The 119,994-nt window shown below is 48.6% G+C and overlaps 3 protein-coding genes across 3 annotated transcripts; 1 reads left to right on the forward strand and 2 right to left on the reverse strand.

Annotated features, from left to right (window-relative positions):
• The first annotated feature begins 299 nt into the window (after positions 1 to 299).
• Positions 300 to 84,940, forward strand: ACBD6 (acyl-CoA binding domain containing 6). The gene is made up of 8 exons (XM_063165369.1): positions 300 to 497; positions 7,117 to 7,181; positions 7,673 to 7,769; positions 27,589 to 27,674; positions 37,308 to 37,413; positions 44,732 to 44,821; positions 80,515 to 80,545; positions 84,349 to 84,940. Exons 1-8 carry the CDS (start codon positions 300 to 302, stop codon positions 84,504 to 84,506), a joined length of 831 nt encoding a protein of 276 aa, XP_063021439.1. The 3' UTR covers positions 84,507 to 84,940.
• A 3,615-nt stretch (positions 84,941 to 88,555) lies between these two features.
• Positions 88,556 to 98,980, reverse strand: LHX4 (LIM homeobox 4). Its single transcript, XM_063165370.1, has 6 exons — positions 98,873 to 98,980; positions 93,292 to 93,463; positions 90,300 to 90,502; positions 89,979 to 90,133; positions 89,058 to 89,229; positions 88,556 to 88,967 (listed from the first exon to the last, which is right to left on the reverse strand). The coding sequence occupies exons 1-6, from the start codon at positions 98,946 to 98,948 to the stop codon at positions 88,564 to 88,566; spliced, it is 1,182 nt and encodes a 393-aa protein (XP_063021440.1). The 5' UTR covers positions 98,949 to 98,980; the 3' UTR covers positions 88,556 to 88,563.
• A 4,985-nt stretch (positions 98,981 to 103,965) lies between these two features.
• QSOX1 (quiescin sulfhydryl oxidase 1) lies at positions 103,966 to 114,329 on the reverse strand. The gene is made up of 12 exons (XM_063165371.1): positions 114,062 to 114,329; positions 111,820 to 111,920; positions 110,469 to 110,517; positions 110,189 to 110,291; positions 109,315 to 109,405; positions 108,940 to 109,085; positions 108,385 to 108,522; positions 108,124 to 108,253; positions 106,253 to 106,375; positions 105,999 to 106,143; positions 105,583 to 105,762; positions 103,966 to 105,233 (listed from the first exon to the last, which is right to left on the reverse strand). The coding sequence occupies exons 1-12, from the start codon at positions 114,327 to 114,329 to the stop codon at positions 104,509 to 104,511; spliced, it is 2,199 nt and encodes a 732-aa protein (XP_063021441.1). The 3' UTR covers positions 103,966 to 104,508.
• Positions 114,330 to 119,994: the final 5,665 nt, after the last annotated feature.

Below are 119,994 nucleotides of genomic sequence, written 5' to 3' on the forward strand. Positions count from 1 at the left end.
TGCCCAGGGCAGGCGCCATCCCTGTAAGCCCTCAAAGAACGGTTGGATGTGGCACCTGGCGATCCGGTTGAGTGATGAACACGTTGGCGCTGCTGGGGAACGTTTGAACTCGATGATCTCGGAGGTTTTACCCAGTCTAAACCATTCTGTCACTCCCCGTCGTGTCGCCGACAGGCGGATCCGCGGCCGCCCGGAACCCTCGGGCTCGGCGCGCGTTTCCCGCCGGCGGCGCGGGCGCGCGTACCGAGGCGCGGCGGGGGAGCGCGTTGCGGGGTGGACCGGGGCGGGCGCGGGCCGCCATGGCGTCGCCCCCGCTGTCGGCGGCGGGCGGGAGCGGCGGCGAGCTCAGCTCGGGCTCCGAGGCGGCGGCCACGGGCGCGGCGCTGCCGGACCGGGACCTGCCCGCGCTCTTCGAGCAGGCGGCCGAGCGGCTGCCCTCGCTGCTGCCCGCTGCCAGCAAGGAGCAGCTGCTCTATCTGTACGCCCGCTACAAGCAGGTGAGGCGGGACCGGCTGAGCGGGCCGGGCCGGGGGGAAGAGAGCGGAGCGGTGCCCCGAGGGGCCGGCCCGGGGCTCGCCGGGGCCGTGGGCAGAGGGCCTGCGGCCCAAAATGTGGCAACGGTGCCGAGGAGGAAAGTTGCGTGCCGGGGGGATGGAGGAGCGGGGGTGTCTCCCTCCGGGACAGCGGCGGCGGGGGTGGATGGAGCCCGGTGGGACAGAGCCCCCGAAATTTGGGAAATTCGGGGGGAGAGTGGCTGGGGAGTGCCCCAGCGGGACAGGAGCTGGCGGCGGTGGTGGTGGACAGCGCCGAGAAGGCCAAGGGCTGTATCAGCCATGGTGTGAGCGGTGGTAAATAACACAGAGATGAGAAATTTTCAGTTCCAGCGGGAGCAGAGCAGTGAGAGAACCCTGTGCGGGGCGTGGGTGAGGCTGCATCTCAAATCCTGGGCTCGCTTTTGGACTCCTCCGTTCAGGAAGGACACTGAGCTGGTGGAGCATGTCCAGGGAAGGGAACAGAGCTGGGGAAGGGGCTGGAGCACCAGTCTGGTGAGGAGCAGCTGGGAAGGGGCTCGGTCTGTAGTAAAGGAGGCTCAGGGGGAACTTTGTTGCTTTCTACAACCCCTGAGAGGAGGTTGTGGCCAGGTGGAGGTTCTGCTCCTGAGCAACATGTCGCAGGACAAAAGGACATGGCCTTGAGCTGGACCAGGTGCAGTTCAGGCTGGACATCAGGAAAAGTTCCTCACTGGAAGGGTGGTCAGGTGTTGGACGGGGCTGCCCACGAAGGTGATGGAGTCACTGCTCTTGGAGGAGTTCAAGAAATCACTGGATGTGGCCCTTGGCACCGTGGTCTGGTTGTCAAGCTGGTGGTCAGCCTAAGGTTGGACTCTGTGATCTCTTTTCCAAACCAAATATTCTGTGAATCCATCACCCTGGTGCTTATTCCTCACCTCTCACCCTCACTCCGTGCTGGTGGCCCTGGTGCTGCATCCTCTGAACAGGAACCAGACTCGAGTTCTGCCAGCAGAGGTCCAGGTTGGAAATTAGGAAAAACTTCTTTCCTGAAAGAATGGGCAAAGAAAGGCCTGCCCAGGGAAGTGGTGGAGTGAGCATCCCTGGAAATGTTCAAAATCTAAGCAGAAGCAGCACTTTGCCATGTGCTTTAGTGGGAATGGTGGTGTTTGGCCAGAGGTTGGACTGAATGATTGTGGAGGTCTTTTCCCCAGTTAATGATCCTGTGGTTTGGCTTTGGCAGAGCCCAGGGTGGTTGAAGTTGGTGAGCTGCTTGGTTCTGGGGGTAACCTGGCACTCAGCCCCCATTTCCCCTTCAGGCTGTGTGAACTGAGCAAGCCATGGGGTGCACCCTGTTGGAATACACAATGTAGCTCCTTCCTGCTCCTGTGGCACAAGTTACATAAAACCAATCACTTAACAATCACTTAACTCTGAGAAACACAAAACTGCTGTTACACCCAGAATATGAAAGAATAGAACTGTAAATACATGCTGGATGGAGCTCTGAGCAGCCTGTTGTGGTGGAAGGTGTCCCTGTCTGTGCCAGGGGGTTGGAACTGGGTGATCCTCCAACCCAAACCACTCTGTGATTCTGTGGCTCAGGTGTGTGGCAAGAGGTGCAGCCTCAGCCTGAGAACTGAATCCCACTCATGTGGATGCACAGACAGAATTGGGTGTGCACATCTTCCATCCATGTTCCTCCCACATGGATTACCTGTGCCCTACTACTGCCATGTGCAAGTGCTCTCAATTTTTTAGTGCAATATTTAATTATCCCCTAAGCTGGCAGCTCCCAGGCTGTGGTTTGTGAACCAGTAATTATGTTAAAAGCAGCCTGGTCACGTGAGGTTTTGTTTTCAGACTGTGCTTAGTGCTTAAACAGGACTGCAGGTTTCTCTTCCCCTTCTGAGAAAAATGAGGGTAGGAAAAAAAAAATACAAGGAGAATTTTACAATGCCCAGGATGAGAGGAAAAAGGGGTCTTTTCTATAATTTTTTGTCTGTATTCTCAGGATGCTTGTTGCAAATAATATCTTTATTTTTTGCTCTGTTTCAAATGCTTTGAGACTGTCCTGGGTGGAAATGGGAAGGGGTTGCTTGCTTGTCAGCTCATGATTGTCCCCAGACTACAGAGAGTTTCCTGGTGTCAGCTCTGTAAGACCAATAAGGAGTTTAATATTAAAAATTGCAAAATCAGAAGCTGTTTCACAAGAGTTTTGACACAAGTCAGGAAAAGCTGACAATTAACACTTTGTCAGCACAGATTTCCAGTTGCTTTCCACTGACAAGAACAGGGCACTTCTGTGTCCTCCTCCTGTGTCCCTGGCCAGCCAGGATGTGCCAGGAGGTTCCTTTGTGCTCCTTGCTTTCAGGCTGTGCTTGGCCCCTGGATTTCTGTGCCCTCCCTGTTACAGAGTGCTGGCCCTGGAGATGAGAGAGGTTTGCTAGCACAGCCACTGCAGGGTGATGCCCTGCTAACTTTAAGCTTTGCAGCATTTTGTGCTTTAAATCAAAATGAGGGCGTTTAATGCGAGTTTTCTGTGTTTAATTACAGCAGCCATATCAGGATGCATAACGAGCTGCTAATATATTACCCCCCGTGGATGGTGGAATTGCTGGCACACAAAAGGTGCTGACTCAGATCTGTCCACTGTCCTTGATTTGGCATCCTTGTCTTTTCCCAGTTTAGTGTTTTGTGTCACTGAAGGCTTTGATTTAGGATACAGCATCGTCATAAAAGAGGTGACAGTAACAGCTGAGCTCTCTGTTAAAATACTGTATGTAATTTATTTCAAACTGTTTGGGTATATAGGCATTTTCCTGCAATTTTATTACCTTTTATTGGAGGCCATTTCAGGATTTTATTACTTTTCTCTCTGATTTTGTTTATGTGTCAGAGACCTGAAAATAAGGGAATTGCTTAGTTGTCATCTCCAGTGAGATTTTTAGAAGATGTTGTTGAGTTTATGACTCTGCCCCACAACAGGAGGAACAGACTAGTCCAGAAGGCTCTGGGCTGGGACTGATTTTTTCTCCCCTCTCACTACTTTTTGTGTGGCTTTGGGCAAATCACTGCTCTGGGCCTTGTGTCTGTCGTGGTGAAGTGAAAGGAGCACTTGCCCATCATGGGGAGGGTGTAAAAATCTGAGGTTCAGAAGGTGCAGCAATGGAGACCAGTGTAGCAGTGCTGATTTAAATAGGGGAGGGAATCCACAACTGGAAGTTACTGGGCAGGAGGAGGATGTGTCCATGGAAATGTTGATTTCCAAGCTGGAAATCCCTGCTGATGGCAAAATGGGGGCAGTACGGTCTCCCGGTGTGGGCTCAAGGATATAACACCAATTTTGCACGATGTCTTTCGAGTATTGTGGGATGTTGTAGGGGGACACAGTGTGCACAAATGAAGGTAATGTAGAATGTTATCTTATCCCCCAACGAGTTGCAGCTGGAACCAATTACTAAAGATTAGGAACAGGCCTGATCTTAACAGGCTACACCTGTAGCCAATAAGAACAGTGGCATAAGAGAATGGATTGGTGGGAACTGGAGTTAGAGGAGTCAGATGGCTGCTGCAAGGACCAGGAACAGGCAGTGCTTGGAGGAGCTGCCTGTGAGAAACATCAAGGAGGTACAAAACTCTGGTGATGTGGAATCCTTGCACTAAAATGATAATAGAACTCTTGATATATAAGACAACATATAATGATAATAGGACTGTTGTGATATATAAGACAACAGGATGTGATGCTACCAGCCTGCCTTGAACACAGGAATTTCTGCCTGCAGCTCCCTGTTTCATACAGCTATGCCATGGCACTGGCTTGGTTGTCACTCTCTCTGGGACATGCAGTCCCTTGGTCATCGTGCCCCCTCCTTCTCTGGCTGGTGTTTGCTTGTCCTTCCTTACACCCCATTTTCAGTCAGGGCTTTCTCATGGGTTGGGACAGAGCTGTGGACAGGAACAGGCAGGAATTGCTGTGTTGAAAAAGCAATTTAGCTTACTTGGTTTGTGTACAGTCCTGCTGTCCATGGAGGTTCTGTTCCTGCTATTGCTCCGTAGGGAGGCTGCAAATACAATTTGCCTTACAAGATTTACAATCAGGTAGGAATATTTGGCTGGAACAACCTGCTGTATAAATATATTGGCAGAAAAATTAGCAAAGAGCCATTTAACCACCACCAGGGAGGGAGGACCAGTCATGGAGTAAGGTGTGAGGAGAAAGAATCTCAAGGTCTCTCACAGTGTGGAGCAGCAGCTGAAGGTGTATGGGGATGGTGAGCAGCATTAACACATCTCTGAGCATCTCTCCCTCTTCTGAATGTCCTTGACCTTCAGCTCTCAGGTGAAGGCCTCATCCAAGGTTTCCAAATTTATTTTGGCCACAGATGGAGCTGGCTGCAGACACTGCCTGGGTCACGTTTGTGCCCCTCAGGAGAGTTGTGCCTGCAGGCAGCTCTGCATGCAGAACCAATGCCAGGAAGTTTTTAATGCATTCTGCCTGTCATGTTCTTTTAATGCAGCTGATGAACTGTAAGTGAGGAGAGCTGAGCATCAAGTGACCAGTCAGCACCCTGGAGACTTTCAGTAATTATTTTCTGGACGCAGAATGAAAAAGTCTTAATTTAAAATACTAATAGAGGCTCTTGGCTTCATGCTGGATAGGGAGTAAACAGCCTTTGAGGTCCTCTAGGGAAGTAGCAGGAGGACAGAGTCCTGCACAAAATTTTGCCTTTTTTTGTCAGTATTGGCATGTTTAACTCCCCTTCCTCAGCTATCAGGCTCAGATCCTCTTTTATGTTAAGTTCCTCATTGGTTTCTCCTGCACTGTGAGTCTTGCAGCAAAAAGAGAGGAGCCAAAATCTTGTGTTTTATTCTTTCCAACAAAACCCCTGCAAGCCTTTTTAATGTGCCTTAAAATAGCAAGCAGGGCACAAGTGCACTTTTTTTCCCCTCTTGATGGATGGAATTTAGCTACTGTTCCTTGATTTGTATTACTATCAATGTTACTAACAGTCTTCCCCAATGCTAGAACAGCCTTTGAGTGCCAAATCTCCAGAGAGGAAACTGCTGTTGTGTTTTGATGATGGCAGTGGAAAATTAATATTAAAACAGATTTATTTTTTTTATCTATCTTGGCCAATTTCTGCAGGTTGGCTGTTGAACTAAAGAATTGCCAAGCAGGCGTTTTCCATACAGATAATGAATTTACATTTTATTCCCTGGTTTGTTTTGCTTTTTAAAACAAGTGGTCCAATCCACCTCAGAGCATAGGAAAAAAACATTTAGACAACATGAATTGTGACTGATTTATAGAACTTAACTGTTGCTAGCCTTTTCTCCTATTTCTCCCTGAAATGCAAGATGTTGTTTTAAAGGCCAGCTAAGATGTTCTAATTTGGATGAATTGCTCACTGGGAGACCGTCAGATGTACAGAAAATTAATTTCAGTTACAGTCACTCATATCCTCTAACGCTTTAAATGAAAACATAGTGTAACTAATAAATATCTCTCAGCACAGGCATGCTCTCCTTAAAGCCTGATTAATGCTTCCATCCTCAGCATAAAATCCCCACCCTGTTAAGGTGAAGAATTGTTCCTTGATTTAAGCACTTCACCTGCCTGAACACTTGAGCATATTTCATAGAACATTTGCTGGATGCAGTTTGGCTTTGCTTGGCTAACAAAAGGTTTCTCCAGCAGCCTTTGCCCACCTCCAGGGTGTACCTGTGTGCCCTCCCTGGAGTCCCCATCTGTGCTGTGCCCTGTCTTAGGGGCATTTGCTGTGGGAGCTGCTTCCCAAGAGCTCTGTTCTGGTTCGGCTCTGATTTCGAGCCTTTCACCCATGTGTTAAAAAAATTTTACACGTGGAAAACTGCCTGAGTCCCACTGGCACCAAGTTCATTTTACACTGACCATGACAATTTTTCCATATATCTATCCCTGGGATCTGTCTCATTCCCTTTTTTCTTTCTGTTTTTGCATTTCACCTCCACACAAACACATTTTAATTTCTGCCTTGCTTCTGACAGATTGGCTCATCTCTGGCACTCAGGCCTTGACTTGTCTCTCATGCAGTGCTTCCTGCAGCCAGGTGCCTGGGAGCAAATTCAGGAGCTGCCTGGCATTCCTTTGCTCCAAGTTTGTCCCCTTGCCTTCCAGAGGGCCTTGAAAATAATTAAGCAAAGTCTGTTTACTCCAGCTTTGTGCGGAAGCAGGTGAATTTCAGCAGTAATGAATAATCATCTCTGTGGAAACCCTAATCAACAGAATTTTTTTCTTTATCCTGGTGGAGGATGAGGCATTTGGCTGGGTAATAAACATAACATTAGTGAGAAATCACTCACTGGTTATCCCTGTGGGTAATGCATGCATAAAGAAATGAGCTGCACGACAAAATTGCTTCCCGTGCATCATGCAAAGAAAACCCAGGGATGCAGAGGTGCTAAAGCAGGGGTGAGAGGGGGGTGGTGAAGTTTTTTTCCCAAAAAAAACTTCTTTTTATGGCTTTATGACATGGTTACCCTGAAACCATCAGAACACTGAATTTTCCTTGTGCAAGTCCCCTTTGTTTTGTTCTGACTGAAGGAAATTTCTTTTCTTTAGGTGAAACTTGGAGCCTGTAACACCCCCAAGCCAGGCTTCTTTGACTTTGAGGGAAAGCAGAAATGGTAAGAGGAAATCCTTGTCATTCCTAGCAATTCTGGCTCTACTTTTTGTTCCATCTTGTCTCATCTGTAGACAAATTACAGACCTAGGGGAGCTGGCCCTGAAATGGCTTTAAAATTCTTTGTTGAATAGGGAAATGTTTGCTGCTATGCCCGATACAGATGTGAAATACCACAATCCTTTATTTACAGTCTTCATCCAGAGCTGGCATGCAATACAGCAAAAATGTGAGAACAGCTGCAGCTCTGTGAACACAAACTGTGTTCCAGCCTGGATCAGGATCCCCTGAAAGATCCTTTCACAACAGAGCTGCACTGACAGTGGCCATTCATGGCCTCAGAGCAAAGTTGACCATTTCAAGCTGAATGAAAGATGGCTTTGCATGCCCTGAAAGGATTTTGATGAATGTTTGCTGTGTTCCACTGATGCCACTATAAAAGCACCCTGTGCTGTCTCTGAGGGGGGCTCTCTGATGTTTTCCTGTTGCTCCTAGGGAGGCTTGGAAAGCCCTGGGAGATACCAGCCCTCACCAAGCTATGCAGGAGTACATTGCTGCCGTGAAAAAACTCGACCCCAGCTGGAATCCACAGGTAGGAAACGCGGAATTATCACTCACAAAACCAACCAGCGTTTGTCTTTGTGAAGCTGCCAATGGTTCAGCTTCTCACAGGCTTTAATTGCTGCATGGCAAACTTCATTTTGAGCAGATTAAAGTCTAAATTCGTTTCTAAAACTCTCCTTTTGTTGTGACTGAAGCAAGAAGAACCATCTCTCTCATTCATAATGATCTTCATTACAGCCAGCTCATGCACAGGCTTGGTTTGGCTGTAGTGATTTAATTTATTTTGCTCTTATTGGTTCATGCTGTATTTAGCATGTAAAGATACTTTTTATCCTTTTCTCATCCTTCTCTTTTCAACTACTCTTTAAATGTTGATCAATAGAAAGCAATCTCCATGAAAGTGACATGAACTGAATGATCAATTCTAAAAATGTTTCCTTTTTGTTTCCATGCAGCAAATTACCAAATCTGATTATGATTAGGTACTCTAACATAACAAGTCTGTATCTGTGTGTTATAGGGAGACTGTACTGTCATTTTAATTAATTTGTCTTTCATCTACCAGGTTTATTACTTGAGTGAATCCTTAAGGATATCTCCTGTTTATAGACTGACTTTTATACAATTTTTAAAGAGCATTGCTCTTTAGAAAAAGTATAGCCTTTGGAAATAGAGTGAGATATTTCACTAATAGTAAAATGCTGAAGACATGGTGATTTCTTCTCATGGTAGGAAATTTGTTCTTCTATACTCCTGTGCTTTGGAAGCAAAATCTTGTGTGGGTACAATGCTGTGAACCAAGAATTTGATTTTGAGTTGTCTTCTGATGCTGTTCATGAGGTTTAAGGTTAATTTTTTTTTTCTTCACTGGTTCCTGTTCCATGCCATTCATAGTGTTTTTGCAGCAAAGAAAGGCTGTCATTTGGAAAAAATCCTTTTTAATGCCCTTGGAGAAAACAGTTTTATGTGCTGTGCAGTTAACCAAAGTTGGCTCTTGCTGGGTAAATTCTTGTCCAGGCTAAAATTCTCACAGAGAAATAAAGTAATTTGTAAAAATCTATGTATAATCCTGAATGAAGTAAGTGTCAAGTGAAACACATTGATTTTTTTTTTCCGTTTTTTAATTACTATTAAACAAAATACTCAATGCTTTCCTGAACAAATTGTTCAGTGTGATGACAGATTGAGCTTTTTGGGTGTTCCCTTCACTTCCTTGCCTCAGAGAAATACTGTCAGAGCTGTGAGCTTCATGTTACAAAACTGTCAGCCAGGAAAGAGGAGTAATATGTTTTTACAGAACAAATATTCTAAAGAATCCATATAGCAAACACAGAAAGGTTGGCAGCACTGTTCCTCCCCTCTTCCCCTAAGGTACAAAGGTTGCCTTAGCAGAAAATGTAATTTAAAAGTCAGCATTGAAATAAAGTTGGCTTTGCTTTCTTCACAAGAATCCACCTGTCCTTCTTATTACATTATCCTTTTAATTCCACTTTTATAGGGCCAAAATGCTATCAGGAATCCTCTCTGATGCATCTGGTGCTGCTCTCCCATTTTTCCTTCTCCCCACCAAATCCACGTTGTGGAGCCACGAGAGGGAGCTCTGTTCTTTAAAATGATGGAGATGTATGTGTCAGGGGATGGGAATAAAATAGCTACTTTAGTCTTCAAATTTCAAATTGGATTTATAGAAAAGAGCTGTGGGTACATTACAAGGTGCTTCATCACTGTCACTGTGTCTCCTTTGCATGCTCATCTGCTGGGTTCCTTCAGATTTTTCTTGTGTACCACAGATGCTGAATGAAGTACTCCAAATGCTTGGTTTAAAAGCAGTATAAAGTGCACATTACAAATTTGAAAACTTTGGCTTTCATATCATTATGAATCAAATAGTAATTACAGTACAAAAGTGTTCAATTTCTTGCTGTGCATCCTTGTGAATTTTGCTATTTAAAAGCTTTTTTAATGTTCCCAACTTACTTTTATTCAACCTTTCATCTCATCTGTTAAAATTCTTCTTTTGTGTTATTTTAAATCCTCCTCAGTCTCCTGTTTCATATATTTGCAAAAGGGCTTTATTAACTTGATCCTTCAGTAAAATTTTAAGCTTAAAACCACTTATTTTTTTCATAGGTTCATTTTTCCTCAGCAGATTTGCTGCTGTTCTGCAGCCTTCAGGCTGTCAGTGTTTTTGTTAACAAATAGAATGGAACTAAATGCAGTATTTCTTGTGCAGTCCAAATAGATCCACTTCTTCATTCCTTTTTCTTGTGTCTCCATTGATTCATTCTTTCATATTGAAGTTTCTTCAATTAGTACACTTCCAGCATCAGATTTACCTGCTTTAAATTAGTATCTTTGTTTTGGATGGGAAAAAACTTGAAGTAGAAGGGTTCTGATTCAGGGAGGATTGCCCTGAATTTGTGTCCAAAAGCAATGAGAACTCTAACAGCAGCACAAACCTCACCTGCTGCTTCCTATTGCTGCTTCCTATTCCTGCACTAACGTTGGAGTACCCACACCTCATTTAGGAGACAGCTGAACGTGCAGAGGCAGCAGCAGAGCTGTTCTCTGCTCTCTGAAGTTTGTGTGCCATTTTTGATTGTATTTGCTTGGCTATTTCCAATGTGCTTTAGTTTCTTTTTCACCCTTGCTGCCTGCAGGTTGTCTCATAGTCCTGCCTAATCTTTTCTTTCAGAGCTTTGTCTAAAACCTGGGAAAAAATGATTATACTGTACTTATTTTCAGCAATTTTATTTGCTGGAAAATCTTTTAAATTAACTGGTAACCCCGAGGATATTTGAGGTGAGGTCCATTGTCTTTACGTCCATGAAGCCACGGGAATTTCATGGCTGTGTTGGTCTAGAACAATCACAATTGCTTTTCAGGATGTTCTGCAATTCAGCCCTTCTGAAAGGCTGAATAAGACCTTCAGCCAGGTCTTACTATGTGTTGTGGGTTATTTTGCTCCTTTTCCCAAGAACAGCTGTTAGTAGGAGGTCAGGAATATTCTTTTCCATGCTGTCTCCGTTCTCTTGATGCAGTCTTCCTTCGTCATCTTCTACCTTTGAGCACATCTTTTGTTTCTCGTGAGTCATTCCTTTCAGTCTGAAGTTCCAGGCACTGGAAAGGTAATTGCTTGGACCAGCTCAGCTCTATTTGCATATTTCAGAGACATCACCTGTCCTTCAAGTCTATTCACTCTTCCTCCAGAACGGAGAATAATTTATGAAGCCATTCTTTTACATTCTCCAGCCTGAAACAGAAACATTTCATGCCGTCAACACCTCCCACTGCTTCGGGTCTTTTACAAAGGAAGATGAGTCCTGGCTGCTTCTCTTCTCCTATGTTCACCTGTCCTCCTCCTGCTTTACTGGCAGCAAATGACAATTGCTTTTGGTGGCTTTGGCTGGTGTGAGGTGGTGGTGACACTCACCTGCCCTCCCTGCCAGCCACCGTGTGCGTGTCCCTCTGGCTCTGCATTCCCACTCTGATAGATGAGTAATGCGATCATTGACTCTCACAATTAATGGACAAATATCATGTCTACAGGTTAAGAAAAGTTTTATAGATTTATATATTGTGTTGTTATCAGGGGACAGCTGGAGTTGGCACATCTGGGAGGACTGGCTTGTCACTGTGGTGACATCTGACCTCCAAAGAGGATTTAAGGAAGAGATCTCCACCACTGGACAGCAAATAAGGGGTTGGTGGACAGAACTTTGGGAAGGGTTAAAGGGTTAAAAAGGGAAAATTCCCTCCATTGTGAAGGGGCTGAGCACATGGTGGGAAAAATCTTTTGCTCCCAGCACCATAACCTTTTTTGTTTAATCAGTCTTCTGTTGTATTTTTGATAAGGTTTAACAAACCTTCCTAAACTATGAAAAGTGAGTGGCTATTTCTCACACCACTGCCATGTTTCTGTTCTGCAGCCTCAGCAGAGGGCTCAGGGATTTGGGGAGTGTCACCTTCAGAAGATGGGTGTCACCTTCATGCAGTCACTTTGTTCTCATGTACATCACTGCATAATCGGGCACTTCAGCACTTGCAGATTTGAGTCCTAGTGGCTGTTTGCAGTCTCCCAGACATTCCCAAATTCTCATCTCTCTTGTGGATATCACAAATTTCCTTTGGGCTTCAAGTTTTTCAAGCCCAAAGAAGCAGAAGCAGGCCAGCACTTCCTTTCTTAGTAGCATTGAACAGTCCCTTCCACTGAAACCCTGTCACAGGGCTGTGGGTGGAGGTGTGACGCCACACTGCAGGGGTGGCCAGGAGCTGTTATTGATCCATCCTTGTAACGAGATGGTTATATGGCACAGCTCAAACAATAAAAATAAATAATAAAAAAAGCATCCAGATTTGCTCAGCACATTTAGCCTTCCATTTGCTGATTGCAGTTTTGGCATCGCTCGGTTCGAAATATTTCCTTTTCCTATTTCGTATATTACATATTTACCAGTTCAAATCTGAACAGCTTGTCACTACTAACCTCAGTGGCATCCTTTCCCAAACACTCACATGCCTCTCTTCCTATTTGCTTTGAGTGTTGAAACTCACAGGAGGACTTAAAGATTTTCTATTTTTATATCAAAGCTTGAAAAGTTGGCATTTTAACCCATTTGACTCAGCTTCACCAATAATGCAGTTAGTAAAATTTCTGCTGTGTAATGAGGAAAGTTGGAGATCAGGAATCTGAAGAGCAGAGACATCTTTCTAAGGGAAAAAGAGCTCTACCTCAAAGAAAACAGGCATTCACCAAACACCTTTTTAGGCTCTTAAAGGTGTGAAGTCCCACTTCTGATGTTTACAGGGGAGGAAGTTGCCTGTGTTTTTCTAAAGTACTATTCTGTGCCTTGTTTGAGCAGGGGAGGATTTAATTCTCTGTAGTCTGGCCCAAATGGGAGTAAAATCTCTCCTTTGCTGGCTTGGTGTGGGAGCACCAGATCATACCAAGAGAGAACCCTTGGGGGACAAAAAGGCTCATGAAACAGAAAACAAACTTCAGAGTGAATAAAATGCAAATGCACAATTGCTGCAGGCTCAGAGCAGTCCAGTAAGCTGGGAATCTTTTGGGAATAAAACAAATGGATTTGTCCATTGGGTGTTTTTGCAGGAGGTACTGCAGGGGGCAATATTTGATAAGGTGGTGATAAGGTACCCTGTGGCCAGGGCTGGGCTCCGTCCCTTCTGGTGAAATAACCTTTTTCTGTCACATTTATATGCAATAAGCAAGTTGAAACTAAAAAGTGAGAAAGAGAATTTGCAGTTCAGGCATACAGTGAAAAGCAGGAGAAACAATTCCCTGATTTGCAGAAGAGCTGAGGTCTGTGTGTGCTTTTGGCTGCACCAGGTGTTAACTGAATTATTTTAATAATTGATTTAAATTGATGAGCCTCTTGTATTTAAGTAAGCTCTCCAAGGCAGCTTGGATTCTCTGTAGTGTAAGATTTCCAAGAGAATTGAAAAATTTCTATGACTCAAATACAAACTCTGTTTCCAATGACATAAAAAAAAATTTGGTAAAATTCAAAACTTGATTTTTTTCTTAAATTTGGATTCATTGCTCAAGTTTGCCCTGTTGATATCTGGAACAAGAAGCTTTGATCTTTTGCAGTTTATAAGTTTTATGTCTGGTCAACTTTTAGGAATTACATTAGTGACTGGTAAATGCAGTTTCAGGCTGAAATCTCTGGATTTCTTGGTTAGTTCTGCAGGCCAGGGGAATTTCTTCAGGAAATTAGGAAATGCATTAGAAAAACTGTAGTCTGTAAACAAAATGAGTGCACCCATGGTGTTTTCCTGTTTTGTCTATCAGTCAGACAGATGTCTCCCTTGATAATCTGGCCCAGCAGCCCCTGTTTGTGCTTGGGAAAGAGCAGCAGAGTGCTGTGGGCAGGATTACCAGGGGGATGGGAAGGGACCTGTTTGGGACCAGCAGCAGTGAGCCCAGACACCTGCTTTGTTTGGGGAAATATCTCAATTTATGGCTTGCTGTGCTGCCAGGTCAAAAACTTTGAAAAATAGCGACTTTATTTCTTTTGTAGTGTAAAAGCAATTTAATTGCAGCGTGTAAAGTGGGCACTAATCAAATTATGGCTGTGCTCCCTAATGCTTGCTGTCCTGTGCTAATGCAGCACACTGGGAAGGGGAGCTGTGCAACAGTGCTGCAGGGGCTTTGCTCTGCACATTTCTTTATATGGATCCTGCTGTGGCACTTGATCCTTAGGGAATTTCATATCTGACTTTTTGTTTGGGTTTTTTTATTTATCCAAATGTTGTTAATAACACCAACAATAATTTCTAACAAAATGTGGAAAACAAAGATCACTGTTTGCTCCACATTTTTTTGAAAGCTCTTATTCCAGTGGTGACCACATTGGAAGAAGCATATCCCTGAAACAATTTGTAAACTCTAATCAAGCTCTTCCCCTTTGAAAACAAAACAAAGCCAAACCATCAAGCCTGTAATTTTTTTTTATTATTATTATTCTTTTAGCAGAAAACAAAGTGCTAGAAATTAAGATTAAAACCAGAAAATGGATCCACCCCAGGCTCCTGGCTTTGGGGTGTGTGAGACTACAGTGTCTTCTGATTTTAGACAATGTGCTGAGTTGTTTTTTTGTGAACTACACTGGGGTATGTAATAGTTTTTGAGGATTTTATATCCTGAGAAGGTTTAGATGTTAACACACAGAGGGATTCTTCTGCCATGCTGCCTTTTGCCAGCTGTATGAGGGACAGCCTCTAGCATGCAAGTGGGGTTGGTGGAGATTGCAGTTATTCGCTGTGCATGGCTCACAAAACCTTGCAGTCTGTGCACACTTCACTCCTACTTGTGAAACTAGAGGTGAGGTGACCCACCTTATTCTATCCACGTTGGAAAAAAGGCAGTTTATTATCTGCAAAATTGGATTTTAAGTGCTTTGCTTTTGGAGCGTGCTTTCAGAACCAATTTTTCTTATTAGCAAGGGGATGCTTTGTAGTTCCTGTTGTGTCAGAAACTAAAATCCCACCCTATAAACATGAACTAAATTCCCCCATTCTTCCACAATAAAGCTGGGTAGTGTTGTTTTGCTGCATCTCCTCATGAGGAGTGTGTGCTGGTGCTTTAAGTCCCTGGCACAGATCCTACCCACAAAAGCTGTCCTTAGGTAATTTGTTGCTTTTCTGTCCCTGTCTTTGCAAGTAACTCACCAGCCTGGCATTGGGGTGCTGTGCTGGTGGGGCTGGGATTCTGTTTGTGGACAAGTTTGACCAATGACAGGGTTTTTTCATCTCCTTTTTTTTAGCCTTTTATTGTAGAGCACAAAACAAAATGCCAGACCCACGCTGTTGTTTGGAATTGTGGCAAGCTCTGGCAAGCTGTGCAGAAGGGAAGAAGTTAAAATGAACAAGCATCTCATAGTAGAAATATAAACAGCTGGAATATGTGTCAGCCTCCTACCCCCTGGGAGTGTGTTGGATTGTTCTCTTTGATTTTACATCCCTGCAGAAATTTATGGTCTCAGCTCCTTTTATTTATGACATTCTGATCCTCGACCAAGCGATTGATTGAAATACAACAGTGCCAAGCTGCAAGTCTGTATTTCAGACAGGCTGAACTTTAGGAAGCAAACCAGCAATGCAGTCATGGATTGAAGGCTGCACTGAAATCCTGTGCAGGGGTTGCCCACATTTCTGTGCCCCTAATCTTCTTCAAAGGAGAGAATTGTCATGGCAAGGGTTATGCCTCTTCTCTCTCCCTCCCTTTAAGCTGCCTGTTGTTGCTGAAAATATACAGTATGTTAAATATGCAATCATACCAGCCCTCCAAGGGCTAACTTTGGCTTGTAGAGATGCTAGTCCTCATTTTTGCAGCTCAGATCCAGCAGTGTTGATGAACTCTGGTGTTAGTGTGCTGTGAGTAGCATAACATATTCCCTTGCAGCTACCTGGATGTAACAGTAGTGGGTTTTGAGAATTCCAACCAAGAAATTGGGAGGGGGTCACCATTAGTGATTTTGGTTAAATATTAATATATGAAAATATTTTTCTTTTGAATATATCACTGAATTAATTTTCACTGTCTTGCACTGATTACAGAATATTACTGTTTGGGATGTATTGAGAAAAAAAAGAATAATTAGAGGTGTAACTCTGCCTTGCTGAGTGTGCTGCTGCAGCAAAGTGAGGCATCCCAGCATCAGATTCCTGGCTTGCAGGTGCATGTAGACACTGCATGCCAGCCAGATACACCAGAGGCAATTGAAAAAAAAAGAGCAAGTAAATTTATATATATTTTTTAATATTTATATATAAAATTATATATAAATTTATTTTTATATAAATATTTTATATATTCGTACATATTTATGTATTTATATAAAATATAAATTATATATATATAAAATCTCAAACTACTGACAAGATGTCACAGAGTGAGACAAAACACTTTACTGTGTAACTTTGTGTGCAGCAGGGAATTTGTTGCTTTTTGTTATCCCTGTAATCATTGTCCAGAAGTAACAGGTTCTGCTGTTTGCCTGCAGTCCCACAGCACCTGAATCACTTCTTCTGTGGTCCCATGGCTATGGGATTGGAAGCACGGGATGCAGCTGAGCTCTGGGATCTTAAAACTTCACTTGAGCAATTGCTCTCCTGGCTGAGAAAGCATCTCAGTGTCACCAGATCTGGTGTCAGTTGCTGCAGATCCTCTGCTGAAGGCTGTTGCTTCTGTGGCTGAATTGACAGAAAATGGTTAAATACTGATGTTTCCAGTGATCTTGGCTAAAACTGAGATGGCAAGGTTGAATTTGTTAAAATTTCAGACCAGAAGCTGAAACCACTGAGATGCAACCAGAGGTGCCCTCTGTCATTTCTGCCTTGAGGTGGCAGTTTCTGGCAAGGCAAGGAAGGTGTGTGAATGCCAAGTGCACTTTTCATTTGTTGCAGATTTTAGCAGCAATGCTGCTGCTCCTCAGCCACAAAAACATGAATGACAAAAGCACTGAAAAGCTCTTTTTTGTGAAATAGCTGTGTGAGGCTGGAAGCAGGAAAGAGCAGTGACATGAGAAGTGACCCCACCAGCCATCCAAACTTCCCTGTGAGGTTCATTTCTGTACTTAAAAACTCTAAAACAAATTGGTACAAGATGCTTTTGGTAGTGCTGACATGACCAAACTGGGAGCTGGGAAAGCTGCAGGGTGGGCTTGGGACAGAGGAGAGGTGTTGAACCAAGCAGGAGGGTGCCATGGGCAGTTCAGGAGCTTGGGGCAGGGAGCAGAGCCTCTGGGGGAACAGGAGGTTTGGAGGGGGAGGAAAAATAAATAGAAAATTGCAAGGTGAGGTGAGGAGGACCAGGAGGGCAAGATCTGTTTTCTCTGCCCAGTTTTAGTTGGGGTTGGGACAAGGTGACCTTTGAGGTGCTTTCCTGTGACCGTGTTCACAGGGGTCCCAGGACGAGGGAAGAGATGAGGATCTGACTCCATGTTTCAGAAGGCTGATTTATTATTTTATTCTATATATTACATTAAAACTATACTAAAAGAATAGAAGAAAAGAATTTCATCAGAAGGCTAGCTAAGAATAGAATAACAAAGAATGATAACAAAGGTTTGTGGCTCAGACTCGCTGTCCGAGCCAGCTGACTGTGGTTGGCCATTAATTACAAACAGCCACATGAGACCAATCACAGATGCACCTGTTGCATTCCACAGCAGCTGATAATCAATGTTTACATTTTGCTCCTGAGGCCTCTGAGCTTCTCAGGAGGAAAAATCCTAAGGAAAGGATTTTCCATAAAAGATGTCTGTGACACTCTCCTATCTGAACCGTTCTGTGATGATTCCTGCTGCCCAGGTGGCTTCCTGAGCAGGAGAGAGCCTTCCTGGATCTCAGTGTTTCCCTGGAGTGCCCAGAAACATAGAAAGGCCTTTTTTTGGGATAGCCAAGTGAGGTGGTGAGTGAGAGTGGGAGGAGCAGGGACTGACTGCTCTGCTTGTGGCACTTGGTGGACGTTCCAGAGGGGAGCTTGGACTTGTTCTGCTGCTCTCTTGCTTGCTCTGCTCCTGAAACTCCTGCTCCTGAAATTTCTGCCAGCAACCCACCAGGCTGGGCAGGCAGCTTGACTGCTTTAAATTGGGAAGGACTCAACCTCTAATTACAAAAAAATCTGATTTTTCCAAGTAATTGAAGCTGTTGCAAGACTCTCAGCTTGCTGTGTCAGAGGCTCTTAAAAATTTCAGGAACTTGAGTAGAAATTGTAAGTTTATCTTACTGTGGAATATGTAATATATTGATGTTTAAGTGTGGAGCTGCAAACATTTACTTGAAAGTATTCAAACACAGGAAGGGTCTGTGTACCCTGCTGCTTCACATGGCAGAGCAAAAGCTGGTTTAAGATGCAGAGTGTGTTAATTAAAAATAACATATGCTTTTGGGTAGGAGAAACCAGCTGTAATTGTTTTGTGTACATCATAAGCTATAGTATAAGTAAGCTGTTTCTTTAGTGAAAATACTGCTTTTTGAATTAGGAAAAGGTTAAGTGGCTATGTTTAGCTTGCTCTTTACAGGAAATATCAAGGAAGTATTGAGTGTAATTACTGGAGATTAAGATTTTGTTTGGATGTTAACTAACAGGTTGGTTAATGTCATGTAAACACTATTTGTCTCTTAGACTGGAAAAAGTTTTCCTTTAAAAGGGCACCTATTGTCTCCTACTTGGATATTTGGACACTGTTGTACCAAATGACTCTTATTTAAGGAAAGGTGGCACTCCTCAAAGGTCTCTGGAGCATCCTGTAGGTGCTTTTTGCTGAACTAACCCACACAAAGCAGGGAAAGGCACAGCCCCAGTGCTCAGCACAAAGGGGCTGTTCCAGATCCTGCATCCCTCTGGCTGAGCCTGCCAAGGGGTTGCACTGTACATTTGGAAACCTCCTTGTTCCTGCCTGGGACCACTGAAGATCTCTTCATTCTGTCATTCCTGTGCCTGCAGACCTCATAAATCCACCCTCTGCCTTCACAACTGAGATGTGCTGTGGGAAACAAATGTCCATGGCACTGCTGTAGCAGCCTCAGAGCTGCTCCTTTCACCACTGGGGATGTTGGCTCTGCAGTGATGCCTGGCCCAGTGTCACTCCAGAAAGCACAGGATGGCTGCTGATGTCCTTTATTTGTCAAAATCTAGGGTTACATTCAGTTTTCAGGCTTCAGAGCACCTGCTTCATCCCAAGCCATAGAGTTGTTCAGCTTGGCTCAGAATATATTTCCTGCTCCTACAAATGTCTGTGTAAATCTCTGTAAATATCCTGTATTAAATTGACAACCCCCCAACAATTACAGTACAGGCTGTGCTTGTGTCTGTAGCTTGTTCCCCTCTGGATTTTCATACAGGTGATGGGTCAGAAGGGATTGATTGCTCCAGGACTGACCTGGTTTCCTTCATGCTGCAAGGGTCCAACCAACACCACTCACTTCACCCTTTGGGCTGCAGGCACTGGGAATATGCAAGTTTTGGCAGAGTCCCGTGAAAGGAATGTGAGGAAAGGAGCCTGCTGGTGATCTTGTGCTTTCCATCTCCATGTCCGCTTTTCCTTTTAAAAAAAGTGCTCCACAAACCAAAAACCGTGGGAAGCCACTGCTTCAGGGCTTTTTTTTTTTTTTTTGAGCATAGTATTTCCTTCCACACATATGCTAAAATGTGTACAGTGAGTCATGAAATCACAGCTCCTAGCAAGCATTAGACTTGCTCAAAATTATATCACACATTTTACATTTATTTCCCTTCCCCTGACTGTCTTTACTACTAATTTCCAACTGTGATTATGGTGCAGTTATTAATTAAGTCGTTAGAGTTAAATGAGTAATCTGCAAAGCTTTGCTTTAGATCACAGCACTATTTAACTATGACATTACTTATAGTATGTTGGTTTTTATTTTTTGACTGTAATCTGGAAAATATTTTCCCTGTCTTAAATAGTGTTTTTTAAAGGGAAATTCTGTGAGGAGATTTAAAAGAACCGGAAAACTTTACGTAGATATTATTGGAATATTAACTAAACTGTCCCTTTAATATTTAAAACAACAAAAAAAAAAAATTAAAAAAAAAAACACCTCAACCCCACCGTGCTGGCATTTTTCACGGGCAGTTTGCTCAGATTGTTCAGATCCTCAGTGGGCTCTTGAAAAGGCTCCAGGTGCTGAGTCATGTGCACGCTGGGGCCGAGCTGCTGCTGGGAGCCAAGGAGGATTGTTGAGAGAGGAATATTAAAATATTCTGTTTATGGCAGTCATTAATAGGGCTGGTGTGGAGGGTACGGCAGCCTTTTGTGAAGGGTGGCTCTGCAGAGGCTGTCCTCATCCAGGAGGGATTTGTATCTTGTTTGGGTGTTGTAGGAATCCATAAAATCAGAGGGTTTTGGAAAAGCTGCAAAAGGCAGCCTCAGAGACAGCAGAGCTGGGATTGGAGCTAAGCATGAGATTGGTCAGCAGAAAAAATATATAGGAAGTAGAAAAGTAAGGACAACTAGAACAATGGTCTGTGTATTAAGACTTGATAGAATAACTCCCTAAACTGCAGAAAATATGGGGAGATATTAGGAAGTTATAAGCTTAATAATGGAGCTCGTTGTGTTTTAAGGCTTATAAGCAGGTATTGTATTCAAAATAAGCAAGCATTGTTTAACCAAAAGTACCTGTGCTTATAGTGGTTGGATAAAACCACTGTGAATGTGCTTTTGCTTTGTGTGATTGGTCAAAAAACTTACTTTATAAGTTGTAACATTGAGTTCTTAATGTGCTGCCTGGGATGTGAGCTGATGGCATCTTCCCATTGTCATAACCATGGAATGAGAGTGATGCTGGAAAATCAAACAGCTCAAGGCACGTTCCCAGCAGTCCTGTCCCGTTTGTGATTTGTGTATAGACCCCGGCCACCGATAGCTGTTACTGCCTTACAGTGCTCAGCAAAGAGAGCGAGAAATGCTGAGCTCGTGTCTTAGTCAGGAAGGAAGGATTTGATGAATTTAAACCACGTCAAACAACGCCTAATTTTATAAGCGGTTAAAGCGGTATTTCCTGTGGCAGCATCACCTCCAAAGGGTTAATATTTCCAGAGGGTTAACATTCATTTCCCCTCGCTCCCGCTGCAGGTAGCGTGAAGTTCAGCCGAGCTGCGGAGGCAGGAGGATACAGGTGGAAAATGCCTTTGGAAGGGAGCATTGTTTGTCCTCATTTCACGGCTCGTTAGCCGCATTGTGCCGGGGTCAGGAGCTCCCGCGGCGTGTGGGGACAAGGGACATCTCCAACCCATCGCGGGGCTCTCATCTTCGGACCACCTGCGCTTGGGGGGCAGAGCACCCTCCTCCCTTTGCTTCTCCTGGCACTGGCCTCAGCTAGCAAAGGAAAAGACGGCAGCAATTATGGCACACGCAATTAACGAGCTTCTAATCTCCAGCCTTGTGTGTAATTGCTGCTGTCAAATACAATTAGTCTCTGCCCAAGTTCCCTTCCCAGGGGGATGGCCGGGCCGTGGCACACACGGAGAGGAGGGGGGCGACTGTCTGAAACTTTAGGAGAGTTTGCATTTTCTTGTTGTCTCCCCAATAATCCTCACTCCTCAAATAGAGAAATGTTAATCCAGAGCATTAGGGGAACGTGGTGGCCAGCAGAGCAGGTCTGCTCTTGGGTCTGAAGTGTCTTCTGTAAAATTTCTCACCTGAGACTATAGCAGCTTAATTACAATTCAATCAGCACATGTCAGGGATTTACTGGTACCTTCCTGTGAGCCTGACAGGGCTCCAGCACATCACCTGTCCTGCCATAACAACAGGCTGGAGTTCCTACACCTCCCAGGTGTAGTTGGGGGAGCTGGGACATGGGCCAGGGTTTCTCCTTCCCCTGCCAAGCAGATCTCTCTGAGCATCCAGTGTCGGGATCTCTCACTGGTCAGAGTGACCCTGGGAAAAGTTAGAAAGTCTCTTTTCCCAGCCCAGCGCTTGAAGAAGGGGTCAGAGCTCTTCATTTCTCGGTCTCAAGGTTGTTTATTGTGTCCTATCTATAAAAAATTTTCTCCTGCCCTGCCCTGCCGAGGTCAGCTCAGCAAGACAGTACGAAGCATTCTGTCTGCCCCCGGGGTGGTGTTAAGTCTTTATACTAAAAACTACCTGTACAATATTTACAATTACTTCCCAATACCTATCACTTATGTTAGACAGTGAGCTTCTATTCTAAACCAGTCTGTAAGTGCCAACATCACAGCAGAAGATGGAGGCCAAGAAGAAGGAGAAAGGCTGGACACACTCAGATCCCTCCATCTTGCCTCTTGAAGCCCCATACCAAAAACCCTAAAATCTACTTTTCCACCCCATGATAACTTCACTAATATTCTACTTAAACTGTTGTGGCCTGCTGATCTTCATACAAGGTTGGTAACTTGCTCCATGGGTCATAATCAAACCCACAGGCATTCTGGGCTCTGTGCCAGGGTTTCTGAGACCCCTGGCAGGGTCTTGGCTGCTCAGGACAGCCAGAGGGATGCCCTGGGTTCTGACAATCCCTGGGTTCTGACAATCCAGCAACTGCAGCTCCTCCAGGCTTGGTGGCTCAGGACCCTTGGTTGCATTTCGGAGCCCTGCAGCACTTTGAAAGGCCCTGACAGATCTTGGTGGCTGCTGAAGGCTGCCACATTCCTGCCAAGAGAGTGTTTCACCAGTCTGCTGCTGCGTGTGCGCCTTGCAGACAGGTACAGAGCAGGGTGATGTGTCCCTGTGCCCAGGGCTGGGTTCTGTGCTGCCCATGCAGGAAGGGCAGGGAATGTGCCAGGCTGACACCTGCCCTGGAGGAGCAGGAGAGCTGGAGAAAGGTGAATTGTGCAGCACAAATGCAGATTGGAATCTGCACCATGCATTGAAATGCTTGAGAAGCTTTGAGTGGAGTCGGTTTTTTAGGAATATTCCTTGTCTGCATCCCACAAAGCTGGATACAACTGCTGCTCTGGCTCCAGCTGCATCAGCCTCAGAGGAGGAGGAAAATAATACAATAAGTAGTGCAAACTTCTTCCAAGCAGTGTGGTGGCTCAGGTGTGAGATCCTGATGCATCACTCTTGTTTAAGTTGTCTCACTTTTCTGTTTCCAAGGTGCCTGGTGCTGAGAAACCTCAGTATTGACCATTTTAAGGCATTGGCCAGGATAACTTTGAAGATAAGTATTTTGATGAGATTAACCTTTTTTTTTTTTTTTTTTCTGATGGCGTTCTCTTCTTATTAAATATGTTTTTATGAGAAGTTATTTAAAGGTTTTGGGTGTGGAGAAAAGCCAGAGTGAGATGTGAGGGAATTGGGGGGGGTTATAGATGTGCAGTGCAGCAGAGCCACGTGCCTTGCCAAATAACGTTTGCTGGGTGTCTGGGCATGCAGAACCAGCCAGGCAGAGTTCCCATGTTGCTCTGGGTAAAACTGAGATGCCCTACATTTAACCCATGGGACCTAGCTCTTCTGTTAACTGGAAATTATAGTCTTTCATTTTTTTAAAGGCTTTACTGAAACTCGTGCTGTTCCTGCTGTTTTGTAGTATTTCTGTAGGACTTCTTTGTACCTTCCTTCTGTCAGAATTAGGAGTCCCTTGCCCTGCATGTAAATAGCTGTGTCCTGTTCCATCCCAGCTAATCACTGAAAGTGGGTCCATTTGCATATCTATAGCTACTTCTGCCTCTCCAGCTTGAAGTGGGTCATTGGGAGGACCCATGAATTTGCCATCTTGTTAAATCTGTTGTAGCTTGTTTTGTGTAGATTGGAACAAAGCTTGGGTGTGGAAATGAAAAACAATCCATCCCTGTCCTGTCTTCAGGGATAGGGCAAGAGAGTGACCCACCAAACCAACCCCCGTCAGGAAACTCCTGCTCCTTCTCTTAAATGATAATTTTCATCCCACTCCCCAAAAATGCCAAAGGAAAAACTGATCTTATTGCCATCATGGGAGAGTTTTGTGACAAAACCCTCACAAAGAAAATGTTTGTCTCTAATTGTTTTGCATTTCCATAATGCTTAGTATGATAAAACCATCTTCTCTTTCTCCTTTATTTTTCAATCATGATTAGGCTTTAATGTTGTTAAAGCTTATAAGTGAGTTTGAGCCACTGTCTTGTTGAAGAGAAGATGGAGCTGAAATTTTCAGTGAGGCACTGGACAGGGTTTTTAATGTGTCTGTCATTATATGTTAACCTCTGAACTGGGACACGACGTCTGTTTTATGGCTGACAACAATTTAAAAGTATACATCTTGACATGGTGGATAAAGGAAGAAGGGGGAGTGGGGAAGAAAAAAAGAATTAATGATGTTAGCAAATATTAGTCCCTGTATTTCCATTCTGTTCTGAAAGTGGTTGTCAGGCTTTGAGGCTGCCTGGAGCAGCATTGCCAGTGACAGCCAGCCAGGATGCCATTGTCCCTTGGATCAGCCGGGCTGTTATTGACAGACCCAGGGCACTGAGGCAGGCATGAGGAGCTCCACTGTCTGTTCCTGGAGGAGGGTGCCTTTTCTCCTGGCATTCCTGGTGACATTTGAGAAGGACAGTTCTGGGCTTGGTGGAGTTCCCTGTGCCAGTCCCTGAGCCCATCTGGAGTCGGGGGGTAGAAGATGTCTCCTCAGGAGTTCTGTTTGCTGCATGCCCAGCCCAGGTTTGCCTGTGATTGATGCTGGTTTTGGCCAGCCAGACCCGCCCACCAAAGGTAACTGCCACAGGACCAGTGACTTTGACATCAGCCTCAATTGTACACCAGCGACAAGAATCAGTGGGCAAGAGGAAAATATGAGAAATTTCACTGTTTAAGACATATCTTACACTTCTCTATTTCTCTATCATCTTTTCCCCTGTTTCTTATATGCCACTGCCTGTGCTTGGCACACAAGGGCAATCCTCCAAGATGTCTTTATGTTCTGTCACAAATTCCTCTTTATTCCCACAGTTTTTAACTGGCATTTTAAGAGCAATGTCCTGTCCTTACTGAGTCCACAGCAATTTTGCCTTTCCTACAGCACCTCTCCTGCACAGTCCAAAAGTGGCTGCTCCTGCTGTCATCTCTCTTGGGTTCAGGTTCCAAATTATGGAAGCCCTGGATCATGCTATTCCTGAACTATTATTAGTTCCATGTGCATCTGCAGTGCTTCTGGACAGCTCTGCCAGCAGTGAAAGAAATGGAGCTGGCTTAATTGAGAGCCACATAGTTAATTATTAGTGCCTTTTTAACAGAGGAGACAGGAAATTTGCAGTGTCAGTTCTTAATTTCATTGTGGTTTGCGGGGTAATGTGACTTTAAATTCATGAGTCATTACCTGCATATAAGCAGCTCTAAAAGCTCTCTTTTGCTGTAAAAATTTCAAAAGATTTAAGAAGGAAAAGGGCATTACTGATCCCTTCAGCCAGGATGAAGAACAAATAAAAACACCAGTTCTTGTCAGTGCTGTCAGTAGCTGTGACGTGATTTGGAGGGAGCTGCTGCTTCTTGCTCCACTTTTTGTGTCACTGAGTTTGGAACATCATGCTCAGATATTGTGTGGAAGTTCTGGCAGGCTGGGCAGCAAGGATTTTGGAAGTGGGCAATGAGCTCATGGACAGGCAGGTTGTCAAAGGCAGCTGGAAAGAAACCAGTTTGTGTCTGTGCTGCAGCAGAGTTAACTCTTTGGGAAGCCTGGACACATTCCCCTTTGAAAGCCCCCTGAGGATGAAAGGTGGAGCCTTGTCTCTGTCTTCATGGCTAAATACTGAGAAAACAGATTTTTTTTTCCTGGACCTTCTTCGGAAATTTGTTCTGCATATCAAGGATTGTGATGGAATAAGCTTGTTTCAACATTCATAAATTGAATATTGAATTACCTATTTCTGTGTGAAAGAGACGAGATAAAAGCTACTTGGACAAAGTAACTTGTATATGGATTAAAAACCAGAGAAGTTTTTGCCTGAGTGTTTTTGGGAGAGCCTTTATCACTAAGTTTTCTGATGACCTTATGTGTACTCAATCAACGTGATTAATCTTTGGTAGAAATGCATTCGTTGTGCAAAGAAGGTGAACTTAATCCTAGAAATCTTTTTTTTAACAATTTCTGCCTCTAGAAAGATTAAATGTATTTTTTCAAATGTTTTTTCTGACCTGGAAAAAAAGCAGCAACCAAGAAGTAGAGTAGCCAGAGATAAATAGATTAAAAATTTTTTACAGTTTCTGACACTGATTGAATGCCCATCATCCCTCAGTATCAAACAGGATAGAGTAATAGTAAGTGTAGCTTCATTGTATAGGAATAACTCTTCTGTGCACTTTCAGGTGATCTGAAATTAATTTTATTTTATTAGTGGAATCCAAGTAATTGATGGACAGTAAGTTTCTCTGCTAAATAATTTTTTAAGAGGGGCACTGCACTGTTAAGACTCTGAAGCCCTTTGCCTTGAAGAAGGAGAGCTTCATGTCACTTTCTGCTCTAAATTAGAGAGAGCCTACTTGCCATGGAATAGTTTTCAAAGCCAATTTCCTTTCCATGTATTCTTATCAAGAAGTTTGTAATATCTGCAAATCTAATGTAATGGTTTTGGGTTGGTACAGAACTGAAAGGTGGAACTGGTTGGCTCAAGCTGGGCAGAATGTAAAAGTGAATGTATTATGGGGAGCTAGTACATTGATTTAAAACAAAAGCAGCCTGAGGAGCAGGAAGAAAGGCAAAAGTATATATATTTTTTTTTTTAATCAACATCTTTCTAAGCAGAATTCTGATGGTACAGCAATGCTTTTGAGTGTAATGAAGGGGATGAGATGGGATGGAACACCTCTCCTATGAGGAAAGGCTGAGAGAACTGGGATTGTTCAGCCTGGACAAGAAAAAGCTTTGGGGTGATCTAACTGTGGCCTTACAGTACCTGAAGAAAGATTATTTACAATGGCTGGAGTGACAGGACAAGGGGGAATGACTTCAAATTGAAAGAGAGAAGGTTTAGATTAGATGTCAGAAAAAAATTCTCCCCTGTGAGGGTGGGGAAACCCTGGCACAGGATGCCCAGGGAAGCTGTGGCTGCCCCTGGATCCCTGGTGGTGTTCCTGGCCAGGCTGGACAGGGCTTGGAGCACCCTGGTCCAGCAGAAGGTGTCCCTGCTCATGACAGGAGAGTGAAAGTAGATGATTTTTAAGGTCCTTTCCAACCCAAATCATTCCAGGTTTCTGTGATTCTGTGTGTTGCAGCTACAGAGAAGCTGCAAGAGGCTGGGACTTTGCTCCTGATCTTTTTCACCCTAGGTGTGACCCTGCCATCACAGAAAGCCTCAGACCTGTCCACTGGCAGCAGCAAGTTGCAATGAATGGGCTGATTTTTGTAAGGAATTGCTGCTGCAAATTCCAAACCAGTTTTGGCTGCTTATCTGAAAACCGAAATACTTAATGCCATGGAAGAGTTGGGGTTTGTGGTTCCCTGCACCCCCTGATTGGGTCAGGCTTTCAGACAGCAGGCACTTCCCCCTGCTGAAAGTCTGGCATCAATGTGAAGTCAGGCAATTGAAGATCCCAGGCTGCAGGATGGTTTTTTGAAAAGGTAGGCCTGGGGCTCCGTATCGATCAATCATTGTTCTAATTGTTCATTTCTATTATGGTGGGAATCATTCAGAATCCTAGAGTTCCTGGGAGTAAATCATTTGGAAATGCTGCCCATTATAAAATTTAATTTTAAATCTATATTAAATAGATTTATAAAGGCAAGCTTTGCAATCTAGTAACAGAATATTATGCTGCCTCACAGAGGCTCAGCTTTTGGGTCCTGAGGGGCCAGGGCTGGGAATGAGAGTTGGGAATATGATGGGAGCCAGGATGCTGGACCAATCTTTCTTTTTCTTTCAGACACCAGAGAAGAGGGGAAAGGAAAGCAAAACTGTATTTGGAGGCCCAGTCATCAGCTCATTATATCAAGAAGAAGAAATAATCAGGTGATTATCTGTGCTGGAATTTGGATAAAAACTGTGTTTTTCTAATGTCTTTTTTTAAGCTTTTTTTTTTTTTAATATTGCACAAGTGTGGTGGCAACTACAACAGGATAATAAATGACAGGAAAGAACTTTTCAGGTCCATAATCATTTAAATCAATATCTGCCTGTATCATTGCCAGGTAGTAACCTTTCCTTAGCACAAGATGTGGGGGAAGGGCAAGGCTTCCCATTTTTCAGTTATATGGCTTTAAAAAAAAGGCAATATTGGATATTTTTAATAGAAAGCTATTCAGGCACTACCTTTTCCAAATAGTTATTTCTTTACCAATACATTCATTAGGGACTGTTCAGTGAAGGTTTTAGTGTTGGACAATGTTTGCCTTCAGGGACAGTTTGTGCCTTATATCAAATTAATTTTTTCCTAGGCTCTGCAGTTAGAAAAGCCAGCTCTGCATTTACTGAACTAGAGTGGCTGCTACTTAAAATTGTCAAAGTGCAAGTAATAAGTGACATTAGCTACTGAATAAGGACACCTGGATGGTTTTTGTTTAGTTCATTTTTTTGCTGTTCCAGACTACTAATTATGGGTATAATATTAAAATCCAATACCTAAATGATTTTGTGGGGGAAATTTTAGAATACTGTATCATAGTTTTAGTTAAAATGAACAGTCAGAGAAGACTAAATTTTTGACAGTGTTTCCCATCATGTAGTCACCCATTTACATGTGTATGATCCCATTTTTTAATGAATGTCTTGCATCTTTTTGCATCCAGGAAATGTGAGCACTGATTTCTCAACATGCAGTCTCCAGCTGAGAACTTACCTAACGAGTTAAAACTCTAGCACAGCATTTCTTTGACTTGTTGTCACAAACCAAGGAACAGAAATGTTGATCAGGTGGCTTGGAGCCTTTGCAAAGAGCTCAGGTAGGAATGGAGGCAGCTGTTGCAAGCAGGCAGGGTGGCAGATGTGTGCTTGGCAGCAATGCAGGCATTTCCCTGGGGATTGCAATCCACTTTGGAGTGGAGTGGAAGGGAGGCCTTGGCCAGGAACAGCTTCCTCCCCTTGCATGGAGAGCCAGCACATCTTTCACTTGCCCTGGCCCTTGAGCAGAGGTGGGCAGGTGTGACCTTGGTTTAACACACTGAGGAATGGCACTTCTGCTGACCACCAGCTCCTTTTTTGTCCCTGCTCCATCAGTGCAGGTCTCAGCCAATATCCTTGATCTCACAGTTTGACTTTGTGCTTTAAATCCTGTTCAAGCTCTCCTCATAGAGGTAGATCAAATCCCCACAGAGCTGTGAGAGTCTTGGTTATCCCAAGTGCTGCCTATGCCCTTTCTTGGGTTTGAAATGCAGAATAATGTACAGAAAAACAGAGTTTGCTCTGGTTGACTTGACCAGCCTAAATCTTTTCATTTGTTTGTTTTTATTTCCAAAAGTACAGCTGCAAATACATTTTTCCAAACATACCATGAGGAACATAGGTGCTGTTTGTTTAGCACAGCTGTCCTTACAAATGAGGCTGTAGGCAGGTACAGTCTCCCACACAGCTGGAATAGGGTGATTCTCCTGGAATTTGTTGAATGAAGTGTCCTGACTGTGCTGGCAGAGTGGAAACATTAGCTCAGTTTGACTGCCAGGCATCAGTGTCTTCCTTGCAAGACAGGAATGAGCAAGTGTCACCATAATCTATCCCCAGAGCTGGACAGCTTCACATTTCCTGGTTCTTTTGTCTACTGTTCATTCCCTTCCTGAAACAGGGAATAAACATGCAAGTATAGGGACATCTCTAGTGTGGTAATTCCACTCATAAAAGCATAGCCTTAAACAGCAAAATTCCTCTGGTACCAAACCTGCAGGGAGGTAAACCAAAGAGAGAGTGGCTCTAAACATTAGGTTTGGTGTCCAGGTTTGTCTAGAGCAGGTTTTGGTTCCATAGCTGTAGAGAAGGGTGACTTTTGTGAGGCTGTGAGTGATTACTTAGAAAAACATAAGCTTAGCATTCAATAATACCACATAAACCAGAATGTTATCATAAAAAAATAAGGCATTTTCTGTAGAGGAAGAACATGAAAAATTTTAAGGGGAAAGAAGACTAATCAGCTTGAGCCAAGATAAGCTTTAACACATTGATAGCTCTGGGTAAGTCCCGTGCTGTCAGTCCAGTGTGTGTGTGTGTGCTCCCTCAAAACCTGCTATCTGAGAAAAGAAACTTTGGTGCAGACTCTTTTATTGACTCAGTTGTCCTTAGTGGGTCCAACAAGCTTGCAAAAATTTGAATAGAAATCAAACCACTTCAGTTTGTTTCCCAGTGCCGTTGATAGGATAAGTATTTTCTTGTTAGAGGATCACTAAAGAAGCCCAGAATAACTAAGAAAACCCCCTTATTTTGTGTACTAAAAGCTAAAACTCGAGTCTTCATCAGCCCTGAGTCCAGACAGACTGCTGGAAGCAATTTTTCAGCAGGTATTACTCTGCCAAACACAGCCTTCCCTGTGCCCTTTAGGATTCTGCTGATCCAAAGGCAGGAAAAGGCTGCTGATTTATCTGGACCTCAGCTTGCACCAGGAGAGAGACAAGAATGCAGGTGCAGAGTTTTGAAGGGTCACCTAAGCAGGTTCACTTGTTTCATTCTTTACCAGAACCTTTTGAACAATTTATCAAACAATTTTAAAGCCCTCCAAGCTGTTGCTGTTAGTATGAAGGGGAGAGGAATAGAATAGAATAGAATAGAATAGAATAGAATAGAATAGAATAGAATAGAATAGAATAGAATAGAATAGAATAGAATAGAATAGAATAGAATAGAATAGAATAGAATGTTTGAAATAGAATAAACCCCTCATTTGCCATCAGCAGTAGTTAGCAACAAAGCAGCAGTGCCATTGATTTCAAACTGAGTGTCTAAAATGATTCTTAAATAATGCTTACATTCCTTTTGTGGAATGAAATGCTTGGGGTTTAGGATGCAGATCTGTAAATGATGGGCAAAGTGAAGTTACCATACCCTGCCCTAAAGTGGATCAGCAGTAGGAGGAACTCTGGTGGTGCCAGGGCCACTTTTTTTCCTTATCACTAATTATCTCAAATGTTTCTAATTGAGAACAAGATAGAAAAATGGTCAGTCTGGCTCACAGTGCATTGCACTGATTCCAAATAAATTCAAGAGCATCCACAGAAACAGGTTATAGCGATCTAATTAAATCAATTTAGAAGGAGATTCGGGTAAATCAGTGCAATTTGTGTGTTCATAGATCAGCCCTCAAATCAGGAGAAGGTCTCTTGAGCTAATGAGGCATAGCAGTTATTTACTTTGGGGTACTGGGCACTGGTCATCAATTAGGAGTCATTAATAAACCCTGGCAATAAAGAGCTCAAGTACCCCTAGTGAGTAATGGGGAGCAGTTGCAGGATGGATTAGCATAGTGCTCTGCCTCTGGGTTTCTCTGCAAATCACTTATCTCCCCTCAGGCATTGCATAAAATCCTGCATGCTGCTGACTGATGATGGGACTTGGAGGTTCCCTTGGAAGGAAAAATTTAGACAACATCAGTGATTTCAGGCTGGGTATAGTGGTGGTTTGGGGTTTTTTACTGCTACATAAAGCTTTATGTCCCTTTTCTGGTCTTATTACCAGAACAAAGCTGTAGTAGTGGAGTTCTTTCATGATCGAGGCACTATAATTGGAGTTTCACAAACCTGGGAAATGACCAGTGATCTGAGGTTGACTGATGTGTTACCAGTATAAATCTCATCCAAGACACAATCTGAGAGCTGTGCCAAAAATACCACAGCCTTGGAAATCCACCTTAATTTTTCAGGGTTTTTTTTAAGCCGGGGCAAGGAGTAGGCATTTTATAAGTATTTTCAGGAAACAAATACATTGATTTGGCAGGTGGAGAATGAGAAATAACATTGCCAAATGTCCGTGGAGGAGCCCTCCTGCACTCTGCCACGAGCTGCTCCCCCAGGACCTTGGCATGCCAGGATGGGAATGACACCTGCCAGTCAGCACCGAGACCTCCCTGAGCTGTTTTACTCCTTCCATCCAGAGGGATGCTGAAAACCCCTTTTCTGGTCCAAACTACCACCCTTCCCCAGACATTTGGGAGCAACCCCAGTCATGAGTGGGGCAAACATTTAGGGTGTGGGTGTGGAGCAGGCACCCCTGGTGTGTGCAGGAGCTGCCTGCTGCCGTGCAATCCATCAGAATTGTATTAATCCCACTAACGCAGCCGCCATCTGGTCCCGCTGCCGGGCCGGCTCGTGCGAGCCCCCGTGATGGATGGCCCTGGGAATTGATTAGTTGTTGTGTGAGACAAATGAACTGTTTTGGCAGAAAATACCAGAGGTCGCTGCATGTGGTCAGGCACAAAGGCTGCTGAATTTTAAAGAGCTGCTTCCAGCATCCATTGCAAGGATGCCGCTTCAGAGCGGCGATGGTTTTTGGGATGAGCCCAGTGCTCCAGAGCACGGTTGGGGTATTGTTATCTCCCTCCAGCCCTACTTTTGGGAACACCAGCACTGGAAGTGAGTCTGAAGCTGCAGAGATGTGGCATCTGTGTTGGGAATTATGGGCTGGTGTGGTGCATGCCACAGATGTGTTACTCACATAACTGCTGGGCTGTGCAATCCTTGTGGAAGGGCTTTCCTCGTTCTGTGGAGTCCACGGTGTGCTCAAGCAAAACACCTGTGGGTCCTGGCAGCTGGGACTTGGGGTTTTTCAGGTCAGTGTTGCTTACAAAGGGGTGCTCTCATGGTGATGTTCAGCAGACCAATCTTTTGACTTTAAGATGATTGCCAAGTTTATTGCTGCACCTCTTTTTACTGCCCCCAGAGCAGTGACCTTTGGGGCTTTGCTTTGTTGTGCAAAGGGCTCAGGCCTGCCTTCCCTTTGGAGAGCACATCCTCCTTTGGTGGCTCCCCCTCTGGGTTTTCCCAGGTGCCTCCTGTGCCGTGTGGTGGCTGGGGAATTGGATGACACATGTCCCGCCGTGTCCCGGTGGCTCTCCGAGGGATGGCACATGAGTGTGCCTGCAAGTGGGCAACACTTCCCTCGGGACGGCCTGCCGGCTCAAAATAAACTTGAGTTATGGATTTATTCAATTTGTAAAACCTCAGCTGGCATAAATAATTGAGAAAGCAAAGGTTTGTGTGTGGAGCGTACCTCAGGGACCTGCTCCTGCCTCCCTCCCTCCCACCACCCTTTCTTATGAAAATGATCCCAGTTGCACTGATAGATAATAACAACACCAAGCAATTAAAAGCTATGGGTGGCTGGAGAGAGGAGAAAAGGTTCAGTTAATGAGCTTTTCCTCTTCCTGTGCCCAGGAGAGCCTCCGAAGTGACGAGGCGATTAAAGCGAAGAGATAATTATAGATTATGTGAAAATGGCTCCCTTGGGGGGCCCGGGGCCCTGCCATAAACAGCAAGTGTTGTGAGCTCCTCTCGCTCCCCACACGCGTCCTGTTCCGCTCCGCTGCTGTGCCGAGCGGAGCCGTGCCGAGCCGTGCCAAGCACACGGGCCAAGCCACCTGTTAGAGGCACCCAGGGCCACTCCACTGCAAATCCACTGGGATGTGCCTTGGAGCAGCCCCAGGAAAACGGGAGAGGATGCCCAGAGTAGAGCCTGGCCTCACTCCTCTGCCCCGAGCTTTGTGCTGGAGGTAACGCGCAGAGCGGGAGGAAGAGGACAGAGCAAACCTGGAGGGTGTTCTCTGCACAAGGGTAAAATAATGGGATTTTCAAATCTCTTCTTTGCCCTTTTCAGTAGCAGCCTTGGTGCTGTTTACCAAGCAAGGAATTTTACAGGACTCCAGATAAGAAGGAAATTATCAACTGGCAGCACATCTTTTCTATGAGTTGTTTTAAACGTGTTGGTTCAACACGTGTGTTTTGGACAGCCTATAGAGAAAGCTTGCAAAGCCTTCTAAGCCTGGGGAGAGATGACTTGGTTTAAGTTGTTCCAAATCCTTTAATTCAAGGATGGAAAAAGCTGCCCATGTGTTATTTGCAGGCAACAGGTATGCTTCAACTCGTCTTTAATTCAGAATTGCTGGCTCTTACTGGGAAGCGGGGAGAGCACAAGGAAATAGCTTTGGGGGCCATCAGCAAGGGAGAAGAGGAACCCTCTGGCTGTCCTCAGGAAATAGATATAAAAACTCCACCAGCCTCTACTGACACTCAGGTGCTTCCTGATTTGAAGACTCCTTTTTATCTCAGCAATTTGACATGGAAAGAAAATTGTGTCCAAATCTTCCTTTTAGCTACAGGTTTTGCATTATTGTGCACATCTCCATTAGGCTGAGTTTCATGGTGTTTCTCATCTGAAGATGTCCTGAATACTGTATTTTTTATGTAAATTGAGATTTTTCTGAAAGTACTGATGGAAATGCTGTGGGTTCTCTCCCCCATAACATGATCTAAGCATGTCTTTGCACTGTCACTCCTGTATTTCTCACATGTTTATGCCTGGTTTTGCCTGTTTCTACCACTTTCTGGACCTTGCTGCTGACTCTTACCAGTTTTATGAAGAGTGAATTCCTGCTAGGAACAGGTCTGATAAAATCATCACATCCTTTTTCTTTTCCTGTACCTACTACAGTGGAGGTATTATTATATACACATTCACACACATAAAATAAAGGAAGGGAAAAAACAGAGTTGCCAAGTTTTCAAGCTGTGTTTCTTATTTGCACTGTGTGGTTTCAATGCAAAGTCAGCAAATAACAGTAACTCATCATTATTCCATTCACACCATTCAAGAAGAATGTCTTCCCTAGTATTGGTCCCTCCAAAAACTGGGTTTAACTCCTCTGAGCTCTTTCCTCAGTTTCCCTTCCTGGCTTTAGCTGGATCAGATTGTTTTAAATGTCTGGAGTGCAGCTTCATATGATTACTTTATATGTAGTTAAAATGTTCTCATTGTGAATGGAAAGGGCTTGTTTCTTTGTTAATATTTATAGCAAAGTTGGATATAATATATGCATATATATATTATATATATTATATAATACATAATTTTTAAGGAGGGCATCAGGGAGCAAAGGAATGGTTTAAAGATTGAGAAATAAATGCAGAGCAGAAGAACGAAATTTCCCGAAACCTTATCTTTAGGTGGGGAAATTGGTATTCTGGATTAATTCCATTGTGGACACTTCTGAAAGAAAAGTGGTTTTTTGGAATGGGGATATATAGAGCATTTGCAGAGTTGGTTATTCCAGAAAACTAAATCATATCCAAATAGCTTTGTCAGGTCATTTTCCCCTTACAGACAGTAATATCCTCGGGAAAAGACATTAAAAGTCCTGTCTGGAGGCTGTGGTGGGAAAGTGGGCTGGTTGTGGTAGGTCAGGGTTGCTGTGCCCTCTCTGCTGGCACAGACCCCATGGATGCTCTCTGTGGAGCACAGTCAGGTGCTTTGTGGCTGCCACATCCCTGCTGGTGCCTCTGGTGCTGCTCTGTGAGCTCTGTCAGGGCTCTGCAGCACGTGGAATGACCAGGTGGCATCACTGCCAGGGAGGGAAGGGCACAGCTCATGGGTGTGACATGGAAAATCACCCAGGAGTACCTGGGGATGGTTTTGAGCCTCTCTAGTGAGAGGGGATTGGCGTTTGCTTTGGTGTTCTGAAGAAAGAGTGATCTGTAATAAATGAGGGAGGTGTGGCTGTGCAGTGGGGAGCCAAGTTCCTGTACAGGATTGTTTGAAAAGCAGCTTCTCCCCAAAAGCTGCTGTGGGCAGCCAGGGCTGTGCTGGAGAGGTTGGACTAACAAGGCAGGACTGGAGGGACTTCCCAGCATATCACAGCAGCCCTTGTTAGCAGGGGCAGGCATGGCTTGTGACCTCCATCATGAGTCTGTCAAGCTCCATCTCGAGCAGTGTAAGCTTTTGCCTTTTCTAATCCCACTGTGGGATTCTTTTTTCCTGGAATTCAAGGTAATTGCATTTAAAGAATTCAGTGATCTGTTTCCCTGGAGTTTATGTGTAACAGGCAGGACCTCCAAGGAATGAGTTCATGACAAACTAGTCAAGAAACTGGGAGGTTCCTGTAATGTCCTTAGGCCTAAACACAGAGTGTGGAATCCTGTGTGGCTCCCAGCTCTTCACTAGAAAGGTGCAGCTCAGGTGTCTCTGCCTGTGTACAAAGGGTAGGGGTGATGTGCTGGAGAACAGTGCTGCTGAGGCAGCAAGGTGAGAGGGAGGGAGGGCAGAGGAAGTGAATTCTTTGGAGAAAGCAGTGATCTGCCACTGGAGCAAGTATCAGTGCTTTTTCCCACCTTATTCTGGCACCCTGGCAGGACACAGATGCTTGAGGTGTGAAGAATCAGACTGTATCTCAGCAAGCAAGATACATAACAATAAAAGACAAAGTCAAAACTGGATCATGGTGCTCTGCTCTGCATGGACATGGCCTTGCTGGCATTTCATTTTTGGGGGACTACAGGTTGGAAAGTGTCACTTTTTGTTTGTAACCCATTGCTCAGAAATGCCAATGTTATCTAGATTTTACTTTTCCTTCCCAGAGTTCTTCAGCCTGCAAGTTCCAGAGCAATGCAGATGAACAGAAATGCTGTTGTTGCCTTTTAACACCAGGGGATCAGTTCTCAAATTTCCCTGTTGAATTTCTCCTGCCCACAGCAGACTGAGCTCCTTACAGGGTCTGACCAGCTCTAGAAGGTCTTTAGTTAAGGTGATTGAAAACTGGGGATGTCATGTGAGGCAACAACTCTGTGTTGAACTCTTGTGAAGCTGCCAAGTCCCATAGCAATGCTGATGGGCTCATTTGAACCATGGTTTTCATCTGGAAACTGGAAAGAGAGAGGATTATGTGGTCTTTTTGGCTTACTTCTGGAAAACCAATGGCCTCTTGTCTTTATTCCCTGCTAGCAGCACAGTGGTATCTCTGTACTTATGCCTAAAGGTATTATTCTTGTAAGAATCTGTGAAAGGCCTTAACTTCATTAGAGGTGTTTGGCAGGTAAGATGGAAGTTCTGCTGTGTCTGAAGGCAGAATATTGCTTTTAGCTGTAGGAGGATCTGTAGGTGTGACTCCAGCACCTGTGACACCATCATTTGATCTTTCTGCCTGCAAGCAGAGCCCTGGCTGGTGCTGTATCCAGGATCCAAGATGTGTTTAGCCAGGGACAGATTGTTCTGCAGGTGTCCTGTTTGTCCTGCTGTTCTCTCCAAGCCATGTTGGTGGCCTCTGTCCAGGGTGGGTGGCATTGGCTGGGGCTTTGTTGTGACCCAGAGTGACTTACAAGAAGAGCAGCTTTAGCCTTTTCTCTCACTGCAGTGATTTATACCAGAACTTGAACATGGATTTTTCTGGCTAACTTCATACATATCTTGTGCCATTTCACAGGAATAAACTGATATTTGTCTGGACATAATACTGTTAAAAAACAACCTTTGTTTTTCTAGGAAGCAGAATCTTCTGTTTCTTAACTTGGGGGAGGTGGGGAAAAGCACATTATTCTGCATGTGCAATGCTAGATGCCTGTTTGGATCCAGTGACAGCACTGAAATGTCTGTAACAAAGTTATAGCATATAATGTGCATGTGGCCTTTGTGTTGTGCAGTAACATGGTGCTTCTTTTTCTTTTTTTTTTTTTTTTTCCTGAATAGGGAAGAGGACAAGAACATTTTTGATTACTGCAGAGAAAACAACATTGACTATGTAACCAAAGCCATTCAATCAAAAAAAGTGGATGTGAATGTCACAGATGAGGAGGTATGGAGAAAAGATAAGGACCATCAATCTTTTATCTGTTTTGTGTATTAATTCACTGCTACTCCTTTTTAAAATTCAATGGATGGAATTGTTGTAACAAGGTGCTGCAGCAGTTGGACAAACACTTGGTTGTTGAGACAGGGTAATCTGTTTGGAAACAGCTTTCCACTGGATTTCTGGTGGTGTGGATGTCTAACTGTGGGGCTGTAGCATGTCAGATCACAAACTCAGTTTCTCTATTATTTTCAGCAATACCAGCAGACACTTGCAGAGTAAGATCTTCTGAATACCTTCCTTTCCCCACTTTGTACACTAAATGTGGTCAAACAGAAGTAGGAAGTGAGGGAAACAGCTTTTTTGGCCCATGAAGTCTGTTCAGGTTGAAGGAGGATTTCTGACATGCCACAAGCTTTTCATCATTTCAGATAGAGGGGAAATTAGTTGAGGCATTCACATTCTCTGAGCAGAGAGACATAATTCTCTCTCTCAGAGCTTTTTTCCTAGAAAAACACCGAGAGAAGAAGAGAAAAAGAATTCTTATCTCTACTTGCTACTCCTGTTATCTTGCACATGTGAAATGTGTTAAAAAATTTTCTACCTAAAATAATTTGTCAATTGAATTCTGCTAAAGATTGTTTTGTTTCCTTAAACAATTAAAAAAAGCTGTGTCCTGACTGTTGGGAGACAGTCACGAGTTTTCTTTAATATTCTTTAGTATTCTGTGTAGTATGGATATAATATAGTATATATATAATATAATATAGTATATAATGTAATACAATATAGTATATAATGTAATATAATGTAATATAATATAGCATATAATTAATATCACATCATATATAATCTAAATATTATATATAATATTTATATACTATAATAATATAAAGTATATTATAGAATAGAATAGAATATATTTTAATTAATATAGCAATTGTTCAGCATTCTGAAGCAATAGAGTCAAATACCAATCATTTCCTTCATCCAGAACACCCTAATTTTATATAATGAGTGACAGAGGCTTTCCAGCTTTCCAAAACCAGTGACATTGTCCGGTCTTTCTCTGTTCATCAAACTCAAACCACCATTTCCCCACAGTGAGATAATACAGGCATTGCCAGAAATCCCAAGAAAAAAGTCTAAAACTGTGAATTGGCTTCATCTTTTTTTTTTTTTTGTAAGAACAAACAAACTGGGGGCAGTTTCCTGTTGATCCTTCAGGAGTTGTGGCTGTACCAGGTTTGTCACCTTGGTTTCCCTGCTTGCACACTGCCACCTAGCCCTGTCCCTGGTCCAGGCTGAGCCCAGCTCCTTCCAGCACGTTGTGTTTTGGTGAACAGATGAAGTGCTTAGACATTCATAGACTGAGACGCCACAAATTCAGTTGGGTTCTCCTGTAGCTCTAAGCAGATTTCTGCCCTCTGAGCCATGACAGCCCCGGCTGGGGCTCTGAATGCTGATGGCAGGGCCTTTTATTATTAATCAGGAATTCATGTGAATTAATTTTCAGTGGAGAGGAGGGAGGGTGTTCACAATCAGGATTGGAATTTCACATCATAAATTCAATGAACTGAGGCTGTCATGTGCTACACGGTCGCTGCAGCAGCACTGTTCCTGAGCTCCATCCTCCTCCTGCTGATCACAGGTTACAGGAGATGTCCAGGGCAGTCCCACAGAAAATGCAGCTGGAGTCTGTTCATTAATGAAAGCTCATTTTTAGGATCACATGCTTGCAGTAAGTGCATCTTAGCATTGCTTTGTTTCCACTGGCAAGATACTCTTTTGTAATTAGCAGCATGCAGAAGCTTATATTTTCCTTTCTGTTCAAATATGCTTGTTTTCAGCAAAAGAAATACTGTTTTAAAACTCAAAATATTTTGTGGAAGCTGAAGTATCTAACTATGTAAAAAACTACTGGATTGCATCCTCTTTGGGAGTTATCCATGAGTCCCTGATGTAAAAGAAGTCCTGTTTCTAACTGTTGGATATTAGCAGGTGGCTGTTGCAGAGTATGGGATTGATTCAGCACAGGCAGGAGCCAAAAACATCTGCTTACCTGTGAAGGACTTGTGAGAGGATTCCCACTGGGACAAAATTCCCCCACAGATTAAATTCTCACAGCTTCAACAATTTTGGTTTACCCCAACCAATGCTCAAAACCCCCAAAAAATAGCATACCACACCAATACAAATACCAATAGCATACCAATACAAAGGAAGAATCTGAAAGAAATAGTTGTTTCATTACATATTATGGAACTGAAAGCATTGCCAGTGTTGCTTGGTATCCAAACATGTTCTTCCCAGTCTGGGAAGAAACTTCTTTTCCAATACCATGCAGGTTGATTGAAGTTTTAGAACCCATTTTAGACTGCAGATAACCCAGACTGAGCCTTTCATGAAGTGTATGCAGGCACAATCTTGTCATTTTTATTAACTATTTTAGTGTTACTGGGTAAATGCATCCTGCCAAATCCAAAATCTGCCTCACCTGGCTTCTGGACATAATTCACACTATCAATCCCTTGATTTAAATACCTGTAAATTGAAAATATCAGCAGGGTACATACAAAGAGTTGACTACTTATGAAACAAAATCTACTGAAGCACCAAATAGGCTCGTGCTAAGCTGCAAAGACACTCAGCTCAGCCTTTCCTTGGACAATAAAGACTTGGCTGGGGCTGTAGGGTGTTTAGATTTTATTTTTATGTGATATGGTAGTATTCCATCTAATTGTATCCCCCCCCCATTTTGTGCAAACCTGGAAGAAGTCAGTGAAAGGAGAAAGAATAAAAATGTGAAAGAATAAAAATGTAAAGTGTGGATGAGCCAACTTAGTCAAAGCAAAAGGATTTCAGAAAAGGCAGCAGAAGTTCTTGGGGTTTAGATAGATGCACTAGAAAACTTCCAAAGCATAAGTGGCCTTCTCCCCAGAAGTAAAGCTGTTCATGTGCAGCATCCAGGCCAGCATACTGCTAACAGTTTAGACCTGATAAACTTCAATTTAGAATTAAACAAAGAACCTAATGACAGTAATCATGTACAAGCTTCCATTTACTGCATCTAAATTGCCCAGAGTTCAACAGAATCGCTTGCATTCACTTATAAGAAGTAGCACAGACTAAAACAACCTGTTTTCCTTGTGTATGTCAGCAGGACTAATGGAAGAAGAAATGGACTGTGGCTGTGAAGTCACCCCAGGCACATCCTGGGAGTGTGGCTCACTTGCTGCCTTTTTGAAAATAGCATTTCTCCACCTTCTAACAAACCAGGAGCTGCTCAAAGGCAGAGATGAGTTGCTTTTGTAATTTGTGCCAAGGGCTGTGGAGGTTGTACCTAGATAATTTTTTTTTAATTGTTGGATAAATCTCAGTAAACAAACATGTTACCTGTGTGCAATGTCTAAGCCCTTGCCAAAACTTTAATGAAAGGCATCTGACAGGATGATCACTTGGTCCCTGATCCTTGTGCTTTTCAGACAGCAATGCCCAACTGGTGCCAGCTTGCCAAGGAAAGGACAGGGGGGAAAATGTATTTGAGGAAGGGTCTCCTTCTGGATTTATAGGCTTTCTCCCATCAGAAAAGCTTCACCGAACATTTGAGAGCTCTGAAAGTGATTGACTTTCAAGTCAAGTTTACCTGTGTAATTGCAACAACAACCCTTCCATTCACTGTTCCTGCTGTCACAGGGGGATGCAGCCATTCTGTAGATATCTGTCTCTTCTTAATTACTGCTCACAGAGCACTTGCCACAAGTTAGAGTGGCTCATTGCTACCCAGCCATTATAGCTGCAAGCATCGTGCCTGGAAGTGCAGTTTGATACTGTAGCACATCCATTCGGTTTGGCTTTGTTCTCCCCTTTCTCTGCTCAGGCTAATTGATGTGAAAATCATTCCCATCCATTTGTCTGCCCACTCAGTGTATGGGAGACAAATCCCTGTCCTGTGCTTTGTTTGTGAACACCCTGTGACTTGGAGCTGAGCAAAATTGATGTGCTGTTGGCTTGAGAAACTGCTGCAGGAGCTGGCCAAGCTGGCAGCGGTTAGCCAAGCAAAGCACAGAAGATTTAAAAGGCAGGGTTAGTGCACTGGGGCTATTTTTATGCTTTTTTTTTTTTTTTTTTTAATACTTCAAAGGTGGGGGGGAAATGCATCTTCTCTCAAGTTCTGCATCAACTGTTGTGTTTGAATTGCAGGGAGGGAGTACCTTGTTTGACTGCATCTAGCCAAACCTCAGTGCTGCAGTGCTTTACTACGTGAAATTATTCATGTTGCTTTGAGTCTCTCACTGCTTAATGAAGTAGTCATGTGGGAATTGTTTTGGGAATGCTCAATCTGTGGCCCTTAAGATTTCTGCCACATTATTTAAACACACAAACACAGGCTGTATGCTGATATCAAGCAGCAGCTGGGCAGACTAAAGAGTTTTTCAATATGCACAGGTGATATTCCTGCTAAACAAAGATTGGCACTGTATTTTCGATTTAAACTTGACTTATCACTAAGGTTTATTTTAAGACATAGGAAACAAGTGGATTTTGTAGCTGTATAGCTGCCTAAGTATGTTAGCTGGAGCTGTTGATTGTTATTCTGATGTTCTACAAATAATTGTGAATATTATCTAGCTTCTAAATAAATGTGAATATTATCTAATAGAGCCATTAAGGTTGAAAAATACCTCTAAGATCATCAAGTCCAACCATTTTAAATACTAAATTTGTAGTAATGCTTTTTGTTATGCAATAAGTGGGCTGAGATTCTTCTGGAGGTATTTTTCCTTCCAGATCTCCTGGTGTGCTCTTGCACAGAAGATCTCCAAAGCCCCTTGCACCCCGTGTCCAGGGCATAGCATGCTGCAGACATTTCTTGGGTGGAACGTGTCAGCTGTTTAATAGTGCACAATTACAATGCAGAGCCATTTAAGGCACTAATTAGAAAATATTGTATCCATTTAGAGTTGTGGAGAAAATATATAGGTAAGCAGAGTGTAATTACCCAAAGTGGAATTGGCCCAAGACTTGAAATCCATACTCCTGCAAATAGCACAAGGAGATTTTTAATGACTATGGATGATCAGGCTTCAGGGTTTGTCTTGTTCAGTAGGCACCAAGTGTAGCAGAACCAGAATTTCAGTGTCATGAGCAGGACCAGTTGCACAGTGCTCTGGTAGCCCTGAGCTGTCACAACTAACTGTTGGTTTTCCTTTATTGGTCTCAGCCAATTTCAGCACCAATAAAATAAGATTCTCCTCGTCCAGAGACAAATGCAAACCAACATATTTTAGCCCCTAATCTGTAGCATGGACTTTGATATAAAGGATAAAAGTGCCTTTATTTTATCATGTAATTGTACAATGAATACATTTGAATAATTGCAATAATATTCCTCTACACATATATCAAGACACTGAAATCATCTGTTGAAGTATTTCTTGCTATTGTGCATATTTCAGATGTGCCTCTTCCTTTTGAGATAAACATCTGTGGCTTGAAGAAAGTTGATATATTTCCAATTAAATCCTAAGTCTTAAGTAATTACCAGTCTAGAGATGAGTTAAGGATGCTAAATGTGAATTAAAGATCTCTCCATATTTACCAATTGTTTTAAGTTGTACTCTTTCCCCCTTGTAGACTTTGATAGGGGTGTTGAGTGCAAGAAAATGAATCATTAAATGCTTGTGGATGTCATCAGTGCTTCCATAGAAAGTCACTGTCAGAAAATTCATTCTAATGCAAGGTTAATCAGTGTAACATTAAAATTACATGTTACAAAAATTAATTAGTGGCTGGGTCAAAAAGTGTGAATTTCCTGACTTAAAATCATGCTTTACCTCTGCTGCCCTGCCCAGGAATATCCAGCAGAAGCAGCATGAGCTTTGGTCACAGGTGTCTTCTGCCCCTCCTGCTTTCTGGCACCATGGCCAGGAAATTTGGCTCAGAGTTCCCATTAGCAGATAAATGAGTTGCTCACCTTGTTCCCCACTGCTTTGTCAAGAGATTTATAGCCAGGCATGGGCTAATTTAACTGATTTCTTTTGTGAGGGTCTGTGACTGTTTTCCTTGGCATATTGAAAAACACAGGTCAGCCTGATGGTGTCACAGCTTGAGGGAGGTGATTCCTGGTGATCTGCAGGGTGATTTCCAAGAAATCCCCTACAAGTGTGCTGTCCTAAACCAGGATTGACTGATAGAACATTAAGGCTAACTTGCAAAGTGTACATAGGAGGTTTTCTTCTTTCTCACACTACTTTGAGTTCACAGAATTCTCAGAATCACTGGGTTGGAAGAGACCTCCAAGACCATCGAGTCCAACCCAGCCCCAACACCTCAACTAAACCCTGGCACCCAGTGCCACATCCAGGCTTTGTTAAACACACCCAGGGATGGGGACTCCACCACCTCCCTGGGCAGCCATTCCAGAGCTTTATCACTCTTTCTGTGAAAAGCTTTTTACTAATATCCAGCTTATATTTCCCTTGGTGCAGCTTGAGGCTGTGTGCTCTGGTTCTGTCAGTGCTGCCTGGGGAAAGAGCCCAGCCCCAGCTGAGCACAGGCACCTTTCAGGGAGTTGTAGAGAGTGATAAGATCACCTCTGAATCTCCTTTTCTCCAGGTTAAACAACCCCAGTTTACCTTTCTCAGGGATCCTAAGCTATTCCTCATGCCCTTGGGCATGCAGGAAGGTCTGAACTTCCATTACATCCATCCCATGGTGGCAGATACCTGTAGAAAGGGGATGGGAAGCAAACTCTGAAGGTTTGGGAGGTGCTGGAGGTATGGATGCAGCAGCCTACCCAAAACAGGACAGTCAGGGGTGCCTGCCCAGACACCCAGTTTTAATCTTCTCTTCCAGCAGAGGCAGAACCCATGAATTGAGTGCTTCAGACCTGCCAGAGGAATGAGCTTTTGGGGACTTGGTATCCAGGTGACTTAGGCAGCACTGAATATCCTACCCTTGCTGTGTAAGTCACTGCTCCCAGAAAAGTCAGAGGTGCCAAAATCCTAAATCTATACAGGAAAACAAATAATGTGCTGGTTCTTGTGTTTCATACTTTGCTGCTTTTCCCCTCTACATTTCTAGCTGGCTTGTGGGTGTGGTGCTAAATTAATGAAAAATTGAACTATATGTCACTTGTGACATTTCTAGCATTATTGTGGAAGTCCAAATCACCAGTAAGTGGCATACTAGTATTATTTTGTATTTTTTATTAAGTCTGTGTTAATTTTAGAATTGGTGCTTATTACTTAATAGCAAGAGTGATTTTCCATGGGTTTTTTTTTTTTGCTTGGCTTTGTTAATTTTGTCCTGGCTGTTTCAGGGCCGGGCTCTGCTCCACTGGGCGTGTGACAGAGGACACAAGGAGCTGGTTTCAGTTCTGTTACAGAACGCTGCTGATGTGAACATCCAGGTAAGAGGGAGCACAGGTAAATGGTATTGATGTGTTACTCAGCCTCCTGACCAAATGTTTCCATGAATTCTAAGTTCTTCCCAAACTCCACAGCAAGTTCTCCCGGGGTATTTATCACAGAAAAGCTGCTCCATTCTGGTGACACCCCACCTGCAGTGCTGTATCCAGCTCTGGGGCCCCAGCACAGGAAGGACATGGACCTGTTGGAGCAAGTCCAGAGGAGGTCACAAAGTTTATTAGAGGGATGGAGCACCTCTCCTGTGAGGCTGAGAGAATTGGGGTTGTTCAGAGAAGGCTTTGGGGTTACCTAATTTCAGCCTTCCAGTACCTACAAGAAAGACAGAGACTGTTCACAAGCTTATTTAGTGACAAGGGAGAACAACTGAAACTGAAAGATAGCAGGTTTAGATTAGATATTAGGAAAAAATATTTTTCCCTGTGAGGGTGGGAAGGCCCTGGCACAGGTTGCCCAGAGAAGCTGTGGCTTCCCCATCCCTGGAAGTGTCCAAGGCCATTTTAGACAGAGCTTGGAGGAGCCTGATCTAGTGGAAGGTGTTGCTGCCCACAGCAGGGGTTTGGAACTAGGTAATGTCCTTTTCAACCCAAACCATTTGATGATTCTCTTATAAGAACATCCAAAAAAAGGTAACCTGAGAAAAATAACAAAATCTTGAGCCACTGAGGTTTGCAGCCCACATGTCTGAGCTTAGCTAGCACCAGTTTTAGGATGTCTGAACAGACCAGATTTTGACCTAAACTGGTTCAGCAGTCACTTTGCAAATGGTTTCTACCAGCCAACCAGTCTGCCAGTGCTCCTGAGTCAACACTCCCAGTTCTGTCTTGTTGTAATTAAGGGCTGGCCTTTAATGTAAATGTGATTGTATTAAGAAATAATTGTCCAACATATTCCTGTCAGATTATGATTGACTGCTCTTTACCATCATGGCACTTTTTGGCTCTGCTCTCCTTCCCAGTTTGGACATAGATACACCTTTGCTGATGAATCTTTGCACTCTTAGTGGTGAGATCTGAACAGCCTTCAATAAATGCTTGGGTAGTTTGTCAGAGGTGGATGTGAAGCAGAGCTGCAGTCTGAGGGCTTGTGGGCAGAGCTGTAGTGTTCACAAGCTACAGATAGCTGTGTTGGTATTTACACACACTTCAAATTGTTGTCAAAAAGTTTGTCTTGCCCTTTCCTGGGCAGAATTTCTGGTGGGATGGGTATGAGGCAGCACAGCGCTCTGGTGGCTGGTCAGATCTGTATGTTTGTCCCTAGATCTCCAGGGTTTCAGCTGCAATGGATTTAATAGGAGTTTTCCCTGACACAGAAGAGGGGTGGAGTGAATCCAGTGCAAATGGGGTGCTTTGCACATCCTGTCCATCTCCTGTCAGCTGTGTTGGATACAGACAGGAACACCTTTGTGTTGAAATTGGGAAGGAGTGGAACCAGGCTCCTGCCCATTCCCTCCTCCCTGGCAGCCTGGGAGATGGTTCTGGGTTCTCTCTGAAACATCTCTTCTCTTTGACACTTGTCTCATTCCATTGGAGGTAAAGTTTGACTCTTAGAAGAAAAAGCAAAAGAGAGAATCATCATATTTTTTCTCCCCCGAGTATTAATTTTCTGTTAAATTCTTCTCTTTTCTTTTTGATGCATTGCACATTTTCTAACCAGATTATTTTTGGCCAGTAACAAAAGGTTAATAATAGTCATAAAAAGAAAAATCAATCTTTGATATGTTTTTCCCCACCAAGGTAATAAGGGAGAATTTTTTATAAAGGTCTCTATTTGCATGTAGGTGTGTTCCCAGAGAAAGCAGACACATTTTTATTCTCAGCCACATATAAATTGCTATAATATTTCAAGACTTTGTGACTTAATGTTTATTTCTTTCTTTTTTCTTTTTTTTTTTTTTTTTTAATTTTGACCTTTACCCTGGAAGAATTCACATCCAAACCAAAAGCAGGAGAAATTTTAAGAGCAAGCAGAAGAAAAAGGGAGAGGGAGAAACTCTGGTTTCCTAATAGGCCATAAATACCAGAACCTGCTATAACACATTACCAAAGGCACTATCAGTTAATGTGTAGGCTGTGCAGAGCAGTGGGGTCAGTGTGGGGGGATGTCTGGTGAATGGGTGATGCTGTTTGTCCAGATGTGCTCCCAGCAGAGGTTTCCTCCACACCTCTGTCCCAGCAGCCTCCACAATCCCACCTGCCTCTCCAGGTCTTCAGGAATTCTTCTGTCTAGTTCAGATTGCAGCAGCACCTTCATTCAGGCAGCATGAGAGATAAAGAATAAATGAGGCATTATGAGGGTTATGAGCAGGTAGTGAAGGAGAGGAATGCTACAGACCAATTTTTTTTTAATTGCCTGTGTTTTAGTACGCTTCTAAAAAGTTAGTCAAACAGCATGACAGATTTATGCTCTCTTCCATTACCTTTTTAATAAATGTTCTTCCATCTTGGCTCTTTTGCAGTGTGCTAAAGTATTTTAGCTGCCCTAAGCAGGCAGTGACAGTGCTGCTCTGCTGGGTGACCTGGAGCAAGTCTTACCTGCACACTGTGCCTAAATACATTTTTGCTGCCTTATTTTAGTTACCTTTATACTGTCTGTTGTCAAAGTACTGCAGTGTCTGGATCAGAAGGGTCTGCAAGTGTCAGCTTATTGCTCTTTGCTGATAAACAGCTTTAGGAGCACGAAGAGAGGTCTCCTGGCTCTGCTCATTCTTGCATCATGCTCAAACCCACTGTAATTCTGGGAATAACCCAGTGCCCCTGGACTGCAGTGATCCAGGGTCTGTGCTTTTTGTTTCAGCACTGGTGCTGCACCTTCCAAGGGTGGTCACTGAAAAGCTGCAGCCACTGAATTCTCTGCTCGATCATAATTAGCTCTAATAGCACATTTTGAAAAGAGGTGCTAAAGCAATTGCCATGGGCAAGGGAATACAAAAAGGCAGCAGGCTGCTCTGCTTTGTTGAGAAGGGGCATTTGTGTAATTGAATTACCTAAATCTCCAGTGCCAGGGGCCATGTCAAAGTGGGTGGTGGGATTGTTTGGAGCTCTGCTGGAAATACCCAGAGCTTGGGGCTCAGAACAGCCTCCTTCACTGGAGCTGATTGCCTACACCAGCAACAAAACAGTTGGGAACATCATGTTAAGGTAAAAGATTCTGAGCGTAACACAGTGGTAACATAAGAGTTATGAAGGGGCTCAGCAACACAATTATAAAATCCATTTCTGGCTTTAAAACATATGACACAAATTTTCCTTGTAGAGTATAAACAGCAAAGGAAAACCTCTTTCCTCTATGGGGAGAGCTCCTTCTGGGTGTGAAGTGCTGCTCAAGCAGCTTTAGAGGAGCTCCTTTAGTGTATTTGGGGGACATAAACCATAGACTTTCCTCCTGGACTTCCTGTGGCTGCATTTTTTCATTTGTGGGTACTCTGTACTCCAAAATAATAATCCATGTGTTTATGGCATGCCCTTGGGAGTGTATGGGGAACTGTCTGGGAGTGGTGCTCAGCAGCTCAGCTTACTCTGGTAAAGCTTTTCAAGCCTATCTGGCCATGGGAGCAAGTCTTAACATAAATATTGTGAGTTGTAAAGGGAACTGTGTCACTGGACACACAGGTTAATTAAGGGCTGTGTACATATCTGTGAGGTAGAGCAGCTGAGTTTCAACTATTTCTAAATATTTTATGATTTTTAAACTGCATCATTGTGTAGTTATGAATGTTATGGTAATAACATTCTGTGCTGAAATTTTTTTAGCTTCTGGCTAAAAGGATGAAAAAAGTTGTAACTGATCTTCAGTTTTTATTTCCTGACTTTTCACTGTCCTGGTAAAGTGTAGATCAGTGCACTAAGACTTTAAACCACTGGTGAGCAAGTTCTCAGTAGTCACTTGTGGACCCTTCAGGTGTTTGAGAAGGAAACTTGAGAGCAAAGCTGAAAATAATCAGGTTAAGAAAGCTGTTGCTAGTATATGTGGGGTTTATTTTATTCATTTATGTAAAGTAGTGATTTCAGTGAAAAGCATCTGGTGTCTGTGCTGTCTGCAGAGAGCATTGCTTGATTTTTGGTAGCAGTGTTGGATTTGTATCTTGTACCAATTCATGCAAGGCTGCTCAGTCATATTTATGCACTGAGTGGTGCTTGTCAGCATATTTCGAGTTAGATTGGGGTTTTTTCCTTTTTTTTTTTTTTTAAGTCACTTAGAGTAACATGGTTGCCTCCCCAGGCTGTCTTTCTCCTAGTTCCCAACTTCCCTCCTCTATTTGCATCCTAACACTGATGATCAGAGTGTTCTTGGAGACATGGAATATGGAGCTGCCATCCCCTTGTAATACCTTCACTGACTAAGGATAAAAAAAAGAAAAAACCTTTTCAAATGAAGACAATACAAACATAATAAATGGCAGGGAGGGTTCATCTCCCTCATGACTCAATCCTTTTCAAACAACATTATTATTGACTGACCTATTGGTTGCCAAAAAGGAAAATCAATTGTACTAGAAGTAGTTGCTGGGCCACAGATCACAGTACTAACCCAGCAGAGACAGGTTGATTTTTATCAACTATCCAAAGACTAATTTCCACCATTAGCTAAAAATTAAGTAAAAATTATGGATATGTCGAAGATTGCTAAGATTGGTGGTCTGCTGGTTTTGTGTGTTTGTGTGGATTTTCTCTTTTTCTGCCTGGCTTCTAAAAGGCTTCTGTCTCTATAGGGTAAAAAGAAGCAAGGAATAGCCAGGCCTGCTTGCATGCCTGCATTTTTTTCTTTTCATCCTTCTTCATTTGGGTTTCACAGCAAGGGTCTTGTGTTGGTAGATATTTAAAATTAAGCTGGTCTCAGCAAATATGCATCCCTTCCCTGCCTCCTGCACCAAACATTATTCATGCCCTCATGATCTGTGCCTGTAGGGAGATGGAGAAATTGATGTGGATGTTTTGGCTGTTGTGACCAAGGACCACAGGCTCCATCTACACATCTTTCCCCCTCCCCAGTGAGATGGGGGATACAAAAACAGTTTTGGGTAGGGTGCCAGCTGCCAAAGTCCTCTGCTGTTTTGACCATTCTCTAAACCTGGCTGAGATTAAATAGGAACATGACAGCCTCGTGCCCTTGCAGTTAATGTCCCTAGGATCAATTTCTCCCTAAATATACTAAAAGCCTGGCTCATAAAGCCAGGAGGGGTCCTGTCCTGGACCTGATGCTGCAGCAGAGGCTTTGGCATAGGCATGCTCACAGCAAGCAGAGGATGTCACAGGTACTGCTGTGGAGGGAGCTACAGTAGGGACACTAAACAGAGATGAAAAGCAAAGCAATGAGAGCAGATTTATTAACCACAGTAGTGTCCTCCTTCCCTTAACCACCTCCATCCCTGTCTCAGTATTTCCATGGTCAGGTTTGTTAAGCAGATCTCTGAAGACTCTGCAGCCATGCACCCCTTCAGCTTTGACACTGCTGCCAGTGGGTGTGGAAGCCATTAGCCAAAAGAAAGGAGAGATCTGCTCAGTGACAGAGGGTAGCATTCTACATTAAAGCATTGACATTGTGCCAGTCACACAGTTATTACAGGTGGCACAGCTCCATGTCTCTCCTGAGTCTCTCTGTGGAATGTAGATTGGCAGCAGGTTGAATGTTAAATGGTCACCACTCAGCAGATGCTGTTTTTACTTACTGTGAGAAAAGTCCCTTTCAGCAGAAACATTTGCAAAATATTTGCACTCTAAATATATGCTGGGAAAGGCAGAGATTTATCCCTGGTTTGCTCCTTAGCTTCTGAAGCCACCTCAGGCCTCATCAACACTAACCATCAGTTGTACAGATGATGAGATGTTTCCTTCTGCTTGTCCAGGCTGGGCTCCTTTAGCATTTTTTCTTCCTATCTTCCAGTTTGACATATCCAGTCTTTGTTTCTTCTGCTGCCTGTAGACAGATGAATCATTGCTTCATGGCTGGTGCAGCAGAGCAGTTGGCACCCTTGCAGGCAGCCCAAGTGCAGCACTGCCTGCAAAGCAGCTCAGCAGCCAGGAACTGCTGCAGGCTCCTGTGTCCTGCAAAAGCAGTGTTTGAAAGTGAAATCCAAGAGCTGGCCCTGAAAAAACTCTGCTGCTTTGCCCTCAAAGTCTAAAACTGCTTTTGGGGAAATCAAAAGGCAGGACTGAGGACAGTGGCACATTGTAGTGGCTTGTGGGCCCTGTACTGAGGGCTGTGCTGTGCAGAGGGAGGCGTTTCCATGGCCAGTGCTGGGCCAGGAATGCAGAAAGGCACACAGTTTGAGCTCAGGGAGCCTTGTGCTTGATTCCATGCCTGACAGCACAGCTCTGTAGTGGTACACCCCCTGTCAAGGCTCACAGTAGACAGAAGCCAGCAGCAGCAGTGAGCTCTGAGGTCAGGGCAGGTGGCACCCTGAAGCAGAAACAGGTATCTTGTTGTCTTCATGTGTCCCTGTAGAGGCAGGAAAGAGCCTTACCTTGAATGCCTCCCTTGGAGGACATGGGATGGCCCCATGGCCCTTGGTCCCAGGGTCATCTTTGAAATCAGCATGTGTTAAAACACCTGTAATTCCTGAGGTCATTGTTGGAAATGCTTTAGCCCCTCATTAAGGTGTTTGGGTAACTGCACAAACAGGATGCCACTGGCAGCCAAGCTGGTTCTTCAGGTGAAGCATCACCCCAGGAATGGTCTCTAATCACCCTAGGAGTGGTCTCTAATCACCCCAGGAATGGTCTCTAATCACCCCAGGAACGATCTCCAGCCTTGCTTCATTTCCTATGGCTTTGCTGTCACTCCTCCCTGCCGGAGGAACCACCAAACCATCAGCTACCCTTTGCTCAGGAGAGATGGTTCCTAGAACATCTTCTTTTAGCATCAGCCTTTTGGAAAAGCTTTCCCTGTTTTGAAGAAGTTCTGCCACTCACCTTCTCCCTGAGGACTTCTCAGTTTGAAAAAAGTCTCAAGGCTTTACTTCCAAATGGAATTTTATATTCATCTCTTGTTGGCAGTTGTTTCTTCTGGCTTGCTCTAAAAATCAAAAACAACAAACCCATACAAAACAAAAAAACAACAACAACAAAAAAACCCCAATTCTATGTAAATCATTGGGGCGTCTCAAATTTGCAGTCTTCAGCACAAATTACTTTTAAGTTTTGCTAAAAGAAATTGTCCTAATGCTTTAGATATTGGGGCAGTGACTCTTCAAGCTTATTTTGGTTAGATTTTAAGTAAAATTTTTCATTTTTATAGCTCCATGGATTGTAAGTGGCAGAATATCACTGAAAATGGCAAAGCTAATTCAGTAGGTTCCTGTTTCTCAACTTGTACATGTTACTTTTGCATCCATGTCAGTGTTTGCATCCAGTGTCAGTGGAGGAGACTTTCTAGCTCAGAGTTGTCTCTGGTGGCAGGGAAGAGTCAATGCTTAGGAGACAGAGTAGGGTAAGCATACAGTGATAATTTCATATATTTTCCCAGAATCCAGGGCTTGGAGGCTTCCTGAACCACTGTTATTATTTTTGCACTTCTGGATTTTTTCTTTGATAAATTTCTTTCATCCCTCTTTGAATTCCCAAACTTTATGCTGGTGGGAGTCCTGTAGTTTAACTGTACATTTGCTTTGCACTTGCCATGATCATTTCATGTGAGAGCCCATTTTTCTTGTGTAATGAGAAACAGTAATTGTTCCCCCAGTTACCTTCTCTGTCCTGCTTTTGACTTTCTTGGCCTCCTTGATTCCCCTTGATCACTTCTTTTTCAGACTGAGGAGATTTATCTGTTTTATCCTACCCCATTTGGAAGCTGCTCAGTAACTTTGTCACTTATCATTCTTTGGGTCATTTCTAGTTCCTCTTTATTCCTCTTAGATGAAAGGAGCAGCACTTCTCCCAGTGCCCAGGCTGTAAGTACAACATGAGATATAATGAAGCAATATAGTCATGTTTTTCTTATTTTTTTTTTTCCCCCAATGCCTCCTTGTTGTTTGTTTTTTATTAACTACTGTTGAATACTGAGCTGGTGTTATAGAGCTGTCTGTAATAACTCATGATCTGTCTCCACAGTGGTTGTATTAGCTAGTTCAGAGCCTATTGCTCTGGATTTAGGCTGAAGATTGTTTTTCCGCATGTGCATTACTTGGTGTTTTTTTAGAGTTGAATTTCATCTGCAAGCTTTTCACCCTGTCACCTTTAGATCCTTTTGTAGCATTTTACATGCAGCTTTTGGTTTAAAGGACTTGGATAATTCACTCCCAGCCTGCTTCCCCAGTTCCCTTCTGTGGGCTGAACAACCCAGGCCCTTGCACAGATCCCTCAGAGGCTCCAGCTCTCACCAACAATTGTGCAAGCTGGTTGTTTACTCCTGTTCAGTCTCTAATTTTGTAATCACTTCTCAAGCAAAGACCTTCCCTCTTGCTCTCTGATAGCATCATTTAATAGTCTTTGGTGAGAGGGTGTGTCCAGAGGCTTTTGGAAATCCATGTGAACAGGCATCCCCACTCGTGTGGGACAGCAGAAATCTTGGGACAGCAAAGGCCGCTGCCATCCTTTCTCTGCCTGTCACAGAAAATCTACTCAGTTGCTCCCCTTTGTAACAAAACAAGTAAATCCTATCTTGGAGTAATCTTCTAGTTTATCTAACACACCAATGGACTGTCTGTCCCACCTTAGACATTCCACGTTGCAATGAGTCTTCCCTCTTTTAACAGTGCTCAGCTTGGCTGGAATAGAAGTTTGTTACAAAGCAAAGGCCTGAACTTCCACAAAGGTGTGTTGAGGCTGTGTGTGGTGCTCATTCTCAGGCTAGGAGGTGCCTGTCTGCAGGCTGGGCACCAGCATTGGAAAAACTGTTGAGCTTCCATCATCTAAATCCGTTTCTGCTGTTCCAGCCAATTAAACATTAAAATGAGCGTGACAAATAAGTGTTTGTTTATGGGTCAGTAACTCTGGAGTGTGACATGGCTGCCCCAGACAATCCATTTCAGGGCAGGCCTGGGCAGCCTGACATCCTTGGGTGTGTAATTGCTTTTATAGGGAAAGGGAAGCAATAAGGATAATGCAGCTATCAGGCCTCGACTCACTAGTTCAGAAACTTCCCCTTGCCAATCAAATTCCTTTGGTATTCAACCAGTTTTAGGCTTGTTCCAAAGGCATTATTGTGCTGTCAGAGAATATCCTGATGGATATATGCATTCTCTCCAGTGTTGGATGTTACTTCTTTGGTTTTGTCCACCAGCCAGCCCTCAGTGCACACTTTATGGCAACAGACAGGCCTGTCTTGTCCCTCTCCCTTGCTTCCCCCTCCTCTATTATATATATTTTTTTTTCAGCACTATTAGATTATTAAATGCTTAATGACTATTCCATTCCTGCTAACTATACTTTTGATGAGCTGCAGTAATAAAACTTTGTAACAGCGAAGCGTGTGTCTGGTTCCTTTATAGGAAGGGCACATTTGGGGAGCTGAAGTAATGGGGGATAAAACTCAATTAATGAATAGAAATAAAAAGAAGTAAATGAAGTAATCAAACTCAGAGAAATTAGTATTGGCAGGTCTTGAATGATGCTCTTGGATGAACAATCTTTCAAAATCCTTCCATGTATGCCGCTGCTGTCTCTTTATTTATTATTAAAATAACATGATCCATGAGGCGCTCGGGGTGACTCCCAGCCTAGCTAATTCTAATTAATCCAGTCAGGGAGAGCAGCAGGGTAAGTGGAGCAGTCTATCGGATTGAAATTCATAACTTAATTGAGGTCAAAGTCCTGGGTTGGGAGAACAAAAGTCTTTCACTGGGACCAGGCAGATCAATAGCAATAAATATCTGGCTTGGATGCAAGTAGCTTATAGTGACGGATTATCTGACACTGGCCAGAGGTCTTGGTCTTGTTCAGGGCAAAGTCCTATGGCATGTTCAGTGGAGGATGACTTTTGCCAGTGTTCCCTCCAAAACCCCAAACAACTCTTGAAGGACTCGTGGGACCCTCAGGAGAAGGATGTCCATACAGAAGTCCACATGGGTCATGCTGAAATTTGATTTCTCAAGGTACAGGTGTCTCATCAGTAGCACAAGGGCAAGTGTCACATTAGTGCTGATGGAGGCTGGAAGAAGTTGCTCAGGCTTACAGGAACTTGGAGCTAAATCACAGTTTGTCCAGAAAAAGACCTTTAGGATCAGGGGAAGCTGAACCGTGGATGGATGGGCTTTATGCCAAGTCTGTATTTATAGCACCTTTACGTAGGAGGACAGAGGAAGGTTGGAAGAGAGAAGTGTAAATAATCATTAAGTTGGGTTGGTAGTGAGAAAGAAAACAGCAGAGGAAGATGTGATGTTGCCTGTTCTTCAGAAAAGCATCCAGTGTCTGCTGTTGTCACCGTCATATTTTCTGGAAAAATCTCTTTGCCCAGGATTCTTCTCCTGGGAAGCTGAAAAGCCTCAGAGAAAAATGAAAGCAATAATTATCTGATTTGCTTCTCCGGTGTTTTGCTGCTTTGGAATGTGTTTGGACATTGTTAACCAACTGGTGGTTGTTTCATTGGTTTAATGTGATTTATTTTGACTTATTGGCCAATTATGGCCAAGCTGTGTTGAGGCTCTGGGAAGAGTCGCAAGTTTTCTTTAGTATCTTTCTAGCCTTCTGTCTGTATCATTTCTGTATTCTTTAGTATAGTTTAGTATAGTTTTAGTATAGCATTCTTTAATATAATATAGATCATAAAATAACAAATTGGCCTTCTAAGAACATGGAGTCAGACTCATCACTTCCTCACCTTCGTTGGGGGTGCCCTGAATACAAGATGCTGTGACCTCCAAAATGTTCTGTTCCAAGGGGTTTGGATGTGCTAAGGACGGCTGCTTTCCCAAGCCCTCTCCCTCTCCTAAACCAGAGAGGAAGCCTGAGGTCCTGCCTGGGATCTGTGGCCTTGCACTGTGCACACAGCTTCCCCTGGGAATGGGCACTGAAATATTCATCAATACCAGCAAGTGCAGAAGCTTCTCTGAACTTTGAAAGAAGCAGGTCCTTCGGCTGGAGTTCAGAATTAAAATGCAATCTTCACCTAGGCCGTTATTAATGCAACATTTATGCAGATTGGAGTGTTCTGCTCGTATCCTCTTTGCAGAGGACAAATCCTGCTGTGGTCAGCACTTGATACATCCCAGATGGATGTTGTTCTGCCAATGCACTTCAACACAGCTTGGAAGAGAGATGGAAACCGCAGCTTGGACCCAGCCAGGGACTTGGTTTGACACACCTGCTCCTCCCATCAACACTGCAGGAGGCTAAAGCTTCTCTTCTCATCCAGAAATGTTCAGAAGATCTTTTTGGTTCCACAGGTCAGGTTTCCAGGTGTAGGGCAAAAGCTTTGGCTGGTCAGGTGTCAGGTTTTAATGTGGTGAGAACTGTTGCTTTTCCTGGGTGTGTAAATGTGTAGGGAATACACAATATGGGTGAATGAAGGTAATGCAAAATGTAATCTTATCCCCCAATGAGTTGCAGCTGGACTCTGTTACTAAAGATTAGGAGCAGGCCTGATGATAACAGGCAACACCTGTAGCAAATAAGAACTAGTGGTATAAAAGAGTGGATTGGTGGGAGCTGGATTCAGAGGAGTGAGAGGAGTCAGATGGCTGCTGCAAGGACCAAGAACAGTCAGTGCTTAGAGGAGCTGTCTGTGAGAAACATTGAGGAGGTGTGAAACTCTGGTGCTACAGAATCCTTGCACCATAATGATAATAGAACTGTTGTAATATATACGACAACATAAATGATACTTCTGTACCCTCACACCCTTTTGAACCTGTCTCTGGGAAACACCTCTTGTTTTCCACTGCAGGACATTTGCTTTGTGTGGAGAGAATGCAGTGAACAAGGCAGCTGTTCAGTACATTAATATATATATATATATGTATATATACAATGCACACATACACTTGCTTTTTCTAGATACTGCTGTTATTATCTACTACTTACTATTCTGCTATATATTGCTTTCCTCATTCATGTCCCATCCATGGCACAACCTCCTCCTTCCAAGCTGGTGCATTAACTTGTTAGGACCCTAATTATTGAGAATTTTAGACAAAAAAAAAAATCCATTATTCACTCTCCAGATTCTTGGATTATTTGTGTATTCCAGCTTCATTCCTGCCCAGCCTGTACAAGAGCAGAAGGTTCCTGAAGCTGTTAAACACTGCAAGCAAAACTGCACTGGTAACTGTCATCAAGGGGAGAAGGGGTTGAGTGATTTATTTTGCTGTATATAAAAATTAACAGAAAAAGCCAAGTACTGAACAATTCATGACTTAACAGCAAGATCTCGTGAGCAATGCATCTTGAATATACAGAACTTTGAAATTGCACTTTAGTTTGAGTCATGGCTCTTCTAAGGTTTAGGAGGAAAATAATTTAGAATATGAATATTAACACTTTTTCCTCTTTAGAGAGCCACACCTGTGATGCAGGTGAGAGAATTTGGTTGTTTTTTTTTTTTTTTTTTGAGAGAAATGACAAGATCTGTCCATTCAGAGCTGGGTTTCCACAGTTATATCTTATTTAAAAACATAGCAGTAGATGCCTAGATCTGTGAAATACCTATGGATTCAGTGAAGAAATTCTGTTTATGGCTCTTTTCAGAGTCAAGTTTAGGTTTCTAATTCTCCAGTTTTGCTACAGAATCCCAGCATGACCTTGAACAAGTCACTTGATTTCTCTCTGCTGTGGTTTCCCATTTGGGAAATGGTGGGGCAAATAATCGTTTTTTATCTCATGGATATAACAAGATTATAAAAATATGGTACTTTTAAGAACCTTAGAAAACTGATGAAATGAAATTAAACAGATCCTGCAGTCCGGATAAAATGAGATGAAACAAGCATGAAACTATTAGTGAAAGAAATGTTTCTTTATCTTCTGCAAATAAAAATGCAAAGTGATTAAGTGGGTCTTTTCTAGCTATTAGCAATAGCAGCTCTAGCCAGCTGACTTCTGCCACCCTTGTAAATTAATTTGTGGGGTACAGCCCTGAATTTAGTATCCTCACAATAAATACCCTTAAAAATTTTGTCACCTTCTGTGATGCACAACATTACTGCCATGATAGTACTGCAATAACTTGCCCTACAGATAAAAAGTGGCTGCTTTAAATGAGATACTCTAACACAATGCTTTGCAAATTTATTTTAATTGATTTTTTTCCCCCTCCTTGTGATATTTCCTGCCTTTACTATATATCAGCAGTATTTTTGTGAGGCAGGGGAAAGGAATGGGAATGAAGTTAAAGGTTTTTCTTGTCCAGGACTGGGTTGGAGGTCTGGTGGAGCAAACCCCCCATGTCCCTGCAGCTGGCAGCAAGGCTGAGCATGGTTAGGGATGAGCTTTGTGTGGGTGTGAGGTGCTGGAAGAGGAGAAAAGCCCCAGCTCAGACTGTGGGCATTTTCCTCCCCTGGCTTGGTGACTGGATGAAAAAGTCTCTCTTGCAGCACAGCTCTCAAATCCAGGTAGGGATTAATGAGCAAAACAGGATGGGAGGAGTTTGGGCTGGTTGACTTTTACTAACACAGAAGGAAGACAAGCAGAGTGTGTCAGAAAGCAATAGGCTGGAACACGCTACAAAGACACTTTGAGATGTGTGCTGGGACTCTGACAGAGGCCAGGTTACCTGTGTTCAGGAAATCTCAATTTACTCTTCTTTTCTTTTACTTTTTTTGGTATTTTTTAAACTCAAGTTTTAATCACATTTGGACTGTGCAGGTGAAATCTGAATCAGAAGCCAGATCTGCCAAAGCTGCCTAGTTCCCTTCTCTGTGATGTCCTTTTCCTGCTGCTGTTGTGGTGATGTTTTGAGGCAGTGCTCACAGATTACATGGTAATTTGGCTTCTGAAGTGGTATGAAATTGAGCATTACACTTTGAATTCCAGTGGTCAGACTCAGAAGAGATTTGTAAAGTTACAGCTCAGCAACTGCAAATGATCCATTTTTCACAGCTTAATGACCAAGGGCTTGTTTTTGGAGTGATGGGAAGTGATCACACACACCCTTACCTCCAGCACTAATTGTAGAGTAAAAGAGGTTAATTTAAACCTTGGAGGCACTTTTGATCTGGATCTTTCACAGCAGCAGGAAAACTCAGAGCTGTGGTGACTTTAAATCATTCATTTTACCTCTCAGAAGGAAAAGTTAAGCGTGGATGTGGTCAGTTTGCTCTGGAAAGAAACAACTTGCTAAGCCCAGTCAGCTGGGGTAAACCACAATTTAAAGGTTATAAATGTGTATTGAGACAAAAATGGAAGATTATATAAACTAGTCATTTAGACATGGATTTTAAATCATCCTTTTTTTTGACTGTCAGTTCAAGTGTTCCTCTTGTTCCCATTTAAAATTTAAGGCATTAAAGCAAGAGCAAAGACCATCCCTATCCCAAAGAGATCATCTTGGCATCAGATACAGTGCCACAGGTAGTGCAAATGGGAAGGCTGAGTGAATGGAAGTAAGAGAACAAAACAGAGATCAGCAGAAAAATGGAATTCTTGGCTCATGGCTTCCCCAGGCAATGCCAGACAGCAGTGACACAGAGGGTCATGGCAGAAGGAGTCTTAAAGGAGGATTTAAAGGATGGGAAGGTGTCATTACTGAGGACTTCTGGCAAAGGATAAACACGTGAATTCCTTGCTTAAATCAATGGGACTTTTACTGGCATGTGTCCTAGGGCTGAGTGTGTCCCTTGCTGGGATCAGTTAAAAAAAAAAAACCTGTAAATGCTGCATTTTACCAAGTCCATTGGGAGAAAGAATCAGTGATGGAGAAGAAATGGGAGACTTTTCATAGAGAAAAAGAGAAAATTGCTTCATTTGCATAGGAATGTATCACAGCTGTACCCCATGCAGAAAATATTTCCTTCTGGGATAGGGTGGTTTAAAAACACAGTCACCCAGCTGCAAAGTTGGTTCTGATTCAAGCAGACAATGGCCCTCATTTCTGGATGGATGATGCTTTCAATCTTGTGCCCAGCTACTGAAAACACCTGGTAGAGTTCTGGCCTCCAGGACATCATCTTCCAGTTAAACATAGGAGTTTGGCTGTTTCTAAACAAAGAATTTCTGAGCACCATTCCCAAACTGGGGGAATTGTCCGTCTAGATTTGCCAACCACAACCCATCTTGTTTGATGTGGCTGCTTGATGGTTTCAATGGTAGCATCTCCTGCATCATCAGATAGCATAAAAACATCTTTTCTATCATCATTTGGTCTTTGAGACACTTGGTTTGTAGGTGGTGCTGCATTCCAATGGCTCAGGTATGTGTCCTGGGAATCTGGAGTTGTAGCAAGTCACAGGTGATCAAAAAAATCAGAAATACAATTTTGGGGGTGCCTGGTGGGCTTTTAGCAAAAATTCAGGCGGATCTGTGGTTCTTTCATCATGCTGGCTTTCAGGAGCTGCTGCTATGGAGAAGCAACAAGGGACAAAAATGGAGGGTTTCACCCTGTTTTGTTGGCTTAAGAAATTCTCTTGGAAATGTGAGTTCTAGTTATTGTTACTACCACTAATTTATATCCTACTCTAACCCTAATCTAATCCAATATATAAATTGTGGTGTCCTGGCCAGGTGTGGTTTTTCCTCTTCCAGCAAGAGCCTTTTTGCTTCTTCTCTTTTCAAAACACTCAACCAGTTTTCACCTCCATTTCTCTCTCATGTTCTTCATAGCTACAGGTCTATAAAATATTAGATGTTGTCTCTTCAATACCATTTAGGAAAAAGAGAGGAATGCAGGAAATATCTGATCTTTAGCACTGAGGGTTCTTTTCTGCTTAAAAGAAAAAAGAAATCCTAAGCATAAGATTCAGGTTTCAAAGAGAGATCAGTTAAACCTGCCTGCTCAGTGAGAGCCAACAAGTGGATCTTTCAGATGTCTGAGTGTTCCCTGGGGGTTCACATTATTAATATCTGCCTTATGACAAGGTGGCTGTGCTGATGCCAGGCTTTTTTTCCCAGCCAGCATGATTAATTTTTCCTTCCTTTCGTAATATCTCCGAGCCAGATGCTTCTAAATGTCCTCACAGGGTGGATTGCTGTTCTTAGCTACTCCTCCTTCCCCCCTACCCCTTTCCAACTAATTCATATAATGGCTCTGGAGATGCATTTTTGTAGCATCACAAAAAGCAAAACTTTGAAAGCCTCCTAAGGTGATGGACTTGACACGTGCAGCTCTGGCCTCCCGACGTTCCTGGTGGGCTCGAAAGCTTCGTGCCAGGTAGTCTGTCAAGAACATTTCCCAATTCACAGTGTGCTTATTTGCCTAGCACTTTACAAATTATATCCATGCAGAAGTGCTGAAGTGCAAGTATTCCTGGTGGGGAGGTTGACAGCAGGGTGTTGCGCTGATGTTTTGGAGACAGGGAATTTTGGCCGAGGCAGAGGAGGAGGAGGAAAGTTTGCATTATTTATGGAAAGTGCAGTGGATCTTCAAGCACTGATTTATTTTAAGGGCTTCAAAACATTGTGGTGCTCAAAAAGTTCTTTATTCTGCAGATGGAAATGAATTCTCCTTCACAGGTCTGGTTCCACAGTGCAGCTGCATGGGCCTGAGTGCTACAGCTGAGAGGGAAGAACTTGGCAAGCTGTACAGCTTGTTCCTAAGGTGTTCCTGCTTAGCAAACTGATATCCATCTGTTTCCTCCATATAATGGATTTGTAGGTCTTCTGTATTTATCCTCAATGGTTTTCAGTCATTTGAGCATTCACCTGCATCTCAGAGGATTTTTCCTGGAGGAAGCAAAACTCATGAAGAGAATAGTTAGTGGTTAATAAATGAAGATTTAGTTGTTTCTTTTTTGTAAGTGTTAATACAGTCTGTGCTAGGTAGATCAGTGGATTAAATGATGGAAGTCTTAATTTAGGAAATCTAGAAAACAGTATTTCTTACTTTCTTATATGACACACTAAAATCTCACATCTATTATGTTCTGCTGTTTGGGAGTGTTTTTGCAATTTAACAGTGAGAAAAGGTATAATATAAAGCAATTAATTTGCCAGTGCAAATAGAGCTGTAATTAGGGGAATTAAGCCTTCCATTTTAGTCTGAAGTTCAGGTTTTTTGTGAGAAAATGAGGATACTAAGACCATCCTGAGAGTAAGGATGCTCTTGAAGAGCATGTCTGTTCCATAACAGACAGCTGGCCATTTAGCCATGTGGAAGGCAGCCTCAGACAGCCCTTTGGCCCACGGCAGTGTGGGAATTAAGTTAAAATTAACCTGAGTTTGGAAAACAACTAGCACCACTTTATTTGTCCATTTAATTGAATTATATGACGCTGTGTAAGTATGCTGACCCACAGACGTAAATTGCTCCACCCCACCCATTTCCCTCCTTAATTCTCTCATGCTAATGGAGCTGATGGGATGTTGACTGCAGAGAGAGAGGGAAAGAGGCTGGAAATAAAAGAGGCTGGAAATAAAAAGGGACTGTTCCAGCCTGGTGCAAACCTTCCCCTTCAGTAAAATGCTCTGTGTCACAGCTGCACTCACTGCACTGTGATCTTTGTTGCCATTAAGCTGATTATATCCACAGAAGGATTCATCCAACTAATCCCACAATGCTGCAACCAGTTGCTTTACATTTAAACACAATCTTTACTTTTTTTTTTTTTTCTAAGAAATAAAAAGTCAGTCAGGCTTCACCAGATTCTCAAAATGGTTCAGGCTCTTACTGGGACCCACTTTTTTTTTTTTTTTTTTTTTTCCCTGTTAGTTTAATAGAGGAAAACAGGACAAATTAATGGGCTCCATGCATTAGTGGATATGCTTAGTTTGGGAGCCTGAGGTGTAATTTGGGGTGAAGGTGCTGTGTGTGACTGTACCTTTGACACTGCATCATTTTGTGTTTGCCTGGGTGGCCATACTTTTGAATCCAACAGTGACTCTAATGAGGGAGATCCTGACAGGTTAAGATTGACTTAATTGATTTAATAATCAATTTATATCTAGTTCTTGCTTATTTTTCTAAGGAAAGGTTGATTTTCATTGCTTAGTAGTCATTAAAATGTGTTCATTTGCAGCTAAATATAACCTTTATAGTAAATTTAATTCTTCATTTGCTAATCAGGTACACAATGTCTGCCCATGTTTGCTTAATTATGTAGTTTAACCCAGTCTATTAACATTCTTAATTTTTACATTTGAATTGGGATAGAAAACAGCAAATAAGACATTTCTTCTCAGTTTAGACTATTAGGTTTTATGTTTTGTCTTGTGCCCAAGTACATCTGAATAGAATTAGGATTTAATTTTAAAAAAACCTTTACAAGGAAATTGTAAAATGCTTCTTAAAAATAAATTAAAATCACATCCTAAGTATGGTGTGTTTGGTTTTGAAAGGAAAAACTAAATAGAATTTTCTTTGTATTTATGAATTACATACTACATAAAGGAGACTATGTCTGGCATTCAGGTAGTCAACTCTCCTCAGGTTTTATTAGCAAAAATCATGGATTTCAGGAGGAAAAGCAAGGAACAACAAGGAGAAAGGCCTTGATTCTGTCATCAAGCATTCAGAGTTGGATAAAGTTATATCCACTTTTTCATGCTGTCTGTTGTCTGCCCTGGGAGTTTGGGCTGGACTTTGGCTGAGCAGCTTCCCGTGTTCCAGGCCAGCTGGGAGTGGACAGAACATCCCGTGCCTTCAGCAGCATAAATCACAGAGCATTGTGCCTTGAGCCTTACCATGATTTTCCTGCAGGGTTCTCCTAATTCCTTGTTTTCTAAAAGCCATTCCTTCAGATTTAGTCTGTATTTATCACTCAGATGCTTTAACTTTTTACAGTTCTCCCATACTACAGGAAAGGCTGTTGTATACAAAAGCAAATGGTCATTCTTTCCAACTCCTCAGCATTTTAAAGCCATCTCCTGCTGTCTCATACTTAATTTTTTTCCATTAGGAGTCCAAAGCTAGTCTAATACCTCAAAAGGATGCTTAGGGTGACTTACCTGGTCAGTAGTTTGACTTGCTTTAGAGAGTAGATGTCAGATGTGTGCTGCTTGAAAGCACACATCCTTTTTCACTGAATGTATGGATTTTATGAAATTATTTTCTGTTGGGTCATCATTTGATGTGACCTAACTTTGAATCTATTAGGGAAGTATTTTTTTATTCTAGAGAGGCAAAAAAGCATTGGATTTCACCCTTCTTAGGCACTGATTTTCACCAACATTCTTTGCTCTCATGGAAGAGTCTAAAAAAGGATTGTTTCATGATTCCAGGTACAAACTTTAAGGGCCCATCAAAAACTGGTGAAACAAATCATATGAATTCTTTTGGGATTTTTGTCTTTAACACTGAATTGTTTCATTGGCCAAGAGTGATTAAGCTGCCTGCAAGCAGAGGAGGAAGACTGAAGATAACTGAGCAAAAGTAGGTGCCAGCCCAGCCATGATGGCTTGGGAGAGTCTGAGTCCTCAGCTTTTGGTTTTCAACTTCAATATTTCCTTCCCACATCACAAAGTGAGAGTGTCCTTCAATGTAGACTTAGGAGAAGCCACATCTTAGAAGAGGGAAGACTTAGTGTGGGAAAGGACAGTGAGTCCTGACAGTCACAGCACAGTGCTGGGAGCTCAGCATCCCAAAACTAATCCTGCCTGTGGGTGCTTTTCCTCGTTTGACCTTGAGCAAGTCAGACAATGAGGGTTTTTTTGTGTGTCTCAGTCTCTGTAACCAACATGGGAATACTATGTGTGTATATCCCTGGGTCTTGCCTAGATTAATAAATCAATATTTGTAAAGTAAGGCTTGATAAATGCTAACTGTATTACCACGTGTACTTGAACCTTGTGCAGAACTTTGGGAGTGTGCCTGCATTTCTGCTCTGTGAGTGGATGGGGCCCAGGCCAGGGTGGTCAGCAGCCACAGAGACAGGTTTGGGTCATTTTCCTCCTCCCATGGGACTGCCTGTAGCACATATCTGCAAGAAGGTCTTGAATACAACTTTTCCACTTAACATGCTCCCCCATCACCCACTGTCAGCAATGAGATTAAATTCTGTGCGACTGCAGAGGACGTTGCATGATTAAAATCCTCTTTTAGAAATTAATATGTACCATCTCTCCCCAGTACTGTGCCTCCTCTCAGAGAAGGGTATTGTCTCCTGAGCACTCAAGGTGTGAAAAGCCACCCAGGGAAGCTGTCTATCTTTGAATTTTATGCTGTTGCACAGTTGCTCCAATGAGAGCTACAACTGCATAAAAATCACAGGAACTTGGGGACTTCTCCCCCCACAGGGTCAGGAGATGTGGGGGAAGTTTTGCAGAACAATTAATATAATAGCAAAAGGAGGGTGGGAACTAGAAGTCCTGGTTACAGGACTTGAAGTTCTGTAGAAAATGTTTCCTGAGGGAGGGTAGTCAAAGTCAATCACCCATTTTCCGTAGGAAACTTTGGATGTCCTGGGAAGAAAATAAAACAAAACTTTGTTTCCAGGTATTGCCCAGCTTTTCCCAACCTTGCTGCCTGTGTCAGCCCAGAGAAATACAGTGATCAGGGCATTTATAGATCCAAGTTTAGTATTCATTAGCCATCAGGCATTGATGCAGCCCACAGAAGGGCTTTACTTGCATAAACTCACGGTAGATGGAATTGGATGTCCAGGGCTGCTGCATTCAGTACAAACTGAAGCTCTTGAGCCATCATTTCCAGTCTGCTTCAGGTCCTGGCAGGCTTTGTGGCATGACCAGGATGTGCTTAGGGTGAGTTCTCCTGGACTGACTGATGCTGGCTTTCTGATGGAGCTTTTCTAGAATCAGCTGAAACTGTCCTCCAGGAGTTTGAGGCACAGGGACAAGTGCCCCAGCTGGAAGGAATGTGACATTTTACAGGTGGGGAAACCAAGGCACAGGGTTTGTCCCATTCTCTACATCAGTGCTCCTTTTTCCCATGCTGGGCATTCCCTGTCTCCCCAGGGAAGAAAGGCTGGAGACTCTGAACACAGATACTTTTACCACAGGGACTGGATAATGTGGCAGGCTGGATTTGTGCTTGCTGCTTCATGTTCTGAGTGTGTGTTTCTGCTAAAGCCTTTCCCTGACTGCTGGCTGGATTCTGGTTTCCAAGAGCTCAGCCCTGTTTTTCCTTCTGGAGGAATTTATAAGAACCCTAACTCAGAGCAGCCCTGTGGTTTCCAAAATTTAATCCGGCTTTCCAAAGCTTTTAGCAGAAGGGTTGATTTGGGTCAAAATGAATGCAAACACTTGTGTAGACCATTTAATGTTTAGGTTATGGACCTGTTAAGGCAGCAGGATAATCCCTTTAGATTACCCGTGTAATTCCTAGTGAATATTTATTTTAAAGTGACTTCAGTGCCCTTAGTCATTCGCAAAGCTTGGTAATGCCTCTCACAGCTGCCAGGCTCAATGCAACAGCATTTGTCAATGGGATGGCTTTCTCCTTTTTGGTTTGTTTGGTTTTGAACGTTTCACCAACTCTTGCCGGCTCAGTCCCGTGGGCTCCCCTCTGATCGCAGGGAACCCTCCGAGCTGCCTTGGCAGCGCTGATTTCCTGTGGAGCAAGGCTGAGGAGGAGTTTAATCCTGCGAGGGTGCCGGGCTGGCTGCGGGGGAGAGGACGGGACGGGCGGGTTCAAGGACGCGCTCCCGCTTTAGTGTGCGCAGACATGCTCCCGCCGCCTCCCTGATTGGCAAGGTTAGCTCCCGGAGCCTGCAGCTTTTCCAGCTGATTTGATTAGACCCACTACTTTATCCCATTCCCTCCCCCACTGCCTGGCCCACCACCTCCTGATCCTTTTAACACAGCCCCTGCTCCAATAACCAGCCAGTCTGGGGTTTTTTTCCTTTCTTTTTTTTCCCCTACCCTCCTTTTTACAATTTTCATGCTGGATTTTGACATTTTGTAAAATAGATTATGAAGCCCTACATAGGGAAGATCAGTAGGCAGTGACTTGGTCTCAGGGCTGGGTTTTATTTGGAATGTTTGAGAGGCTGGGATGTGCTTCTTGCTCGATTTCTTGCGTTCTGCACCTTTCCCAGCTCTCAGTGCACCTGTGTGAATTCCAGAACAAGAGACTGCTCCTGGTCCTTTTAACACAGCCCCTGTTCCAATAACCAGCCATTCTGGGGGTTTTTTCTTTCTTTTTTTTCCCCTACCCTCCTTTTTACAATTTTCATGCTGGATTTTGACATTTTGTAAAATAGATTATGAAGCCCTACATAGGGAGACCAGGCTGGGAATGTTTGAGAGGCTGGGATGTGCCTCTTGCTCAATTTCTTGCGTTCTGCACCTTTCCCAGCTCTCAGTGCACCTGTGTGAATTCCAGAACAAGAGACTGCTCCTGGTCCTTTTAACATAGCCCCTGTTCCAATAACCAGCCAGTCTGGGGTTTTTTTCTTTCTTTTGTTCCCTGCCCCCTTTTTTCCAATTTTCGTGCTGGATTTTGGCATTTTGTAAAATAGATTATGAAGCCCTACATAGGGAGACCAGGCTGGGAATGTTTGAGAGGCTGGGATGTGCCTCTTGCTCGATTTCTTGCGTTCTGCACCTTTCCCAGCTCTCAGTGCACCTGTGTGAATTCCAGAACAAGAGACTGCTCCTGGTCCTTTTAACACAGCCCCTGCTCCAATAACCAGCCAGACTGGGGGTTTTTTCTTTCTTTTTTTTCCCCTACCCTCCTTTTTACAATTTTCATGCTGGATTTTGACATTTTGTAAAATAGATTATGAAGCCCTACATAGGGAGACCAGGCTGGGAATGTTTGAGAGGCTGGGATGTGCCTCTTGCTCAATTTCTTGCGTTCTGCACCTTTCCCAGCTCTCAGTGCACCTGTGTGAATTCCAGAACAAGAGACTGCTCCTGGTCCTTTTAACACAGCCCCTGCTCCAATAACCAGCCAGACTGGGGTTTTTTTCTTTCTTTTTTTCCCTACCCCCTTTTTTCCAATTTTCCTGCTGGATTTTGGCATTTTGTAAAATAGATTATGAAGCCCTGCAGAGAAGATCAGGGCTGGGTTTTATTGGGACTGTTGGAGAGGCTGGGATGTGCCTCCTCTTGCTCAGTTTCCTGAGCTCTGCACCTTTCCAAGCTCTCAATGCACCTGTGTGAATTCCAGAACAAGAGACTGCTGCTGGTCCAATAACTAGCCCGTCTGTGGTTTTTTTTCTTTCTTTTTTTCCCTATCCACTTTTTTCCAATTTTTGTGCTGGATTTTGACATTTTGTAAAGTAGATTATGAAGCCCTACATAGGGAAGATCAGTAGGCAGTGGCTTGGTCTCAGGGCTGTTTGAGAGGCTGGGATGTGCCTCCTCTTGCTCGATTTCTTGGGCTCTGCACCTTTCCCAGCTCTCAGTGCACCTGTGTGAATTCTGAAACAAGGGACTGGTCCTGATCCTTTTAACACAGCCCCTGGTCCAATAACCAGCCAGTCTGATTTTTTTCGTTTTTCCCCTACCCCCTTTTTTCCAATTTTCGTGCTGGATTTTGACATTTTGTAAAATAGATTATGAAGCCCTACATAGGGAAGATCAGTAGGCAGTGACTTGGTCTCAGGGCTGGGTTTTATTTGGAATGTTTGAGAGGCTGGGATGTGCCTCCTCTTGCTTGATTTCCTGGACTCTGCACCTTTCCCAGCTCTCAGTGCACCTGTGTGAATTCCAGAACAAGAGACTGGAGGCTCACATACCCCAGCTTGGGTGCTCATTGCCTTCCAATTCCTCTTTTCTCTGCAAAACCAGGCTTGGGGAGAATTACACACTCAAAATGATTTGGCATCCCGGGTCCTCTTTCACTGTGGTATGAGCTGTTCACTGTCTGCAAAAAGAAACATGGACAGCATGGATAGAGAACTCCCATATCCCACAGGAGCAAAATAATGATGTATTTCAGTAGCAAATGTTACTGGCTGGGGTTACTTTGGGAGGTCAGATCACCCATAGCTCCCAGACTGGCTGAAAAGTGGGATGAGAATTTGTTTTGGCATTAATGCCCTCAGCCCTTGGGACAACAAGGTTGGAGTGGGCACCAGCCCAGCCTTCAAAGGTGTCATGGTCCTGTTGCCATCTTTAGCCAGTGTGCTGTAGTGTGTTGTGCACTGCCAGTTTACAATCCTGGCCTCTGCTTCTGATATTGCCCTCTTTGTCTTCTTAAATATGCCAGGGGAATGTGGAGCCTTATGTACAAAAGCACCTCTTGACAATTCTCCCTGGCTCTCCTATAAATAAGTGAATGAAGGCTAAAAATGACAGGCTTTTCCAAAACTTGAGAGTCCCAACTCACAGAGCAAAATCACTGGAGAGTGGGCAGCCCTGCTGAATTTTTGGTAGTCCCAGACTGGTCCGGGGAAAGCTGCATCTCATCTTGTTTTCCCTTGCCTGTTTGTTCAGCAGAGCTGATCTGAAGTGGTGTGGGCTGTTTGAGCAGCTCAGTGCTGACAGGGACCAAATCCAGTGACCAGGACCGACCCTATGGAGTCACCCTGGTGAAACAGCACAGAATGCAGACAATCCCCTGCACACAAGGTATTAAATCTTGACATACTGCATTACTTAAGAGGTCTCAGGGAAAATTAAAACCCTTTTGACTGGGTTTTGCAATGCAGGGAAAATTTTAGTGACATTTAAAAGGTTTCTCTTGTGTTCCTCTAATGGGATAAATAAAAAAAGGCTTGTTTTAGGCCAGCAAATGGGGGGACAATCCAATTTCCCTGATTCCATCAAGACACTCTTAAAGCATTAGCTTGTGCAGTTTTAAAAAAACCCACAACAGACTGACCCCTCTGCCTGATGGCTTTGAAAAGTGTCCTGATGTGGAGGTATTTATCCTACACCACATGCTTCATCGAGGCACTCCAGCAGTGCTTGGAAATATACTCTTGTTTTCTTAAACTGTTTAGGAGGACAGCATGCACAGCAGGAAACACAAACACCAGTTTATTATTTACTGCAGCCATCCACACTGGGGCTGTGCTCAGACTAATGCTCGATGATGTGCTCTTTACATTTGGTGGAAGGGGAAAAGGGTGGCATTAACTAGGAAGGCTGAAACCTAAGCCTGCCCTTAACTTTATGTTTTTTAAGCGTGATTTGGGCTCAATATATATAAAGATTCCCCTGTGGAATGTTTGTTTCCATCAGTCAGAAAGATTAATGTATCAACACTTACTCCTGAGGGGGCTCTGGGGATTGATAATGGGAGATATGGAGCCTTTCACCTCTGGGTCACTGGTTCAGCACTGCCCCATGTCCCTGCCACCACCAGCACCTGCCATCTGCTCCAGTGGGCTGGGCCCAGTTCTAGGCCCAGCTGGGCTCCCTGGGCTGCTTTAGTAGGAAATGGGATGGAGCTGCTCAGCCCAGCCCCAGATGTGAGAGCAGCCCCAGCCCTGAGCACAGAGCCAGCCCCACCAGGGAACTTGACCTTCTGCCACGCTTGTACAAGCCATGAATGGAGAACCTGTTATCCCTGCCCTGTGCAGAATAACTCATTGGAAGAGCAGGACACCCCTGAACATAAATCTGCCTGTTATAAAGTTGGCTGAGGTTTTTCCCTGGTTGCCTCCAGTTCCTGCTGAATTTCATTAGGAACATCTCTATTATACAGCACAAGGAGAGAGCAAGTGTTGCCTCTAGACTTTGAAAGAGCCCTTTAAATTGAAGATCAATTTTGCATCTCACTAAATACCTAATGACAGACCAAACTGCAAGTACTTAGTTCAGCTGTATTTTAATAGCACCATGCTCCATCGAGAAATCCCAGTTACTGACAGAGTTTGATGTCCTGAGGCAGTTTTCTCCAGACATTTTTCTTTTTTTTTTTTTTTTTTTTTCTTTAGTAGTAGCACTTCATTAATAGCTGTTTGGAAACCTGACTGTCTGGGAATAAGCAGTACCAATAAACCTTTTCCCTCACTATTTATTCCTTCTTTCTTCCATCAGGAAACAGTCCCAGTGATCACAGACTGAGTTTTCATGTAGTTGTACTTGGTGGTGCATGAGCAAATGAAAGAGCAGCTTCATGCCTTATAAAATAACAAATGGTAAATCAGCTACCAATACAATTCACAGAGGCTGCTAAAAGGCTGCTGGAGGTCACAAAAACAGCAACCTTTTGAGGTGATGAGATGGGAGCTTCTTAAGTCAACACATGCAGTTGGCTTCTCCCTGGCAGTGCTCCACTGTGGGGCAGGATCCAGGCTCTGATGCCTTCCCCCTCTGGCAGATGCTGTGAGTGTGTGAATGTCCTCTCTAATTCCAGATTAGCCACAAAGAGGAGTCATCATCCTTAAGGAGCGGGCATGCTTGGAAAGGAAAGGCTGTCTGGAGGCTGCAGGGCACAGCACTATCCTCAGGTGCTTTGAGATGTCTGAGCAAGGTTCCTGGCACTAAAGGAGGAGAGGAAAAAAAGGTGCTTTTCATGCTGAGGGCTGCGTGCCCCTGGAACTCAGCTTCCCTGCTAGCCCAGGGTTTCTCAAGCTTGGCTTAATAAAATCCAGATCTCATCTAATGAGTTCAGAGGATGCTTCAGAATGTCTCAACGTGGAAAGTGCTGATTTTGCACACCAAGCCAAGGAAGGTTTATGGCACTAAAAGAGTCTCCAAAGTCTTTATCCTCCCTGACTTGAAGGAGAAAAAGCTCCCTGGGCTGTTAGCAGCACCTCTGCTCCTCCTGCAGCACATTGTGACTTGGCTTTTATTGCAGCTGTGCCTGTCCTCATGTCACAACCTCTCTGCCAGTGCTCCAGCTCTGCCATGGCATTCCTGGGCATTTCACCTGGGCCTGCCTCGCCCAGATCAGGGGAATCAAACCCATGGGCACTGCTTTAGCCCACACAGGGGTGGCTTCTCTGCTTTCTTCTGGATTTTTGTCTCTCTCGTGGTCACTCAGTTGTTGGCTTTAAATGACAGTTTCTACAAAGAATACATCTGGAAAGGCAGAGTGGCAGCTCTGAGCCGTTATAGTTGACAATTAAAAGTGCAACATCTCCTCCACCATGCAGGGCTTTAGGTTCAAGCCTGCAGAGGAAAAGGAGTTACTTCCAAAGCCCTGAATCCCTTTAAATAAATATCAGCCAGCATTTGCCTTGCAGTCAGCACGGGCTGAGGTGAAGCAAGCAGTGGCAGCAATGCTCTCCCTCATCAAGCATCCTTCTCTCTCTTTAATCAGGTGGAACAAGTGGCGTGTTGACTTACTGGTTGGTGCTGGATCCAGCCCTGCTCCTGCAGGTTTGCAGCCCCTGGGGCAGCCATCTGTGGGGCAGCAGCACTGATGGGCCACCTCTGCCTCCTAATCTCCCTGCTCCCATCCACACGTGCTGTCCTGATACCCGACAGCCGGTCCCATGCGGGCGTCGTGCCAGCAGTGACTTTACAGGCTTTGTGGCAGAGATTATTTAAAGGAGATTAACCCTTCTAAACCCCTTAGATTTTAATTATTTCTGTATGTATTTATAAAACCTGCAGTCTGCTAGTTCCAGGCCACAACTGCCCCAGTCCCCATCCTTAACCTGGATTCGTGAATGAACAATGCACCCCTATTGCAGGACAGGAGCTGGGCTGGACAGGGCTCATTGAATTTATTTATCTATTTATTTATTTATTGCCATCCTGGAACAATTCACATCTGGGATGAATATTAAACATTATGGTTTCAAATTGTAAAAAGAGCTGATAATTTGAACCACTTTAAAATACTAATAGGGCATTAATTGAATTGTTTGAGTCGATGAGGCGTCTCTGGCTAATTATTTTGGTTAGGGCAGCTCTGTCATTAATGCCTCCCCCCTCCCCACTGTGAGCACTCTGTGACACACTGTCTCTCTGAAGACAGGACTATCTGTAAGGTTGATGTACTGGAAGCCAGGAGAGGGAAGGACTGTTTCTTTCATTCAGTCTCCTAGCAAGTTTATTATATGCATAATAATGTTATAAGACACTGCAGTCTAGAAAACTGTCATGACTAGAAGCTACTGGTTATGGAAGGGGGGGAAAAAAGGGTGTGCACTTCCATCCTTTCATGCTTTCTCTCCTATTAGCTGGGCTAATCAGTTTGGTAAAGTTAAGGAGTGATGGAGGGAGTGTTTCCACTCTGCACGTGAGCTGTAATATCCAGATAAAACTGGAAATACCTTATTTCTGCTTCACAGCACAGCCTGGCTTATCTTGGGTGATGCACACCTTGCAGTCTTCAAAAATATATAGAATCTTAGAATGGTTTGGGTTGGAAGGGATCTTAAAGACCACACAGATCCCACTTCCAGCTATGGGCAAGGACACCTCCCCCTAGACCACGTTGCTCAGAGCCCCATCCAGCCCAGCCTTGAACACTCCCAGGGATGGGGCAGCCACAGCTTCTCTAGGACAGCTGTGCCAGGGCCTCCCCACCCTCACAGTAACACCCTCACATACCCTTTTGTAAATGCAAGCATGAAAGGTGAGTGTTGGAAGCAAAAAAACCCCACAGCATTATGGACCCCTGTGATCTGAGAAAAAAAATAGGGTAATTTTGAATTAATTCCTTAAAATCAGATAATTTTTATTTATTCTTGTCTCCTCAACAAGGAAATAAATGCAGACAGTGCCAAGGACTCTAAATAAATTTCGGTCTTGGAGAATCTCTTTAATATGCACACAGTCCTGCTTCTGTGGTAGTGAACATTTGACCAGTAGCAATTAATTTCTTATCACAGTCTTTCTATGAGGTAAGAAAACATTAGTGTCTCCATTAGGAGGTGGAGAACAGGAGCTCTCCAAGAGCAAATGATGTGCCCAGCTTCATTGCCCTGCCCCACAGCTTGGCAGGAGCTGTTGGAGGGAGAGGGCATTGCAGGGATGCCTCTCCTGCAGCACAGCTGGATGTTCCTTTCCAGGCAGGTCCATCCTGCTGATCAAATGATAGACTCAGAAAACGTTCAATATCTGTATGTTTCAGGAGAAGTATCACTGAGCTGATGAATTTTCAGCAGCTTACTGTGAAGCATGCAGCATTCCCTGCATTGGCAGGTGGAAAAGAGAGGAGAAATAATAATAAAGGTCCCTGGTATGAATCTCTTGTGTGTGGAAAGGGTGAAAAAGAAGGTTTCTTACAGAAAATACCATGGCATGTCAATGATTAGGCAGAGTGTCCCAAAGGTTAATAAATCTTTTCTCATTTAAATAGGTAAGATCTCCAGCTGAAAGTGCTGGACCCTGCATCCAGCCCCGGGGAGGGGGGGAGCAGGGAAGCAAAGGGTTAAATTTCGGGGCTGTAGAAGCAGATTGTGTTTTCCTTCTATGATGTGGGCTGACAAGACATCAGTATTCTATTCATCTGTTGGGAATTAGGCTGTTAATCCAATCAATGACTCTTGAGCTAGCTGCAGCCTGCCTCCCCACTGGGGAACAATCGGATCAGACGGGAGATTGTTTAAGAGCACAGAGCGCTCCCGGTGTCAGGTGGAATTTCCAAGCGTTCCCTAGTGAATTGGGGATGGGAAAGCTGTCTCAGCCCATTTATCCTGCCCCTTAAATAAGCAGGTATCTGCCTCAGCCATGCTAAAGTGATAAAGCAGTACAGGAGCACTAACTTTTTATGCGGGGAGGGGGCAGGGAAGCACCCTGAGAAGAGGATATTAGTATCCTGCCCTTTGGAATATCATCCTGTCCATAGCTTGGGCTGGCATCTGCATGGTTTGCCAGGGGCTGGCTCAGCCACAGCACTGTGACACTTGTTTCAGCTTTAGGCATTGACTTCTCCAAACACATTTTTGATCCCTGCAGCTTCCTGGCAGTTTTTCTATTGCACCAACACACTTGTTTGATGAGCAGCAAGATGCCTGGTGCTGAAAGTAACAGGCAGTAGCAAATATTATTTGGATAACCTATAAATATGTCCAAATACAGAGCTGAGCACAGAGTGCTGGCTGCAAAATGGGTTGAAAATGCTCAAGAGCAAAACATCCCTGAGAGTTTCAGTGTTGCTGCATGAGCTGCTGCATGGGTTCAGAAATCAGTTTGTTCTGCAATTAATGACAGCCATGTCTGCAGTGGGATATTGAGAGCCTGTATCTGTGCCAGCAGCACTACATGCTGATCATAGTAGATGTGATAAATCCCACTGAAATTGCACTTGGAAATTTAGGTACAGCACCAGTTAGAAACTAGGGCGATGAGGGATTAGCATAACCCTGGCACACTGAACTCCTCGGGCTGGGGGCCTTTGGGAGCATTAGCAGCTGCAGGCTTCAGGAGGGAGCCAGTGGTGGTTCCTGGGCATCCTCTTCTCTCTGAGCTTTCTTAGATCTGCTTTTAACAGCAGCTTTACGAGCAAAGGCTTCTCCAAATTAGTACCCCTAAATGAATCACGAGTATGAGCTCCAGCAGTGAATACGAGCAGGGAGGTCCCCAGACAGAAAAATCCCCAGCTCAGAGGCTTGGCTTTAAAGGGCTTCAGCATCCCTCTTCCCTTGGTCATAATTTTGAATCAAACAAAAGCTAATGCAATTTTCTTTGCCTTTCAGTAGCAGATTGTGCTGTAAGGGTTCATGCCATTAGAAATGTAATAATTGCTTCTCTATGCAGATCTAATTTATCTGTGAGGCACTTAGAAGATAGGCCAAATGATGGCCTGGCAGTAGGCTCTGGAGAAGGGCCCAAGAGGTGATGATAAAAACCAGTCTAGCACCTTCCATCCTGAGGGATATGTGCCTGGCACAGAGCAGGAAATGGTCAGAGTGGGAGGAATGAGCAGAGGAGAGGGCTGAGAGCTCCTGGAGAGGGACAGCTCAGTGAGAAAGGGATCCCTCCCAAACCTGTGTGCACACACAGGGGAGGTGGGAAAGTTAATTGAGGAACCAAACTTAAGAGGATGCCCTGCACTTGTCAGCCTGGGTTATTTGCAATCCTAAAAAACAGCTGTTCATGACCAGTGCAGGCTTTTTGGTTTTGCTTCTAGCAGGGGTTGCTCTGTATCCTTTGTCCCATAGTGTTGGTCCTTGGGGAGTGCCTGAGCTGCCTTGGAGTTGGGACCAAGGATGCACATGGGGATGTCTCCTGCTGAATCATCTGGTGGAGTTCAGACTGGTTATATTTGCCTGGTTTTAGTATTGGTGGGGGTTAGCATGTAAATTCTGGTGTGTTGAGCTGTAGCCTTACCCTCAGTCTTCTTGGAGAGAAAATTTCAGAGACAGAATAAGATGGTGATGAGGTTAAAGTAAATTGTTGGGAAGTTGAAGTCTCAAGCAGAAACAAATGAGAAATAAAACCCTTTTTAAAAGTGGAGGGAAGTATTTTCTTGCTATTTTTCATCTCCCTGGCTTGAGTGACTGTGTGAGGCTGCAGAGATTTATATTACAGCTCCTAAGCATCAGTGCTTGTTCAGAGTCTGTATTATTCTGGCCCTTTTTATTCACTCACCTTCTAAAGATGTAGTGTAAATATTTATCTTCCCTCTGGCCCATCGTGCTGCCCAGGACCCCGTGCTGTTAAACACTCTTATCACCTCATCGCTCTTATCTCCTGCGATCCCTGCCAGCATTCCGAGTCTGTCAATGGGAATGAGCCCTGCACCTTAAAAGGTGCCACAAATGAGCAGAAAAGAGATATGGGGGGAAAAATACCTTAAAATAAAGAGCACACGTGCTACCCCTCGAAAGGGCAGGGTTAGTGTAGAGGTTTCCTGCTGTGCCTGGGGAGGTGACTGCAGGTGTTGGGGTAAGGTCTCCGTGTGGAGGTGTGGGGTCCCCTACAGACCCTTGTGCTGGTGTGGAGGGTCCAGCCCCACTTCATCACCAATATGGGGTCAGGCTGGACCAAAGCTCACCCAGATAACCAGCATGGATTTGTTTTTCCTCTTTCTCCACTGGTGCTGAACAAAACAGCTGAGATGGTGGAAGAGGCAGTGTCTCCCTCCGGGCCACCCTGCCACTGCGCACAGCCTGGAGGGCGAATGAAGCAGCTCTGAGCTCTCAGTGTTGATACAGCACTGCTTTTAAAACTGTCCCATGAAACCACAGCCAGACACTGGCCAGTCAAAGTCTGCTTGAAATGGCAAATGGTGTCTTACAGAGTGCAGAGCACCACAGCTGCTTTAGCCAAGCCATTTCCTTGTCTCTGCCCTTCAGTCCAGACCTTGTGTTAGGTTAAGCAGGGAACAGAAATTCCCAAGGAATGAACATGGGATGGCAGCACCAGTGTAATCCCATCAGCTGTAAGACAGAATTCATGTGCAGCAGCCACAGTGCCACTTAGCAGATAAGACAGTTGGTCCATCTGCGCTCGGTCCATCTTCTCCCATTTCTCTTGCTTAAATTTCTCAGGAGCAGAACAAAATCCTGTTATCCAATAAGTTATCCACTGGTAGTTGGATTTTCATTGAGTGACATCTGTCACAGACCATGCATGTAGGAAGTACCAGTGATTTTGTAGCTTCTTTGTTTTGATGGGTTTGGTAGACATGGGCGTTGGATTTTCATCTCCCAGAAAGGTTGTGCTGCTCAGCTGTCACCCTGACATGGCCAGATGTGCCAGGAGGCTGTAGAAGCCACCAGGGATGGCACATTAGGAGGCAAGAGGAAATCTTGGAATCAGATCTGTTGTTGGTCAGTAACATGTCTGGGACTGAGCACTCCTACATTTGAACGTGTCATGGTCTTTTCTTCCTGGTCACTTTCTGTCTACCTGTGTGAGTTCTGCCATTTCCACGAGCTCCTCCTTTTTACAGATGGAGAATTGCTAAAAGGGCTCTGGGACAAGGGCCTAGCAGTGCCTTGCAAGCCTTTACAGAAGGTGTATTGCTGCTTTGAGCCTGGCTGTTCCCCTCCTTTGTGTTGAAGTTCACCAAATCAGAGCAGGTTTCCTCCTTTTTAACCTGTGACAGTGACATTTTCCCAGCTGATACAGAGGCATGAAAGGGCACTTCTCAGAGGCATCCTGGCTCAGTGTTAGCCTAGAACTGCCTATCTCCCGTTCCCCACTTACCTTTACTCAGCACCTTCTCTTTGGTCCATGTGCTGAGAGGATCCATCTGATCCCTGCTGGCATCTCCTGGCTGCAGAGGATGTGCTCCAGATCCCCTGTTCCTGGCTGATGCCAATGGGACGAGGACAGAGGCTTGTACCTGCCCATTCCCTGTTTGGGATCATCCATCCTAACACAGACACACCTTGGGAGAAGGACCTTAAGATGCTCAAGAGGCCTCTGCTTTCTGTTGCACATCAGGAAATACCCCTTGCATCCAGGCCAGCTACAATTCATCTTCACTCATCTTCTGCACGTGGCGTTTGATTGCAAAACAGACACTTGCAGTGCCTGGCAGGCAATATTTGTTTCGCATAATATTTGTTTCACATAATTCCCACAAAGGGAGCTGTAATCCTGACTTTCACAGCCCGTCTTTGATTAGTCTCCAGGTGTGACCACTTTGCTCTGAAGGCTCAGCATGGCCATACCTGGAGCAGCTGGGTACATCAGGCTGCAATTAGCCACGGTGCTCCAAAAAGCCAAATCAAAGAGGGATTGAGATCAGCAGCTTCCCAAGGGCTTTCAAGGCCTTTAGTGAGTGACCACACTAGAGCTTTTTCCATTTACCTGGATTAAAATTTGTCACAGAGGAAATAGAAGCAAACAGCACGGCATCTGAGAAGTGTAACAAATAGCATTTGGCCACTGGGCTGGCTCAGAGCAGGGGGAAAATCCGCAGCGTAAATAAAGTGCAAACCATGTTTGCATAACATTGGATTAATAGTTCTTTATAAAAACCACACTGGGATTAAAGGGGTGCGTTTCCTATGCTGAGACCTGTGCCTTCTCCTTAGCCCAGCAGATGCCAGGAAGTACATCTAAGAGAAATAAAAAACCTTGTTATCCCCAGCCAGCTGCTGAACCAGCAATGCTTTCTGCAGGCCTTTGGAAGAGAAACAAATGTCTCTAGGATTCCTGGAGCAGCCCTGGGTGTTTTAATAGGGAGTTCTGCAGCAAAGCACTCCCATGGGAAGGGGTTCCTGCTGCATGGCTCCAGTCCCATTCACCTGTGGGTTTTGTTGGCTGCAGTCTTGGAGGTGGTGATGCAGAGGGGAGCTGGATTCCCATCCCCCAGCCCACACATTTGACATCCTGCCTTTCCAATAACTCATTCAGACTGCTCCCACCTCTCCTTCCCCAGCCCTGCTGAGTATTCTGCTGAAGTCAGTGCTGGCCCTGTCACTCCTCCAAGCAGCCATGTGCTTAAGGAGAGCTCAGGGGCACTGGCTCACATTGGTTACCTTAGTGTGGAGTAATCAGTGGGTGCTGGCTGTGATTCCCTCAGTTCTTTGGTTTGTGGTACCATCTAATGACACCATTTGCATCGTGCTCCCCACAGTTTGGGCAGAAATAGGCTCCTGGAATGAGGCATCTTCAAACACTGCTCTGAGTGACATGAATGGGACCTAGTGGCACATGGAAGGAAAAGTCAGACCCTCCCACCCTTTTGCTTGGAAAATATATGAAATGGGTATTTAGGCAGCAAATGCCTGTTATATCTGGCTTTTTATCCTTGTTGCTGCTGTGGTTGTCATGTTGGTGCAGTGTCCCAGAGCAAAGCATGGCACCTCCCACCCCAAAACACAGGTCATTCCTAATTCCACAGCTCAACAGGCTTAATATCAAGCAGAATAATACACTGGGAAACCAGAAAACTTCCAGCTATGAGTGGAATTTCTACCTCTTTTCTTGTTCTTTTCTCTTTTGCCTGCTCCAGAATCTACAGCAAACTGTAGAATTTGCACCGTAATCCCAAAGATGATGGTAATTAAAAATTTAAGTCTCCATAGACAGATGCAAATAAATTAAGGAGGCCAAGAACTGAATTAGAGGCTAATCCTGGTTGTGGAAGTGAAAGCAAAGGGGCCAGTAATTCTTTCCTTCTGTTATTTCACCTGTTCTGGTGGCAGGGTGAGGCTGTGGCCAGGTGAGGTGCCTGGGTTTGCAGTGCTGGATGTGAAGCATCAACTGTGGTAGAGCCCTGGGGAGGGGACACAGGAGTCTGAGAAGGGGACACACTGCCCAAAGCATTGCAGCTGAGGCAGTGGCTTAAGTGTTGGCTGGACCAGGGAGCTGTGTGCCAACACCTACAAATCACACACTTAGGTGTTTCACAAGGATCAGTTTGACAACTTGCTCTCATCCTTGAGCACTCTGCCCTTTCCTGACTTGACAGAATTTAACCTGGGTATTGGGGTAGACCTAAATTCTGAAGGCAGGGACCTAACATTTATTCAGGTGGAAGGAACTGGTTTTTTTCCCGTGTGCTGAAGAGCTCAGTGCACAGAGCTGTGTGAGCATCCCAGTGCTTTACCCCTCTCTCAGGTAGTTGGCCAAATCTGGGTTTGCACTGAAACATCTTGCACTAAAGCACCAGGAGTAGTGAGAATCCCAGAGTGAGGCCATAGGACTGAAATCCTTCATTTTTATGGGCTGGAAGTGATAACAGTGTGAACTGAATTATACTCACGTCATGACGTGATCCGCGCACTCTTATGGGTGGATAGAAATTGATTATCCATCAATAGGGAGTGATGGTGGATGATGATTCAAATCCCAGCTGTCAGGTAGCTGGGTGTCCTGGCTGTTTGTCTGGTCAATTAAAACATTGCTGGGATTCAGCCTATTTATTTAAAACTGGGATGTGTTTGTATTACCACAATGTTACCTACACCTCTAAAATCAAGTCTCTTTCTCTTTTTCAGGATGGGGAAGGCCAGACTGCACTCCATTATGGTAAGCTGCCTCTAAGCTTGGCTCTTCCTTCTTAGCAGTGTGGATTTGTAGCTGGGGTAAATGCTCTATACACAGAAAACAAATTCCAGGAGAAAAATTAGCAAAGAAGCTGAATTTGATTAACCAGTGGCTACCTCCACTAGCAAATCTCAGGATGGTAGGGGTAGGAGAAAATTGCTGCCCTCCCTTCATTCTCCTCTGCAAATGTCACCTTAAAGCCTTCCTTTTCCTTCAGTTAATGATGCAGCTTTTCCCTGTACACCTCTGTGTCTCCAGGATGTTGGTGTGCCACCTGCAGGGCCAGGAGTGGCTCTGGTTAGGGGATGCCAAATTCCTCAGCCTTCAGGGAGGGTCTGTGCCAGTTTTAACAGGTTACAGAGGTCAGGGGAAGGGGACAAACAAGGTGGCCTCCACCTTCATGTGTCCTGGTGACAAACCTGTTTGATCACAGCTGAGAGAGCAGCAGCTTCTCTACTACCAAAATCAGCAGAGGCAAGTCACAGTTGGTGTCCCTCCTACAATTACAGGCTAATTAGATCCGTGATTTAATTGAAAGACTGTTCTATCTCCAAATGAGAAAAGCAGAGACTGAAGTGATGTGTGCGGTGCTGATGTGCGGGGAATAGGAAAAAAGTATCAATTTAATCTGGATCCTAATCTCTTTCCCAAAATTAAGACATAGCCATTTATTGTCTTGTACTCTCTCTTGATGCCTGTCACGGTAATTAAGAGCATACTTGTCATTCTGAAGTGTTTGTGTCTTTCTCTCTCTTCTTGATCTCTCCACAAGGACATTAGCAGAATAGCAGAATTGCTTTGCAGACATCAGTCCAAGGCACAGCATTTGGATCTGGAGCTAAACTCCCAGATTCCAGGGCTCCTGAACCAAGACTGTAGTTACAATAATGTGTGATTTCTCCCTGTGGGATCTTTCCTGTAGGATACTCCATTTTTCAAATTCCAAATTACTGTGACAGGAATGGTGAATCTGTTGCTTAGCACAGCATTGTCCACAGATGGACAGCCCTTAAAATGCCACATTGCCTCTTTCTCTTCCTAAGCCATTCCACAGTTTGGGCATTCTCTCTCCTGAGAAGATGCTTTTCCATCTCCTGAAAGGTTCACAGTAGATTGTGCAAAAGCATAGCACATGTGTAAGTTGTCCAAGAGCACTTGCTTCTGGCATGCCCAGTATGTGAAAGGAAAAGATGGAGGCACCACCTGAGTTTAAATTCCATGCAGATGGATCTCTCTGGCTGGGGACTGAGGCAGGTTGTTCAACACAAGCAAACATAAGTGATATAATGAACATTATTTCAGAAATTATTTCTCTGATCTACCCTTCCAGCTCAGGTGTTCAATAACTGCAGTTTCCCAGGATTTTCTTCCCAAATGTTTGTGAAGTGTTGAAATTTTTTCTTCCTCTTGAGTATTACATGATATATTATGTATATCATCTTTGGGAAGCCTCTCTGGGTTGCTGGCACACAGGCCTGGTGTTCCCATGGGTCCCCAGGACATCCTCATTCCCTTTCTTGCTGATCTGGCCATAAATCACCCCGAGCTTAGAAACAGCTTCTTAAATGGGTGACTGGATGGATTCAAGAGGCTGTTGGCCTGAAACTGGAACTCAGTGTCACCTCCCAGTCCCATTTTGGTCAGCACTTCACAACTGAGTCATTAATTGCAGTGGGGAGGCAGGAGAGCTGCTATGGCCGGACACCAGCTCTGAGCAGAGTGTTGCCTTCACAAGGCACTGCTGGAGGCTGCTCACCGAGTCCAGGGAAGGGTTAACTCCCATCAGCAAGGCAGCCCCTGCTTTTAGGGTGTCTGCATCCCTTTTTATGAGCCGGCAGCAGCGTGGCCTGACAGCTGTCCTTGTGGTGACAGCTCTCCTGATTGCAGCCGGTGTCAAAGCGCATCCTGCTGGGGGTGATAAATCCCGGCTCCTTCCGATGGCCGCTGACCCCGCCTTTAATCGGGGGTTAAGCCGAGGCCACCGAGGGAGCCACGGCTGCAGCCCGAGCCCATGGCTGTGTGCTCGGTGCTGGGCAGCCCCTTCTGCCCGGCTCCTCTCCATCCATCCATCCATCCATCCATCCATCCATCCATCCATCCATCCATCCATCCATCCCCAGACACACTGAAATCATCGCTGCCGCCTCTCCCAGAGGAAATCAGGGCTTCTCCGGCAGCGGTGGCCACGTGGCTGTGGAGTGGGCAGGCTCCGTATCCTCCTGGGCACCCCGGCTTCCCTGCAAAGCACCATCTGTTCGGCTCTGGCTGCGCCGGGCAGGGCAGTGGGAGGGGACGCTGGAGGGGAAATAAATAATAAAAAAAAAAAAAATTCATCATCCGAACCCTGAGGATTAATGGAGTCGGGAGGCGAACTGCGCCGAATGGAAATTCATCTTCACCCGTGCCACTGTCAGGGCTGCCGCTCTGGCCCTTGACAAATCGAGGGTCCCGGGGTGTGATAAATCCAGCAGCTGTGCTCGTCCCCAGGGATGTCCCCAGCCTGCTCAAGGACATGGCACCAGATGAGGAAGCCACCTTTCCCTGTGGGGACCGGCTTCCCATGCCCAGAAGCTGCCACCAGACCTTCCTTGGCACCTCTGGAAGTCTGTTATCTGCAGAGGGATGTGCCCCCCTTCAGCTCAGCCTCACCCACACCCCCACCTGCTTCCTCACCGTTTCCCCTTTTTTATCCTTTCAATATAAACTCCAATCACACATTGAATTTATTTTAATGAGACATTACTGCTTGTCCTTTTGGATCAGTAGAAGACTGCAGAGTAATGCAAAAGACACTCTAATTACTAAAGGAATCAGTCGGTTGCTCTATAAAAACACCCAAAATATGATTAAAACCAATTGCTACCAATGCAAGAGGAAGCTGCCAGCTTCATGGCCTTATAAGGCAGGTTTTGGCTTTACTAGGGTCTGAGTTGCACAGGCTGAAAGGAAAATCCAGGGTCTGGGACTTCTGCTGATGTCAGCCAAGTCTAGCTCTCCAGTGTTAAGAGTTTTCCTGATTTTCCTGGTTCTTTTTCTTTTAGCATCCTTAGGTAAGACATCCTAGGACAGAGAAGAGCTCAGGTCGAACTTGACTCTATCTTAGAGAAAATGAGGGATGATAAAACAGTTACCAGTAGAGATGTGGGGAATAAAATGTGTGCCATTAACATTAGCTGTGTCCCAGGCCATGGGCACAGTCACCTGGGGCTGGTGCTCCAGGAAGTGGTGGGCTCAGCTATGAACCATCTGAATTTTGTGCAGAGAGAAGGCATGGACAGAAGTCAGGAGTGAGGCAGTGCCTGGGATGTGCTGCCTGCTCCCTGGAAGGTGCAGGAGGCAGGTGAGGGTACAGATCCATTATAGATGGTGAATGCTTTATAAATTCTGGGTACAGGAGCAGGCAGGGAATGCTTTCCCAGGTGGCACTTTGGGGTCCCTGCAGGGCTGCTGTAGCACTCTGGGCCCTTTCCAGGCTCAGTGCCCACTCCTGGGTGGGAATGAGCCTTAGCCAAGCTGTCCCAGGTGATGCCCTGCAGATCCCTGAGCTCCCAGCACCTCTGACTGGACTGCAGGCTCTGGGTGCTGCTTGCACCACTCAGGACTGCTGCTTTTGCATTGCTCTCTCTCTGTCCTTTCTCCTTTTTTGCACTTTTGGATCCCCAGCGATACTTTGTGTTCTGAGCTCTGCCATGTGCTCTGCTGAGCCGGCGTTTCCTGCCTCCAGCCACAGCCAGCGCTCCAGGAGCGCCCATCCCCGCACTAACCCTTCCCTTTTCCCTCCCCAGCTGCCACCTGCGAGTTCCTGGACATCGTGGAGCTGCTGCTGCAGGCGGGGGCCGACCCGGGGCTGCGGGACCAGGAGGGCTGCCTGCCCGAGGAGGTGACGGACTCCAAAGCCATCACCCGGGCTCTGCAGCAGCAGCACGGCCCCGGCCAGCCCTGAGCCCCGGGGCACCGGGATGCTCTGCAATAAACGCCCCTCGTCCCCTTCCTGCTGCCCTCCCCAGACACCTCGGGGGTTCCTGTGAAAGCACAGGGTCTGGCTGGGTCTCCAAGCGCGTGCCCTGAGCAGGGTGGCATCAGAGCTTGGCAGGCTCTGACCTTGAGCAGTGTTTGAGGGGGGAGGGAGAGGGGAGAGGGCCTGGAGGAGGCCCCAAGTGTTATTTTATTGTATCAAACACGAGTACTGTATGGGCTGTCTCACCAGAGCAGCTGGGCTGACCTGTCGGCTCCTCCCTGGGGATGCAGGGCCAGGTGAGATGCATTCTCCCGTTCAAGCTGAATTTTGGGTTGTTTGTTTTGGTTGTTTGTTTGTTTTTTTTTTTTTTCCCTGGGTCCAAATAAATCATATAAATAAAAGCACAGTGTTGGGATCAAGCCTTAATGTGTTTGTTTGGTTTTGGGGTTTTTTGTTTGCAGAGGGTGACTTGGAAGCCATAAGAATGGGAGGCAGTCTCAGTGCTTCCCATAACCCTTGGGGAGTTCTGCTGGAGCTCTTGTCCTGGGGAGGGAGAGCTGCAAAGACAGCAGGGTCATACAGCTGTCTGTCTGTCTGTCCCTCTGGTTCTCACACAACACATGTTGCTAATCAGCTTCTCCAAGCTGATAGCACTTTTATCCCTTTGATGAATCAAATGGCTCTAAACACCACCTCAGCAGCTCCTGTTGTGTGTCCATCCCTGGAATGGCTCCTCCAGGGCTGAGATCTGGTAAGAGCTGAGCACAGATAAACCTGCACCCACCCTGTCACCCCTCTGGGACACTTCATGATCTTCTCAGCTGGTCAAGTACCCTGAAAAGAGGAAGAATGTGGCTTGTGACCATGGCTGAGTGGGTGTGGGATGATCATGGGGTTTGGTGCTGCCTCATCAGCATCCCAGCTGGGCCCACGGAGCCACCAGGGGTGGGTTTGTGCTGTGGGGGGAGGCTGCTGCTCTGGGTGGGTGTGTGACTGAGGAGCCCATGGCTTCCCTGTGGGATATTGCCATGAGTTTGCTTTTCCCAGACAAGATTCAGAGCCTGGGGGGAGCAGAGGAAATCTCCATGGCTGTGACAGGGAGCTCCTTGCCCATGGGGTTCTGCAGCACATCCAGCCTCAGGAACATAACTGGGAACATTTCCCTTGGCTAAGGAGTGGCTGGGCACACGTGGCTTTGGCCCCTCACAGTGTCTGTGGCTCCTGCCAGCGTTTGCTGACAATGACAAAATCGCTGTGCTGGCTCCACCACACCATGCTGGGCACAAAATGGCTTGGGCAGGTTATTTCCCAATAACTTCATATTAAGCAAGACCCCTCCATGGCTCCTGCTCCCCTCGGGCAGCTGCAGGCTGGCTCATCACAGCCTGGTGCTTTTCCACCCGGATGCAGATGAAACAAGGATGCCAACCCCAATTCTGGGTCACACTGACTTTGGTGGCACCAAGGTTGGGGACAAGCGAGGCCACCTCTCTGCAGGGCAGTAATGCACAGCCACTGCCTGGCTTGATGGACATGCTGGGCAATAAAAAAATCTCTGTTAAAGCCGGGATGAAAAGCAGCAGCCACGGTGCTGGTGCTTTCAGAGAGCACATTTGGGGCCGAGCGCTCAGCCCTGGAGATGTTTATAGCACTTTAGGTCTGTTTGTGAGGTTGGAGCCTTTCCAAAAAAAAAAGAAAGCAGGGGTGGGGGTGGGGGGGAGGAGAGAAAGACATATATTATTGTTTATAATCTGCTTTATTCAGCCAAACCTTTCCCCCAGCAGCCTTTCGGATTGCTGTTAAATCCCTTGGTGCCTTTAACTACCCATACAGAAAGTGGTTAATGTGCATTCGCCCTAAGCTTGGCATCTACTCCAGGAAATCACTTTAATTGAGAAGCATTAAATGTTAAAATGATTAAAATACAGAAAGCCAACACACAGGTGCCCATGGAGGGGCTTGGAGCCCTCTGCCCCTCCTGCCTGGCACGGCCCTTCCATCTCACCTGGGCCCGCTGAATGCTGTGGTGGCACGGCCAGGCACTGTCACTGCTGCCAGGGGGCAGGAGAGCTGTGCCACCTTGGCTGCCATGTGGCAGCCATGGAGATTCCCACCCAGCAAAAAGCAGGACACGATGACCAGTGCCACTTCCTCCATCTCCCAGGGGCGTCAGTGCCAGCACCCAGACACGAGCTGGCAATGCTGACCCCAGAGAGCAAACGGCGCCAGAGCAGGCGATGCCAGTGGTGAGCACTGCCCTGCCACTGAGGAAGAAAATCCCAAAGACAGAAAATCCCAAAGACATAAAATCCCAAAGACAGCAGCTGCTAAAAAGCATCCCGAGTTTATTTGCCATCGCTTTCCCTCACGGCGAGGGGTGACTGTACACATCTCATGCCAACACACTGAGGCAGGGTACAAAAGCAACGCCCTGGGCCCGAATCCGGGGGCAATTTGGGGGGATCACTTCTCCCCCAAGACATGGCAATAAATAAGGTTTTATTCTTTAAAATTTTTTATTATTATTCTTTTCGTTGGGTTTTATTTTTTTTCCTTTTTATTCCCCCAGGAAAGAAGACTCTCACTTTCTGGAACTGTACAAAATTTACACAGCGAGGGGAGGAGGCATTTGGCCTTGTTGAAGGGGGATGGGAGCAGCAGGCACAGCTCTGCCCCGTCCCCCTCCCCACCAGGGCCCGAGCTTGGCACGAAGCAGCACCCAAGGCTGGGGAGGGGGAGGCACATGGATGCAGCTGGGGCAGCTCCTGCAGCACCAAGGCACCCAGCTGGGGGGGCAAGGAAGGACAGGACAGACCAGTGATGTGCTTTCTCGTGTGGCTTTTCTTTTTTTTTTTTTCTTTTTGTTTTTTTTTAGTATTTTTTCCCTCTGCTTCTGCAGCCTCCACAGCTCTGGAAGGAGCCTGGACTAACTGGATCCACCCCCAGCCCTCCCTGAAGGGCAGCCTGGGATCATCAGCATCACCCCAGAGACAGGGAGGGGGCAGGGACCGCATGGCCAGGGCATCCCTGTGGGGCTGGGGCAGAGCTGGGCAGAGTGTGGGGCTGGATCTTACCCATGGGGCTGAATGTCTGAGGGCAGGGGCTGCGGCTGTGCTGGGGGACACGGGCATGTGAGCAAGGGCTGGTGCTGAGTGAGCCTGGCCAGGAGCAGACCCTGGGGCTGGCGGGATGTGCCAGAGCCGCCGGGATCCTCGCTGGCTGCCTGCACCCACCCTTCAGCACCCACGGCACCAGAGGAGGAGGGTGACCCACACCAGGAGCATCTCACAGCCCCATCTCCCCTTCCCACCACCACGCAGGGCTGCTGCAGCTGATGAAATTCCCGTTCCCCCATATATGGGAGGAATTTTTTTGCAATGCCCTCACAGCAAAGGTTGCCCAGCTCTCTCACCCACCCCTGCAGTGGCTGCTGTGCAGGTGCCACCCCCAGGCAATCCCGGCTGGCCCTGCCATGGCATAGCCTGGCCAGCGGGCATCCCGGGATGGAGGCGATTTGTTTTTATTCCTTCCCCTCGTGTGACCGCGGTACAAAGCAGCGACGCTCCTGCATGCCCGGGGATAAATCACGGCCGCTGGGCCAGGAGCAGGCAGGACGGCCCCTGGGCATCGGGGCAATGCCCCCGGCAAAATAAACCCTTCTACAATATAGACTTCTCTTTCCGCGGAGGCTCCGGGCAGCGCCGAGCGGCGCTTCAACACCATATGGAAAAATAACTCTGGAGAACAGCAGCGGTGCTCGGCAGGGCTGCGGGGCTCCGCGGGGCCGGGATGGGCTCTGCCACCCCCGGTTGTTCCTCTCTCCCTCCCGCCGGCCCCGCCGCGGCCGGGTCCTCTCTTGTGCTTACACCCAAAGGCATCCGTGCATCCCCCGCCCCGGCCGCGCTGTCCCCCCTCCCTGCAGCCCTGCAGGGCCGATTCCCACGGGACGTCCCGGGCAGGAAGCTCAGCCGCCGGCGGTGCCCTCGGTGCCGCCTTGCGGGCCGGGGGGAGCGCGGGGGGCCGGGGCGGGGGCGAGCAGCGCTTAGAAGGGAGGGTGATCCATGTCGTCCAGCCAGGAGGCCGGGCTGGTGGGAAAGTCTGGGTACCCCACGCTGCTGCCCGTGGAGATGTCGGAGGTGGGGCCCCCCCCGGCCATGGCCCGCAGCGTGTGACTCACCCCCTGCGCGCCGGGCGCCAGCCCCAGCCCGCCCTCCAGGCCGTAGTCCAGCCCGTTGAGCAAGGGCCCGTGCGCCGGCAGCGACGAGATGGAGGACGGCGACTGCGGGAGGCCGTAGGGGCTCCCGTCCCGCAAGTCCTGGTACGTCTGTCCCGTGCCCTCCATGGAGAAGCCGCCGTTGAGCAACTGTCCGCCCGCCACGTCCCCCACGGAGCCGTAAACCCTGCTGCTGCTGTTGTTGTGGCCGAGCTCGGAGAGGATCTGCTCGTCTGCCGGGGACAGGAGGGAGAGCGGAGGCGGGCGGTGAGCGCCGGGGCCGGCGCCGCGTCCCCCCGGGCCCGCTCGGGCGCCGCGCTCACCGCGGAAGCTCAGCTCGCTGTCGCTGACGCCGCAGTCCTCGGCCGAGCTCTCCTTGTCCAGCTTCGCTCCCCCGCGGCTCCGCTTCACGCTCTTGTAGAACTGCCCCCAGCGATGCCGCCCCGCGTCCTTCTTGAGCCGCTTCTCCTTGGCCCGCCGGTTCTGGAACCACACCTGCGGCGGGCAACGGGCACATCGGTGGCACCGCGGCACCCCCGCCACCCTGGCGGTCCTGCGTGGCAGCAGCCCTGCAATCCAGAGCCTCTGCAACCCAGCCCCCGTGAAACCCAGTGCTCCATCATCCTGGCACCCCTACATCCATGCCAGCACCCCTAAATCCATGCCAGTACCCCTACATCCATGCCAGCACCCCTAAATCCATGCCAGCACCCCTACATCCATGCCAGCACCCCTACATCCATCCCAGCACCCCTAAATCCATCCCAGCACCCCTAAATCCATGCCAGTAGCCCTACATCCATGCCAGCACCCCTAAATCCATGCCAGCACCCCTACATCCATCCCAGCACCCCTAAATCCATCCCAGCACCCCTATATCCATCCCAGCACCCCTAAATCCATGCCAGTACCCCTACATCCATGCCAGCACCCCTAAATCCATGCCAGCACCCCTACATCCATCCCAGCACCCCTAAATCCCTGCATCCCAGCATCCTGGCATCCCAACATCCTGGTACGCCAGCTCCCACACCCCCATGCAACCCAGCATTCCTGAACCCTGCAAACCCGCATGCCAACCCCCAAGCTCCCACACCCCCATGCAACCCAGCATCCCAAACCCCTGCAGCCCGGCTTCCAGGCGCCCAATGCCCCTGTGACGCCCCTGCACCCCCCAAAGCCAGCCCCCAGAGGCTGCATGGCCCCTCTCTCGGGGCAGGGTGACAGGGGCACCGCGGCCTCACCTGCACGACCCTCATGTCCAGCCCCGTCTCGGAGGAGAGCTGCTCCCGCACATGGCGGGCGGGCTTGGGGGAGTTTTTGTAGGCGTTCTTCAGCGTCTCCAGCTGCTTGGCCGTGATCGTGGTCCGGGGCCGCTTCGCGCCCGCCTCGGAGTCATCTGCAAGCCAAGGAGCCGGTAGCAGCCCCGAGCAGCAGCAGATCGTGGGGAAAACCTCCCCAGAAGCGGCCGCCCCGAGCCCGCAGCGCCCCTTGCCGCGGGTCACCCGGCGGGCACGGAGCCCCCGAGCGCGCCGTGCCCCTGGCAGCCCTTTCGGGGCGCCTACCGTTCTGCTTGGCCGTCTCGTAGTCCTCCTTGCAGACCAGCCGGCCGTCCTCCATCAGGTAGAACTCGTCGCCCGTGGCCAGCTGGCGGCTGCAGATGATGCAGGCGAAGCAGTGCAGGTGGTACACGAAGTCCTGCGCCTTGCGCACCACCTGGGTCGGGGGGATGCCCTGCTGGCACGCCGTGCATTTGGTCCCGAAACGCCTGCGGGGGGAACAGGGAGACCCTGAGCCCCCCGGCCCGGTGGGTTTGGGGGTGAGCAGCGGAGACAGGGCAGAGTTCAAACCAGCGATCAACCTTATTATGCGTGACACTTCACACGGCGGGGCTTTATCTTCCTCAGAGCGAGAGAGCGGCCTAATGGAGCCCAGCAAGGTTTGATTTTAATGATTCTTTTAACTAATGCTTATAGGCTGCCTGATTTTTTTTTTTTTCCCTGCAAGGACAGTACATATTTCATCCACATTAATACCAAATAAATTAATTACGCCGCCCCGCTGGCATGATGAATCCCAGATTAATGCAGAATGATGGGGCTCTTACACCATAACGATGGCCTGGCAGGGGCGTGGGGTGGGGTGGGGCAGAGCTGCCAGCACGGCTGCAGGGTGCAAGGTGTGGGTGAGAGTGGGAGAAGAAGCGTGGAAGGAGCACGGTGCAAGGAAGGTGGGAGCAGCGTGAAAGAAATGTGCAAGGATGGCACAGGACACGCAGGGAGTGGGGAAGGCTCATGCAGTGAATGTGAGTGTGCAAGAATGCTGCAGGAAGTGTGCAAGAGGGGGATTCACTGAATGAGGGGTGACTCGTGCCTTGAGGAGGAAGGCAGAAGTCAGCGAATGTTCCAGAGGTGTTTTAGGTAACAAACGCTGTGGGACTGAGCTGGGGCACATCCCCACCTCCCACTGGCTCCACAGGGCTCTGTGAGGTCTCCCCTGCTCCCCAGGGCAGCCCTGAGGACCCACAGAGCATCCAGGTGACAAAGCTCAGAATAAATCTGCCCCGTGTGCTTTGAAGGAGCAGGAACAGGAACAGGAGCGCCCCAATGGCTTTGGCCCAGCCCGAGGCTGCGGGGACAGGCAGTGACATTTGGGAGTGCGGCCACTCCAGGCACCTCTGGCTGTCCCCCGAGGCCTGAGCAGCTCCAAAATCACCCTCGAGCCCCATGGCCGCTCATCCCCTCGGGAAATCCAGGGCACAGCCACCACGGCTGGGACTCTGAGGCTGTCCCTGAGCCACGCAGGTGTCACCAGGGATGGGTGGCAGGTTACGGGCACGGGTGGTGCCAGCAGGATTTTGGGGTGCTGGAAGTAGAAGGTGAGAAGGGGAAACCTGGTTTGTGTCATTTTCTGGGCTTGTTTCCTAAAGGGAGAATCCCTGGACATCTGCTGGGGACACCTCAGCTCTCCCGGAGTCAGAGGGGAGGGAAGGTGGGAGAGGAAGGGGGAGAGAGGGAGAGGGGTGGAGAGGAGATGGACAAGAGAGAGGGAGGGAGGGATGAGGGAAGGATGGAATGGAGGGGAGGAGGGTGGGACTGGAGGGAAGGAGGAAAGCAGAAGTGAGTGAGGAAAAGGATGGACAGAGGATGCTTTTCTGCTCCCAAGGCTGAGCTGGTGCCCATTCTGCAGCCCACATCCCCTGCCAATTCACCTGTAAAAGCCATTTTAACAACTGTCCCCACACCCCGGGGTGCCCCCACATCATCTGGGGACACAGCGCCCGGGACAGAGCCACGGACCCAGAGCTGCAATTCGGGGGAAGGAAAAAAAAGACAAAAAAAAAAAAAAAAAAAAAAAAATCGATCTGATCCTTTCCAAAGCAGCTCCTGCATTGCCAAGCACCTCCGAATCTGGGCTGAAATCCTCCCGTGCCCGGCAGGTTCCCAGCCCGAGATCAATGCGCGGTTAAGGAAAGGTGAGGTGCGAGCGCCGCGCTGCTATTGATTGGCACCAAATAATCCAGGCAGGACCTCATCTGAGAAAGTCGCTGATCTTTCAACTCCAATTAACATTGATTACCCGCACCTTTTGGGCGACTATTTAAACGACTCGGAGATTAATAGGCTGGAAAATATCAGAAGTGAAGTGTTATTACCCGGGCTGGAGCGGCCGCTCTGACCGTCTCCGGGAAGGAGAAATCCGAGCTGCATCTTTGCTCCTGATGCCTGCTGAGGATCTGGGAGAGCCTGGGGATGGCAAGGCAGGCGAGTCCTGTCTAGGGACGGACCGGAATGGCTTTAGGGCTGTGCTATGGGGTGGTGGGCACAGCCCGTGTGGCTGCTCGGGAGCGGGAGGTGACGGCACAAGGGGTGGCTTTGGTGCCCGAGGGCCTGAAAGGCACCAGGATCCAACCCCCAGCAAAAATCCTTCTCTATCCCTTGGGAAAACTTCAAAAATTCACCGGCAGCCAGGGACCGGAGCATCCTAAAGGCAAAGTCCGTTTTTAATGGGGAACGGGCTGTCCTGTGTCCTAGAGCAGGGAAATGCCAAGGCTGGGGCACCGCACAGCTCAGAGGCAGCTGCCAGGGCAATCACATGAGGGTTTCACGCTAATGGGAGCAAAAAAATGATTAAAAAACAAAAATAAAAGAAGAAAGAGGTAAAAGGTGGAGGGAGAGAAAGAGCATCATCAGATTCATCAGATCCCGAGGAGGCGAGGGAGGCACTCGGGAGGAAGGGAAGCGGCAGCGCTGTCGCTGTCGGAGCCTTGCGCGGCTTTCTCCTGCCCTCTAGCTCCGAGCGGGGCCATGGATCGGCCCCAGATGTCACCCCCGAAGGGCCGAACACCGGCACGGGGCAGGGACAGGAGCGGCAGCGAGATCCGGGGCTTTGCCATGGGCACATCCCAACAGCAGCATCCACCCGGCAGCGCCGCAAAGCACCGGCATCCCCTCATTGCCGCACCAACACCAACAAGCTGCACGAAGGTTTTTGGAGAAATTATGCTAAAACTGGGCTGCGCGGGCAGGGAGGCGCTGCCTGGGGGGTGCTACTCACTTGAAGAAATCCTCCTTGCAGTAGACGCTGCCGGCCCGGGAGAAGCAGCGCTCGGCCAGCTGCATGTGGCAGTCGGCGCACTTGAGGCAGGAGCTGTGCCAGTGGCGGTCCAGCACCTTGAGGATGAACTTGTCCAGGATGTGCTGGTTGCAGCCGGCGCACTGCGGGATCTCTGCCCGGAGGGGATGGAGAGAACAGCAGCGTCAGCCACCCCAAATCCCAAATCCCAAATCCCTGCCCGGCCGCATCCCGGCGCGTTTTGGGGATGCCACCCCTCAAATCCCCGCACGTCCCCTTCTGTAAAGCTCTGCCAAAATCCGCCGGGACAGCCGATCCCGGCTGGATCGGACACACACACACACACACACACACAGAGTGGGTTTTTCCTTCCTCACCCCGTTTTTCAGGCCGTGTTTTCCTCTCTGCCTGCCTCTCCCCCTCTCTGGAATGGCACAACCACCAAGCAGGGACAGCGCTTGTAGCCCCCACTGACTCACACACAGGGAAGCAGATGGATTCGGGGGGGAAAAAAATAAAAAAGAAAAAGGTTTTAAAAGAAAAAAAAATAATAAAACAACCAACCAACCAAACAAACAAAAAAAAAAAACATCAAGCAGAAAAATTTTTAAAGAATAACATTTTTTAAAGGAAGAAAGATTTTTAAAAGAAAAAAATATATTTAAAAACTACCAAAAAGGAAAAATATTTTTAAAAGGAAAATTATATAAAAAAGGGAAAATATTATTTAAGAAGGAAAAAGGTATAGAATGAAAAAGGTTTTTAAAAAAGGAAAAAAAAAGATAAGAAATATATAAAAAGCGATGAAGATAAAAAAGGGAAAAGACTTTTTAAAGGGATAAAAAAATAGAGATGCGAAATAGGTAAAAAGCGAGGAAGATCAAAAAAGGAAAATATTTTTAAAGGAAAAATATTTAAGAAGGGGAAAAAATCACAAGAAGGAAAAAGGTTTTTTAAAAAAAGGAAAATGAAGGAAAGGTTCAAAAAGGAAACAGGAAGAAGGAGAAAATTAAGCAGAAACAAAAAAAAAAGAAAAGCAAAAAGGAGAAACAAAAAAAAAAACGTGAGGGAAGAGAGGAAAGGAATGGTACAAGGGAGGGAAAGAAAAAAAGGAAAAGGGGGGCAGGGAGAGAAAGGGGAATGGGAGACAAAAAAGGGAGAAAGGGAAAGAAAGAGGAAGGAAAGGAAGAAAAAGAAGGGAAAAGAAAAGAAGTGCGGGGGGAAGAGGAAGGAACGGGCAAAGGAGGAAATAAAGAGCGGGGGGAAGGAGGAAAACGCACAGGAAAATCTCACATTGTTCCAGCCTCGAACTACATTATCTCAAAACCCTTTGGGGTCCTGCCTCGTTCCTCATGTGAGAGCAGCCGATGCCATCCCTGCCCAGCGGGACAGTGACAATCCCTGAGCCCTCAGACCACGGCCGCTGCTTCTGCCCCATTAACCGCGCCAGAAATTAAAAATTAATAATTCTGCGGCTTTAGAGGTCCCTCTTTCCCTTCCTGCCTTGGGAACCCCGGGGTGCTTCGCCGCCCTCCCTCCAGCACGCATTTCCAGGCTGGGTGTGTGGGACCCGCTTGGGAGCAGCGCGAACGCCGCTGGCACCGGCGCCAGGAAATCCTGAAATCCTTCTGGCTCGTTCCACAAACGCGTGTGCATCTCCGGGAGCCACGTTTTGTGTCTAAATGATTATTTCTGTAAACACGGGTGTGTTTGCCTGCACCCGTCCGACACTCTCGCAAACCAACAAAGAGATTTCCCCTTCCTAAAAGCAGCGACGCGGCTCCGTTTCAACAAGCAAACAACCGCAGCCGAGAACTGGATATCTCCCTTCAAATCTCCAAAGAAAACTGATTTTTTTTAAGAGGAGACCGATTTTCCTTCCAATTTCGCTGTAGATCCACAGCATCCCCACGCACAGGTGCCTGTGTTTGCAATGATGCCTGTGTGCACACACGAGATGATAATAATAAAATAATAATAATAATAATGATGATAAAAGTAATAATATCAACAATAACAAAAGGGGGAACTGCCAGGGGAACCAGGAGATGTCCCTCTGGTTGGCAGAGAGAAAATGCCTCAAATTCAAGCCCCGCACACTGCTTTGTGCTATGCCACAGAGGCAGCTGCCTCCCTGCCTCGCGTTTATCGCGCTCGTTTTACCTGAATTATTTTATGGAACAGGAATAAAGTTAATGGGTACAATCGGTACGTCGGGAAGGAGGCGCTCCCAGGCTGTCTTTGCCCACCAGCATTCCCAGTTTGTGCGCACAGGGGGGTTTGGATGCTCCTCCTGGGGGGACACAGCCATGGGGTGCCCCCGCTCCACCGGGCACCACTGGGGCGATGCAGCGGCCTCGGTGCCAACCTCGCCCCGGGCCAGGGGGGAATTTGGGGGTCCCCTCTGCCCCCAAAGGGAGGGCACAGCCCATGTGCATCCCGGGCGGGATTTGGCCGCGTCCCACCAAAGCCCGTGGGCAGATCCGCAATCCCCCCCCGCCTCCTCCCCGCGCTCCCTCCCACGCACGGACACCCGAGACACGGCCTGGCCCCCAGCGCTGCCGTGATTTATCAGCGGCGGGTCCATCCCCCCATCCCCCCATTCCCCCCTCCCCGGCCCTCTCCCCGACGGGAAAAATTAGAGAAATATCGATTGGAACGAAACAAACGGGCCGGGGGCCGCAGGAATGCCCCAGAGCGCAAAGGGGAGCGGGGGGAGATGCACCGGGCACCGAGGGGCACGAACAGCCCAGTCCTGCTCCGGACTAACAAATCCCGGCTCTGGGGCCGAGTTCTGCTCCGGACTAACAAATCCCGGCTCTGGGGATCGGTCCTGCTGCGCTCAGGGGCAGGGATGGAGCCCATGGGTGTCCGGGAATGCGGGGAAAAGCGGAGCCCAAAGGGGCCCGGGCCGCCGGTACCGGAGCCCGCACCGAGCCCAAGGGAAGCGCCAGTCCGGGATTCCTTCAAAACTCTTTCTGCGGGGAGGAAAGCTCGTTCCTTCACATGTTAAAAAAGCTTCCAATTCATTTCAGCGCTGCGGGCAAACGACTTTCTCGGCGGCGATCAATCACTGCCCCGCTCCAGCCCCTTGGCCCGAGCCTGCCGGCAGCCGGGCACTGTTCCCGCAGCCTTTGGCACAAGTTTGGGCTCCGGTAGAGATTTGCAAAACAATATTCATAAATAATATTCGGGATTTTATTTTTAACGATCCCGTCTGCAAGGCGAAGCGAGGCCTCTCGGGGGTGGGGGGCAGAAGCAGCTCGGCTCCCCAAAATCCTGCAGAAGGAGATGCTGTAGGACACGGCCGCTGCTAAAATTAACTGGTGGCTAAAGAGAGAGGAAAAACTGTGATTTAATAGCGATTAAAAATTGAAATGTCACGGATTTTCCTCTCACACGCGGTGAAATATCGAGGTGCTGCTGGGGGCTCCCTGCCCAGGGAGAATTTCCTTCGTGCTCTGTGGCACCGAGGCAGGATCGGGCCCCAAATCTGTCACGACATGAAAGCATGGGAGCTGGCAGCGGCCGCAGGGCTCAGCCTGGGGCAGCGGGAAAACCACAGGAGGACGATCTCCAGCAGCCCAGCCTCATCTATTTTCCTTCAGCCATTTTTTTTAGCGCACAAATAAGTACAATATTAATTATTATTATTATTATTGTTAATAATAATAGCATTTCTAGAGATACAAATAGCAATAGTCGTAATAATAATAGCTATAAAGTAAAAATATTATAATAATAATAATAATAATAATAATAATAATAATAATAATAATAATAATAATAATAATAATAATAATAATAATAATAATAATAATAATAATAATAATATCTCGTTGGATTCTTTCCTGCTAATTCTTGCTATCCATCAGTCATGGGAATGACAATGTCATGGGCAAGGGAGTTTGGTGGGCCCGGGAAGGGCCAGATCAGGGAGCCATTCTGGGGCAATGCAGCTCCACGGTGGTTTGGGCACCTCATTTTTCTCTTAAACCAAGGGATTCCGAGGCCACAGAAGTGACCCAGCGACCCGGAACCGGCCTGGCTCAGGATACGGAGGTGGGACAGACCCTCAATGTCCTTGTCCCTGTCCCTGCCCCGGCTCTGCGCCCCTGACCGCGATTTTCCTTCCCCTCTGCTGCGGTGGAATTGGCTGAACGGGCCCTCCTGTCCAACCCTCCCGCAGCTGGGACCGGACCGGACCGGACCGGACCGGGGGATAACGGCGGCAGCTCCCGCGGCGAGAGGCAGCACCGGAGAACGCACGGAAAACGAATTCCAGCCTCCCGGGGGGCCGGGGCCCGGAGCGGGGGGAGCCTGTCCCGGAGCGGGCCCCCCCGAGCCCCCCGAGCCCCCCGAGCCCCGGCCGGGCTGTCCCGCCCCCCTCCACCGCCCCAGGGCCCTCCCCGCAACTTTCTCGGCGCCGCTGTGGGGAGGGGGCCGAGCATCGCCCCGGTGGCCCTGGTGGGGTCCCCCCATTCCGGGAGCGCGGCGACGCCCCGCTCTCGGCAACGGGGAGAAATAACCATCATAATAATAATAATAATAAAAATCACAATAACAACAGCAGCAGCAATTCCCGCGCAGGAGGTTCCCCCAGGGCGCACCGGGGCACGGCCGAACCCCACCGGGATCCACGGAGGCATCCACCGTGCCCACGGGATGGGGCTCGGCCCTGTAGGAACCACAGCGGTGACAGACACCCCCCGTGGGTCACCCACAGCTCGGCCCCAGCATCCCCACGGGCTCCATCCGCCCTGCGCGCACCCCACGGACGCGCCACCTGTGGCTGCAGGGCTGCAGCACCCACGGGGACACGCAGGGGATTTTGGATGGACGCGGGTGCGGCGGCATCGCTCAGCCGGGCTCGGCATCCCGGTGCCATCCCGGTACCATCCCGGTGCCATCCCGGTGCTATCCCGGTATCATCCCGGTACCATCCCGGTGCCATCCCGGTATCATCCCGGCACCATCCCGGTGCCAACCCAGTATCATCCCGGTACCATCCCGGTGCCATCCCGGTGCTATCCCGGTATCATCCCGGTACCATCCCGGTACCATCCCGGTATCATCCCGGTACCATCCCGGTGCCATCCCGGTATCATCCCGGTGCCATCCCGGTGCCGCGCACGCACCGCCCTGGGCCCCTTCCCACCGCCGCCTGTCGCGATAAACGATATCAGCCGGGTGTCGTGCGCTGCGCGGGGCGGGCGGGGGCCGGGGCCGCACACACTCACTCACACTCACACTCATATTCACACTCACACTCACACTCGAATTCACGCTCACACACGCACAGCCGGAGCCGCGCCGTCCCCCCCGTCGGGGCCGGGCCCGCACCGCCCGCTGCCCGCCCGCCCCGGGGCTCCGCTCTCCCGCCCGCACCCTCCGCATTTTCGCGGCCGCGAACGGCGCTGCGCGCTGGGGAAAACGAAGGGAAAGTGCAGAACGGGAGCGAACGGGAGCGGAGGCACCTGTCTGCCCGCAGGGCGCTGCCCCCCGGCCCGGGGCCGCCTTTGCGGCAGGGAGCGAAGGAGGGAGAAGAGAAAAGCGTCCTTACGTTGCACCGGCACACCGAGGATCTCGGGAAGCCCCTTGACAGCCCCTTCGGCGGCGAGCGCAGAGCTTTGCATCATTTTATTGGCCCGGGGGGCGGCGGAGGGGAGAGAAGAGGGGCGGGAGAGCCGCGGGCCGGGCCGGCGGAGCCCGGCGGCGGGAGGTGCCGTGTCCCGGTGCCGTGTCCCGGTGCCGCGTCCCGGTGCCGGTGCCCGCCGGTGCCGCCCGCCTCCCATTCATTCCCCTGCGGGGAGCGCGCCTGACGTCACCGCCCGCAGGGGGGCGGGGGCGGGACGGGCCCCCCGCAGCCAATCAGCGCCCGCTCCGCGCCGCCGGGGGCGGGGCCTGGAGTTTGGAGGCGGGGCTTGTGCGTTGGGGGCGGGGCCTGCGGGGAAGGGGCGGGGCCGGGCCGGTGGTGCCTTTGGGGACAGAGGGGGACAGAGAGGGACAGAGAGGGACAGAGGGGGACAGAGGGGGACAGAGAGGGATAGAGGGGGACAGAGGGGGACAGAGAGCGACGGGCCCAAGGCCGCGGGCGGGCTCCGCTCCCGGGGCTCCCGGAGCCGCTCCCGCTCCATGGAAGGCCCTGGGGAGTCCCCGCTCCGGCACAGCCCCCGCCCTGTCCCTCGGGCCGCGGGGAAGCCAAGGGGCCCTTCCCTGGCCCCGGCGGACAGCGGCGCATCCCGCGGCACCATGAGCTCCAGCCCTGCTTCCACAGGGCGCTGTGACACATCCCTGGGGCCCGTGCCAATGGTGCCTCCCCAGGGACACCTCGGCACGGACAGAGCCGGCTGCAGCGTGCCCAGCCTGGCAGCCCGATGGCCGGGGTGGCACAAGGGTGGCAGTGCCCAAGTGGGGCCACCGTGAGGATCCCCGCGGGGCTCTGCTGAAGGAGAGCCTTGAGACAACGCAGCCCCCAGCGCTGATGTGGCGGTACCTGAGGGCTGAGCAAGGAAAGTCACCGAAATGGGGCTGAAGTGATGGTGGCTGCCCCCAGCATCGCCCTTTCGTGCTCACCGTGCCACCAGCTCGGGGACAATGGTGCCAAATGTGCTGGGCCATGCCGCTCTGCTCAGAGAACCAGGCGAGGCTCCCGAGGCGGCACAGGCAGCTTCTGGCAGGTGAGGGAGGACGCTCACCCAGCCCAGAGCACGGCTCAGGTGTGCCCATGCCAAGCCTTCCTTTCCACACTGTTAGCAAGAGGATTTTCCCACCTGGTAAAACCCGAAACCCTGCCCCGTCAGGAAATGTGCAGATGGGACAAGACTGCGAAAAAATGTTTTAAAATAAAAGTAATAAAACCTAAGAAATGTATTAAGCCTGATGGTTTCTTAGGAAAAAAATTTTTTTTTCTATGAGCTGCTGGGGTTTGACCCCTCCAAAGCTCCATTTTTACCAACAAACCCTCTTCCCCCTCATATGGCAGCTCTGTGCACTCATACAGGAGAGAGCTCATCCCTGCAGTCCACCGAGCGCCAAATTCTGCTTCCCACCCCAGGGAGGAGGATCCCAGCCCCTCCCATCCCATCCCGTCCCATCCCCTAAATCACGCTGCAGCTCCTAAGTGCATTAGGCACCGCCAGCCCCCGGCCACCTGCGCTCCGCAGCCCCCTGGGGCAGGGCCACCGTGTCCCCAAGTCCCCAGCCTGGCTCCCGACACGCAGAAAGGCAGGTCCTTCAGACAGATTGACGGGAGTTTAGCCGGACGCGCGGACAGACGGACAGACGGACAGTGCCCCACCGCCGCCCCGTCCCGCTGCTTTGCATTTCCAGCCCATTTCCCTCATTATCGCACCGCTGCCGGGAGTCACCGCGCTCTCCCAGCTCTCTTGGCACGCTCTGATTTATCTCTCAGCCGGGATAAGAGCTCCCTCCACCCCCTTCTCCTCGGGGAATTCAATTTTCATTCATTTTTCTGCTTTGCCAGATTGATGCAGCCCCCTCTGCCCTGCTCTGGATCACTCCTGGCAGCGCTGAGCGGGCAAAGGGAGCCGAACAGCACCGAGCCCTTACCCTGGGGAAGCATCCTGCTGATGGGGGGCTGCCACCCCCCAAAAAAACCACCCCAGCAGCATCTTCCCAGTGCTGGCTCACACATCTCCCCGGCAGAGCCTTCATCCCTTCCCCTTCATCCCTTCCTCTCCCGGTAGCACGGCTTTGTTCCCCTCCATCCTTCCTGCTGTCCATCTGTTCCTTATGTTGGTGGGGATCTTTTGGTCTCTTTAGGGATTTTTTAGGTCACTTTGGGCTTTTTGGTCTCTTTTGAGTTTGTTTTTTTCCCATCTCACATGGCTGAGATGAGCATGAGGTGCTTGCCCAGCAAACCCTCTGTGTGCCACCCAAAATGCTGCTGGGTCCTGGTGGTGCCCAGAGGAGGGGGGTTACATGTGGTGGGTGTGAAATGTTCCCCCTCCAGGCTTTCTCCTCCTCCCAGAGCTAAACCAGAGCTAAGGCTTGATGGTGACCAGCCTGCAGAAGGGTGATTTTCATCAGGTTGCATTTCTGGGGCACTTTTGGGGGGCACAGATACCCTGCTCCTTCCTTGGCATTGCCGGGAGCCCTGTGGCCCTGCAGCCGGGGGAAAACCAGAACAGCGTGAGGCGATGATGCAAAACCCACAGAGGAGCAGGGATGCTGCTCCCAGCCCTTCCCTGCTGGGATTCATGGTTAATAAAAGGCAGGTAAATCCCAGAGCCTGTGACAGGGCACAGAGCCAGCCTCCCCTTGTGTGCCCCAGCCCTGGCACATTGGAATTAGGGCTGGCTTGGACACTGTGGCACAGAGGGGGACATCTGTGCATTGTCCCCTGGTGCAACGAGGGGGTTTCTGGGCAGAATTGGGGAAATGTAAAGGAATATAAGGAAATATAAGGAAAACTGGGAACTATAAGGTCCTGACTCATGCCTGGGGGTGTGAGTGCAGCTCTGTCTCAATCAGCAAACCCCAAACGGGTTTGGAGGTGCCAGGGTGCTGAGCTTTGTGCCACCCATGCAGCGAGTTTGCCAGGTGTCAGCCCAGCTCCCAGAGTCCCCTCGTGTGACAAAACCAGCTCCTCCTGAACAAGGTGGGGACATCCCTGCGAGTCCAACGCCGCCACGGCCACTTCTTGGCATGAAGGCATCTCCCGAGCCCCACCACCCCCCAAGTCTGAATTATCCCAATAATTCCCCCTCCCACTCACATCCCTATAGCAGGACAAGCACACCGAGAGCCGGGTACTCACCAGCAGCCAGGGAAAGCCTCTCCCCTCGCAGGCAGGGGCGTTGCTAATTGTAATTGAAAATTAATCGGCGCTCAGCGAAGCCCCGGTGGTTTTATGGCTGCAGCGCGGGGATGCCGGCGGAGAAGGGCTCGTTCCTGTGCCGAGGAGGGAGAGGGAAGACGGGCAGGGCTGGAGGGAGCGAGCGCTGAAGGGCTGGGAAGGTGCCTGGCTGCGCGGGGGGCTGGCCACCGGCCTGGCGGAAAATTAAATTGCACTTGAGGGTAAATTGTGTTAGGGAATAGCGGCCGCCCCTGAGGCCATTTGGGTAATTAGCCCCAGGGAGCCGAGGCAGAGCCGGGAAGGGGTGACCCCATCAGGGAGGGCACCTCGGGGGCTCGGGCTGGGTCCCCAGGACAGCCTGTGCCACCTGCGAGTGTGGCCACAGCAGCTCCAGCCGCGCAGGGCTGAGGGGGGACCTGTCCCCAAGTCATGCCGAGAGGGGGACACAGTGTGGGGACACAGAGTGGGGACACTCCGAGCCTGCAGCAGCCCCGCACTGGGGCTCCCCGGTGTTGGAGGGGGACAGCCCGGTGCCACAGGCCGGGAGAGCCGGGCCCGGGAGGATCGGGACTGCACCAAACAGGATTACGGAAAGTCCATTTACCGGACTCTCTTTTTCCTGCGCGCACAGCAGCTTGGGCCTGCCGGGGATGCTAATCTGGGCATCCCGCTAACCCCTTCCGGCAGCGCCCACCTCCCCGGCCCTAATCCCCCCTCCCGCACCTGCTGCACCCCCTGCCCGCCCCACAGCGGCGTTTGGGGCTGAGGTGGCCGCGGGCAGCCCCACACCGCAATCCCACACAGGGGAGCAGCTGGCGAGGGGGGGTTATTGATGCTGGGGGCGAACCCCCCAGGGAAATCAAGGAGAAGGAGGCAGCAGGGCTGCGGCGCTCAGACCCTGCCCATCCATCACCGGCTCGGGGGAGCCCCAGCCCCGCTCCGGGCCGGCCCCAGCCCCTGGCCGAGAGGGACAGAGCCGGCAGGACGCGGATGCCAGCTCCGCAACGCCTGGAGGCGGGACCACGCACAAACACTAAAGGAAAGACGGAAGGACACACTTTATTTGACGGGCAGGTGAGGGAGGAAGGGCCGGAGGAGCCAGAGATCGCAGCGGCAGAGCTGAGCGCCCTCCTCCCCATGCCGCCAGCCTCCCACCTGGGCAAAGTGAAGATATCAAGAAAAAGGCTCCAAATCGGATTGACACCCCCCCTCCCCCTTAATAAAGTTTATTATCGGCCGGGCTCTAATCCTTTTAAATCCCCCACGCGGGGGGATGGGCCAGGATTAGGGGAGGGCAGCGTAATCCCAATGAATTTGTTACAGGGGGATTTAGACAGCGCTGGGAGAGCAGATGGCCCCGGCCCCGGCTCTGGAAAACAACCATTTTCCTTAATGATTCCTAACAAGGATAAAAGGGCAGAGAGAATCGGGGACAGGCGCAGGGGGCCCACACCCACGGGAGTCCTGGTCCCCAGGGATGCTGCCGTGTGTCTCCGTGCTCGGAGCACGGGCACGGTCAGCACGGAGCTGCAGCTCCGCAACTCGTGCCAACTTTATTCCAGCAGCTTCCTCCGCCTCCTCCTGCTTGAGGAGAAACCAGGAGCCATCCCAGCCCTGGGGATGTACAGAGGGCGGCTGCCCAGAGGCATCATCCCCAAGCAAAAGGCAGGAGAAAACATACAATGGTAATGAAAAATATTGAAAGGATTTTTAAAGCAAGTGCTCTTCCCAGGGTGGGGAGGAGGCAGGAGCAGCAGGGACACCAGGAATGGGGCGGGGTAGTCCAGCACACCCACGTGGCAGGGACCAGCCGACACAGCAGGGCAGGGCAGGCATCGGCAAAAATAATTTATTCCACTAAGACAAGCAGAGAACGAACAACAGCGTGGGGAGGGGGCGAGCAAAGATGGGGAGGCGCCGGGCCACATCTCAAAGAGAGGGGACACAAAATGCATCTGAACCCATGACTGCTGCCCCCACCCAGCAGTGTCCCCTTTTTGGGGGGCTAAACCTGCACCCTCCAGACCCCACTAGTGGTTGGACCCCGATGGGCTGCTCTCCAGCACAGGACTGGGCTCCCAGTGTGAAACCAGCCCAGTGCCAGGGAGCGCCTGAGGGCAGCTGGGTGCCAGAACACAAACCACCGTTCATGTCCCAGCTCCCACACGCCCAAAAACATGGCACAATGACTGGGAAGGGGATGCTCTGACACCTCCTTCCTCCCAAAAAGAGCCTTGCACCCCTTACACCGGGTGAGGCCTTAGCAGGACAGCTCCTGAGGGGGCCGTGCCAGAGCCCCGCCCGCTGTGGCACAAAGCGCTGTCCCAGGGCTGTCCTGCCTCAGCAGCTCACCCACCCTAGGAAGCCCCCAGCCCCTCTCAGGCCATGGGGAAGCCGGGGCGGCCTTTCCGGGCGCGGGTGCGCAGGCGGAAGAAGGTGTACATGCCCAGCAGGCACATGGAGGAGAGGAAGTACAGGGCCACGCACAGGCTGATGTCCAGGCGGGAGAAGCCCAATCCCAGCACCCGCAGCCAGGGGCTCCTGCGCAGGCCCTCCGCAGCCTCCTCCTCCTCCTCGCGGTCCCGGAGCAGGACGCCGGCGGCGCGGCGGCGCTCCCTGCCCGCGGGCAGGGCCATGGTGTCCCGCTTGCTGATGCGGCGGCGCCGGCCCGCGGCCGCTCGCAGCGCCTGGCTCTTGAAGTGCTGCTCGCTGAAGGAATCCAGGTCCACGATGTCCTCGCTCCCGTCGCGCAGCCTGGGGTTCAGCCGCACGATGCTGGGGCGCCGCGGCTCGGGGGAGCCCGGGTGCCCCGGCGCCCTCGGCTCTCCCTCGGCCTCCTTCTCCTCCTCCTCTCCTCTGCCCCGCTCCTCCCGCGAGCCCTCCGTGCCCAGCCTGGCGCCGGTCCCCTCCCTGGCCGCGGGGATGGGGTCGGGCTCGGCGTAGTCCATGTAGATGTTGGTCGGGGAGAAGTGTGCCTTGAGGAAGGTGACCACGGCCGGCTCCTCCCAGGCGTGGACCCCCCGCTCCTCCTTGTGGCACTGGGGACACAGGTCCGGCGGAGGCCACTGCAGCTTGGGGAATTTGGGGTCCTCCGTGTCACCTCCTGCAGGGAGCGGAGGTTAGACGGGACGTGTGATGCACCCTCCCCCTGTATCAACACCCCGGAGGATCCAGCAGCTGGGGATGGGGACATTCAGAGGAGCCTCCTCGGGAGGAGAGGTCCTCCAAGGGCAAACAGCAGCTTTGGGAAGCTCCCTGTAAGGAGCATGTAAGATCCATCTGAATCTCTGGGGCCATCTGATGCTGCATGACCAGCTGCTGTCCCCTGGGATGGGGGACAATAACAACAGGATGTCCCCACTGATACACCCCACAGCCATTTGCCAGACCCATGCAGGAGGAGGGAAGGGATGTTCCTCCAGCTCAGCTCCCCTGGTGGCAGCCCCCCTTACCTGCCAGGCGAGCGTTGACCTCGTTGTGGTGTGACCAGAGCCAGAGGATGGCCTCCTCCCTGCTGGCCACCCTGTCCATGGACTGGGCTGCCATGGCCTCAAAGTGCTCGGCACACTCCTGGCAGCCGAAGAAGTGCCGGACGTAGCAGCGCATGGTGCTCAGCACCTCCAGGGGTAACTCTGGGGGAGCAGAGCACAGGGGTGAGCCTGGACCCCTCTGTGCCACCACCACAGTCCCACAGCTAAGGTAGCAACCCCACACCCCAATTCTCTGTCTTGTCCCCCCATGGAAACTGCCCCTGGATGAGATGAAGCAGGTGAAACAAGCCTTTGTCCACAGGCAGCATCCCTGCCCGTGCCAGAGCTCAGCTGGACACTCCCTCCCTGAGCCCCTGATCCCCCAGGGACTGCAGTACCTTTGTCAGGGCCGTTCTGGGCAGCCTGCACAGTCAGCAGGTGGAAGATGGTCCAGAGCCCACAGGGGTAGCCACGGAAGTGGCGCTCACTGCCCTGGCAGCCCACCCAGGTCACGTTGGTGGGGAGCACCGAGGGGTGGGAGGCCTGGAGGACAGATGGACACGGTGTGATGGGGCTGGCAGGCAGTGCCAGCTGGGGGGCAAGGGGCAGGGGTGAGGAGAGCAAGGGCTGGGGGTTCCCATGGGCATCTTACATCTCTGTTATTCTTCATGGCCTCCTTCAGAACTGTGCGGGGCAGCTCGGGCTCTGTCCAGTTCCTCAGCCAGGCATCCAGAGTCTGCAGGTAGGTCTGCACGCAGGGGCGCCCTGGGAAGTACTGCAGAGGGGGGACAGGGCTGAGAAAACACAGATTTCATCCTGGGAGCAACAGGGCAGCACCAGCATCCTCTCTGCTGGTCCTGGCAAGGTTTTGGTGCCTATCTCTGAGGGGCTGGGGGCTGCAGCTTGTCCCTCCACCCCCATAGGGGTGGCAAGGCCCCTGTGTGGATGCTCAGGCTCCAAGCCCCAAGTGAGGGAGGCAAAAAGCCACTCTGTCCATAAGTCTGGCCAAGCCGATTAGCAGCTGCACTGTAAAACCACTCCTGGGAGAGAAGCAGCCTGGCATCCTGTGCCACCGACAGACAGACAGACTGACTGACCTGTGGGGAGGAGGGCACACCAGCACACAACAGAAGCAAAGGAGAAGTGAAAAGAAGGAGGAGTTTGCTGAGTCTGAGCTGTTCTTCCTCCCAGGCTCATGGGGAATCACATGAAAATACCCAAATTTGCAGGGGAGTTATCTGTGACCTGGCAGTTGTGCTGCAAACACAGTGCCCCCTGAATCCTTGCACACAAGGCTTTGCTGTGTGATTCCCTGCCTCAGGAACCATTTTTCCCCCATTAGGACTTTTCCCCATTTCCTTTCCTTTAATACCTCTTGGGAGTGCAAGGGTTAAGGCTGGGACCTGCAGGCTGAGCTCCCCCAGGCTGAGCCCAGGGCTGCAATCCTGGGGCTGCTGCTCCGTCCTGTGGATGAGCAGGGCAATGGCAGTGCTGGCTCAGCGTCCCCAGGGAAGCACCAGCACCCACCACCCACTGCTGCAGCTCATCGAGGGGAAGCTTGGCAGGAAGAATTAAAAATGGATCAAATAAAACCATTGCTGCTCCCCAGCACTCTTGTACCCATGGGCAGGGAGCTGGTGTCACGGGGATTTATTTCCCTATTTCTGTAGTTCACATTGAAGGGAGAAAGAGTGAGGGCAAGCAGAGGAACCACATGAAGCTCTGAGGGCTTAAGGCACGTGTCTGGAGCTCTTTCCTGGGGGACAGCAGATGTGGGGTGTCCTGCACATCAGTGAGGGCCATGCAAGGTCCAAACTGAGCCTGAGACCCTGGGTGACAAAGGAGGGAGCAAAGAAGGAGGACATGGCCCCAGTCTGCCAAGCAGCCTGGGCTGTGACAGGGATTGGGATGGAGACAGGGCTCCTGCAGCCTCAGTGGAGGAACCAGCCAAATGCAGCAGGACTCCTTCACAGCAGGAAATTAAACTGCCCTGCTTGTGCTGGCTCAAAACTCTCAGGGGCACTTCAGCTGTGCCAGGCCCAACATAGAAGAAAAAAGGAGACCTTAAATTAGACTTGTCTGGAGCCTGACTCAGAGTGGGAGTTCCTTTCCTGGACTATTATCAAAGCAGCCTGCAGAGACTGGCTCCTGGAGCTGAGCATCCAGATCAGAGCAACAAACCCCTGTGACCATCTCTGACAGCCCAGCAGGTGACAGCCTCTCTTCTGAAAAGACCTCCTGCCTCAACACCTCCTGCAGGTGATGATCCCACTGCCAAAGCTGGAAACACCCACCTTGTTTGAAACACTCTTAGCTCCCTCTGGGACTCTGGGCTGAGTTTGGAGATCCACAAGGACGAGGACTGCCATGGTACACACTGAGCACCAGGACACAGGGCCCACACCAGACTGCCACGCTCCACTACTAGTGAGTGCTGGGGCACGGTGGCCTGCACTGTTTGCACATCACAGACACACAAATGGAGGCACAGGCAGTTCCCCCCCAACACCCAGAGCTCCTCACCTTCACCAGCGTGGCCACGTAGCACTTGAAGGCAGCCAGCTGTGCTCCCGACAGCGAGGAGGGCCGGGCGGCCTCCACCCGCAGCGAGTAGTGCAGCGCCGACTCCAGGTCGGCCATGTACAGCTTGGAGCTGGGGAGGGCAGCACAACACGAGGCTCCATCAGCCACGGAGCTAATCCTCACAAACCCCAGGGCTTTTCCCAGCGCCAGCCCCTCGCCCGCCCGGCCCGGGTTGCCCAGCAGGGGGAGGCAGGCTCTGACCGGTCGGCTCGCAGGGGATGTGCCACACGGTCGCTGTCGTTGAGGCTGCTGGCCGTGGCGTTCAGCTTGTAGGAGCCGCGGGTGATGCCCGTGAGCGTGCGCAGGTAGTAGGTGTAGAAGGAGCGCGCCTCGATGTGCCTGCCGGGAGGGAGAAGCGCTAAGTCCCTCGTCCCTCCCAAACCTGACCCCAAGGAGATGAAGGCTTGGCCAAGTGGGTAGTTCAGGCCTGGGGAGGGAGCATGGGGTGCTCCATACTCTCCATCTGCCCCAGCAGTGGGCAGACTTACATCCTAGAGCAGAGCTGAGCCCCAGGCAGCCTTTTCATGCCACCTCCAGGCAGATGTGGGAAGGGAATGGCTCAGTCACAAGGATTTTCCCGTGTTCCAGCTCCAGCCGGGGCTGGCAGTGCAGTTCAGTGCCCACCAGCAACCTGCCACCAGCCAGTCCCGTTCCTAATGCACCTTCCCACAAGTACAGAGGTGCACAGAGAGATGGGGCACAAGGCTGGCACCCCAGCAGCACCCCCAGAGCCACCCCGCCGTGCCCCACACTCACACAGGCAGGCGGGAGAAGGAGCCATTGCGGAGGAGCAGGTATCCAGAGGGGAAGGAGGTGACACCAAACTTCTGCACGAGCTCCTCCTCGCTGCTCAGCACCCTCCTCACTGCAATGTTCTCGTACTGCAGCATGTCCAGGGCCACCTGCAAGCCCCAGGGTCAGATGAGGGGGGCAGAGGGAATGCCCAGCCCCACCAGGGAGGCAGCAGAGCTGTCCAGTGCCCTGTGTAACACCTGGCACTGGCTAAGCTGCGTGCAGGCTGGGCAGGGAGGCTTCCTGGAGAGAGCTGCCCTGCCACAGGCACCCGGGAGTTATCAGGCAGCAGGCACACAGGCTCCAAGAGAAGTGGGGGATAAATGGAGCTGTACCCACCTCTCTGCCCACGAAGGAGTTGCTCTTCTCAAAGATGAGTGCCAGGTACTGGTCCTTGTTCCTCTGGAAGAAGGTGCGAACCTCCTCGGCGCTGCAGGAGACAGGAGGACGGCAGCAGGTGCCCCAGCATCAGCAGGATGCTCTGCCCTCCCCCTCACAAGGAGCTCCAGCCTTGCTCACTGGGATTTGGCAGGGAATGCTGCTGCAGGATCAGCCCCACTGAGCAGGCAACTCCTCCTGCTGAAGTTTCCAGCCTAGTTTTCTGCTCTGGTTCACAGGCTTTGAAAACCAAAACCCACTGGGCTTGGCCAACGAGGTAGAAAACAAAGCACAGGCAGGGCAGGCAGGAGGGAGCTGTAGGCTCACCCAGGGAAAAAAATCAGCAATGAACTTGAACCAGGGCTGGTTTGTTTTTTCTAAGACACAGAGGAACCAGAGTATCTGAGGCAGGTGCCTGGCTCGACCACTGCTCTGGGAAGTCCAAAGGCTCCCTCTCAGGACAATGCAGCAACTGCTTGCATCCAGCAAGGACAACTCAGATACCAACAAAATTGTACAGAATCAAGAAAACCCTTTTTCAGGACAGGAAAGAGCTTCTAACACAGCCTCACTCAGCATGGTATGACACTGCCATGTCCCAAAGACCTTGGGGCCCAGGAATTACTTGCTCTAAGTCTGATGAGCAGGTTCATTAGGAGATGCAACAACATGGCCCATCTTGTCTGGGCCATGGACACAGCTCAACACTGGCCAGGGCATCTCCCTGGGATCTGGGTGATGCAGTAGCTGCTCCTTGCTCATCCTGGGCTCAGGATTTCCCCAGAAACCTGCTCCCCATGGGACAGAGGCCACCCTGGCCCCCTGCTGCCCCTACCTTGCTGGCTCCAGCGGAGGACAGGCGGGTGGCCAGGCATCCTGGCTCTGCTCAAGGTTGGTGATGATGGCGTGGCGCAGGTCCTCGACAGTGGCACTGGGATCTGCAGGGGGACAGGACACCAAGGGGTCAGCCCTGGGGAAGCCAATCCCAGGGGTTGAGCCCAGGGAAGCTGCCTGGAGCTGCCCCCCAGAGCTCCCTGATATTGCAGTGTATGGGAGGTGTGGGCAGCAGGGCCATTCACACCAGGGTAGAAAATCCCATGGCTCTGAATACTCACTAGTAATCCTTATCCCATCCTCTGGCTTCTTGCTAAAAGCTCTGAAGAACTGAAAAGGGAAAAAAAACACAAGGGGAAACTGGAGTGAGTGTTTGGAGTGGGACAAGAGGCAGTGCAACCCAGCAGGATGAGGCTCCCAGCTCTGCCCCAGTTTCCCCACAGCATGCTAACTGACATGAGCCAGCACAGAGGAAGCTCCCAGTCATGTCCCCATCTTTTGGGGCATCCCCCAGACGGGAGGGATGCAGGCATGGGCTGGGAGCCATGTCCAGCCAAGGGCTGAGCACTGGCAGGCAGTGGAGCAGGTGTCTCCAGGGATCCCAGGGAGGCAGCTGGAACTTTCCCAGTCCTGCAAACCAGTCTCCCTGCTCCAGAGCTCTGATAAGGTAGGAAAAAGAGAGTTTTTCCACTCCTGGCCTCCCACAGTGGCTCAGCAACCAGGGCAGAGCCAGAGCAGCAACACCAGGTTGCATCAGCCAGGTGTTTGCTTTGCAGGCTGGGCTGGGAGCTGGGACTGTTTGCAAAAGGTGCTCGGCAGGGACACGGGATGTGAAGCAGGTGACATCTTGGCACAGCCACATCAGCACAATGTCCCTGCCCCAGGAGATGTTTCCATCTCCGGTGTCCCAGGGCAGGGGGCACTCAGTGAGACCCCAGGGCAGGGCTGGGGCCAAGCCAACCTGTCTGAAAAACCCTAGATCTGACCCCACCTGGAGCTGAGCCTGTAAGCTGGGACTGAAGGCATGTCTGATAAAACCCTCATCCCTGCCCATTCCATCTCAAGGCAATCCTGGTTTAAATGCTGGTTGTGGCACCTGAAGTGCTTTGGCTTCGTTGCTTGTGTTGGAGCAAGGCTCTGTTTGCAGCGGGAAGCTCTGCAGAAGCTGTGTTGACACAGCTGAAGGGCTGGGCACAGGCCCAGGAGAAGGGGTGGCTCCTTGCCAGCCTGCACAGGAGGCTCCCAGGAGTTCCAACCTCCCGCAGCATCCCTGTGCCCTCCTCCAAAACCTGTGCCTGCAACCTCGCTCTGCCCTCAAGCAGCCTTTCTCAAGTGTTTCCAACTCAGGATTCAGAGTCTCCCTCATCCTAGCAGAGATCCAGCCCCTGTATTTCACCACAAAACACCGTTTTGGCTTTCCCCCCTCCTCGTTGCTCCATCGCTCAGCAGTTGCACCGGCTGCAGCCAGGACACAGCATTGTTTTGGGGAAGGGTGAAACAGCTTCAGCCTGCAAAGCCCCAAGGGGTGCATTTTGGTGCAATACCCCTGTCAAGCTGATTAAGCAAGACAGGGACAAGCCAGAAGGCAAAGCACAGTGAAGCCCAGCCAGTACCCAGCACACACTGCCTCACCTTCATGGTGGGGAAGCCGGTGATCCCAAAATCGGAGCACACTTGCTGGTTGTCCTCGTCGGCGCAGTCGATGGCTGCCAGGATCACTGCAGGCCTCCATTCTGCAGGGACAGAGGATGAGGTCAGCACAGCTCAGCACCCCCATGGCCCCAAAACCACTGTTCTCCTCACGAGTGTTTGTGGAGACAGGAGGGATCTCCAGGGGCAGAGATCCTCCTGTCCAAGAACCACTGCTTGCCCCTCGCAAGGGGATCTCCACCAGCAGAGATCCTCCTGTCCCAAAAGCACTGCTTGCCCCTCACAGGACAGTGACTGATGGTTTCCAAGCCCAAACACCAGGGCTGTGCTCTGTGCTGGTGTGTGGTGCCCTACTTTCCAGGCAGCAGGAACACAGGGAAAGCCGTGTGAGGCGGGAGCCGGCTTTGCACGCCCTGCTCTGCCAGTGCCGGAGCACAGGCGGCTCTACCCAACACTGCCTGCCCGGCTGGTTCTGCCTGTCCAGCCTCTGCCCCAGCTCCCGGGAAGAGGACACCAGGAGAAGGGGAGGGATGGCTAGCCACAGCTCAGGGAGAGCAAGGAACACAGGCTCCAGTTTGTCTCACCCCAGACCAAGGGCATAGCTGATAACCAAGAGGGAACAACACAAAACCAGCAGCCAGGCCAGGGCACTGCCACAGAGCCTGCCCAGGTTCTCTGCATCCACTCCCTATTTGTGACTCCCCAGTGAAGAACAGCAGGCCCCTGGGGTAAAACACGTGAACAAAAAGGGGCATGGAGGTATTTTAAGCAGCAGCCTCTGAAAACCAGCAGGAAAATGGAGAGTAAAGCTCTGAAATGGCTTATTTATAGTATAGGACACCTTGTCTGTCCTGAGAGTGGGACAGGGAGGGCCATGGCACTGGCACACAGATGGAGCCCATGCTGCCCTAGGCCAGGAGCATGCTGGAGGCAGGGAAACACTGTCCCGTGTCGCAGCTGCCGGGACAGGTGAGCTGCTTCCCACCGCCCTGGCACTCGTGGCACAGGAGAGCCGGTGACAGGGAGCCAGGCATGTTCCCATACTCATCTGCACGTGGTGTCCACAGGTCACCCCAGCATCCTCCCCGTCCGTCCAGCCCACTCCCACGAACATCCACCCGTGGGAATGGCAGCGAGGCTGCTGAGCAGCACGGGGGTGGCTTCCCCGCCCCGCCTCCGTGGGCACACCATCCGCGCTCGGCCTCAGGAGCAGGGAGCCCTGGGGGAGCCCTCTTTTGGAGAGGGGCCAGGAGAGCCGGCATTGCCCCGCGGGGCCCGGGCACGCACCCCATTCCTCACATCCTGCCCGCTGGGGAGCTCTGACGGCATGCCCAGGGAGGGACGGCATCCCCTCGGAGGGACGGGATGCCCGGCCGGCCGCCTGACTCATGCGGCAGCCAGCGCGCTGTATCAATTAGTGCAATAACAGGGAGAGCCCCGGGATGCCGGGGGAGGCAGGATGAGTCCCGGCAGGACGAGGGGCCCAGCAGCGGGGTGTGCGGGTCCCCAGGCGCGGCTGGCACCGGCCACGCCGGGCATCAAGGTCAAAGCCGGGAACAAACCAGCTGGGATCAGCGCCCAGCAACCTGCCGGCCCTATCTGCTGGCACTGGAAAGTCTGGGGGGCAGCGGGACCCCCCAAAGCCCAGTCCCGAGCTTTTCCCTACCAAAGGGGGTGCAGGGATGCTGCTGAGCCAGGCCTGGGTATGGTGCGGGGGAACCTGGACACCGGGAGGGAGCAGGGCCTTCCCACCGGGCTGACGTTCCAGGGAGGCTGGAGCTGGGCCGCGGGGGGATCTGGGGGGGCTGACAGAGGGTAGGGCAGAGCGGATTGAGGGACGGCGCGGGGAAGGACACGGGATGTAGGGATGCTCACGGGAACGAGGATGCAGAGCCCGGGATGCAGGGAGGATTTAAGGGCGCGGGCAGAGAGGAGGAGGACGGGCAAGGACGCAGGAGGGACTGCAGGATGCTCCCGGTCTTGGGGGAAGCGGGACCCCTGTGCAGGGACACAGGGAGGACGATTTAGGGGTGCTGAGATGAACAGAGCTGCAGGGGAATTTGACAGTGCCGGGGCAGAGACAGCGGGTGCTGAGGGAAGAGGACAGAGACAGGGATAAGGGGTGAGGGGGTAACAACGTCAAGGGCACGGAGGGATCGCGGAGCCGATCGGGGAGGGCAGGCGGGGATGAGGGGAAGCGGGGCCAGCGCGGCCGGGGACTCACCGCGGATGTCGTGGGCCAGGGCCCGCCATGTGGGCGCGAAGTGGATGCAGTGCCCGCACCAGGAGGCGAAGAACTCGACGGCCCAAGCGCTGCTGGAGCCCAGCAGCCGCCCCTCCGCCTCCGGCCCCAGCAGATCCAGGGGGTCAGAGGCCGAGTAGAGGCGGCCGGGCCGCGCCGCGGGCACCCGGAGCAGCAGGAAAAGCAGCAGGAGCGGCGGGAGAGCCGCCGGCCCCCCGCGGCCCCCGGCCCGCGCCCGCCGCCGCCACATCGCCCGCCAGGCCGGCCGGCACCGCCCGGAGCCGCCTTTAGCGCCCGGAGCCGCCCGTAGCACCGCCCCCAGGGCGGGGCCGGCACCGGGGCCGCGGCCGGGGCGGGGCCGGCGCGGGGAAGCCCCACAGCGGCCGCGGGCACGAACGCGCGCCCGCAGCCCCGGCACCGGCCCGCGTAGGCCTGCAGCCCCTCACAGCATGGCGAGGAGCACAGCGCTGCCCCCCTCGCCCTTTGCTGCGGTGTTATCCTTCCGTGAGGGGACAAATGGCATGAAATGATACAATTCTGATAAAGCGAGGACTGCCCAGCGAGGTGGTGCAGTCATGGTTCCTGGAGGTGTTTAAGGAAAGAGTGGACGTGGCTCTGAGTGACACGGTCTGGTTGGCAGGGTGGTGTTTGGCCCAGCCAACCTAAATGAATCTGTGATGGTGCAATGGTGAAGGCAGCTGATTCAGCCCCAAAATGCATTTTGTCACCAGCACGAGCACCCCGAGGGCAGCGCCCTGGTCAGATACCCTGACATCAGCCAGCGTCACTGGGCACCACCTGGACACCCTGTGGAATGGGCAGCCTGCAGACATCCCTGCCCTGTCCCCAAACCTACCAGCAATACTCAGCAAGGATATCCTCTGACACCCACAAAATCCAGCTCTACATCTCAAAAAAGCAGCCTTCCACCCCCAGTGGCCCCTTCAATGGAATGTCTTCAAACTGAGAGTTAGATTAGATATTAGGGGGAAAAAACCAAACTTCCCTGTGAGGGCGGTGAGGCCCTGGCACAGGTTGCCCAGAGGATGCCCCATCCCTGGAAATGTTCCGGGCCAGGCTGGATGGAACTTGGAGCAACCTGTGGCAGTGGAAGGGTCGGCAGGATGACAGCTAGATGTTCTTTAGGATCCTTTCCAGCCCAGGCCGTTCCAGGATTCCGTGATTCCATCCTCCCGGCCAGGCCAAGCCGTGCCCTCGCTCACGCACGCACACACGTCACCGGCTCCCAGCCCCAGACGGAAGGTGCCCGTTGCTCAGTGCTCCGGGGCAGAGCCAGGCACTGCCAGGGTGGACACAGCCCCAAAATCCAGCCCTCCGCTCCCTCCCCAGCCCCTGAGGCCAGGGAACCTCCGGGAATTGGGGTGCCCATGGCTGCTGAGGGCTTGTTGCTGGCTCTGTCCCCAGGAAGGCCATTATCCATGCTGGGCCCCACCTAGGCATTTCAGGCAGACTTGCCATGCTAGAAAAACAAGCCTGCCAGAGCCCGGGCTCGCCGAGGCAGTGGAGGGCAGGGGCTCCACACCGGGAACATCTCCAGGAAACGACAGGGCTCCCTGACACAGGCTGGCCTGGGGGGACAGAGCGTGGTAGACACAACCCAGGGGATTGCTCCCACCCATCTTCTGTGGGTCCAGGCTGATGGGAATGGGGCTGAAGATGTCTTGCTCCAGCCCTGCCAGCTGTAATTAAGTCCTTAAGGGATTATCACGCCTCACTGTCTAACCAGGAGGCAGAGAGACACAGCCCAGCCTGTGCAGGGCTGCTCTCAAAGGTGGTACCTCACTACTGACAGAGAAAGGCTTTGCCAGGACTTGTCCTCATCCAGCTGGTGATTAAAATGCAAAAATCTCCATGTTCAGGGAGATCACCACCGTTATCTTCCCCCTAGGTCAAAGCCTTATTTTAAGGGCTCATCAGCTTGATTAGGTTATCAAGGCAAAGGAGAGGTGCTCAGTGCTAGCATAATTGCCAGCATCCTCCCCATCCAGCTCACCCCTTCCTTCCAGGCAGCCCAAATTCCTTGAATCCTTTTTTTAGATGCAAAAGCAAGGTGAAGGGGCAAGAGCCCACAGCCCAGCCCGGGGCTCCAGCTCTTTTGGAGGTGAGCCATGCCATTGCTCATCCTCTGAGCCCTGGGGTGGGGATGGTCCTGCTTCCTGCTGCCCTGGGAACAGCTGGGCTGCTACCCACGACCCCGCTGCCCAGCTGGCACGTCCCATCCCCAAGGCTCCCCAGGTAATAGCCTCCTTCAGCAGCAGGGTGTGGAGTTTTCCAGGCACAGACTTGCCCAAAAATCCTTTTTTTCCTTTGAATGCTGCTGCAAAGCAAGAGATGAGGCTTTTCTTGCACCTCACACTGGGAAGAGACATATTTTCATTGCAGAACCCCCTGACCCAGGGCATGACCTGTGAAGCCAAAGATGAAGCAGAGGCTTTGAAACAACTCTTTTTTAAAGTTGGATTTGAAAGCAACCAAGATGAAATAATAGCAGCCAAGAACCAGCAGAAGTCTGGGGAGGTTTTAGAAACACCCTCCCAGTGCTCTCTGCCTTTTTGTCCTCTCTGGCTGCCAATGGAACCTGCAGGTAGCAAGGCCAGGACACAGGTGCTGGGTGATACTGGATGCTCACCTGGGTGGTGGCTGGGTGATGCTGGAGCCCCAGCCAGCCCTAAAAGGTCAGCTTTAGGCTCCCACTGCACATCTAGGAACCTGCTTAGTTTTCACAGCAGAAGCCTTCAGTGCCTACCTGAGCATCCTTAACTTTGGGGAGAGTTGTGCCTCACTCCGTAGCAAGGCCATGGGATGGCCACAGAGATTCTTGTGCACAATCTCCGTGCAGCAGTTGAGCAGTGGCTTTAGTTCATTAAGCTCTGAAATCTCCTTTCCCAGACTAACACCCAGCAGGAATCTCCTTGAAGTCAGTGAGGCGTGGGCAACATCAACAGGCTGAGAACCTCAAAAGGCGGCCACAATCTCACCAAAATAATTTAAGCCCTGCAGAACTTGTTTCGTGCACCTAAAATGGATCATTTTCAGACACAAAGCTACTCAGATCACCTCTGTGCTGGGTTAGAGAGGAGACAAGGAAAGAGTGGTTGGGTTTTATGTGCTCAGCCCTTGATGTGATGGTAAAACTGCATTTCAGAAAATGGAGAAAGGCTTTGATTGTCTATTTTTATAAGCATGAATCTGTCTATAAAATGTTCTGAATGGCCAGGCGAGCAGACCCAGGACCTCCTCATTCCCCTTTAGTTGTGAAGGTTCAGGGCCACAGGTTGATCCTGAAATGGACTTTCTTCCTTGAAAATTAGAGAACACGTTCCTACCTAATTGTGTGATTCCAGGAACTGACTCCAAGGAAAACACGCAACCAATGCAAGACTCATGATACAATCACGGCAAACCCCGTCACTGGCATTTTGGAGCCTGCTCTGAGAGCTTTGCATCCATCACCCTGCAAGCACCTTGGAAAGACCAGCTGCAGAGGAAGCTCAGCAGTTTTCCTTTCTCCAGACTTCACAGGATGATGAACTCAAGGAAGTCCTCTTTGATCTGCAGCACAGCACTGCTTAAATCGTGGTCCTTCTGTGGATAAAAAGCTTCACTTCCCTCAGAGAGCGATGGAAAATTGTGTCACCTGCCACCTCCCCGACATTGCAATCCAGGTGGCACTTTTTCCTTGGTGGTGGCACAAGTCACACCTCAGCTGAGACATGGCTTCAGACAAGACGTTTGGCAGCACCTGTGCCACAAACCTGCCAGCTTTGCTGAGACACCTGCAGGGGATGTGAATCCCAACTGCTTCCCAGACTCTGCGTTGGCTCTGACACCTGTGAAGACCAGGATGGCCCCTCAAAGCCCCACTGGCAGCTGGGAATTGCTGACTCCACGAGCCAGGCTTGGTCAGAAATCGTTGATTTCTACCTTTCAAGCCCAAGCAGCCTGTAATAACAAGAGGCACAAAAGCAAATCTGGGGTGCATTCTCAGGATGTGATGAATGTGTTCACGTAGTTTGCATCTGCAGAGAGAACACAGCAGTACCAGCCTCCTGCTATTCACCCTCTGCTGATTCATCCCTGCACCAAAGGACAGCAGCCACGCTGGCCTTGCTCTTTTCAGAGAGACCAGGAGGAACTGGCACTGCCATTGGTATGTCTGGGTAGGAAACATTTTACCTGCAAATTTCACATCTGCTAACAGTCATAAATGATTACCATGACCTAGGCTGCACAGAGCACATGCTTTCCAGTCCAGCTCATGTTCCCAGCTTTAAGGAGCAGATTGGAGGAGGCCACACCGCCCAGATTTGCCACATCATTATTTGGCAGGTGGTATAATTGCAGTGCATGAAACTGGGAATACCACAGGGATGACAACGGAGCACTCCTCTCTTGCTCTGACAGTAGTCCTGCAACGTAAGCAAGGTCTCACCTTCCAAGGACTGCTGTGCCCAATCACAGCTCCTGAGCAGTGCTGGCTCCCTCTGCCCTTGGAGCAGTGCAGCAGACACAGACACTGGACCAGGCTCCTCGCTGAGCTCCTCAAGCCAAGCCATGTGAGCAGTGGGATCCCCTGCAGCCTCCTTTATTTTGCTGGAATAAAATCAAATTGTAGCTGTGACACCCCCACCAGAAGTGGTGTTACTTCCACCTCCAGCAAATTCTCAGACAAAATCTGAGTTAGAGTCAGTCTAGACTTCATGCAAGAGGAAGCCACTGGAAACCCACATCAGGGAGGGAACACAGCCCAAGGGACACAGCAGGTCTTGTACAGGTGGAGCAAAGGGCTGGAAAACTGGGGCCAAGAGAAACATTCAGAGCAGGAACTAGCCACCTGCTCCAGGCCATCAGCACTCTTGGCAGGCAAAGAAGGTATCTGTACTCCTCTATGCCCCTGAACCTGCCCAAGCATCACCCTCCTGAACAGAGCTACTCCTCCTCCTTTTCCCCCAATTTCTGCAGGACCTTATTCAGGAGGAGGCAGGAGGGTACAGAGCTGAGGCTAGGGGTTTTGTTTGCTCCAGTTTCCAGGTCTCACAGGGTGCCTTTCCCTCCCCCACAGGACCGGCATCCCGGAGGGCCCTACACTTTCAAACTCCATTACATCTCATCTGCATTCCTGCCAGGCAATGGCCCGTGCTCCGGGCTGGGTGCCAGCAGCTGGGCAGCCCCCCTCCTCTCCTTCCTGCACTCTGAAGAGCTGCTGGTGTTCAGCAGCTCCCCACCAACTCCTTTTCTTCTCAGGGCTCTGTTAATGAGAGCCTGGACATTGCAGAAGCCCTTGTGCTAGGCAGGGCACAGCACGTCTGGAGCAGAGTCAACATTTCAAGCGCGCCAGTGCTCTGCCAGGCATTTTGGCACGTGGGATGGCTGCAGCTGCCACCACATCCCCAGGGAGGCACCTGGGAGTGGGCTGTACCTGGGAAGGGAGGCACCAAACAGTCCTACTCAATCCACAGTGCTGTCAGGAAGGCGGCTGCTGGCCATTGCCCAACCCAGGAGTTTCACCAGGTGCACAGGTGAAGCAGCTGTCAAAGGTAACCATGCTCCAAGGCTCCTGGGAGGAGTTGCACCAACACCACGGGTAGAAAGTCAGTGACAAAGTGAAGCAAGGTAGACTTGCAAATGAGGAAATGAGAGCCTTCATCATGCTGATTGCTGGGCATCCTGGGCAAGGACAGCAGGAGCAATGCAGCAGTTTGCTGCGTCACCCGCCGGAGCACCTTGGCAGCACTCCCACAGCTCGAGCCGCTCTTAAAGGAAGCCTCTTATTCAGCCAGAGATGCACTGATCAGTTTGGTTTTTTTCAGCATGAAATGCACTCTGAGCCCCCTCCAGGGATGGATGCAAACAGCAAACTGTCCAAAAATACAGGACTCGTGGAGTAAAACTGC

Source organism: Melospiza melodia, chromosome 11, assembly GCF_035770615.1.
Source record: "Melospiza melodia melodia isolate bMelMel2 chromosome 11, bMelMel2.pri, whole genome shotgun sequence".
NCBI classification, from domain to species: domain Eukaryota; kingdom Metazoa; phylum Chordata; class Aves; order Passeriformes; family Passerellidae; genus Melospiza; species Melospiza melodia.

What these genes read in the sequence shown, in the direction of transcription:
- ACBD6 (XM_063165369.1), top strand. Translation starts at nt 300, where the DNA reads ATGGCGTCGCCCCCGCTGTCGGCGGCGGGCGGGAGCGGCGGCGAGCTC. An exon ending in TTTGAGGGAAAGCAGAAATG is followed by an intron (nt 7,182 to 7,672) that starts GTAAGAGGAAAT and finishes TGTTGCTCCTAG; the next exon opens with GGAGGCTTGGAAAGCCCTGG. An exon ending in ACCCCAGCTGGAATCCACAG is followed by an intron (nt 7,770 to 27,588) that starts GTAGGAAACGCG and finishes TTTTTCTTTCAG; the next exon opens with ACACCAGAGAAGAGGGGAAA.
- LHX4 (XM_063165370.1), bottom strand. Translation starts at nt 98,948, where the DNA reads ATGATGCAAAGCTCTGCGCTCGCCGCCGAAGGGGCTGTCAAGGGGCTT. An exon ending in TGGACATGAGGGTCGTGCAG is followed by an intron (nt 89,230 to 89,978) that starts GTGAGGCCGCGG and finishes TGCCCGCCGCAG; the next exon opens with GTGTGGTTCCAGAACCGGCG. An exon ending in CAGCGAGCTGAGCTTCCGCG is followed by an intron (nt 88,968 to 89,057) that starts GTGAGCGCGGCG and finishes TGTCCCCGGCAG; the next exon opens with ACGAGCAGATCCTCTCCGAG.
- QSOX1 (XM_063165371.1), bottom strand. Translation starts at nt 114,329, where the DNA reads ATGTGGCGGCGGCGGGCGCGGGCCGGGGGCCGCGGGGGGCCGGCGGCT. An exon ending in CATCCCCTGCGAGCCGACCG is followed by an intron (nt 108,254 to 108,384) that starts GTCAGAGCCTGC and finishes TGCCCTCCCCAG; the next exon opens with CTCCAAGCTGTACATGGCCG. An exon ending in GGTCAACGCTCGCCTGGCAG is followed by an intron (nt 105,234 to 105,582) that starts GTAAGGGGGGCT and finishes CGCTCCCTGCAG; the next exon opens with GAGGTGACACGGAGGACCCC.